Here is a 144,179-nt window from a genome sequence, read left to right on the forward strand (position 1 = left end):
TCTCGGATGGTCCTAAGCTCTCGGAAAGGAGTAGAGCTTTTCAGTACTAAGAATATAGTGTACTTTAATGGCAATATCAACACTGGCGTGATCGCCATTCCGAAGTTCCTAACGTTCTCACTTGTACTGGATGTGTAGTCCTTCAGGTTAGTCCTTAGGAAGCTCGGGTGGTCTTCGGTCTCGTGTTTTCTTTCAACTGGCTGATAGAGACTTTCTAGATCATCGAGTGGGTTGCGTGACTATGGTTATTCATTTGCTATAGAGTGTCTATCTCGCGCTTGTGCAAAATGAACTTGCACTAACGAAGCTTGAGATACGGAAACCCTGAGGGTCGGGGAGATAGGGTTCCACCAGACGAGAGCTGGACTATCTCAGGAGGTAGTTCTTACTATCTCTGCGTGAGATAGTATTCGTGGAACACCTAATAGTCCAATGAATCTCTAAAACCGTGGTTTATCCTAGCATGGAAGGTGTATGTTCCTGCATAACCCTTCGACTAACACCAAGGCTGGTGTCAAGCCTATGATCTCTTCGGGATCCGGGTCATGAGATTTAACGCAGCTACTTTCACACTTGACCAAATATTCTTGGCTGCGAAGGTTATCCTGTGGTTCTCGGTATCCTAGTGTTCACTTCGGAGAATGTATTTCATCGTCTACAGGGCGACGACGATTTCCTCCATGCAATAGGGTGGAGGATGATAAGCACTCCTCGTCTATAGCGGGGTGGACGAAGTGCCTAAGCAGTGTGATCATATATTGCAACTACTCTTCCGAAGGTTCTAGATTTTCTCGGTCTAGGTCACATCTAGTGAGTATAGAGTCTTCTCACTCGGAACTTCCTCGTTCGACCCGCAGTGATTCTCTTGACTTTGGCTCGTATTTTATGGAATATGGTGAAAGTGTTTTGCTAAGAGGTTCGTGGTAGGGCTCATGCCTAGCCTAACCACAAATACCGGGTGTATGCAAGCAATGTTCAATCGAGGTCGGCGGGACGTTCAGCTGTGCGATTCCACCCCAAACCCACAACCTAACGAGGAACAGGGAATAGGGAGGAAACACACACCTTTAATCTTTTTGATCTCAATTATATGCCGCCCTTATGCATATACCTGATTATAGCGGTCAGTCTCATGAGTTCTATCTTCTGGGTTCACGAACCTGATGTGCGAAGTGATGGGTTTTGAGCATTCTAACACTTCCTAAGTGTACATGCAACCCTAATAACCTTGGATCTATGTTTGTCTAATTTGTCATGCAAAGTTGATTTCCAAGGTTATATTCCTATCTAGCATACATGGGGAACAATTTAAACATAAAGTATAGATAGAATAACTTACCTTGTTGTTGCTTGTGTTCCTTGAAACCTTGTGAGCCTAGCACCTCAAGTGGTGATGCCTCAAATGCTTCACACAACACCAAATGCTCTTGGAAGAACTTATGAGAGTATACTCACTTCTTCAAATCGGCCAAGCCCTCTATTTCTTTGTGTAACCGATTTGGGAGGAGATCATATTACTTATATAGTGTTGACACATCTAGGGTTAAACCCTAATGTGTCATGACTCTTCATTTCCATGACCCATGGGTTTGTAACTCCCATGGAGCATCCATGGAGCATCCTATGGGTGGAACCCAACTTGATGATCCATGGAGCCTTTTAGCCCACTATACAAGATATGGATGATTTACTTAATCAACCCATATATTTAATTAGTTATCTTTTGATCACTTAATTAATTCTAAATTAATTCTTGATCAAACTAATCAAATAATATTATTAATATATTAGAACTTATAATATATTAATAATCTCCAAGCGTTATTTCTCTCATTTAGTCTATCCAATTGCATGGTGCCATGCAACCCAAATGGACCATGCCGGGTCGGGTCAAGTACATACCAGAAATAGTTATGGACTTAGACACCTTATCCAACACGAGGTGCGAAGGGTTTTCCGAGGGAATCTACGAAGTATGCTTCGATTGGTTGTTGTATTCTAGAGTATCTTGTAGTGTGTTTCGCTTTGGTGTTCATCTGACTACGAGGGGGTTGGTCAACAGTGTATGGTACCCTCCCTTGGGTACTTCGAAAGGTTTGAGATAAGAGGGACGATTGACAGATCGTATTAAGTTGGTTTATTTGTGTTAGGTTCAGGTTCGGAAGAACCTTTATTTGCTGATATGGCTATGGAGAAAGCTCTTTTTACACAACACTAAGAATGTACACATGGTTGCACGAAGTCAAACCATGATCAATAGAGTCGTCGAAGTTGGCACACTCCGACATGATGTAAAGTGAAGATCGATAGAGTCATGTGCCGAATAGGCACACTAGTTCTAGGCGTCTCGGGTTCCGTCCTACGTATCACTACCACGGATATTTGGACCGGTAGAGTCGACGCGGAACTATAGAGAGTTCTAAGTGTTTCCGAATAGAGTATCTTTTCATGAACGGATTCTCACGAGGCATTTCTATAATTGCCTCACATATACTAGTCATGTATATTTAAGGTGGGGAGGACTGTTGACTGAGCGACCCCGCCCTAAATCCACAACCAAACGAGGAACAGGAGATGAGGCGGCATTCGCTCACTCTAGGTCTGTCCATCTTAAATATACATGGCCGTAACGTATATGTTTAGCCACTATAGTTTTACCTAATGAATTTTAAATTTTATAACAGTGCTGCGACTTTCGCCTTACTGGAAAGAATTTGCATTTGAATTAGTCTTTTAGTGTTCTTAGCTTAGTTATCTGAGATCAAGAGTCGTACCAAAAATCTACCGAGTTCCTTGACGTTTCTCCCTAAGCAGTAGTGTCAGGATCCTTCTGTGTCTTTGTCTTTCCCTTCGGTTGGGCAGTCCTTCTTGAAGTGTCCAAACTCGCCACATAGACGGCAAACCTGTGTGGCCGCCGCATTGGCGATTGATGCAATATGTTCCACCGGAGTTCTGCATACACGAGCAGTATGCCCCTTCATGTGGCACCTAGCACAATAGAGTTCTCGGCATGCACCATGATGATGGTAGCTGCACTTGCTGCAGTGGGGAAGGTCTCCTAGATACGGTCTTCTTGGAGTCGGGAGGGAAGGATTGACAGGGGTATAGACTGCCTCAGCTCGTTGTCCTTCTGAAGGTCCTTGAGCCGAGGTACTTCCCTCCTCTATCTTGAGTTTTCTCTTTAGTGGGTTCGGTTGAGGTTCTTGGGTGACTGAGTATGGAAGTGTGGGTTGATGCTGTCCATTGTCAGGATTGGAATTTCCGACGGGCACCTTGCTAACATTGGCGTTGTTAGCATTTAGGTGAGCCATGACAGCTGCTACGGCTGCGGAGACTGCAGCTTGGAACGTAGCTTCATCGAATAAGAGAGTAGGTTTCTTGTTTGTGGATTGGTTACGCTTCCTCGGTGGCATGGTTTTACTACACGAAAAGGAATACAAGGCAATGAGAGACGATGGTTAACCCTAGACATTTCTGTCCTGAACGTATTAGGCATAATATTTTTCCCGTGCCTCGGGTATTGGTTGTTTGAACGTCGACCTACATCCCTATGATGTAGTCTTGGTAATCGAAGTGGGTGTATGAGTATCAGAAATAGGCCATAAGATGCGAGTCGTTCCTACTAAGTTACCTTTATACTGAGAAAGGTTTCACTCTCCATCTTGGAGAGATTTGAGAACAGTTCGGAACGAAGCTGCGGAACGAGAGGCTCATGAGGGCTTATGGCTAAACAACCTCACAGAGGTGTGGGGGTCCGCTCTAAGCGCATTACTGGCAACGGGAACAAGGCGATTTACCTAACACGTAGCGTGAGCAGTGTAACCACTAACTCACTAAATTGTATTATTTTACGGGTGTATTAGCGTGACGAACACGAGGAAAACACACTTCTCGGGTTCCACGTACTGGCTCCCTCGGTCTGCCTCATATCTTTGACTGGAATCGGCGTTGGTTTCCTTCGGGCAGTTTCCTAGGGTTCTCTCGTATGGACATATTGAATTTCCTACTCCGCCTTCCCTCTGATTCCAACTATGGGTGTCATCACTTCATGATAGATGACTGGGAATCTCCGAAGTTTAGACGAATTTCTCACCGTTGTCCCTAAAAGAACACGGGCACTTGGTGTATTCAATAGTCTCGACCCAGTTCATTTATTTCCGAATAGGAAACATTCTCAATGAACCTCTTCGGGGTCGAATTCAACTCTTCTGTTATGCACTGAAGTGGGTAGGATTTTCTAAAGGGTTCATGCGAGAATGGAAATGCCTAAAGAATCCTAACAGATTATTAACATTTCGCTTAATGATCCATATCGAGTCCTGCTACAATTACACAGGGTATACAAATCATATCTAGCTTAGATCCGATAGGCCTTCGAATACGTGATACTACTCTAGGACCACATCCCAATGAGGAAAAGGAAATAGCGCGAAACCACACATTCTTAGCCTATGGGATCCTTATTATATATAACCTTGGAAGTATACCCTGTGTAGTTGTAGGTATGTCAATAAGGATCTTTTAGTTCTCACACCAGGTTATCTATGTATCCTAAATACCCCTATGGTATTTTAAATTCTTGTTTGGTTCTCGTCTTTGAATTATGATTCTGGGTTTAGTGTGAATCTTTTAGCGTTCTAAAATACTCCTATAGTATTTTAACTTTATGTTTGGCTCTAACAATCCTAGTTGGTAAGTTTCAGCCCTGTTGCACACCACAATCACTCCCGAGCACACGTTCATCGCATCTCGAATAAAGGTAGTTGATCAGGTTACATCTATTCCATCATACGATTACATAACTTCCCAAATTTGATTGTAGTGCTCAACATCCGAAGACTTTTATTCTTGTTATTCTTGTGATACTTGTGTTCGAGTGCTTAGATTCTGGATGTTGTTATACTTTGGTAAAATATGGTTATATTTTAAGGTATAATTCTTGGTCAGAGTGTTTTATCCCTTTTGTATTTATATGCTGTATATCTTTTATGAATTGATATACTTAGCTCACTATAAACAATGCTCTGATACCAATCTGTCACACCCCAAAACCGGAACGGCGGAAACGTTCTGGGGTGGATGACGTCATGTCAAGTATCACAACACATGCATTATAGTAATCAAAGTACAACAAAACATTGAATTAATAGTAATAGTTTTACAAGGTTACATTACAACAATTTAAAGTAATACAAGTAATAGAATAAATACAACATGGTACAAAGCTATCTTCATCAACAGCTCCGGGGATGTACCTGTCTAATGCTAATATGAGAATACAAGTTATTTGAAAAGCGAGTATCAGCATTTTTACAAATGCTGGTGAGTTCATAAGTATTTAGTGTCATTTAGTCAAATAACTTTATAAAGTAGTAGTTTAAGTGTTTTCAGTGTATTATTGTTCTTTCCAGAAAATCCTATATTTTCTTTAACGAAAGCAGCCTTCTACCAAGACTGGTCAGTGTAATGTGGTAAAATGAAGTTTCCATTAATTGCTATTATTATCAAAATAGTGAATTTGATTATTAAAGAAAGCAAGTGGCATCAGGGAATAACATATGACTCACCAGTGAGGACTGCTGGCTAAGGCAAAAGAATCATAGACTCCAGGGGAGTATCGAACTAACGTCACGCCTGGTTCAGTCTCAGAAATGGAGACACAGACCCCAGAAGGTACCAAATGAAAGGTACAGCTGGTAAGGTCTAAAACAGTGAACGCAGACCGAAGACGATACCGTATGAAAGGTACATCTTGCAAGGTCATAACAGTGAATACAAACCGCAGACGATACCAAATGAAAGGTACATCTCGTAAGGTCAAAACAGTGAAGACAGACCGCATATGATACCAAATGAAAGGTGTCACACCCCCAAACCTGAACGGCGGAAACGTTCGGGGGCGGATGACTTCATGTGGTAGCGTAACAAATGAATACATAGTAAAGAAAGCAATACAACCATCATATATATAATTGAAAGTTTACATTTGTCAAAAGTTACATGTTCAAAACCAATTACAATATGATGTCAAAAATATGAGATTAAACTGGCGCCGCAGCATCTCTTCTTCAAAAGCATACTAGTACCTGAAATTTACTGAATCCCTGGGACATACAAGTAATTTTGAAAGAGTTGATCAGCATTTAAGCTGGTGAATTTCATAAGTATTTAAATGACAATGTTTAAATGAAATGAAATGTTTTATCTTTGTTTGTATGTATTTTAGAAAATCCTATATTTTCTACTAGCATAAAAGTAGTCTTCATTCAAGACCAATGTTTGTTTCCAAGATATATGTAAAGGTAAAATAATAAATGAGTTTGAAAACCTTGTAAATCAATGCGTTTTTAATACCCCTTGTGAGTTTTATAACCATACTATTGACTCGAAATGCCTATACACAACATTCTTCAGGCGTTGGAATGTTATGACGTTTGTCACCCCAAACGGTGGACTGTAGCTAACAGTCAGGGCGCGGGTTGTCAAGCCCGTATAGATCTATACACAAACACCATGCTCCCCCTCCAAGGGATTCTGGTATATAATACAGGACTTGAGATGTGTACTCGAACGTACATGAAGTTAGTGTCTCACAAACCCGTGGTATAAAAACAGATCAACTTGTTAAAATGTTACGTTTGTTCTTGTATACGAAGGTAAACCTCTTGAAATATATGTTTCTAGTACATAAGAGTTAGAAATCTGTTTCGTAAAACTATACCTATTATAGTTTTAAAAGAATGTGCTTTGTTTGTTTAGAAATACTTAGGAAAAGGATAATTTAAGAACGGTTTAGTTTTATACATGTATTACAACAACTTCATATTTTAAAAGATTCGAATACTATTGTAACAAATGTTTCATATTTATATATAAAAGTTCCTTTAAAAGTTTATAAACCGATTGTGATTTGAATATTTAACAGTATATAAAAGAGTTTCTGTATGTAACACACGATAATACTCGTGTGTTATACTTGTAATCCCCCCCTTTGAAAGCATATAAAAGTATTTAGAATAATTAAAACGGTTAATTAAGGGGTATGAAACTCACTTGAAAGTTTTGGAGATAGCGAGATGGAAAACCGAGCAGAGTTTCGTCTCGGGAAACGGATTTTCCTCGGGATTCTCGGGAATCTCGGGAGTAAAATCGACCTTCGGGACTTGAGCCAAAAAGACCAGAGCTTCGGGTTTGAACGGGAACGGAAAACGAGGCAAAGTAGAGTGAGAGAGAAGAGAAATGAGCCCCTTCTTTGGAAACCCTCGCATGCTATTTATAGGGAGGCTGGTCTGCCTCGGTACGTGGGGCGTACGCTAGTACACAGCGCGTACGCGTGCGTCACGCATGACCGAGCCACGACCGCCTCGGCCTCGGATGGGACGGGTTCCTGGGTTCGCGGGTCGGATGGGACGGATCGCTGGCACGCGGGTCGGATGGGACGTCGGGTCGGGTTCTCCGGATCGTGCAACGTGGACGATTTGAGACCGAGCTTTCTCGGGTACGCGGGGCGTACAGGAGTACGCGGCGCGTAACGCGTATGCTGACTCCCCTTCGGATAATATCCGAATTTTGAATAAAATAAATAATTAATTTATTTAATAAACTTCAAAAATTCATATCTTCTTCATACGAACTCCGTTTTCGATGGTCTTTATATCCTCGCGTAGGTGAGACTACGCTCTTCAACTTTCGCTTAGACTCCGTCGGCAAATTCCAAAATTATTTTTTTTATTAAATATAAAATCTATCGTGTTTAAGGAATTTCTTTGAAAATTCGTAACTTCTTTATCTGATGTCGGTTTTTGCCAGACTTTTTATCGCTAGAATACCATTGTCGAGACCTTCGATTCTCGTTTAGGTCATTCCGGTCAAAAGTCACTCGATTTCCGATTCGAGTTTTTAGCTGTCTGTTGCTGAGTCGAATTTGGAAAAATCATAATTTCGCTAAATGAAGTCGGATTTGGGCGTTCTTTTCACGTACGATCATGGCTCAAAGACATTTAATCATAGAAGGAAATTAAATAGGACTTATTTGTACATTTTATTATGAAAGTAAATTTTATTACTCAGAAGCGGTTACAATACTTGACCCACTTTGGTCGTTACAAAGAGTTGAAATATCGGGTTGTCACATCATCCCCCCGTTAGAGAGAATTTCGTCCCGAAATTTAAAGTAGTAAAGATACTAGTGAACATGAAAGAGATGAGGATACTTTTGTTTCATCTGATCTTTGCGTTCCCATGTGAATTCGGGTCCCCGCTTGGCGTTCCAGCGAACCTTCACGATGGGTATGCGACTTTGTTTTGTTTGTTTGACCTCTCGGTCCATGATTTCTACTGGTTCTTCCACAAAGTTGAGGCTCTCGTTGATCTCGATTTCGTCGAGTGGGATAACAAGAGTCTCGTCGGATAGACACTTTTTCAAGTTTGAGACGTGGAAGGTTGGATGGATGTTACTAAGTTCGCGCGGTAGGTTAAGCTTGTAAGCCACAGGGCCGATTCTGGCAAGAATCTCGAAAGGCCCTATGTACCTTGGATTTAGTTTCCCCCGCTTTCCAAATCGTATTAAACCCTTCCACGGTGAGACCTTTAATAAGACGTGGTCTCCTACCTGGAATTCCAAAGGTTTCCTCCTTTGGTCAGCGTAGCTTTTCTGTCGGTCTCTTGAGGCTTTCAATCGTTCACGAATCTGAACGATCTTCTCTGTTGTTTCACGTATGATCTCCGGACCGGTGAGAGTGCTTTCAGGAACTCTTCTTCCAGCTAACTGGGTATCGCCAACTTCAGTCCAGCACAGAGGGGATCTGCACTTTCGACCATAGAGGGCTTCAAATGGAGCAGCCTTTATGCTTGTATGATAACTATTGTTGTATGAAAATTCGACAAGGGGTAAATGAATATCCCATGCCTTTCCAAAATCAATCACGCAGGCTCTCAGCATGTCTTCTAAAGTTTGTATCGTTCTCTCACTTTGTTCGTCTGTCTGTGGGTGGTAGGCCGTACTCATGTCCAGCCTAGTTCCCAGGGAACTTTGTAGTGACTGCCAGAACCTTGAAGTGAATCTACTATCTCGATCGGAGATAATGGATATCGGAACACCATGCAATCGCACTACTTCCCTTAAGTAAGTCCTTGTAAGCTTCTCCATTTTGTCAGTCTCCTTGATGGGTAGGAAATGTGCGGATTTGGTCAGTCTGTCGACAATGACCCATATGGTATCGAGTCCACATGTCGTCTTGGGTAACTTGGTTATGAAGTCCATAGTAATCCGCTCCTATTTCCATTCCGGTATCTCTGGCTGTTGTAGTAGTCCTGACGGTTTCTGATACTCGACCTTAACCTTAGCGCAAGTAAGACATTTACTCACGAAGGTAGCAATCTCTGCTTTCATGTTAGGCCACCAGTACAGTTTCTTAAGATCCAGATACATTTTATCTGAACCCGGGTGAACGGAATATCTTGAGTTGTGAGCTTCAGTCATGACTATGTTTCTGAAACCACCATGTTTTGGGGTCCAGATTCGGCCCATGAGATAGTAGGCTCCGCCACCCTTGACTTCTAAATTCTTCTCCATTCCCCGCAGGGATTCACCCGCCACATTTTCGGGTTGCAAAGCTTGCATTTGTGCTTCCTTAATTTGTGTGGATAAGTGGGAATGGATAGTCATGGTCAGAGATTTGACCCTCCGACCAGTGTATTCCTTTCGGCTGAGGGCGTCGGCTACTACGTTGGCCTTTCCAGGATGATATCGAATCTCACATTTGTAGTCATTCAGTAACTCGACCCATCGCCGTTGTCGCATGTTGAGTTCCTTCTGATCGAAAATGTGTTGAAGGCTCTTGTGATCGGTGAAGATGGTACTCTTTGTTCCGTATAAGTAGTGCCTCCAGATCTTCAGAGCAAATACTACAGCTCCTAATTCGAGATCGTGTGTCGTATAGTTCACTTCGTGTGTCTTAAGCTGTCGGGAGGCATAAGCGATAACCTTCCCCCTCTGCATAAGAACACAACCTAGTCCTTGATTTGAAGCATCGCAATACACCACAAAGTCTTCTATCCCTTCGGGGAGGGATAGTATCGGTGCGGTGCACAAGGCCTGCTTTAGTTTCTGGAATTCCTTCTCTTGTTTCGCTTCCCAGTCAAAGACCACACCTTTCTGAGTTAATGAAGTAAGAGGTTTCGCAATGCTCGAAAAGTTCTTTATGAATCTGCGATAGTAGCCAGCTAGACCTAGAAATTGATGAATTTCAGTAGGTGTCTTTGGTGCCGACCAGTTCTCAATAGCCTTAATTTTGGAGGGGTCAACGTGTATTCCCTTTTCGCTAACAACGTGACCTAAAAATTCGACTCTTCGAATCCAAAATTCGCATTTAGAGAACTTCGCATATAGTTTTTCCGTTCGCAGTGTTTCTAGGACTTTTCGTAGGTGTTGACCATGCTCTTCCTCACTTCGAGAGTAGATAAGTATATCATCGATAAAGACGATGACGAACTGGTCCAAGTAAGGGCGGCATACCCTATTCATTAGGTCCATAAATACTGCTGGTGCATTGGTTAATCCGAACGGCATCACCACGAATTCATAGTGTCCATAACGAGTTCGAAAAACTGTCTTTGGAATGTCCCCTTCTAGAACTCGTAATTGGTGATATCCGGATCGCAGGTCTATTTTGGAGAAGTAGTTCGCCCCTTGAAGTTCATCGAATAGGTCGTCGATACGGGGTAGAGGATAGCGGTTTTTGACAGTAAGTTTGTTCAGCTCTCTGTAGTCGATGCACATACGGAACGATCCATCTTTCTTCTTTACAAACAAGACCGGTGCTCCCCAAGGTGAGAAACTTGGTCTTATGAATCCTTTGCGAAGGAGTTCATTAAGTTGACTGGAAAGTTCCTGCATCTCTGCTGGTGCAAGACAATAAGGCGACTTCGCTACTGGGGTAGCTCCTGGAATTAAGTCGATTCTGAACTCGACTTGGCGTTGCGGTGGTAATCCTGGTAGTTCTTCTGGAAAGATATCGGGAAAGTCGCGTAGTACCGAGATGCTCTTGATGTCCTTCAGTTCTTGACTTGTATCGACGATGTGTGCTAGGAATGCCCGACAATCCTTCCGTAAGCACTTTCGAGCTTGGATGCACGAAATGATGCGAAGGTTTGTACTAGATTTGTCGCCGTAGATAACTAATGTTTCGTTGTTCGGGAGGTTAAGACGGACTGCTTTCTCAAAGCACATGATGTCAGCACGAAGGAGACTCAACCAATCCATGCCGACTATGACGTCGAAACTTTTAATTTGTACCGGCATGAGATTGATTGGGAAAGAATGGCCGTCCAATGTTAACGTACAACCCATGTATATGCAATTTGTGCTTTCGGTTTTTCCATTGGCCATCTCTACAGTGAATGGTTCTTTTAACTTGCTAGGTGTAGGTTTAAGCAAATGGATAAAGTTTTGACTCACGAAGCTTCTCTCCGCTCCACTATCGAATAATATGCATGCGTATGAATTATCGAGAAGAAACGTACCAGCAACTATAGTTGGGTCAGCTACAGCTTCGTTGTGACCTATTGCCAAAACTCGTCCTACCCCTCCGGTGCCTGCTGCCTTAGGACAGTTTCTCTTGAAGTGGCCCACCTCGCCACAACCATAGCAAGCCTGCCCTATACCCGCACCGAAAACTTGAGTGATCGGCTTTGCGGGTTCTTTGCAGAAGCGAGCCGTGTGTCCTTTCCTGTTGCAGTTGGCGCACTGCATATCTCGACAAGGTCCATGGTGGTGGAAATTGCACTTGGTGCATTTTGGGAGGTTGCCTACATAAGGCTTTGTTGGGTAGGTATTTGTAGGGACTGTAGCAGGTACAATAACAGCAATTACTGACACAAGTTGTTTCTTTGCGGATTCTTGGGAAGATCCACCCTTTCCTTTGATCCACGCTCTCTTCCTGTCATTGTTTTTGTTGTTGTAGTTGTTGTTTCCTTTATGTGGTGCTGGTGCAGAAGTGGTTGAGTTCTGATGACCTCCGTAGTCGATCAGAGATTGTGCCAGTTCCTTAGCACTTTCAAAGGTGTCAGGTTTGGAAGCTAACACACTTGACCGCATCTGGGGCGTCAGTCCCCAGATGTACCTTTCTATTTTCTTGCTCTCGGGAGCAATCATGTCTGGACAAAGGATTGCCAGTTCGCAGAACCTGTTGGTATAAGTAGCGATGTCGGTACCCACCATTCCGAGAGTCCATAGTTCGTGTTCAAGCTTTTGAATTTCTCCCCGTGGGCAGTATTCTCTCATCATCATGGCCTTCAAGCTCTCCCAGCTTATGGAGTTTGCCACGATTAGGGTAAGTACTTTAACGTGGCCATTCCACCAAGTTAAAGCTTTATCGAGAAGGGTGAAGGTTGCAAACTTGACCTTGCTGTGTTCGGGACAGGAGCATATTTCAAAGACTGCCTCCGTCCTTTCAATCCACTGTCTCAGGGCCATCACACCACCAGTACCATAAAACATCCGGGGCTTGGCATTGGTGAAGTCCTTATAGGTGCATTCTCGAGGTGGTCCATGACTCTCGCCATGGTTGGACGTGTGTGCGCCAGATCCCGAGACATTAGCACTTGAGTTATTGATCTGTGACATGGCGGCTGCCACTGCTGCGGTGACTGCTGCTTGAAACATTACAACATCAAATTGGGGTGGTGGAGGTGGTGGTATAGGTATTTCCTCACTGTTGTTTCGCCTTGGATTCCTACGCGGAGGCATCCTTCAACTATAGATGGAAAGAAAACAGTGATAAGAATTTCATGAAATGGAAAATGTATGTGTCTCATGAATTACATCGCTATAATTCAACAACAAAAGATAGTATGAGTCTTGAAATAGAAGAATGAAAGTTATTTGTAAGACTGAAGGTATGAAACAAGTATTTGGGTTCCTGAGGACCATTCAAGGTTCGAACGAAATACTCAACATAGTAATAATAGTGCCACTTATATTAATATAAAAGTTGTTACAACGATCAAGAAAATTTGTCCTCTATAAGGATCTCCATTTACTAAGTTTAAGAAATTTAAAGACTTTTAGCCGAGGTCCTAAGCTATAACAAAATTTTGAGTTTTTGACAAGCACTACTTGCGTCGAAAGTTGCGTTTGGAGCTTGACTCCGTATCTGATTGCTTTGACTCCATTAGACGCCTATCCAAAGCGGCTTGTTGTTCCCTTAGTTCGGCGAGGGCTGCAATAATTTGCGCTTGAAATGCTTCGGTTTGGAACTGAGCGTTGTCTTGCCTCTTGTTCAACTTACGGATGTCAGAAGTGTGAACCTGCACTTCTACGTTGATATCCCGGAGTCGACTAGCTTGTACTCCAGACTGATAGGACTGATTGGCTAACTTACCCACCATTACCGGGAGTGCTCGATCAGCCGAACCTCCGCCGCGGACATCATAGAAGACGGGAGTTGGTCCTTGAAAGTTCCTTACGAAGACGGGAGGTTGAATGGGTGGTGGATCGATAACTTCCGGCTCTGAGTCGGTACCGGAGTCATCACCCACGTCTATGGGTTCCTCGTCCTCTTCGGGATCATCTTCGATCCATCCTCCATTACCTTGGTTGGGAAAGTAGGGGTCGCCAGGGTGGTGAAATCCAGCCATTTGACTATACGAGAATTTAGGTTATAAGAATTGAATAAAGTCGGAACATGTAAAACATGTAAGTTAAACTAGTTTAGATAGCAAATACTCCTATAGTATTTAAATTCTTGTGTTTGATTTTTGTAATGGTTTGGTACGGTTTGACTTGTTGCTTACTACGATAATTTCTCGATTCGTGCGTGTCAATTTGCCTATATACTTGTAAAATTGTACAATATGAAAATAGTTTGTGGTATGCATGTAATTGTACTTAAATGAACTATTAATTTAAGTTGAACGAAATGATGTTTAAGTGTAAAAAGAAATTTGTTTTGTTAGAGAGTATTAGTCCCTTAAGCATTTATAGTTTGTATATCTTATGTGGTTCGATATACTTAGTTCACTATAAACATTGCTCTGATACCAATCTGTCACACCCCCAAACCTGAACGGCGGAAACGTTCGGGGGGGAATGACTTCATGTGGTAGCGTAACAAATGAATACATAGTAAAGAAAGCAATACAACCATCATATATATAATTGAAAGTTTACATTTGTCAAAAGTTACATGTTCAAAACCAATTACAATATGATGTCAAAAATATGAGATTAAACTGGCGCCGCAGCATCTCTTCTTCAAAAGCATACTAGTACCTGAAATTTACTGAATCCCTGGGACATACAAGTAATTTTGAAAGAGTTGATCAGCATTTAAGCTGGTGAATTTCATAAGTATTTAAATGACAATGTTTAAATGAAATGAAATGTTTTATCTTTGTTTGTATGTATTTTAGAAAATCCTATATTTTCTACTAGCATAAAAGTAGTCTTCATTCAAGACCAATGTTTGTTTCCAAGATATATGTAAAGGTAAAATAATAAATGAGTTTGAAAACCTTGTAAATCAATGCGTTTTTAATACCCCTTGTGAGTTTTATAACCATACTATTGACTCGAAATGCCTATACACAACGTTCTTCAGGCGTTGGAATGTTATGACGTTTGTCACCCCAAACGGTGGACTGTAGCTAACAGTCAGGGCGCGGGTTTTCAAGCCCGTATAGATCTATACACAAACACCATGCTCCCCCTCCAAGGGATTCTGGTATATAATACAGGACTTGAGATGTGTACTCGAACGTACATGAAGTTAGTGTCTCACAAACCCGTGGTATAAAAACAGATCAACTTGTTAAAATGTTACGTTTGTTCTTGTATACGAAGGTAAACCTCTTGAAATATATGTTTCTAGTACATAAGAGTTAGAAATCTGTTTCGTAAAACTATACCTATTATAGTTTTAAAAGAATGTGCTTTGTTTGTTTAGAAATACTTAGGAAAAGGATAATTTAAGAACGGTTTAGTTTTATACATGTATTACAACAACTTCATATTTTAAAAGATTTGAATACTATTGTAACAAATGTTTCATATTTATATATAAAAGTTCCTTTAAAAGTTTATAAACCGATTGTGATTTGAATATTTAACAGTATATAAAAGAGTTTCTGTATGTAACACACGATAATACTCGTGTGTTATACTTGTAATCCCCCCCTTTGAAAGCATATAAAAGTATTTAGAATAATTAAAACGGTTGATTAAGGGGTATGAAACTCACTTGAAAGTTTTGGAGATAGCGAGATGGAAAACCGGGCAGAGTTTCGTCTCGGGAAACGGATTTTCCTCGGGATTCTCGGGAATCTCGGGAGTAAAATCGACCTTCGGGACTTGAGCCAAAAAGACCAGAGCTTCGGGTTTGAACGGGAACGGAAAACGAGGCAATGTAGAGTGAGAGAGAAGAGAAATGAGCCCCTTCTTTGGAAACCCTCGCATGCTATTTATAGGGAGGCTGGTCTGCCTCGGTACGCGGGGCGTACGCTAGTACGCAGCGCGTACGCGTGCGTCACGCATGACCGAGCCACGACCGCCTCGGCCTCGGATGGGACGGGTTCCTGGGTTCGCGGGTCGGATGGGACGGATCGCTGGCACGCGGGTCGGATGGGACGTCGGGTCGGGTTCTCCGGATCGTGCGACGTGGACGATTTGAGACCGAGCTTTCTCGGGTACGCGGGGCGTACAGGAGTACGCGGCGCGTAACGCGTATGCTGACTCCCCTTCGGATAATATCTGAATTTTGAATAAAATAAATAATTAATTTATTTAATAAACTTCAAAAATTCATATCTTCTTCATACGAACTCCGTTTTCGATGGTCTTTATATCCTCGCGTAGGTGAGACTACGCTCTTCAACTTTCGTTTAGACTCCGTCGGCAAATTCCAATTTTTTTTTTTTATTAAATATAAAATCTATCGTGTTTAATGAATTTCTTTGAAAATTCGTAACTTCTTTATCTGATGTCGGTTTTTGCCAGACTTTTTATCACTAGAATACCATTGTCGAGACCTTCGATTCTCGTTTAGGTCATTCCGGTCAAAAGTCACTCGATTTCCGATTCGAGTTTTTAGCTGTCTGTTGCTGAGTCAAATTTGGAAAAATCATAATTTCGCTAAATGAAGTCGGATTTGGGCGTTCTTTTCACGTACGATCATGGTTCAAAGACATTTAATCATAGAAGGAAATTAAATAGGACTTATTTGTACATTTTATTATGAAAGTAAATTTTATTACTCAGAAGCGGTTACAATACTTGACCCACTTTGGTCGTTACAAAGAGTTGAAATATCGGGTTGTCACAAATGGTACATCTCGTAAGGTCAAAACAGTGAAGACAGACTGCAGACGATACCAAATGAAAGGTACATCTCGCAAGGTCAAAACAGTGAAGACAGACCCCAGATGATACCAAATGAAAGGTACATCTCGCAAGGTCAAAACAGTGAAGACAGACCGCAGACGATACCAAATGAAGGGTACATCTCGTAAGGTCAAAACAGAGACTACATACCACAGAAGTATCACATGAAAGACACATCTAGCAAGGTCAAACAGTGTGACTCTGAAAAAGGTGACATCAGCATACAGTGTAAATCGCTGAAGAAATATCGTTACCTTAAAGCCATGAATTATAAGGCAACCCAGGATACTCGTAACCATATTGACTAGAGTTCTAGACGCCCTACAAGCATCTATATAATGTGACATTTGTCACCCCTTGGCTTGGTAGGCCGTGGACTGTAGCTAGCAGTTAGGGTGCGGGGTTGTCAATCCCGTATAGGCCTATACACACAATGTCCGCTCTCCCTATAGGAGACCCTGGTTACCAACTAGACGACGGAGAAGGCCGCGTCCCGAAGATGCATCCCAAATAGAGGATAGTATGTTACTAGGAGGGAGTGGGTTTCTAATGTAAGTGTAGATTAGAGGTAGAGACTCTTAACGGAACTGACTGGAGTATTTCCTGTATCTCCATACTCATATACATAGTATATAACTAATGATCCAAACGACTTTCGGACGGCCACCCGATCCCACCAGACCACATCTCAACGAAGAAAAGGAAATAGGGCGGATGAGCCTTTCTAAGTCTTTCAATCGTTACTTATATGTATCTATATAAGCACAGACGTACATCTAACTACGACTGAGTGTGTAATAATTGAAGACATATCATCGTGGTGTGGATTCATACAGTGTGGAATAACAGAATCGTAAAGTATAAGTGTATCAAGTATAAGTGATTATTGTAAAGTAGGAGTGTCTAACGAGTGAAGTAGGAGCGATCGCAAGTGAAGTAGAAGTGTAGAACAAGTATAAGTGTATCACGAATTAGAGGCGACAATAAGTGAAGCAAAAGTGTATCAAGTATAAGTGAAGTAGAGTCGTCATCAAGTATAAGTGAAGAAGAATCGTATCACTAAGTAAGACCGTGAATAAGTATAAGCGTCATCAGGTATAAGCGACTACAAATATAAGTGAATGCATTACCGAGTAGGAGTATAAAATAAGTATAAGCGAAGCAGCAGTATTAATCAAGTAAAAGTATACGTCTAAAAAGGAAATCTTCAATGAAAAGCCTTTAAATGCAGAGAAAATCCCAAATTGTATTCTTCTGTAAAATTTGTCTAAAAATCTTAGAGGATCTTTCTTAAACCAATTTAACATGAATTTGGATAAATCAATATAAGTAAAAGTTATGAAATAAGTACAAGTCATTATAGTGTCCCACTCGGTAAAACAGTGTAAAGTGGTAAAATCTTGTGCATGCGGGTTATCAATCACATGCGATTGACATGATAACTAGCATGTTTAACTTGTATTCCCCCTATAAAACATTTAAAAACATTAAAAGGTTCATTCAGGGGTATGAACTCACCTGGTGTAAGTAGGTCCAACGAGAGTGCTGTTTGGGCGTTCGGTGCCACGTAATGACTCGAACACACTCAATGACCTATTTAACATATGATATCATATTTTCACATACAATTAGTATATTTAATACTAATTAAACAAATATACACGCTCAAAGGAGCGGAAAACACTTTGGCTAAGTGTTTGGGTGTCCCGGGTAGCGTTTAAGGGTGCTAAGGGTCTCCTATCAGTTGTGGAACTTTGCTAAACTCAAATATCAAGTGTGTGAATGGGTTTAAAGCATTAACATGGACCATTTTGGAGTTTACGGCCTTACTCAAGGGAGTTTATGGCCGTAAACTCCCAAGGTCATATTCTTGGGTGTTTAATGCTTCTAGTTTGTTCATTGATTTATTCTAAGCACTTTTCCCAAAAGGCATGAGTGGGTTTAAGGCCTCTAAGGGTTTGATCTATGAGTTTACGGACAAGGAACCACTCTTAAAGGAGTTTACGGCCGTAAACTCTAATCCTTAGAGTTTTGGGAAGTTTAAAGGCCCTAATGCCTTTCTAGTGATTTCTTATGAAGTATGATGCTATTTTGGAGGATTAAAACCATCATTTGAGTGGTTTTGGGGAGTTTACGGCCTAGATAAATGCTTGGGCCGTAAACTCCAAGTCATGCCTCATTTCCTTGTGTTTAAGCCTTTAAATCCTTCCTAGTATTTTATGGTAAATGTCTAAGGTCATTTGGGGGACAAAAACCAACATTTTGGCTTAGTTTGGGGAGTTTACCGCCTAAGCATGTTCTTGGGCCGTAAACTCATTTTTTTCCTTTATTTTGATGTGTTTAAATGATCTAGACTCAAAGGAATAAGCCCTTAATTTATGTGTTAAGCCCTAGTGTGGTTTGGGAGTGTTTTTGGGGCCTTTTAACAAGATTTTGAGGTGTTTACGGCCTAAGCTTGTGCTTGGGCCGTAAACTCTCTTTTAACCCCCAAAACCATGAGTTTTAATGTTTAAACACTCCTAGGCTAATACCTCATTTTATTTCCAAGCCATTAGGGACAAGTTTGGGTCATTTTGGCCTTGATTTGGGTGTTTACGGCCTAAGGAGGTGCTTAGGCTGTAAACTCCTTTTCCATAGCTTCTAAGTCCGATTTTTGGGCTATAAACATGATTCGATATGTTTAGAATAAGCTAGGGTAAGCGGACTTACAATTTGGAAGCGTTTGGTTGCGGATTCAGGGCTAAAACGAGTCTAGAGAGAGAGTATAGAGAGAGAGTGTAAAAAGTCTCCAATGGACTCCACTCACCCTTACATAGGGTTTTGAGTCGGGGCTCAGTGGAATTCTACCCAATACTACCGTTAAACGAGGCTTTTGGTCGCACCCGATTTAGTGGTCGTAGTAATAACACTTGACATATTCCAAATAAATGGAAATGTGTGTCTTGCATTTTTCTTCCCTTTTATTACGACTTAACGGCATATAAACATACACAATTGAAATGTTTATTAAACTTGAAGACTTCTCATTAACGGAACTTTTGAACAGTGGAATATTCTGTTAACGGTAACGGAGAAATGTAACGGGGCAACTTGGGTTGTCACAATGTATGCATGTTAGGGACAAGAAAACAAGCCACAATCCACCCAAGATTGGGAGTTTACGGCCCAGAACTCTCTTAGGCCGTAAACTCCATATTCTAACACTAAATGGTGTTTTGAGGACACTAGGACTTAAGGGCTTGTATCTAGGCTATTTTCCCAAGTAGCACAAGGTCTTAAACACATCAAATGACACAAACAAAAGTGAGTTTACGGCCGAAGAGAATCTTAGGCCGCAAACTTCATTTAAATGGACAAAAGGGTGTTTTAATGACACCTAAAACCCTAGGCCTTTACAAGAAATTGTGACACACTTAATGGAAGGACCAAACCACATCAAAATCACTTAAAGAAGTGAATTTACGGCCAAGACATGGTTCTTGGGCCGTAAACTCCAAAAAAGGGCACCTAAGGTGTGCCTAATGCCTTCATATGCTAGGAATAAAAGTCTAGAACATATCCCACAAGTGCAAGAGGATTGAAAGCAACAAAAACCCACATTACTTAGAGTTTACGGCCGTAAACTCTAAGGGGAATGGCCTTGAGGCCGTAAACTCCTAATTGGACTTAGCCACTAAGTTAGAACAATTCTAGAAAGCATTTTGGACTTCAAAACACACCAAACACACATGTTTGGGAGTTTACGGTCGTAAAATCAAGAGTTTACAACCGTAAACTCCATGTGTGATGGTTTATAGAGAGTAAACTCTCATATAGGGTCCTTTGGAAACCCTAAACACAAATACTCTGTCCCACAATAGCTTAGATGCAATCCTTATGGCTTAAAACACTTATATAAAGTGTTTATTATGCCTAGGATGTCTTAAACATTATCAATTAGTCATTTGAGTGTAATTGAGTGCATATATGTGTGATTATATGTTCATTAGGATCGTAGTGGGTACACAAGTCCTCGCTTGACACCTAGCAATCCGATACCGTTCATTTCATTCAAATCACCAACTACAGGTGAGTTCATACCCCTAATCAATGTTTTAAATGATTTTTAAATGCTTTAAAGGGGGGGGGGGGAATACAAGTAGAAACAAACATGTTATTTAATCATTTTTATGTATTTTATAACTATGTCTGTCGTTTAAACAGATTTCACATACTACAAAATGTGATACATGAAATGGTTTTAAATCTTAAAAATGCATTGTTATCTATTGTTTTACCTTTGAAATGTATATTAAAATGACATCAAGTCATTGATAATTATTGTTCAAAAACCCATAAGATGTCTTATAAAACCATTTTACATTATTGAACTAAACTATGCATGTACACTTATATTCTTATATATGTATGAATGTTATAGTTTACAGTTTTCATTTAGTTTCTCACACCCTTGAGTAGTAAGAGTGTATAAACCTACTTGAACAACCAATTACCTTCCAGCAAACTATCATAGGGATAATTTGGAGATATCAAACATAATTCCTATTACAAGGAATCACACAAGAGTCAGTTCATTCATGAGTCTTTACCAGTACGTTACCTGATACATGAGTACCTTTACATTTGATTACATGATACATGAGTACGTTTACATATACTTACATGACACATGAATATGCGTACATGAACGCATTACATGAGTACCTTTACGTAGATACACTTAATTATGTACATTAAGATGAATACTTGTATCTTGAATTGTGAGGATGATTTATTAGTACTATATGTTTAAATCTTCCTGCATATCCCTAGTACCTCGGGATATCTAGACAGGACCCTATCCCCAGTACCTCGGGATACCTAGATGGGCCTCTATCCCACAGTACAATGGGATATACATATGAGACTAACCATTCCGGAACCCATCTGTTAGCAACAATGGGTGATGAAGATCTACGGATGCCTACGGTTATTACTTATATTAGGAGTCAGATACGGAACTAACCATTCCTCCATCTCCTGTTGCAATAGGGGATGAGATGAAAATCTTCGGATGATCATTAGGTTAACGTTGTTATGGGATTAACCCCCTTCCACCCTGCTGCAGCTACAGAGGGTGAGTGGACAATCTTTGGATGTTCATTAGGTTATATAGGTCGTGTTAACCCTAGTACCTTGGGATAACAGTGACATAAGATGTGTTAGTCCTAGTACCTAGTGACAACACTTACAGTAGTACATTTTCCTGTTTACTTTATTTTGTGATTCTTTCACATAAACGCTGAGTTAGACTAAGTACTTTAGTACTAAACAATTAAAGGGAAAACTATCATTTTACTTACAGAACATTCGAGTCTTGGTAGAAGACTACATTTCATACTTATAGAAAATAAGGGTTTTTCTAGGGTTTTCATACGTACATCAACATTTTCATTCAACAATTTACATGGTCTTTATAACATATTTTCACAAACAAGGCAATGACACTTATATACTTATGAATTCACCAGCTTTAAAGCTGATATTCGCTTTCAAAATAACTTGTATTCTCAGGTCATCAGTAGACAGGAACGGAGGCCAGGTTTTTGAGAAGACGGAGCAGACAAGTCTCATCTTTTATTTTGATTGTATATTTTTGGTGTCTTACTACAATGAAAGAAACACACATGTATTAAAACTTTACTTATAATGCAATGGATGATGTTGTTGCTTGTTTATTATATTACACCATTGTGATACTGTACATGACGTCCTCCACCCCTGAACGTTTCCGCCGTTCGTGGTTTTGGGTGTGACAGATTGGTATCAGAGCATTGTTTATAGTGAATTAAGTATATCAACCCATAAAAGATATACTAACTATAAATACATGGGATTAAAACACTCTGTCTAAGAGTTATACTTTTAAATAATAAAATATTTAACAAAGTATACGTGCCTGCATTCATACTAAAACCAATGTCACAATGACAAGAACAAAAGTATTACGATTGTTGAACATCACAAGTGAGCCTGGGGATATATAGTCAGTCTTGGGAATAGCATAGCCTGATCAACTATGCTGGTCCGAGGAGTGATTAGCATATGCCCAAGAATGGTTGTGATGTGGCATCAAGTCTAAAAACTTATCAACACAACCATAAAGAAATACCCTATGGGTATTTGATCTTACTATAATTATCTTAGTTAGTTCGTCCATTTAAACTATTTCTTATATCCCTTTTCTCGCGTAGATTAAGATGGCTGGATTTCACCATGGCGATCCGTACTTCCCAAACCATGGCAATGCTGGTTGGCTAGAGGCAGAACCAGAAGATGATCACCCAATCCCTTTGGATGATCACCATGCTGAGGGCTTTTCCGATAGTTCGGACTCGGAGCCAGAAGTCAACAACCTACCCCCAGCTGCTCAAAACCCAAACCTGAACCCTTGTCCTGTGTTTCAAGGACCCACACCCTTGTGGGCCATTAACTTGAATGAATGGAGTCGGGAACAAGGTCAACCCATTCCCTACAAAGGAGACCGAAGTTTCTACAACCTCACTGAAGGAGGTTCTGCTGATAGAGTCCTACCAATCATGGTGCGTAGGATTTCTCGAAACACGATCATGGCTCAAGCGACTATCAATCAAGTTTCGGAAGTTGACATCAACTCTGGTGTTAACACTGTCCACATTCGCCAACTAGAGTCTGCTCATGAAAGGACTCTGGTCCGCAATGCAAATCTGCAAAGGGAACTTGCGGAAACCTGAGCAGAAGTTAGAGAACTTCGAGCTCAACAAGCAAGGTCGAACAGGCGTATAAGGGACATTGAACGTCTATTGTCAGGATTGAGGACTCATGCAAGTAGCTCTCGTCGCCGATAGAAGCTCGTCGACTCATCTTTTGGATATAACCTAGTTTATGTAAAACTTTGGTCTAATTTCCTATCTGTATAAATCTTAGACCTGTTGGGTCTTGATCTAGTCTTATTCTGTCGAAATTTTCCATCTTGGTTGATGTAAGGCCTACTTTTAGGCCATTTTTCCCGAACTTATTACATCTGTAATTCCAGTATTCTTGACAGATATCTAATCATATGGAAATTATTATCCAAATGTTGTCACTTTCAGTTAGTTATTCTATTCATTCCGTTGTTGGACTATGGGGAGTTAGTCCATGGAACACATTCATAAATCATTTATTCTTATCCATGTCGTCATCTTTTAAATGTATAGTTAACGATGACGCCACGCAGAAGTACAAGGCGTAATCCAATCAACGAAACACCGATACCACCGCCTCCTCCACCACCACAACCGCAACCTCAACCTCCTCTACCACCTAACCCCTTTGATGCCAACGTGTTCCAGGCAGCTTTCACAGCAGCAGTTGCAGCTTCTGTGTCAGCAATCAACACTCCTGTCCTTAGTGGATCGGGAACAGGTCCACCTCCCTCGAACCATGGCGAAAGCCATGGACACCCTCGGGAATGCACCTACAAGGACTTCACAAACGCCAAACCCCGCAGCTTCAATGGTACTGGTGGGGTTATGGTGTTAAGGTAGTGGATCGAAAAGATGGAATCTGTCTTTGAAATCTGTGCTTGCCAAGAAAGCAACAAGGTCAAGTTTGTAGCTTGTACCTTCTCTGATAGAGCACTAACATGGTGGAACGGCCATGTTAAATCCCTAACTCTAGTGGTGGCGTATTCCATCAACTGGGAACACTTGAAGGACATGCTGATGAGAGAGTATTGTCCTCGGGGAGAAATACAAAAACTCGAGCAGGAACTTTGGAACCTGCAAATGGTTGGATCTGACATAGGAACCTACGCAAATAGGTTCTGTGATCTGGCAAACTTATGCCCTGACATGGTTGCTCCCCAGAGAAAAAAGATAGAAAGATATATCTGGGGGCTGTCGCCCTAGATCCAATCGACTGTTATAGCTTCCAGGCCTATTACTTTCGATAGCGCCAAAGAGCTAGCACAATCTCTCATCGACCACCGGAAACCTCAGAACATAACAATCCATACTCCTGTACCACAAAAGTCCAACCCCGACTACCACAACAAGGGGTGGAATAAAAGGAAAAGAGGCGCTCTGCAAGGATCCTCCAATAAGCAACGACTTGTGTCGATCAATGCTGCCACAGTGACTCCTATTGTCCCTGCGAACCCCTTACCAGCAAAAACTTATGCTGGAACCCTTCCGAAGTGCACCAAGTGCAACTTCCACCACCACAGACTTTGCAAGGAGATGTTCTGCTCTAACCGCAACAGGAAGGGGCACACCGCCCGTTACTGCAAGGCTCCAACAGCTCAAGCCGCCCAGGTTCCTAACGCCGGTATGGGCCAAGCTTGCTATGGATGTGGCGAAGTAGGCCACTACAAGAGGAACTGCCCTAAAGCAGGGACGACTAGAGGAGTGGGAAGAGTTATGGCCCTAGGTCACGAGGAAGCACTAGTTGATCCTACGATAGTTACTGGTACGTTCCTCCTTGATAACTCATATGCTTGCATACTTTTTGATAGTGGAGCCGAGAAAAGTTTTGTAAGTCACAAATTTGCACACCTGCTTAAAAAAAACCATGTGCATTAGATAATTCATTCACGGTAGAAATGGCTAACGGGAAAATAGAGAGTACAAACTGCATATACGTAGGTTGTACCTTAGCCTTAGATGGCCATACTTTCGAGATAGATCTCATGCCAGTCACAATTAAATGTTTCGATGTTATCATCAGTATGGATTGATTGAGTCTTCTTCGCACCGACATCTTATGCTTTGAAAAAGCAGTTCGTCTTAACCTTCCTAACAACGAAACTTTAATCATCTACGATGACAAACCTAGTACGAGCCTTCGTATCATTTCGTGCATTCAAGCTCAGAAGTGCTTGCGAAAGGAATATCATGCATTCCTTGCACACGTCGTCGATACAAGTCAAGAACTAAAGGACATCCAGAAAATCCCAGAAGGACCGACTTTCCTGACATATTCCCAGAAGAACTTCCCGGTTTACCACCGCAACGCCAAGTCGAGTTCAGAACCGACTTAGTGCCAGGAGCTACCCCAGTAGCCAAATCTCCTTATCGTTTGGCACCAACCGAGATGCAGGAACTTTCCAGTCAACTTAACGAACTTCTCAAGAAAGGATTCATTCGACCAAGCTTCTCACCATGGGGAGCACCGGTCTTGTTCATCAAGAAGAAAGATGGATCGTTTCGCATGTGAATCGACTATAGAGAACTCAACAAACTTACCATTAAAAATCGTTATCCCTTGCCCCGCATTGACGATTTGTTTGATGAACTTCAAGGAGCCAACTACTTCTCAAAGATTGATCTGCGATCCGGATATCACCAACTACGAGTGTTAGAGGAGGATGTTCCCAAAACAGCCTTCCAAACTCGTTATGGGCACTACGAGTTTGTAGTGATGCCATTCGGATTAACTAACGTGCCATCAGTATTCATTAGGGTGTGTCGTCCTTACTTGGATCAGTTCGTCATAGTCTTCATTGATGACATACTCATCTACTCTTGAAGTAAGGAGGAACATAGTCAACATCTCCGTAAAATCTTAGAAACATTGCGAGCGAGGAAGCTCTACGCGAAGTTCTCGAAGTGCGAATTTTGGATTCGACGAGTTGAATTTTTGGGCCATGTGGTTAGCGAAGAAGGTATACACGTGGACCCCTCCAAGATCAAAGCCATTGAGAACTGGTCAGCACCAAAGACACCTACCGAAATTCATCAATTTCTAGGTCTAGCTGGCTATTATCGTAGGTTCATTCAGAACTTCTCCAGCATAGTGAAACCACTTACAACCCTGACCCAGAAAGGCATGGCCTTTTACTGGGAAGAGAAACAGGAAAGAGCATTCCAAACACTCAAACGAGCCTTGTGCACCGCCCCGATACTATCCCTCCCTGAAGGGATAGAAGACTTCATTGTCTATTGCGATGCATCCAACCAAGGTCTCGGACGTGTTCTGATGCAGCGAGGTAAAGTCATCGCCTATGCCTCGAGACAGCTGAAGACACATGAGGTGAACTACACAACCCACGATCTTGAACTAGGAGCAGTTGTGTTCGCTCTGAAGATCTGGCGACATTACCTATATGGTACAAAAAGCACGATCTTTACGGACCATAAGAGTCTACAACACATTTTCGACCAGAAAGAGCTCAACATGAGACAACGACGGTGGGTCGAGCTACTCAGCGATTACGAATGTAAAATTCGTTATCATCCGGGTAAAGCCAATGTAGTAGCCGATGCCCTAAGTCGGAAGGAATATACTGGTCGTAGAGTCAAATATTTGACTCTAACTATCCATTCACACTTGTCCACGCAAATTAAGGAGGCTCAGCTCGATGCTTTGAAACCTAAGAACGTGGCTGGTGAATCCCTTAGAGGGATGGATAAGAACTTGGAAGTCAAGGGTGGCGGAGCCTTATACCTCATGGATCGGATCTGGACACCAAAACACGGTGGCTTCAGAGACTTGGTCATGACCGATGCTCACAACACTCGTTATTCCGTCCACCCAGGTTCAGCTAAGATGTATCTGGATCTTAAAAAGCTATACTGGTGGCCTAACATGAAAGCAGATATTGCTACCTTCGTGAGTAAATACCTTACTTGCGCAAAAGTCAAGGTCGAATACCAGAAACCCTCCGGTCTTCTACAACAACCGGAAATACCAGAATGGAAGTGGGAGCGGATCACTATGGACTTCATAACCAAGTTGCCCAAGACGACGGGTGGACTTGATTCCATATGGGTCATCGTCGATAGACTGACCAAGTCTGCACACTTCCTGTCGATCAAAGAAACGGACAAGATGGAGAAACTTACCAGGACATACATTAGGGAGAGTGTAAGGCTGCACGGTGTTCCTTTATCTATCATCTCGGACCGAGATAGTAGATTCACATCAAGGTTTTGGCAGTCATTACAAAATTCCCTAGGAACTAGGCTGGACATGAGTACAGCCTACCACCCACAGACCGACGGGCAAAGTGAGAGGACTATCCAAACCTTAGAAGATATGTTGTGTGCCTGTGTGATTGACTTTGGAAAAGCTTGGGATACTCATTTGCCCCTAGTCAAATTTGTTGGATAAGGTGTCTAAGTCCATAACTATTTCTGGTATGTACTTGACCCGACCCGGCATGGTCCATTTGGGTTGCATGGCACCATGCAATTGGATAGACTAAATGAGAGAAATAACACTTGGAGATTATTAATATATTATAAGTTCTAATATATTAATAATATTATTTGATTAGTTTGATCAAGAATTAATTTAGAATTAATTATGTGATCAAAAGATAACTAATTAAATATATGGGTTGATTATGTAAATCATCCATATCTTGTATAGTGGGCTAAGAGGCTCCATGGATTATCAAGTTGGGTTCCACCCATAGGATGCTCCATGGATGCTCCATGGGAGTTACAAACCCATGGGTCATGGAAATGAAGAGTCATGACACATTAGGGTTTAACCCTAGATGTGTCAACACTATATAAGAAACATATTCTCCACCAAAATCGGCTACACTAAGAAACAAGAGGGCTTGGCCGATTTTTGAGAAGTGTGTGTTCTCTCATAAGTTCTTCCAGGAGCATTTGGTGTTGTGTGAAGCATTTGAGGCATCACACTTGGGGTGCTAGGCTCACAAGGTTTCAAGGAACACAAACAACAACAAGGTAAGTTATTCTATCTATATTTTAAGTTAAAATTGTTCCCCATGTATGCTAGATAGGAATATAACCTTGGAATTCAACTTTGCATGATAATTAGAAAAACATAGATCCAAGGTTATTAGGGTTGCATGTACACTTAGGAAGTGTTAGAATGCTCAAAACCCATCAGTGGTATCAGAGCCTAGGCTTGTTTGTTTTTTATTTGTGCTTAAAAGTTGAAAAAAAAAGTCAAAAACCTTGCTGTCTGCGAGTGGACTCGTCGAGTCTATAGGGGGGACTCGTCGAGTTCATGTGTATCTTCAACCAACTCGGCTAGTGAGTTCATGCACTCGGCGAGTAGGGTCGACTGATTGCAGAATTTCGATTTAGTTGCTGGAAATGAATTAGAAACATTACCCTAAACTGTTTTGGTAATTGAAAACTTGTTTTTGGTGGTGTAATGTCTTTGCTAATTCATTTACAACAACTAGTTATCAAAATTACAAAGTTTTAAGTGTAATTTATGAATGTGTTCATATTCATGTTCTTGTTCTTATGATGTTTTAGATGATCATAAGAATTATTTGTAACCTATGTGGTAGATTAATTCTTGATCATAATGTGTTTTAATGGAGTCCATAACTTGTCCTCAAGTTATGGAAAACCAAGAGTCACACTTGAATTAAAACCATTAAAAGAACACAAGAGTTAGAAAAATGAAGAGTCTTCATTTTATTACTCTATTAAACTCATAAGTTACAAGAAATGAAAAGTTTTGAAAGTTACAAAACTTGCCCTCAAGTTTTGGAACAAGTAAAGTTAAGTTAAAACTTTAAGTTCCAACCCCTAGACTTTTAAAAGTTAAAATTCAACCCTTTTACTTATATTATGATGATTTAATAATTATATATATGTATAAGAATAAAGTCGTCTTACTGCTAGTACGCCTCATTCACGAAGCCGGTCTATAAGGTGGGTATAAGGTTGTTGCCTATAAAATGGTGACTTAATGGGTGTCTACTCTCACCCACCACTTGCTTGACTGGTGGATGGTCGTTAGCCGAACGGGTAAGACAAGGACTTATAAACTCTCATTTAAAGTATGATGAATATTATAAAGTAGCTAAATGTTTTATTAAATTCCCAATCTTAGTTACTTTAGGAAAATGTGAATAAGGTGCTAATCCATGAAATTACACTTTACACTTTGTCTAAGTCGTTGGTGGAGCGTGTGTGGTTAACCGGCACACTAACTTGGACTTAACAAGGTAGGTAAAGGGTGACTTAAGGTTTATTATAGTATCGGTGGAGCGTGTGTGGTTTACCGGCACATCGATTGAGTGATAAACTTCAAGGGTACCAAGTGATTTGCATGGTTACTTCACACCTCGTTTTGTGATCCTCGGTATCCCAGTCACATAACTTGGAGGGCACTCTCGAGATTCAAACATGCCTTTGAAAAGTTCATTGAATCTCAAAGAATCTAGGAATTTCTAAAAACCAATAAAACCTAATATCTAATATGTCGGTTTTCGTGGTGGAAATTAGTGAATCGTCATTTACCTACCTTTCAAATATGGTATAGCTTAGATTACGGCATACCTCTTCTAAGTTATATTATATTGTGATTGGATCCTAGCATTAATATTACATTTGGGTGTTTTATTAAGGACTCTCTTATATCTACACTAAACTTGTTCTTCTCTTTCAGATGTCTTCAAATAATGCTTCTGGCTCGAATCCTAATGGCTCCTTTACTCTTATGAGTTTGTGTGGGAAAGTCACCTTCGATGGATCCAACTTCAATGAATGGATCAGAAACATCAGGATGATTACTCGCTACGAGGACAAAGAATATGTCCTTGACAAGGAGCTTAAGAAAATTGTTAAGTACACTGCAACTCCCCAGGAGATCGCTGACTTCCACACTCATGAAAGAGATGCTACCAAAGTGGCTTGCATCATGATGGCCACAATGACAGCAGAACTCCAAAAGTCTTATGAGGATTTCTACCCTTATGAAATGCACCAAGATTTGATGGAAAGATACCATCAAAGTGCACGACAAGAGAGGTACGAAATCATCTGCTCCATGATAACAACCATGATGAAGGACGGGGATTCCGTCACGAGCCACATGCAGAAAATGCAAAGATATGTGGATCGATTGCTGAAGCTTAATGTGAACTTCCCTGAGGAGCTTGCAATAGATATAATTTTGTGTTCCTTACCATCGTGCTATGATCAATTCCGCTTGACATATCACATGAATAAGGAAGAGGTCACACTCAACAAACTTCAGGGACTTCTCAAGACTGCAGAATCAGGTCTTAAGGGGAAGTCGGTTGCTATCACTCCTACTCCAAACTCAACTCCAGTTTTGGTAATCGGGAAAAGTCGAGGGAGGAAGAGAAAGAGATCTTCGAAGGGTACCAAGGCTCGGACCCTTGATGGCTCTTCTTCAAGTGGAACCAAGAAAGGTTCCATTACTCCTTCTTCTGACCCAAAAGAGGCTGAATGCTTCTATTGCCATGAAAGAGCTCATTGGAAGCGGAACTGCCCAAAGTACCAGCAGGAGGTGAAGGATGGGAAAGTCAAACCCAACCATGCAGGTATTTACACTATCATTTCTAATAACTCACCCCGTTCGAAATCTTGGGTCCTTGATACCGGTTGTGGTATTCATATTTGTTGTGACTTGCAGGGACTAAGAAGAAGTGAAGATGTGGAGCAAGGAAGAATAAACTTGATCATGGTGAATAGGAAAGCTTCACCTGTCACCAAGATTGGAGTTTATACTTTATCGCTAAGTAGTGGGTTTACTTTAGATTTGAATAAGTGTTGTTACTCGCCAGGAATGGCAAGAAATATTATTTCCTTTCATGCTTTGTACAAACAAGGGTTTACCTTTTCGTTTAGTAATGAAGTTGGTTCTATTGATGGTTTCTTTAATAATGTTCTTTATTTTAAAGCATTACCTTGTGATGGTGTGTATAAAGCTGTATCTGTTGTAGATAACTCAGGAAATAATGTTTTGTGTATTGATTCTACTAATAATAATAACTTGGATAAAGCATCATTATGGCATTGTCGTCTTGGACATATAAGCAAGAAACGCATAGGCCAACCCCAAAAGGATGGAGTCTTGGAGTCGTTTAACCTAAAGTCAGATGATAGTTGCGAATCATGCTTACTTGGAAAAATAACAAAGTCACCCTTCACAGGCTCGTGTGAAAGAGGTGAAGGTTTGTTGGACCTTATACACACGGATGTGTGTGGACCATTTAAACATGCCACAAGGGATGCTAATCGTTACTATTTGAATTTTACTGATGATTACAGTAGATATGGATATGTCTACTTAATCAAGCATAAGTCAGAGACTTTCGAGAAGTTTAAGGAATTTAAACAGGAAGTCGAGAATCAATTGGGCAGGAACATTAAGATGCTTCGATCCGATCGGGGTGGTGAGTATCTTAGTTCAGAGTTCCTCAACTATCTAAGGGAATGTGGGATTGTCTCACAATTGACACATCCCAGGACACCACATTTGAATGGTGTGGCTGAGAGGCATAATCGAACCTTGTTGGACATGGTTCGTTCCATGATGAGTCGAGCTTCGCTACCAATCTCATTCTGGGGGTATGCCTTAGAGACTGCTGCCCATATCCTTAATCTAGTCCCTACAAAGAAAGTTGCCAAAACTCCTCACGAGATGTGGACTGGTAAAGTACCTAAACTAGACCACATCAAGATTTGGGGTTGCGAGGCTTTCGTGAGACGCGAGACTCATGATAAGCTCGAACCCCGAAGCGAGAGGTGTATGTTCATCGGCTACCCACAACAATCCTTTGGTTACCTCTTCTACAGACCTAGTGACAATGTGGCCTTTGTAGCAAGAAGAGGAGTCTTTCGAGAAAGAGATTTTATAAGCCAAGGAGACGGTGGGAGGCAAATTGATCTTGAAGAAATTCAAGATTCAAGTGGTGAAGGAACTCCAAACTCTAGCCCTCAACTTGAGGAGGAAACTCCTGTTGAGCCAATTGACGAATATGTACCTCTGAGGCGTTCCACGAGAGTTAGGAGTGCACCTGAGCATTACTATGGATTCCATATTACTGCAGAAGGTGAGACACTTATTAGTGATGGAACACTAGTAAGTCAAGATGACCCTAACAGCTACGAGGAAGTCATGGCAGGCCCCGAGTCTGCTAAATGGAAAGAGGCTATGGATAGCGAGATACAATCCATGTATGACAATCAAGTTTGGAACTTGGTTGAGAATGTACCAGGTCGAAAGACTGTAGGGTGCAAATGGGTCTTCAAGACACACTTATAAGGCTAGACTGGTTGCAAAGGGCTTCTCTCAAATTCTTTGGAGTGGATTATGATGAGACCTTTTCTCCGGTAGCAAAGATTAAGTCTATTCGGGTTCTGTTAGCTATAGCTGTATTTCATGACTATGAAATATATCAGATGGATGTCAAAACCGCTTTCCTTAATGGAAAGTTGGCTGAAGATGTTTACATGAGTCAGCCAGAGGGTTTTTTCAGCAACGAGTACCCTAATAGAGTGTGTAAGCTTGAGAAATCCATCTATGGATTAAAGCAAGCACCTCGCAGATGGAATCTTTGCTTTGATGAAAAGGTCAAGGAATTTGGCTTTTCTAGGAGTGAAGATGAATCTTGTGTGTATGTCAAGGCTAGTGGGAGTATAGTTAGCTTTTTGGTATTGTATGTGGATGACATACTACTCATAGGAAACGACATTCCAACCCTGCAGGTGGTAAAGTCCTGGCTTGGGAAGTGATTTGCTATGAAGGACCTTGGTGAAGCTGCCTATATTTTAGGGATAAGGATCTTGAGAGATCGGAGTAAAAGACTAATTGGACTTAGTCAAAGTACCTACTTGGATAAGGTGCTGAAGAGATTCAGCATGCAGGACTCCAAGAAAGGAGAATTGCCCATCCAGAGTAATGCCAAACTGAGTAAGACACAAAGCCCTAGTACTGAGGCTGAGATAGCACAAATGAGTCGAATACCTTATGCTTCGGCTGTAGGATCGATCATGTATGCTATGACGTGTACTCGACCTGATGTAGCTTTTGCCCTGAGCATGGTTAGCAGGTTTCAGGGGAACCCTGGCAAGGCACACTGGACTGCGGTAGAGAATATTCTCAAGTACCTACGAAGGACTAAGGACTGGGTCCTTACCCTCGGTGGGAGTGATGACTTGAGAGTTGTAGGGTATAGTGATGCTAGCTTCCAGATTGATAGGGATAATTTCCTCTCTCAGTCGGGCTGGGTCTTTACCCTAAATGGAGGAGCAATTTCTTGGAAGAGTTCCAAGAAAGAGACAGTGGCAGATTCTACTTGTGAATCAGAGTATATTGCAGCTAGCGAGGCGGCAAAGGAGGCGTTATGGCTGTGGAACTTCATTGGAGACCTTGGAGTTGTACCAGCTATTAAAGAGCCAATGGAAATTTTCTGTGATAGTGAAAGTGTTGTTACCTTAGCAAAGGAACCAAGGGATCACGGGAGATCCAGACACATCGACATAAAATACCATTTCATCAGACATCGGATCGAAGAAGGACTTCTCGTGGCAAAGAGGGTATCATCAGATGAGAATCCGGCAGATCCCCTCACGAAAGGACTGACTCGGGTTAAGCATCTCCAACATGCTCGAAGCATCGGGTTAAAGGATGATATTAGATTTAGTAGTTAGATAACCTCGAAATTTGTAAAGTGTAATTGACATCTGATGACGAATAAAAATGTTTTTATTTATAAGTAAAATGTTGCTATCTCATGTCGATCGTTTACTATATTTCTTTTGCATGTTTTGACTTTCAGGATAATTTTGTTTGGTATAACATATTATTCAAACCTCCACAGTTGGTCATATGTCGGAAGTAGGTATGAATCAAGACTATCATGGTTGGTTGTAGAGGTCTTGGACAAGGCTACAGCAATCATGAGTGCTCATAAGTTCTGAGCATTGGACTCAACCCACGCTCACTGGAATCACTTCATGGAATTCTATCTCGAGTGATTGTGAGACGGTAATATCATATAAGTCTTCAAACCTAGAGATATGATTTGTTACTTACAAATTGGTTATGCATTGATTGTACGAAAACGCATTGGTAACTCGATGTTATAAATCGTGCTCTTGTGTGTAATTCAATGAGTGGTAGAACAAACATATGAGTCGAAGTTTATCTGTTCCTTCTGATGGGTTTTGAGCATTCTAACACTTCCTAAGTGTACATGCAACCCTAATAACCTTGGATCTATGTTTGTCTAATTTGTCATGCAAAGTTGATTTCCAAGGTTATATTCCTATCTAGCATACATGGGGAACAATTTTAACATAAAATATAGATAGAATAACTTACCTTGTTGTTGCTTGTGTTCCTTGAAACCTTGTGAGCCTAGCACCTCAAGTGGTGATGCCTCAAATGCTTCACACAACACCAAATGCTCTTGGAAGAACTTATGAGAGAATACACACTCTTCAAAATCGGCCAAGCCCCCTTATTACTTAGTGTGTATGTGTAACCGATTTGGGAGGAGATCATATTCCTTATATAGTGTTGACACATCTAGGGTTAAACCCTAATGTGTCATGACTCTTCATTTCCATGACCCATGGGTTTGTAACTCCCATGGAGCATCCTATGGGTGGAACCCAACTTGATGATCCATGGAGCCTTTTAGCCCACTATACAAGATATGGATGATTTACTTAATCAACCCATATATTTAATTAGTTATCTTTTGATCACTTAATTAATTCTAAATTAATTCTTGATCAAACTAATCAAATAATATTATTAATATATTAGAACTTATAATATATTAATAATCTCCAAGCGTTATTTCTCTCATTTAGTTTATCCAATTGCATGGTGCCATGCAACCCAAATGGACCATGTCGGGTCGGGTCAAGTACATACCAGAAATAGTTATGGACTTAGACACCTTATCCAACAGTCTCCCACTTGGATAAGTCTAGTAACTATTACTGCAAGTATGACTTCAGGAACCGATCGGCAATCGTAGCTCTTTACAAGGTTTCTTGAAACTTGAGAAGATGATGGTACGCCATTTAAGATAAGTGATCATATAATCCTCTGTTCTAGATATCAGTCGGACAAATACATGGAACAATGTCTTACTTATTGTCCAACATTTGTTTCTCGATTTCCGATTTGTTTGACAAAGAAGTTTATTGAACACATCAATCTAGTTCTGACCGGGCCCGGTACATAGGTCAAAACAAAATCATCGAGGGGCCCAGATATCAGCTTCTAATCCAAGAAGGAACAGATAAACTTCGACTCATATGTTTGTTCTACTACTTATTGAATTACACATAAGAGCACGATTTTATAACATCGAGTTACCAATGCGTTTTTCGTACAATCAATGCATAACCAACTCGTAAGTAACAAATCATATCTCTAGGTTTAAAGACTTATATGATATTACCGTCTCACGATCACTCGAGATAGAATTCCATGAAGTGATTCCAGTGAGCGTGGGTTGAGTCCAATGCTCAGAACTTATGAGCACTCATGATTGTTGTAGCCTTGTCCCATACCTCTACAACCAAACATGACAGTCTTGATTCATACCTACTTCCGACATATGACCGACTGTGGAGGTTTGAATAATATGTTATACCAAACAAAATTATTCTGGAAGTCAAAACATGCAAAAGAAATATAGTAAACGATTGACAAGAGATAGCAACACTTTACTCATAAATAAAACACTTTTATTCATCATCAAATGTCAATTACACTTTACAAATTTCAAGATTATCTAACTACTAAATCTAATATCATCCTTCAGCCCTATGCTCCGAGCATGCTGGAGATGCTTAACCCGAGCCAGTCCCTTCGTGAGGGGATCTGCTGGGTTCTCATCCGATGATACCCTCTTTGCCACGAGGAGTCCTTCTTCGATCCGATGTCTGATGAAATGGTATTTTCTGTCGATGTGTCTGGATCTTCCGTGATCCCTTGGTTCCTTGGCTAAGGCAACAGCACTTTCACTATCACAGAAAATTTCCATCGGCTCTTTAATAGCTGGTACAACTCCAAGGTCTCCAATGAAGTTCCTCAGCCATAACGCCTCCTTTGCTGCTTCGCTAGCTGCAATATACTCTGATTCACAAGTAGAATCTGCCACTGTCTCTTGCTTGGAACTCTTCCAAGAAATTGCTCCTCCATTTAGGGTAAAGACCCAGCCTGACTGAGAGCGGAAGTTATCCCTATCAGTCTAGAAGCTAGCATCACTATACCCTACAACTCTCAAGTCATCACTCCCACCGAGGGTAAGGAACCAGTCCTTAGTCCTTCGTAGGTACTTGAGAATATTCTTTACCGCAATCCAGTGTGCCTTGCCAGGGTTCCCCTGAAACCTGCTAACCATGCTCAAGGCAAAGGCTACATCAGGTCGAGTACACGTCATAGCATACATGATCGAACCTACAGCCGAAGCATAAGGTAATCGACTCATTTCTGCTATCTCAACCTCAGTGCTAGGGCTTTGTGTCTTACTCAGCTTGGCGCTACTCTGGATGGGCAACTCTCCTTTCTTGGAGTCTTGCATTCTAAATCTCTTCAGAATCTTCTCCAAGTAGGTACTTTGACTAAGTCCAATTAGTCTTTTACTCCGATCTCTCAAGATTCTTATCCCCAAAATATAAGCAGCTTCACCAAGGTCCTTCATAGCGAAACACTTTCCAAGCCAGGACTTTACTTCCTGCAGGGTTGGAATGTCGTTTCCTATGAGTAGTATGTCATCCACATACAATACCAAAAAGCTAACTATACTCCCACTAGCCTTGACATATACACAAGATTCATCTTCACTCCTAGAAAAGCCAAATTCCTTGACCTTTTCATCAAAGCAAAGATTCCATCTGCGAGGTGCTTGCTTTAATCCATAAATGGATTTCTCAAGCTTACACACTCTATTAGGGTACTCGTTACTGACAAAACCCTCTGGCTGACTCATGTAAACATCTTCAGCCAACTTTCCATTAAGGAAAGCGGTTTTGACATCCATTTGCCAAATTTCATAGTCATGAAATGCGGCTATGGCTAACAGAACCCGAATATACTTAATCTTGGCTACCGGAGAAAAGGTCTCATCATAGTCCACTCCAGGAATTTGAGAGAAGCCCTTTGCAACCAGTCTAGCCTTATAAGTGTGTACTTTACCATCCATGTCGGTCTTCTTCTTGAAGACCCATTTGTACCCTACAGTCTTTCGACCTGGTACATTCTCAACCAAGTTCCAAACTTGATTGTCATACATGGATTGTATCTCGCTATCCATAGCCTCTTTCCATTTGGCAGACTCGGGGCCCGCCATGGCTTCCTCGTAGCTGTTAGGGTCATCTTGACTTACCAGTGTCTCATCACTAATAAGTGTCTCACCTTCTGCAGTAATATGGAATCCATAGTAATGCTCAGGTGCACTCCTAACTCTCGTGGAACGCCTCAGAGGTACAGATTCGTCAATTGGCTCAACAGGAGTTTCCTCCTCAAGTTGAGGGCTAGAGTTTGAAGTTCCTTCACCACTTGACTCTTGAATTTCTTCAAGATCAACTTGCCTCCCACTGTCTCCTTGGCTTATAAACTCTCTCTCTCGAAAGACTCCTCTTCTTGCTACAAAGACCACGTTGTCACTAGGTCTGTAGAAGAGGTAACCAAAGGAATGCTGTGGGTAGCCGATGAAAATACACCTCTCGCTTCGGGGTTCGAGCTTGTCATGAGTCTCGCGTCTCACGAAAGCCTCGCAGCCCCAAATCTTGATGTGGTCTAGTTTAGGTACTTTACCAGTCCACATCTCGTGAGGAGTTTTGGCAACTTTCTTTGTAGGAACTAGATTAAGGATATGGGCGGCAGTCTCTAAGGCATACCCCCAGAATGAGATTGGTAGCGAAGCTCGACTCATCATGGAACGAACCATGTCCAACAAGGTTCGATTACGCCTCTCAGCCACACCATTCAACTGTGGTGTCCTAGGAGGTGTCAATTGTGAGACAATCCCACATTCCTTTAGATAGTCGAGGAACTCTGAACTAAGATACTCACCACCCCGATCGGATCGAAGCATCTTAATGTTCCTGCCCAATTGATTCTCGACTTCCTGTTTAAATTCCTTAAACTTCTCGAAAGTCTCTGACTTATGCTTGATTAAGTAGACATATCCATATCTACTGTAATCATCGGTAAAAGTCAAATAATAACGATTAGCATCTCTTGTGGCATGTTTGAATGGTCCACACACATCCGTGTGTATAAGGTCCAACAAACCTTCACCCCTTTCACACGAGCCTGTGAAGGGTGACTTTGTCATTTTTCCAAGTAAGCATGATTCGCAACTATCATTTGACTTTAGGTCAAACGACTCCAAGACTCCATCCTTTTGGAGTTGGCCTATGCGTTTCTTGCTTATATGTCCAAGACGACAATGCCATAATGATGCTTTATCCAAGTTATTATTATTAGTAGAATCAATACACAAAACATTATTTCCTAAGTTATTTACAATAGATACAGCTTCATACACACCATCACAAGGTAATGCTTTAAAATAAAGAACATTATTAAAGAAAGCATTAATCGAACCAACTTCATTATCAAACGAAAAGGTGAAACCTTGTTTGTACAATGCATGAAAGGAAATAATATTTCTTGCCATTTCTGGCGAATAACAACACTTATTCAAATCTAAATTTAACCCACTACTTAGCGATAAAGTATAAACTCCAATCTTGGTGACAGGTGTAACTTTCCTATTCCCCATGATTAAGTTTATTCTTCCTTGCTCCACATTCTCACTTCTTCCTAGTCCCTGCAAGTCACAACAAATATGAATACCGCAACCTGTATCAAGGACCCAAGATTTCGAATGGGGTGAGTTATTAGAAATGATAGTGTAAATACCTGCATGGTTGGGTTTGACTTTCCCATACTTTACATCTTGCTGGTACTTTGGGCAGTTCCGCTTCCAATGAGCTTTTTCGTGGCAATAGAAGCATTCCGCCTCTTTTGGGTCAGAAGAAGGAGTAATGAAACCTTTCTTGGTTCCACTTGAAGAAGAGCCATCAAGGGTCCGAGCCTTGGTACCCTTTGATGATCTCTTTCTCTTCCTCCCTCGACTCTGCCCGATTGCCAAGACCGGATTTGTTTCTGGAGTAGGAGTGATAGCAACCGACTTCCCCTTAAGACCTGTTTCTGCGGTCTTGAGAAGTCCCTGAAGTTTGCTGAGGGTGACCTCTTCCTTGTTCATGTGATATGTCATGCGGAATTGATCATAGCACGATGGTAAGGAGTGCAAAATGATATCTATTGCAAGCTCCTCAGGGAAGTTCACATTGAGCTTCAGCAACCGATCCACATACCTTTGCATTTTCTGCATGTGGCTCGTGACGGACTCTCCGTCCTTCATCATGGTTGTCATCATGGTTGTTATCATGGAGCAGATGACTTCATACCTCTCTTGTCGTGCACTTTGATGGTATCTTTCCATCAAGTCTTGGTGCATTTCATAAGGGTAGAAGTCTTCATAAGACTTTTGGAGTTCAGCTGTCATGGTGGCTAACATAATGCAAGCCACCTTGGTTGCATCTCTTTCATGAGTATGAAAGTCAGCGATCTCCTGGGGAGTTGCAGTGGACTCGTCAATTTCCTTAAGCTCCTTGTCAAGGACATATTCTTTGTCCTCGTAGCGAGTAATCATCCTGATGTTTCTGATCCACTTATTGAAGTTGGATCCATCAAAGGTGACTTTCCCACACAAACTCATGAGAGTAAAGGAGCCATTAGGATTCGAGCCAGAAGCATTAGTTGAAGACATCTGAAAAGAAGAACGAGTTTAGTTTAGATTTAAGAGAGTCCTTAATAAAACACCCAAATGTAATATTAAGGCTAGGACCCAATCACAATATAATATAACTTAGAAGAGGTATGCCGTAATCTAAGCTATACCATATTTGAAAGGTAGGTGAATGACGATTCACCAATTTCCACCACGAAAACCGAAATATTAAATATTTAGTTTTTATTGGTTTTAGAAATTCCTAGATTCTTTGAGATCCAATGAACTTTTCAAAGGCATGTTTCGATCTCGGGAGTGCCCTCCAGGTTTTGTGACTGGGATGCCGAGGATCACAAAACGAGGTGTGAAGTAACCATGCAAATCACTTGGTACCTTTAAAGTTTATCACTCAATCGATGTGCCGGTAAACCACACACGCTCCACCGATACTATAATAAACTTTTAAGTCACCCTTTACCTACCTTGTTAAGTCCAAGTTAGTGTGCCGGTTAACCACACACGCTCCACTAACGACTCAAACAAAGTGTAAAGTGTAATTTCATGGATTAGCACCTTATTCACATTTTTCCTAAAGTAACTAAGATTGGGAATTTAATAAAATGTTTAGTTACTTTATATATTCATCATACTTGAATGAGAATTTATAAGTCCTTGTCTTACCCGTTCGGCTAACGACCCTCCACCAGTCAAGCAAGCGGTGGGTGAGAATATACACCCATTAAGTCACCATTTTATAGGCAACAACCTTATACCCACCTTATAGACCGGCTTCGTGAATGAGGCGTACTAGCGGTAAGACGACTTGTTCTTATACATATATATATATATAATTATTAAATCATCATAATATAAGTATAAGGGTTGAATTTTAACTTTTAAAATTCTAGGGGTTGGAACTAAAGTTTTAACTTAACTTTACTTGTTCCAAAACTTGAGGGCAAGTTTTGTAACTTTCAAAACTTTTCATTTCTTGTAACTTATGAGTTTAATAGAGTCATAAAATGAAGACTCTTCATTTTTATAACTCTTGTGTTTTCTTAATGGTTTTTAACTCAAGTGACTCTTGGTTTTCCATAACTTAAGGATAAGTTATGGACTCCATTAAAACACATTATGATCAAGAATTAAACTACCAAATAGGTTACAAATAATTCCTATGATCATCTAAAACTTCATAAGAACAAGAACATGAATATGAACATAATCAAAAATTACATAAAACTTTGTAATTTTGATAACTAGTTGTTGTAAATGAATTAGCAAAACATTACACCACCAAAAACAAGTTTATATTTACTAAAACAGTTTAGGGTAATGTTTTTAATTCATTTTCCAGCAACTGAATCGAAATTCTGCACTCATTCGACCCTACTCGCCGAGTGCATGTACATGACTCGCCGAGTTGGTTGAAGATACACATGGACTCGACGAGTCCCCCCTATAGACTCGACGAGTCCGATCGCAGACAGCAAATTTCCAATTCTGTTTTTCAACTTTTAAGCACAAATAAGAACAAACAAGCCTAGGCTCTGATACCACTGATGGGTTTTGAGCATTCTAACACTTCCTAAGTGTACATGCAACCCTAATAACCTTGGATCTATGTTTGTCTAATTTGTCATGCAAAGTTGATTTCCAAGGTTATATTCCTATCTAGCATACATGGGGAACAATTTTAACATAAAGTATAGATAGAATAACTTACCTTGTTGTTGCTTGTGTTCCTTGAAACCTTGTGAGCCTAGCACCTCAAGTGGTGATGCCTCAAATGCTTCACACAACACCAAATGCTCTTGGAAGAACTTATGAGAGAATACACACTCTTCAAAATCGGCCAAGCCCCCTTATTACTTAGTGTGTATGTGTAACCGATTTGGGAGGAGATCATATTCCTTATATAGTGTTGACACATCTAGGGTTAAACCCTAATGTGTCATGACTCTTCATTTCCATGACCCATGGGTTTGTAACTCCCATGGAGCATCCTATGGGTGGAACCCAACTTGATGATCCATGGAGCCTTTTAGCCCACTATACAAGATATGGATGATTTACTTAATCAACCCATATATTTAATTAGTTATCTTTTGATCACTTAATTAATTCTAAATTAATTCATGATCAAACTAATCAAATAATATTATTAATATATTAGAACTTATAATATATTAATAATCTCCAAGCGTTATTTCTCTCATTTAGTTTATCCAATTGCATGGTGCCATGCAACCCAAATGGACCATGTCGGGTCGGGTCAAGTACATACCAGAAATAGTTATGGACTTAGACACCTTATCCAACACCTTCTTGGATTAGAAGCTGATATCTGGGCCCCTCGATGATTTTGTTTTGACCTATGTACCGGGCCCAGTCAGAACTAAATTGATGTGTTCAATGAAGTTCTTTGTCAAACAAATCGGAAATCGGGAAACAAACTGTTGGATAATAAGTATGACGTTGTTCCGTGTATTTGTCCGACTGATATCTAGAACAGAGGATTATATGATTACTTATCTTAAATGGCGTACCATCATCTTCTCAGTTCCGAGAAACCTTGTAAAGAGCTACGATTGCCGATCGGTTCCTAAAGTCATACTTGCAGTAATAGTTATTAGACTTATCCAAGTGGGAGACTGTTGGATAAGGTGTCTAAGTCCATAACTATTTCTGGTATGTACTTGACCCAACCCGGCATGGTCCATTTGGGTTGCATGGCACCATGCAATTGGATAGACTAAATGAGAGAAATAACACTTGGAGATTATTAATATATTATAAGTTCTAATATATTAATAATATTATTTGATTAGTTTGATCAAGAATTAATTTAGAATTAATTATGTGATCAAAAGATAACTAATTAAATATATGGGTTGATTATGCAAATCATCAATATCTTGTATAGTGGGCTAAGAGACTCCATGGATTATCAAGTTGGGTTCCACCCATAGGATGCTCCATGGATGCTCCATGGGAGTTACAAACCCATGGGTCATGGAAATGAAGAGTCATGACACATTAGGGTTTAACCCTAGATGTGTCAACACTATATAAGAAACATATTCTCCACCAAAATCGGCTACACTAAAAAACAAGAGGGCTTGGCCGATTTTTTGAGAAGTGTGTGTTATCTCATAAGTTCTTCCAAGAGCATTTGGTGTTGTGTTAAGCATTTGAGGCATCACACTTGGGGTGCTAGGCTCACAAGGTTTCAAGGAACACAAACAACAACAAGGTAAGTTATTCTATCTATACTTTAAGTTAAAATTGTTCCCCATGTATGCTAGATAGGAATATAACCTTGGAATTCAACTTTGCATGATAATTAGACAAACATAGATCCAAGGTTATTAGGGTTGCATGTACACTTAGGAAGTGTTAGAATGCTCAAAACCCATCAGAATTTTCCTACAACAAAAGTTATCACACGAGCATAAAGGCAGCTCCATTCGAGGCCCTCTATGGCCGAAAGTGCAGGTCCCCTCTGTGCTGGGCTGAAGTGGGTGATACCCAGTTAGCTAAGGGACGAGTTCCTGAAAGCACTCTCACGGAACCGTAAATCATTCGGGAAATGATAGAGAAGATCGTTCAAATTCATGAACGATTGAAAGCCTCTAGAGGCCGACAGAAAAGCTATGCTGACAAGCGTAGGAAACCTTTGGAGTTCCAGGTGGGCGACCGAGTCCAATTGAAGGTCTCACCCTAGAAGGGCTTGATACGCTTTGGAAAGCGTGGGAAGCTCAATCCAAGATACATAGGGCCTTTTGAGATTCTTGCAACAATCGGCCCTGTAGCTTACAAACTCAATCTACCGCAAGAACTCAGTAATGTACATCCTACCTTCCACGTATCGAACTTGAAAAAGTGTCTATCCGACGAGACTTTTGTTATTCCACTCGACAAGATCGAGATCAACGAGAGCCTCAACTTCGTGGAAGAACCAGTAGAGATCATGGACCGAGAGGTCAAGCAAACAAAACAGAGCCGTATCCAAATAGTGAAGGTGCGCTGGAACGCAAAGTGTGGACCGGAATTCACTTGGGAACGTGAGGATCAGATGAAACTGAAATACCCTCACCTTTTCGCTTAGTTATTTGTAATTTCTTATTTGCTTAAATTCTAATTTTGGGACGAAATTCCTCCTAACGGGGGGATGATGTGACAACCCAAAATTTCCATTCTGTACAAACTATACCACTTCAATAGAAGTAGTAGCAGTCACAATTAATTTTCAGACTCTACGCATAAGTTTGAGAAATTCAGGGTTTACACTTCAGGAAATATTAGGAGAGTGGGTGCACTAGGGTTTGGTGCAACACTATTATTCCAACACTCTATTTTATTAGGGATCATTTCAGGAATAAAAATATTTTCTGCCAAAATATCTCAGGACTATAAATAGATTTCTAAACCAAAATCATTCATTATTCACATTTCCGACTAGAGAAAAGCCATTTTCTCTCTGATGGATCTTCGGGTTTTTATACCAAAATGTGAGTAACTCTTTATAGTAATGTTAGAAAGCTTTATATGTGTCTATAACATGATTTAGAAGGCTAAAACATGAAATCTAGGAGTTTACACCCCAAGGTGTTCTTGAGTGGTTAACTCCTGAAACGAAGTCAAAACCGACACTTGTGTTATGATAAGGCCTTAGATGTTTATGTATGCATGTTAGGGACAAGAAAACAAGCCACAATCCACCCAAGATTGGAAGTTTACGGCCCAGAACTCTCTTAGGTCGTAAACTCCATATTCTAACACTAAATGGTGTTTTGAGGACACTAGGACTTAAAGGCTTGTATCTAGGCTATTTTCCCAAGTAGCACAAGGTCTTAAACACATCAAATGACACAAACAAAAGTGAGTTTACGGCCGAAGAGAAGCTTAGGCCTTAAACTCCATTTAAATGGACAAAAGGGTGTTTTAATGACACCTAAAACCCTAGGCCTTTACAAGAAATTGTTACACACTTAATGGAAGGACCAAACCACATCAGAATCACTTAAACAAGTGAGTTTATGGCCAAGACATGGTTCTTGGGCCGTAAACTCCTAAAAAGGGCACTAAGGTGTGCCTAATGCCTTCATATGCTAGGAATAAAAGTCTAGAACATATCCCACAAGTGCAAGAGGCTTGAAAGCAGCAAAAACCCACATTACTTAGAGTTTACAGCCGTAAACTCTAAGGGGAATGGCCTTGAGGCCGTAAACTCCTAATTGGAGTACTTCTAGACCTTAAACCCTTCCAAGGACTTAGCCACTAAGTTAGAACAATTCTAGAAAGCATTTGGGACTTCAAAACACACCAAACACACATGTTTGGGAGTTTATGGCCATAAACTCAAGAGTTTACAACTGTAAACTCCATGTGTGATGGTTTATAGAGAGTAAACTCTCATATAGGGTCCTTTGGAAACCCTAAACACAAATACCCTATCCAACAATAGCTTAGATGCAACCCTTATGGCTTAAAACACTTATATAAAGTGTTTATTATGCCTAGGATGTCTTAAACATTATCAATTAGTCATTTGAGTCTAATTGAGTGCATATATGTGTGATTATATGTTCATTAGGATCGTAGTGGGTACACAAGTCCTCGCTTGACACCTAGCAATCCGATACCGTTCATTTCATTCCAATCACCAACTACAGGTGAGTTCATACCCCTAATCAATGTTTTAAATGATTTTTAAATGCTTTAAAGGGGGGGGGGGAATACAAGTAGAAACAAACATGTTATTAAATCATTATTATGTATTTTATAACTGTGTTTGTCGTTTAAACAGATTTCACATACTACAAAATGTGATACATGAAATGGTTTTAAATCTTAAAAATGCATTGTTATCTATTGTTTTACCTTTGAAATATATATTAAAATGACATCAAATCATTGTTAATTGTTGTTCAAAAACCCATAAGATGTCTTATAAAACCATTTTACATTATTGAACTAAACTATGCATGTACACTTATATTCTTATATATGTATGAATGTTATAGTTTACAGTTTTCATTTAGTTTCTCACACCCTTGAGTAGTAAGAGTGTATAAACCTACTTGAACAACCAATTACCTTCCAGCAAACTATCATAGGGATAATTTGGAGATATCAAACATAATTCCTATTACAAGGAATCACACAAGAGTCAGTTCATTCATGAGTCTATACCAGTACATTACCTGATACATGAGTACCTTTACATTTGATTACATGATACATGAGTACATTTACATATACTTACATGACACATGAATATGCGTACATGAACGCATTACATGAGTACCTTTACGTAGATACACTTAATTTTGTACATTAACATGAATACTTGTATCTCGAATTGCGAGGATGATTTATTAGTACTATCTGTTTAAATCTTCCTGCATATCCCTAGTACCTCGGGATATCTAGACATGACCCTATCCCCAATACCTCGGGATACCTAGATGGGCCTCTATCCCACAGTACCTCGGGATATACGTACGGGACTAACCATTCCGGAACCCATCTGTTAGCAACAATGGGTGATGAACATCTACGGATGCCTACGGTTATTACTTATATTAGGAGTCAGATACGGAACTAACCATTCCTCCATCTCCTGTTGCAACAGGGGATGAGATGAAAATCTTCGGATGGTCATTAGGTTAACGCTGTTATAGGATTAACCCCCCTTCCACCCTGCTACAGCTATAGAGGGTGAGTGGACAATCTTTGGATGTTCATTAGGTTATATAGGTCGTGTTAACCCTAGTACCTTGGGATAACAGTGACATAAGATGTGCTAGTCCTAGTACCTAGTGACAACACTTACAGTAGTACATTTTCCTGTTTACTTTATTTTGTGATTCTTTCACATAAACGATGAGTTAGACTAAGTACTTTAGTACTAAACAATTAAAGGGAAAACTATCATTTTACTTACAGAACATTCGGGTCTTGGTAGAAGACTACATTTCATACTTATAGAAAATAAGGGTTTTTCTAGGGTTTTCGCGTACATCAACATTTTCATTCAACGATTTACACGGTCTTTATAACAGATTTTCACAAACAAGGCAATGACACTTATATACTTATGAATTCACCAGCTTTAAAGTTGATACTCGCTTTCAAAATAACTTGTATTCTCAGGTCATCAGTAGACAGGAATGCAGGCCAAGTTTTTGAGAAGACGGAGCAGACAAGTCTCGTCTTTTATTTTGATTGTATATTCTTGGTGTCTTACTACAATGAAAGAAACACACATGTATTAAAACTTTACTTATAATGCAATGGATGATGTTGTTGCTTGTTTATTATATTACACTGTTGTGATACTGTACATGACGTCCTCCACCCCTGAACGTTTCCGCCGTTCGTGGTTTTGGGGTGTGACATAAAATGATTAATTTCTTGTAAAATACATATTTCATATGACATTAGGGTCCTAAAAGGTGCACAAGTCATTATTTGGAACAAAACGCTCAATCGACACTTTTACCCGATTTACCCGATTCACCCGATTTACGCGAATTCAGGTGAGTTCATACCCCTTTAATGAACCATTCAAATGTTTTATATGTTTTAGGGGGGATACAAGTTGATTATACATGTTTATGGAAAGTTATACAAGACAATTATTCATGTTACGGAAATTAATCACATGTGATTCACTACCCGTAGTTCAAATCAGATGTGATTTATCACTATGCCTTATGAATAGATTATTCGTTTTCAAAACTATTTTAGATAAACAAACAAGTTTTTTAAATGTTTCTTTTGGACAATACTTTTATTTACCAAATCTTCTTATAAAATGTAACCACACTGATATATTTATATAAGTAAGACTTGAAGGACTTAGGACCGATAGCTCACCTTATTTCCTGTTCTTGTTTAATTGTGGGCTTAGGGTAGTGGTTATCCGTCCGACTGTCGTTGATTTCTTAGTTATATATCTTGTATATTAGTATGGATTACGAGTATTTCTTATTTCATTAGATGCCTAAATCACTAACCTGACCAGAATCATACACACTAAGTTAACTATAATAAGTATAGTGTAACGACCCGTTCCCGGTATGTTAATTTATTAGTAATTGTTTTAAAGATTTGAAAGAGGGACTCGGCGAGTTCATAGCCTGACTCGCCGAGTAGGGTCGCGGCTTCGAGCACGTGTTAGCTGGTGACTCGGCGAGTCCATATCCCGGACTCGGCGAGTCCGTCCGTCTGGGTGAAACCCTAAATCCCCGGGTTGCCCGCTATTTAAGTCACCTTATAGCCCCCATTCTCGCCTCCTTCACCCTCTAAAGCAGTGAGAAAACCCTAGTTCATCCTTGAGAGTTTGTAAGTGATTTTGTGTGATTTTGTGAAGGCTTGAAGAAGGAGAAGAAGAAAGGAGCAAGGAGAAGAGGTGGAGTGCCAAGATCCAAGGGCAAATCTGAGTTATTTGAGGTATTTTCGGATTTCCCCTCTTGTTTTATGCTTTAAACCTCCATTAGAACTCTTCTAAGATCTAGCTGATGCTTGTTCCAAGCCTTGTGCTTTCATGAACGCCCTAATAAGCCGGGATAACCTTGGATCTATTCATTGAGAAGTCCTATAGTCCAGATCTATTGCCTTTATGAGGATACTTTGCATATTAACCCTAGATCTATCCCTTTTATGCATCTTTTAGCCTTATTTTCCCTTATTCATGTGTTGTACACGTAAAGTTGGAAACTTTACGTGGTAAACCAGCTTATTGGACTCAGATCTATCATTTGTATGTGTTGGATTCAAGCAAAATCGGGTGAAAAACAGTTGCATGGCGGCAACTCGGCGAGTCGGGAAGAACGACTCGGCGAGTTGAGTCATTAGTCCCCGATTCCTTCATTTTAGCAGTGTTGAGTGGAACCAGTGAGTTAGAGAGTGGACTCTGCGAGTTGAAGGTAGACTCAGTAATGGAGGGACTCGGCGAGTTGTTCATACAACTCGGCGAGTCCAAGGCAATCTTCTTAAGATCAAGAACAACTCGTCGAGTACGTTCATACGGCTCGGCGAGTCGGATGAAGATTGTCTGAGTTCTTGGATCAAGAGGGTACTCGTCGAGTCGATGCCATACTCGACGAGTAGCAGCGAGTAGGATTGAAAAGTGAGAGTAGGACTCGACGAGTTGGGTGGCCCAACTTGGCGAGTCAGTCCAAATGAGAGTAACTTTGACCAAGGGTAAAAGAGTCATTTTACCCAAGTGCAGTGTTTAGTATTTGATTGAGTGTGTTTATGGACTTGTAGCCGGGGAGATACAGGAGCAGCAGCAGTTAGATTCCAGAGCCACACACTCAGCAGCCAGTTTACGAGGTGAGTTTCCTTCCAGTAGGGACGGGTCTAAGGCCACAATGCCGGCCCGTTCAGTTAGCAGTAGTTTCCGGACTTTGATCCGATGCAGTAGCTAGTATGTTTGATGCCTTCGTGGCTCAGACAGGATTTGTGTGCTATGTTTTATGTGTTATGTATTATGTGTTCCGGGCTACGACCCGATATAGTATGCAGTATATGTGTTCATGCTAGTTGTTATGTTATGCTACGCTATGCTTAGTCAGTTAGTTCCGGACTTCAGTCCGATGCAGGGGACAAGGTCCCAGTCAGTTCCGGACTTTGGTCCGATGCAGTTAGTTCCAGACTTCGGTCCGATGCAGTTAGTTCCGGACTTCGGTCCGATGCAGATAGTTCCGGACTTTCATCCGATGCAGGGGACAAGGTCCCAGTCAGTTCCGGACTTCGGTCCGATGCAGTTGCCAGGCTTCGTCCCGATGCAGTGGGCAAGGCCCAATATGTGTTTATATGTTATTGTATGGTATGTGGTAGTTTGGGGGAGCTCACTAAGGTTCGTGCTTACAGTTTCAGTTTTGGTTTCAGGTACTTCCGCAAGCAAAGGGAAGAGCTCGGGGTGACGGCATCGTACACACCACAACTTTAGCTTTTAGCCTGGGATTGATTTAGTTTGTTTTGATTTGACGTAGTATGATACACTTTTCCGCACAGCGTTTTCTATTATGTTGGAATACATCACGTATGGTTTTATTATATGACACTCTGATTATGGTTTTGATTATATCGAAAAACGAAATTTTTGGGTCGTATTTTTGGGTCGTTTCAAGTTGGTATCAGAGCCCTAGTTTGAGGGATTCGGATACACTTCCGGGTGTATCTGAACTGAAACTAAGGGAAATAAAAGATTTTATTTTAAAAATAATTAAAACGTATTACAAAGAGAATTTTGAAAGCACTTAGAAAGAAAGAATAGTTTTTAACAAGATAGAGGTGTGTGCATGCGGTCAGCGGAGCTCAAGTAAGTACTCCCAAATTACCCATACAAGTTATTTGTTCAGTTTCAGTTTCAGTAGAACAGCATGCTAGTATAGGACTAAGGATCTAGGAGAATGCCTTATGTGCCTACTTATGTGTTACAGCTTTATGAGTATTGCATGCTAGTACTGAGTAGACAGCAGTAGGATAGCCTGTTTAGGTTATGCCTGATAGTATGAGCTTAGCATCCTTGCTAGTGAAGTTTCTTGTTATGAGAATATTTTTGCCTGAGTCTGTTTCCCTTATCCGAATGCTGCTTGCTTCGTGCTTGGTGGGGTTCTGAGTAATGGGAGTTAGCCATTAGGTGAACACGTCACACCACATGTGATCAGGTTTGAATAATCCCAGAGTACTGGAACAGGCCCTATTGCGCAACTCTTGTTTGAGTCCAACCGTTATAGGGACGGGTCTTTTACTTGAAGGATTATCTGATCCTCATCACATGTGATGGTGTTTAGGTGGTGGCTAATTGGCATTATGAGGAGACCTTCGGCAGCTGAGGAGCAGTCGTGTTGAGCCTGAGGTTTCCCTAGGGCAAGCCTAGGATGAGAATAGCAGAGAATAGCAGTAGTAGAAGTGACTTGGTGGAGTCAAGGCAGTTCTTGAGGAAAGTACGGATAGATGTGGAAGGTAGTATGGGCCCGTACTACTGAAAGCAGAGGATCCGTACTCGAATCAAGGAAGGCCAAGACAAGACCAGGAAGCTAGTAGCAGTGTCATGATCCCTTGAGATATTTCAGTGTTCCGATGTTGTTATGATATGTTTCAGAATGGTAGTTTTGCGTCCGAGACCAGCAGTCGGCAGCTCAGATGCCGGAGGGGGATCAGGATCGGGATCAGGCCCGAAGGTCGGGCAGATGGATGAGCAGACTAGAGAGTTCCTTTCTTCTGAGGTTACCCGCATCATACTGGAGCAGACTCCTGTGATCTTCGGTTCGATCAATGAGGGTATTTTAGAGCTGATGGATGAGAGATTGGGTGGTTTTCGTGCTGAGATGGCGACCATGATGGGGTCGCGCACACTTACGTTCAGGGAGTTCAGGGCATGCGGAGCTCCAGACTATCATGGGGCGCGGGACCCCATAGCGAGTACCAGATGGTTGGTGGATGTGGCCAATGCTTTCCGCACTAGTAGGTGTCCCGAGGGGGACAAGGTTAGATTGGCGTCCTGTCTTCTGAAGGACAGGGCACGGGATTGGTGGGAGGAGGTTGGACATGCCATCGGGGATGATGCAACATTGGATGCCATGACCTGGACTGATTTCTCTACTAGGTTCAGGGCGGAGTTTGCACCGGTCATTGAGGTGCAGCAGCTAGCTAGGGAGTTTCAGGACCTTACCCAGACTACAGAGACGGTGGCGGAGATCACCGCCAATTTCAGGGAGAGGGCTCTTCTTGTTCCTCAGTATGCAGACGATGAGGAGATGAAGAAGGCCCATTATCATGAGATGTTGCGGAGTGATATCCGCATGTTTGTGAGCCGGTCCAGTTGTAAAACGCTGGATGACATGATTGCTAGAGTTCGGGAGAGGGAGATTGATCTCGAGATTGAGAAGAAGAGGAAACCGGAGGCGGTTTCGGGTTCAGGCAGTGTGGGCAAAAAGCCCAAGGTTTCAGATCACAGGTCCAGGAATCAGCAGAGCCACGGTCGGTGTGGCAAGTGTGGGAGATTGCACAAGGGGGCGTGCAAGGCAGGGAGTTCTGGCTGCTACAAGTGCGGTCGGACTGGGCATTTGAGTAGGGATTGTACGGTCCCTGCTACTACGGTTATAGCATCAGATCTGATTTGCTTTCAGTGCAATCAGAGGGGACATAAAAAGTCCTAGTGTCCCAGTTTAGCTGCAGCAGGGAAGGTGGTTGCACCTGCCCCTGCCACCTTGAGGATTACAGATGGCCGGCAGGGCCGATCTGATGCGCCAGTGGCGAAGAGCAGGGCGTTTTAGATGACAGCAGAGGAGGCGCGAGCGACTCCTGATGTGGTGACGGGGTCGTTCTCGGTGAACGGCATTTCTGCTTTGGTATTGTTCGATTCGGGGGCTACCCAATCATTCGTATCGCTTGCACTTAGCAAGAGATTTAGCAGAGCTCCAGGGGAGCTGGATTATCCATTAGAGGTTGAGATAGCAGATGATAGGACCGTGAGGGTCGGCAGAGTACATAGGGAGTGTACTCTTCAGATATTTGATGAGCAGTTTTCAGTGGACCTGGTACCTATTCCCCTGCGAGGGAATAAAGTTATTGTGGGCATGGATTGGCTGAGCCCCAATGGGGCGTTGATTGATTGTGAGCTTTAGCTAGTGAGGGTTCGCACTCCCAGTGGGGGAGAGTTTGTGATTCAGGGCGAGAGGCCACAACATGGACCGATCTTTTGTTCCGCCGCTAGGGTGAGGCGCTATGTTCAGCAGGGTTGCGCCGGTTTTGTAGCTTACGTCTAGGATGCCCGGGGGAAGGGCAAGACGATGATTGATGATGTTCCTATTGTTCGAGACTACCCGGATGTGTTTCCCGAGGATTTGTCGGGGATACCTCCAGAGAGGCAGGTTGAGTTCAGGATCGACCTAGTTCCTGGTGTGGCTCCGATAGCCAAAGCACCGTATCGACTATCTCCCCCTGAGATGCAGGAGTTGTTTACACAGCTGCAAGAGCTGTTAGACAAGGGTTTCATTCGGCCAAGCAGTTCGCCTTGGGGAGCGCCGATCCTGTTTGTGAGGAAGAAGGATGGGTCGCATCATATGTGCATTGATTATCGGGAGTTGAACAAGGTAACGGTGAAGAACCGTTACCCACTTCCAAGGATAGATGACTTGTTTGATCAGCTTCAGGGAGCGTCTTGGTTCTCCAAGATCGATCTACGCTCCGGTTATCATCAGATGAGGGTTAGAGATGAGGATGTACAGAAGACTGCTTTCAGGACCCGGTATGGTCATTATGAGTTCGTGGTGATGCCATTTGGGCTCACTAATGCCCCAGCCGCGTTCATGGACCTCATGAACCGCGTGTGCAGGCCGATGCTGGATCGGTCAGTGATAGTATTCATAGACGATATCTTGGTATATTCCAAGACACAGGGGCAGCATGAGGAGCACCTGCGGGAGGTGTTGGAGACTTTGAGGCGGGAGAGACTTTTCGCGAAGTTCTCCAAGTGTGAGTTCTGGTTGCGCGAGGTGCAGTTTCTTGGTCATCTCGTCAACTAGAAGGGTATTTTGGTAGATCCGGCCAAGATAGAGGCCGTGATGCAGTGGGAGGTCCCGAGGTCTTCATCTGAGATTCGGAGCTTCCTAGGGTTGGTAGGGTATTATCGGAGATTTATTCAGGACTTCTCCAAGATAGCAGTGCCGCTCACCCGACTAACCAAGAAGTCAGTGGTATTTCGTTGGGGGCCTGAGCAGCAGGCGGCGTTCGAGACTCTCAGACAGAGATTGTGCGAGGCTCCGATCCTTACCTTGCCAGAGGGAGTAGAGGACTTCGTAGTCTATTGTGATGCTTCGATCACAGGTATGGGAGCAGTATTGATGCAGCGAGGCCATGTGGTAGCTTATGTCTCGAGACAGTTGAAGCCTCACGAGGCTAATTATCCTACCCACGATTTGGAGCTGGGGGCATGTGACAACTGTCAATTCAGGTCATTCTTGGACTCATGCATATTTATAATAACCATTCATGCACAACATGCCATGACCTAGTAGTATAAATTAGGTCAAAAATCTTGCATAAACTAGGATCCAACTAAGGTCTAGGACTAATATACTTGATACTTACAATTCTAGTAAGTTGCTTAGCTACAATAGGAAATGCCAATACTATAATTAGAATAAAGCTTCAAGCTTTGTTATAATTGAAATAGGGTATAAAACTCTAAAAATAAATTAAAACATTCTAATTATACTTCAACATGTTGTTGAATATCAATCAATGTTCCAAAAACTCTAAACAGCCAAAAATCCAAATTTATAAATCTTAAAGCTTAAAAACTTTATAAAATTTGGCTATAAACTTTCTAATATCAAATTTTATTAATCAAATTATGGATTATACCAATGAAATAGAAATATAAATTACAAGTATTAATCATAATTTATTAGTTAAAAACAAGATTTTTAAATAAATCAAAAATTGCTTAAAGAATCACTTTTATAAAAATTAGATTTTTATAAAAATTAGATTTTTATAAAAATTAAGGAGGGATTTTTTATAAAAATTTGAATTTAGGAGAGAGGAGGCTTTAATGCCTCAAAAATCTGGCCATCTCCCCTCTCCCCATGCACTCTCTTCCCAAAACTCATGATTAAACTCAAACCCACACTCCACCTCTTCTCTCTTCACTCTTCTCACTTCACTCTCTTCACACACTTCACCCTCTTCCTCTCTCTCTCTAAACTCACGAAATTTCTCTCATTTCTCTGCCAAATTTCAAGACTTTGAAGACCTTGAAGTGTTCTTACTTCTCTCAAGATCATAACCAAGGTAAACAACATCATCTTCTTCCATAGTTTGATGATTCTACTTCTTTTCCTTCTTAGTTTTCTCTTCTTTTAGGATTCTATGCCTTTCCATGGCTAGAAATCTTTATTCTCCCCTTGTGGTTTGTAGATTCTCACCATAACACAATGCATGTGTTTGAAATGGTGAAAATCCGGGATCAAACCCATGCAAGGAGTGAAAAAGATGCACATATGATCATGTGACATCAAAATCTAATATTTCATGTTCTTCTCCATCTCTTTTATGTTCATGCATGACCAAAAGCATTTAAACCATTTCTAGTACATATTGAATCCTCATTCATTCCATGCATGTGTTAGAAATCGGATCTTACCAAAGACATGCATGATGTTCTTGTTGAAATACCCTAATAATGCACACAAGCAAACATGCAATCTGCCAGATTACTTTGTTCGACTTTGAACAGTCATAACTCAGTCATTTCTTAACCAAATCATGATATTCTTTTTGTATTGGTTAGTTCCACGAGTTAACTTTCTAACCCAATTGGTCTCACTGTAAAATATTAAATATCCGATTTTTAGCAGATTTTACAAAAAGGTTGCGCATACAGCTCTTTTTCTGTGATCACTATTTTTATCTTGCTTAAACAATGGTCTTAAACCCAACCATAAATCTTAGGAAAAATACCTTAGAAACTTAACATATCTAGTGAGTTATGGTTGAAATTTCGTGGCTTAAAACCTCACTGAATGGGCTACAAAAATTCATGAACCTCAGCCACATCTACACTTCATGCATTATTGCATGCAACTTTTCTTAAATTGTTTGGAATCATTACCCTCATTTCTCTTCTGAATACATTCTTAACATTTTTACTTTTGAAAGCCCTTGCATGCATGAGATAATCTGGAAAATTTCAAGAGCTTTTGTTATTTATTTGATTTATTAGAATTATTGCTAAAACCAAGGGCATAAATCATATAAAATACTTCCAGAGGTCAATAAATCCTAAATAAATTCATGGATGATACTTATGGGGAATAATGACCCCTCACCAAATTTCAGCAATTTTTGTTACTGTTTCATATGATTTCTAATTTTCTTTTATTTAGGACATGATAAATTACAAAACCACTTTTTAGGATGTGAAAATTGTATCTAACAATTTTCGCATACCTTACCTGTGATGGGTGACTCAAGAAAATAATTTCAAGATTTTTCATCATGTCTAGCTATTTTTCCCAATTTTTGGTAATTATAATGGCTTAAAAATGGGAAAAATAGTTCTGATTATCCAAAATTCATTAAAATTTGCCAGGATATCATATTATATAGTAGGAGGTTACATAAAAATTTTGAATATTTTTCTCCACTGTAAACTATTTTTCCCTTATTTTCTAAAGTTAATTGCACTAAAATTCACTTAAATATACATAAATACCCAAAACCAGTTTATACATTATGAAAACCACTTTTGATATTTTTCCCAAGATATTTATACTGTAAATGATGTTACAAAAATTTATGGTAATTTATTTTAACTGTTTAATAATATTTCTTTAATTAATGACTATTTAAAGGAATAAAACAAGGAAAAATACAAATAACCACTGAAAAATATATTTTATATTTTTCCCAGCCTATTTATGTATAATAACAATTAAATAAAAAGTTTGGGTAATTTTGGAAACTGTTTACTATTTATTTCAATTTTTATTGAAATAAATGCTCAAAAATTATAAAATATAATTAAACAGCTTGGAAATCCATTTTTATAATTTTCCCAGCTTAGTATTGTGTATTAACAGTTAAATAAAAAGTTTGAGAATTTTTATCCCTCGAATACTATTTTTCGTGAATTTATGTTGTTATTGAGACTTAAAATTTGGAAAATTAACCTTCCAAGGTTGTAATTAATCGCACGACTTGTAAAATTTCAATACATCAGAAAAAGTGTAACAAAATGATATAAATCCAATACTAAAACATAAATTGGCATTTCCCTATATGTAGAGTTTAGTATATTAGCATTAGATATCGACATGGAAACTCACTAGTGCGTGTGTTTGGTGTCGTAGGATCCCGGTAGTAAGACGTTGGTGCATCCCGAAGTACCGCTTGTGTCTACACAAAACATCGTGAGTATTCACGCACTCCCCTATTTTCGGTTTTTATGTTTTGGGGTGGAAAAGCATGTCCTAAACTATTTTTATATCCGTTGTATTTATCTAACTCGTATAAACTTGGTTGCTATATTTAGCATACTGTGAGTATTCACCAATCCCCTATTTTATGGTTTTAAATGTTTTGGGGTGGAAAAGCATGTCCTAAACTATTTATATCCGTTGTATTTATTTAACTCGTATAAACTTGGTTGCTATATTTAGCATATTGTGAGTATTCACCAATCCCCTATTTTATGGTTTTAAATGTTTTGGGGTGGAAAAGCATGTCCTAAACTATTTATAGCCGTTGTATTTATTTAACTCGTATAAACTTGGTTGCTATATTTAGCATATTGTGAGTATTCACGCACTCCCCTATTTTCGTTTTTTATGTTTTGGGGTGGAAAAGCATGTCCAGAAAAACTATTGTTTGCATGTTGTACTTAAATTGAATTGTATCAAACATGATTGCTATTGTATTGCTATGTTTCTTTATGTATGTCTATGCAACACGGAACATGAGAACTTATCGTACAAAGGCCCTTCCCTTATCTCTAACCATTAACTCTTTGAGCCAATGGTCGTTATGGATAGCGCTATTAGGAATTGACAACTCCTCACTCGCCCGAATCGCTGGAGTGCATGATACCATATTCATCTATGGAACGATAAGCATAGATCTCGATAGGGCTTCAGTCATAGGTTTGGTTGAGACTCATTGTTTGCTCATACACATACAAACTCGTTTCTCGTTATAGCAATAAACTTGTATTCATTAATAGCAATCAACTTGTTTATCATTGAAGCAATGTACTTGTATTTACGAAAATCCTTATTGTACGCTCGATTTTATAAACTTGTGATACTCACCAACTATTTTCATAGTTGACGCTCGTTTTACATGCTTTTTCAGGAAATAATTAGTAAGTGGATGTAAAGATTCATCATCATAGAGCATGCTGCATCGTGTTGAAGCTATTATGAAGCTATATTTTGAACAATGTTATTTTGAAAAACTTGTATTTTGTTCTTTTGAAGCTATGGGTTGTAAACTTTTAAATACTGCTATGGTGATGTATCTTTATCTTTTGCAATGAAACCGTTATCGCTGTCATACCTTGCGTTTCCGCTTTAGCGGGGTGTGACAGAAGTGGTATCAGAGCTAAAGTTATAGAGAACATTGGTTTTTCTTTAAGAAAACACAACCTATAACTAAAACTTACAAAGAAATTCTTTTTACATCAAACATATTACTAGTATAATTAGGTCGGGAGTTGTATTATTGGACCTTGATTAAACATAGCCTGATCACCTATGTTTAATTAAGAAAAGATTTATACAAAGCTTGAGCTAATTATAATGGGAATATGTTCAACAAAAATATTTGAGAAAACTTTATTTCAAAATTTCAAAAGGTTAATTTTGGTGTGCGTAAGCATTGCATATTATAGGCATGCATTGTCATTTATTTCATATCTCATTGAAACTATGTCACAGTCCACTATGTCAACATCGTCATCTTCCCGCGCTACCTCCTCAGCCGATGAATCCGGCTACGTCACTGTTATCCCTAGACGTAATCCCCCCCGCCTCAGTAGAAGAAGACCCATCAGAGGACACGGAAGATACTGGGAACTCAGTGGAGATCAGAAATGACATCGCCCCGAGTCAACGACGCTAGGCATCACCGACATCGGTGTTGCCACAGCCACCGCTCTATGGACTTCGCATTCGGAGGACAGCGAGGAAGAGTGTTCCCATTCCAGGAAGGATACCCGCCAGCACAGCAGGTAATGGCACGGCAGGACCTAGCGGAGCAGAACCCAGCGATGCAGGACCGAGAGCACCCTCACCTCAGCAAGTTATAGGGATACCTGTCAGACAGCCAGGTATGACCCCGGAGGAGTCCTGGAGATTGCAGTCGATAGCAGCGGGCCAACGTCACAGTCTCGCTGTGATAGCTGGGCATCGAGAAGTTTTGGATGAAGTCTTGGCAGGAATGGAAATCCTGTATCAGCATTCGATGGAGACTGCTGACACTGCTAGTGCTGCTAGACGAGAGGCAGGTCATGCGATGACAGCATATTATGTGTTTGGTGGGCTGTTCCTGATTGTGATGTGATAAGGATGGGAGCATTGACAAAGGAAAGCTCTAGTAGCAAGAGGAAGCCAGCAGATCAGGGAGAGAAGAAGTATGGAGGCAAGTCAGGGAGGAAGTAGAAAGTCTCAAGAAAATTTATGTTAAGAGCCCAAGAGCAAGAACCAGTGAAAATTCAAGGACAAGAAGTGCAGGAGCAAAAGCAGTACTCAGGGCCGCTTCCGAAGTGCAATAAGTGTAACTTCCATCACAAGGGAGCTTGCCCGGTGTGCCAAAACTGTAAGCAAACAGGCCATTACTCGAAGTATTGTAAGGTGAATAAGGAGGGAAAAAGGACATGTTACGAGTGCGGGAGTAATGATCATCTCCGTAGAGCATGTCCTAAACTGAACAATGGACCTGGTAACAATGGACAAGGCCAAGCCAGGAAAAACTTTCAAGGAAATCAAGTTGGACAGCCAAGAGGTGTAGCCTTTGTGATTGGTGCAGAAGAAGCTCGTCAGAACCCTGAAGTGATAACAGGTACGTTCCTCCTGAACAACCATTTTGCATCAGTAATATTCGATGCGGGAGCAGATAGGAGTTTTGTTTCTTTAGCATTTAGACCGTTAATTGGCTTGAAATCGGTAAAGATGAGGATTGCATATGCTATTGAACTTGCTGATGGGTATGAAATTAGGGCTAGTGATATAATTCCTGGTTGTACTCTGAATTTAGCTGATAAACTCTTTAGCATTGACCTAATTCCTATAGAGCTAGGTAGTTTTGATGTGATAGTAGGGATGGATTGGTTATCCAAAAATAGAGCAGACATTGGTTGTTATGAGAAAGTCATCAGAGTGCCTCTCCCTAATGGAGAAACCCTTATCATACACGGTGAGAAGCCAGGAAGAAGTTTAAACATAGTATCAAGCGTGAAGGTTCACAAGTACCTGAAGAAGAATTGTATTGCATGCATGGCCCATGTGCTAGAAAGAGAACCTGAAGCTAAGCAACTCAAGGAGATTCCAGTGGTTCAAAACTATCCCGAAGTATTTCCGGAGGAATTGCCCGGTCTACCCCCTTATAGACAGGTCGAATTTCGGATAGACTTAGTTCCCGGAGCGGCACCGGTAGCAAAAGCACCATATCGCCTTGCACCATCCGAGATGCAAGAACTATCCGGACAACTTCAAGAACTTCTAGACAAAGGGTTTATTCGACCAAGTTCTTCACCTTGGGGAGCCCCAGTGTTATTCGTCAAAAAGAAAGATGGTTCGTTCCGAATGTGCATTGATTACAGAGAATTGAACAAGTTGACAATCAAGAATCGATATCCCCTCCCTAGAATAGATGACTTGTTCGATCAGTTGCAGGGCGCTTCCTACTTCTCAAAAATCGACCTTCGGTCAGGGTATCATCAGCTAAGAATTCACGAAGAGGACATTCACAAGACAGCGTTTAGAACCCGTTATGGACATTATGAATTCTTAGTCATGCCTTTTGGACTAACGAACGCACCCGCTGTATTCATGGATTTGATGAATAGGGTCTGTAGACCATACCTAGACAGGTTTATAATTGTCTTTATCGATGACATACTTGTTTACTCGCGGACCAAAGAAGATCACAATAGACATCTAAAGCTAGTGTTGGAGCTGTTGAAGGAACAAAAATTGTATGCCAAGTTCACTAAGTGTGAATTTTGGATTCGGGAAGTACATTTTCTTGGTCATGTGATCGGTGAAAGAGGAATCCATGTAGATCCAGCTAAGATAGAGGCAATCAAGAAATGGGAGGCCCCCAAAACCCCGACAGAAATACGACAATTCCTAGGATTAGCTGGGTACTACAGACGCTTCATTGAGAATTTCTCTAGGATTGCTCAACCATTAACATCTTTGACCCAAAAGGATAGAAAATTTCTCTGGGAAGAGAAACACGAAGAGGCGTTTCAAATCCTGAAAAACAAGCTGTGCAATGCACCAATTCTGGCTTTACCAGAAGGATCAGAGAACTTTGTGGTGTATTGTGATGCGTCTCATCAAGGATTAGGATGTGTGCTAATGCAAAAAGATAGGGTCATTGCATATGCTTCCAGACAACTCAAACCGCACGAGAAGAATTATACCACCCATGATCTAGAACTAGGAGCAATAGTTTTCGCCCTTAAGATATGGAGGCATTATTTGTACGGAACCAAATGCACCATTTATACCGATCACAAAAGCCTTCAGCATATCCTGGATCAGAAAATGTTAAACATGCGGCAGAGAAGATGGGTAGAGTTGTTTAGTGATTATGATTGTGAGATACGATACCACCCAGGAAAGGCTAACGTAGTAGCCGACGCTCTTAGTAGGAAAGTAAGAGTGAAACCTTCCCGTGTGAGAGCTTTGGGAATGGTAATTCAGACAAGCTTGAAATCTCAAATCATTAATGCCCAGGAGAAAGCGTTATGCAAGGAAAATCTTCCAGGCGAAACTTTACATGGTTTGGAAGAAAGATTTGAAACCAAACCTGATGGAGTTCGTTATTTTAAAGACAGGGTCTGGATTCCAAGGGTTAACAACCTGAGAGACATGGTATTAGAAGAGTCTCATCGATCTAAATACTCCATCCACCCTGGAGCAGATAAGATGTACAAGGATCTTAAAGAGTACTATTGGTGGCCTGGAATGAAAAAGGATATTGCCTTGTACGTCGGGAAGTGTTTGACATGCTCAATAGTCAAAGCTGAACATCAGAAACCTTCCGGGTTGTTGCAACAACCTGAAATTCCCCAATGGAAATGGGAGCAAATATCTATGGATTTCGTTACCAAACTCCCTAGAACTGCTAGAGGTCACGACTCAATTTGGGTCATAGTGGATCGACTGACGAAATCCGCTCACTTTCTCCCTATTCGAGAAGATTTCAAGATGGAAAAATTGGCCCAAATCTACATCGACAAAATTGTTTCTCTGCATGGTGTACCCCTATCTATCATTTCTGATAGAGATAGTCGTTTTACATCTCGATTTTGGTGGATGTTACAGAGGGCACTAGGAACCAAGATAGATTTGAGCACAGCTTACCACCCTCAGACAGATGGGCAAACAGAGAGAACAATACAAACATTGGAAGACATGCTACGAGCGTGTGTCATTGAGTTCAAAGGAAATTGGGATACTCATTTGCCCCTAATTGAGTTTTCCTACAATAACAGTTACCACACGAGTATCCAATGTGCTCCATATGAAGCATTGTATGGACGCAAGTGTCGTTCGCCCTTATGCTGGACAGAAATCGGTGACAGACAGTTGGCTAGAGTCGAACTTATCCAGGAAACATCTGACAAAATTACTATCATCAAAGATAAGCTTAAAGCTGCTAGAGATCGTCAGAAAAGTTATGCGGATAATCGTCGAAAACCATTAGAATTCCAAGTAGGAGACAAGGTACTTTTAAAAGTGTCGCCTTGGAAAGGGCTTGTGCGTTTTGGTAAGAAAGGAAAACTAAGCCCGAGATATGTTGGACCCTTTGAAATCCTTGAAAGGATTGGTCCGGTAGCGTATAAACTCCAATTGCCCCAAGAGTTAAGCGCCATTCACGACACATTCCACGTCTCCAACCTTAAGAAATGTCTAGCCGACGAAACATTAATAGTACCCCTGGAGGAAATTAAGATCAATGATAAGCTGAGCTTCGTTGAGGAACCGATAGAAATCCTTGACAGGGAGGTAAAACAACTTAAGCGGAGTAAGATCCCGATTGTGAAAGTTCGATGGAACTCAAAACGCGGGCCGGAGTACACCTGGGAGCGCGAGGATTACATAAAGGAAAAGTATCCGCAACTATTCCCATGCGATGACAAGCGATGATATAGAATGAATTTCGGGACGAAATTCTTTTTAAGTGGGGGATACTGTGACAACTGTCAATTCAGGTCATTCTTGGACTCATGCATATTTATAATAACCATTCATGCACAACATGCCATGACCTAGTAGTATAAATTAGGTCAAAAATCTTGCATAAACTAGGATCCAACTAAGGTCTAGGACTAATATACTTGATACTTACAATTCTAGTAAGTTGCTTAGCTACAATAGGAAATGCCAATACTATAATTAGAATAAAGCTTCAAGCTTTGTTATAATTGAAATAGGGTATAAAACTCTAAAAATAAATTAAAACATTCTAATTATACTTCAACATGTTGTTGAATATCAATCAATGTTCCAAAAACTCTAAACAACCAAAAATCCAAATTTATAAATCTTAAAGCTTAAAAACTTTATAAAATTTGGCTATAAACTTTCTAATATCAAATTTTATTAATCAAATTATGGATTATACCAATGAAATAGAAATATAAATTACAAGTATTAATCATAATTTATTAGTTAAAAACAAGATTTTTAAATAAATCAAAAATTGCTTAAAGAATCACTTTTATAAAAATTAGATTTTTATAAAAATTAGATTTTTATAAAAATTAAGGAGGGATTTTTTATAAAAATTTGAATTTAGGAGAGAGGAGGCTTTAATGCCTCAAAAATCTGGCCATCTCCCCTCTCCCCATGCACTCTCTTCCCAAAACTCATGATTAAACTCAAACCCACACTCCACCTCTTCTCTCTTCACTCTTCTCACTTCACTCTCTTCACACACTTCACCCTCTTCCTCTCTCTCTCTAAACTCACGAAATTTCTCTCATTTCTCTGCCAAATTTCAAGACTTTGAAGACCTTGAAGTGTTCTTACTTCTCTCAAGATCATAACCAAGGTAAACAACATCATCTTCTTCCATAGTTTGATGATTCTACTTCTTTTCCTTCTTAGTTTTCTCTTCTTTTAGGATTCTATGCCTTTCCATGGCTAGAAATCTTTATTCTCCCCTTGTGGTTTGTAGATTCTCACCATAACACAATGCATGTGTTTGAAATGGTGAAAATCCGGGATCAAACCCATGCAAGGAGTGAAAAAGATGCACATATGATCATGTGACATCAAAATCTAATATTTCATGTTCTTCTCCATCTCTTTTATGTTCATGCATGACCAAAAGCATTTAAACCATTTCTAGTACATATTGAATCCTCATTCATTCCATGCATGTGTTAGAAATCGGATCTTACCAAAGACATGCATGATGTTCTTGTTGAAATACCCTAATAATGCACACAAGCAAACATGCAATCTGCCAGATTACTTTGTTCGACTTTGAACAGTCATAACTCAGTCATTTCTTAACCAAATCATGATATTCTTTTTGTATTGGTTAGTTCCACGAGTTAACTTTCTAACCCAATTGGTCTCACTGTAAAATATTAAATATCCGATTTTTAGCAGATTTTACAAAAAGGTTGCGCATACAGCTCTTTTTCTGTGATCACTATTTTTATCTTGCTTAAACAATGGTCTTAAACCCAACCATAAATCTTAGGAAAAATACCTTAGAAACTTAACATATCTAGTGAGTTATGGTTGAAATTTCGTGGCTTAAAACCTCACTGAATGGGCTACAAAAATTCATGAACCTCAGCCACATCTACACTTCATGCATTATTGCATGCAACTTTTCTTAAATTGTTTGGAATCATTACCCTCATTTCTCTTCTGAATACATTCTTAACATTTTTACTTTTGAAAGCCCTTGCATGCATGAGATAATCTGGAAAATTTCAAGAGCTTTTGTTATTTATTTGATTTATTAGAATTATTGCTAAAACCAAGGGCATAAATCATATAAAATACTTCCAGAGGTCAATAAATCCTAAATAAATTCATGGATGATACTTATGGGGAATAATGACCCCTCACCAAATTTCAGCAATTTTTGTTACTGTTTCATATGATTTCTAATTTTCTTTTATTTAGGACATGATAAATTACAAAACCACTTTTTAGGATGTGAAAATTGTATCTAACAATTTTCGCATACCTTACCTGTGATGGGTGACTCAAGAAAATAATTTCAAGATTTTTCATCATGTCTAGCTATTTTTCCCAATTTTTGGTAATTATAATGGCTTAAAAATGGGAAAAATAGTTATGATTATCCAAAATTCATGAAAATTTGCCAGGATATCATATTATATAGTAGGAGGTTACATAAAAATTTTGAATATTTTTCTCCACTGTAAACTATTTTTCCCTTATTTTCTAAAGTTAATTGCACTAAAATTCACTTAAATATACATAAATACCCAAAACCAGTTTATACATTATGAAAACCACTTTTGATATTTTTCCCAAGATATTTATACTGTAAATGATGTTACAAAAATTTATGGTAATTTATTTTAACTGTTTAATAATATTTCTTTAATTAATGACTATTTAAAGGAATAAAACAAGGAAAAATACAAATAACCACTGAAAAATATATTTTATATTTTTCCCAGCCTATTTATGTATAATAACAATTAAATAAAAAGTTTGGGTAATTTTGGAAACTGTTTACTATTTATTTCAATTTTTATTGAAATAAATGCTCAAAAATTATAAAATATAATTAAACAGCTTGGAAATCCATTTTTATAATTTTCCCAGCTTAGTATTGTGTATTAACAGTTAAATAAAAAGTTTGAGAATTTTTATCCCTCGAATACTATTTTTCGTGAATTTATGTTGTTATTGAGACTTAAAATTTGGAAAATTAACCTTCCAAGGTTGTAATTAATCGCACGACTTGTAAAATTTCAATACATCAGAAAAAGTGTAACAAAATGATATAAATCCAATACTAAAACATAAATTGGCATTTCCCTATATGTAGAGTTTAGTATATTAGCATTAGATATCGACATGGAAACTCACTAGTGCGTGTGTTTGGTGTCGTAGGATCCCGGTAGTAAGACGTTGGTGCATCCCGAAGTACCGCTTGTGTCTACACAAAACATCGTGAGTATTCACGCACTCCCCTATTTTCGGTTTTTATGTTTTGGGGTGGAAAAGCATGTCCTAAACTATTTTTATATCCGTTGTATTTATCTAACTCGTATAAACTTGGTTGCTATATTTAGCATACTGTGAGTATTCACCAATCCCCTATTTTATGGTTTTAAATGTTTTGGGGTGGAAAAGCATGTCCTAAACTATTTATATCCGTTGTATTTATTTAACTCGTATAAACTTGGTTGCTATATTTAGCATATTGTGAGTATTCACCAATCCCCTATTTTATGGTTTTAAATGTTTTGGGGTGGAAAAGCATGTCCTAAACTATTTATAGCCGTTGTATTTATTTAACTCGTATAAACTTGGTTGCTATATTTAGCATATTGTGAGTATTCACGCACTCCCCTATTTTCGTTTTTTATGTTTTGGGGTGGAAAAGCATGTCCAGAAAAACTATTGTTTGCATGTTGTACTTAAATTGAATTGTATCAAACATGATTGCTATTGTATTGCTATGTTTCTTTATGTATGTCTATGCAACACGGAACATGAGAACTTATCGTACAAAGGCCCTTCCCTTATCTCTAACCATTAACTCTTTGAGCCAATGGTCGTTATGGATAGCGCTATTAGGAATTGACAAATCCTCACTCGCCCGAATCGCTGGAGTGCATGATACCATATTCATCTATGGAACGATAAGCATAGATCTCGATAGGGCTTCAGTCATAGGTTTGGTTGAGACTCATTGTTTGCTCATACACATACAAACTCGTTTCTCGTTATAGCAATAAACTTGTATTCATTAATAGCAATCAACTTGTTTATCATTGAAGCAATGTACTTGTATTTACGAAAAGCCTTATTGTACGCTCGATTTTATAAACTTGTGATACTCACCAACTATTTTCATAGTTGACGCTCGTTTTACATGCTTTTTCAGGAAATAATTAGTAAGTGGATGTAAAGATTCATCATCATAGAGCATGCTGCATCGTGTTGAAGCTATTATGAAGCTATATTTTGAACAATGTTATTTTGAAAAACTTGTATTTTGTTCTTTTGAAGCTATGGGTTGTAAACTTTTAAATACTGCTATGGTGATGTATCTTTATCTTTTGCAATGAAACCGTTATCGCTGTCATACCTTGCGTTTCCGCTTTAGCGGGGTGTGACAGGGCAGTTGTGTTTGCCCTCAAGATTTGGAAACATTACCTTTATGGGGTCCGTTGTACTATATACACGGATCACAAGAGCTTGCGATATCTTATGGATCAGCCGATTTTGAACATGAGGCAGAGGAGGTGGTTGGACGTACTGAAGGATTATGACTGTGAGATCTGTTATCACCCAGGGAAGGCCAACGTGGTGGCCGACGCCCTAAGCCGCAAAGTGTCGGCGGCCCCTATCAGAGATCTGTGTATGAGGATGACAGTGATCACTCCGTTGTTGGAATGGATCAAGGAGGCTCAGATGGAGGGTCTCAAGGAGGAGAGGCAGAAGTGTGAGAGAATAGTGGGCCGAGTAGCTTCGTTTGATTATGATAGTCGGGGTTTGCTGACGCTTCATGGTAGGGTGTGGGTACCGTACTGGGGTGGAGTACGGCAGGTGTTGATGGACGAGGCTCATAAATCTCGGTTTTCTATCCACCCCGGGGCGACAAAAATGTATCGAGATCTTCGACCTGATTATTGGTGGCCCTGCATGAAGCGGGACGTCGCTTGGTATGTTGAGAGATGCTTGACCTGCCGGAAGGTCAAGGCGGAGCACCAGAGACCTCACGGCAAGATGCAGCCGTTAGACATTCCCGTGTGGAAATGGGAGGATATCACCATGGATTTTGTCACCAAACTCCCCAGGACCGCACGTGGAGTGAATTCGATATGGGTTGTAGTGGATCGGTTGACAAAGAGTGCCCATTTTATTCCAATTCAGGAGAGTATATCGGCGGAAAAGTTAGCCGATATCTATGTGCGAGAGATTGTGGCACGTCATGGAGTGCCGGTATCGGTGGTGTCAGACCGAGATGTTCGTTTCACGTCCAGATTCTGGAAGCGGTTCCACGATGAGATGGGTACTCGTCTCCATTTCAGCACCGCTTTCCACCCTCAGACTGACGGGCAGAGCGAAAGGACGATTCAGACTCTTGAGGACATGCTTAGGGCATGTGTTCTAGATTTTGGGGGCAGTTGGGATACGTATCTTCCGTTAGCGGAATTCTCGTATAACAACAGTTATCATGCGAGTATTGATCGACCTCCTTTTGAGATGCTGTATGGGAGGAAGTGTAGGACCCCGATTTGTTGGGGCGAGGTCGGTCAGCGAGTTATCGGGAGCACCGAAGTGGTGCTCAAGACGACTGAGTTGATCCAGCAGGTCCGTAGTAGGCTGCAGACTGCGCAGAGTCGGCAGAAGAGCTACGCTGACAGGAGGCGTTCGGACTTGGAGTTCCAGGTGGGAGATATGGTCCTTCTGAAGGTCTCACCTTGGAAGGGTGTCATCAGGTTCCGGAAGAGGGGCAAATTGGGCCCCAGATTTATTGGTCCTTTCAGGGTTTTGGCCCAGGTGGGTCTGGTTGCTTATCGGTTAGATCTTCCTGAGGAGCTTAGTCAGATCCCTAACACCTTCCACGTGTCGCAGTTGAGGAAGTGTTTGGTGGATGAGTCAGCAGTCGTTCCCCTAGAGGATATTCAGGTTGATAGCAGCCTGAATTATATCGAGAGACTGGTTGCGATTCTGGATCGGAAGGCCAAGACTTTGAGGAACAAGGTAATTCAGCTTGTGAAGGTACAGTGGTAGCACCGGAAGGGGTCTGAATGGACGTGGGAGGCTGAGGAGGAGATGAGAGCGCACTACCCGGAGATATTTGCAGATCCAACCGTAGCAGACTTCGAGGACGAAGTCTGAGATAAGTGGGGGAGAATTGTAATGACCCGTTCCCAGTATGTTAATTTATTAGTAATTGTTTTAAAGATTTGCAAGAGGGACTCGACGAGTTCATAGCTTGACTCACCGAGTAGGGTCGCGGCTTCGAGCACGTGTTAGCTGGTGACTCGGCGAGTCCATATCCCGGACTCGGCGAGTCCGTCCGTCTGGGTGAAACCCTAAATCCCCGGGTTGCCCGCTATTTAAGTCACCTTATAGCCCCCATTCTCGCCTCCTTCACCCTCTAAAGCAGTGAGAAAACCCTAGTTCATCCTTGAGAGTTTGTAAGTGATTTTGTGTGATTTTGTGAAGGCTTGAAGAAGGAAAAGAAGAAAAGAGCAAGGAGAAGAGGTGGAGTGCCAAGATCCAAGGGCAAATCTGAGTTATTTGAGGTATTTTCGGATTTCCCCTCTTGTTTTATGCTTTAAACCTCCATTAGAACTCTTCTAAGATCTAGTTGATGCTTGTTCCAAGCCTTGTGCTTTCATGAACGCCCTAATAAGTCGGGATAACCTTGGATCTATTCATTGAGAAGTCCCATAGTCCAGATCTATTGCCTTTATGAGGATACTTTGCATATTAACCTTAGATCTATCCCTTTTATGCATCTTTTAGCCTTATTTTCCCTTATTCATGTGTTGTACACGTAAAGTTGGAAACTTTACGTGGTAAACCAGCTTATTGGACTCAGATCTATCATTTGTATGTGTTGGATTCAAGCAAAATTGGGTTTAAAAACAGTTGCATGGCGGCAACTCGGCGAGTCGGGAAGAACGACCCGGCGAGTTGAGTTGTGAGTCCCCGATTCCTTCATTTTAGCAGTGTTGAGTGGAACCAGTGAGTTAGAGAGTGGACTCTGCGAGTTGAAGGTAGACTCAGTAATGGAGGGACTCGGCGAGTTGTTCATACAACTCGGCGAGTCCAAGGCAATCTTCTTAAGATCAAGAACAACTCGTCGAGTATGTTCATACGGCTCGGCGAGTCGGATGAAGATTGTCTGAGTTCTTGGATCAAGAGGGTACTCGTCGAGTCGATGCCATACTCGACGAGTAGCAACGAGTAGGATTGAAAAGTGAGAGTAGGACTCGGCGAGTTGGGTGGCCCAACTCGGCGAGTCAGTCCAAATGAGAGTAACTTTGACCAAGGGTAAAAGAGTCATTTTACCCAAGTGCAGTGTTTAGTATTTGATTGAGTGTGTTTATGGACTTGTAGCCGGGGAGATACAGGAGCAGCAGCAGTTAGATTCCAGAGCCACACACTCAGCAACCAGTTTACGAGGTGAGTTTCCTTCCAGTAGGGACGGGTCTAAAGCCACAATGTTGGCCCGTTCAGTTAGCAGTAGTTTCTGGACTTTGATTCGATGCAGTAGCTAGTATGTTTGATGCCTTCGTGGCTCAGACAGGATTTGTGTGCTATGTTTTATGTGTTATGTATTATGTGTTCCGGGCTATGACCCGATGTAGTATGCAGTATATGTGTTCATGCTAGTTGTTATTGCTATGCTAAGTCAGTTAGTTCCGGACTTCAGTCCGATGCAGGGGACAAGGTCCCAGTCGGTTCCGGACTTTGGTCCGATGCAGTTAGTTCCGGACTTTGGTCCGATGCAGTTAGTTCCGGACTTCGGTCCGATGCAGTTAGTTTCGGACTTCGGTCCGATGTAGTTAGTTCCGGACTTCAGTCCGATGCAGATAGTTCCGGACTTTGGTCCGATGCAGGGGACAAGGTCCCAGTCAGTTCCGGACTTCGGTCCAATGCAGTTGCCGGGCTTCGTCCCGATGTAGTGGGAAGACCCAATATGTGTTTATATGTTATTGTATGGTATGTGGTAGTTTGGGGGAGCTCACTAAGCTTCGTGCTTACAGTTTCAGTTTTGGTTTCAGGTACTTCCGCAAGCAAAGGGAAGAGCTCGGGGTGACGGCATCGCACACACCACAGCTTTAGCTTTTAGCCTGGGATTGATTTAGTTTGTTTTCATTTGACGTAGTATGATACAGTTTTCCACACAGTGTTTTCTATTATGTTGGAATACATCACGTATGGTTTTATTATGTGACACTCTAATTATGGTTTTGATTATATCGAAAAACGAAATTTTTGGGTCGTATTTTTGGGTCGTTTCATATAGTTAAGGCCTCTATTACTCATTTTAACTACTACTCTACACCACTATAATACTCTCTATTATGAAACTATACACTAATTAGAGAATACAATACGTGTTATACAAAAGACTACTACACTATAATACAAGAGAAAGTACTAATCATGAGATAACACATTAACCCACTATGAGATACTCTATTCGCTACGCACTACGCCCGAAGTTTTCCGATAGGAAGACGACGCTATATGTATAGATCTATACGGGGCAGACGCTATTACATCCCGGCTGTTAACTTCAGTCCGAGCTGCACAGGTCTAGGGATGCCTCTACTCCACTACACTGTGCATGACCGGGCAGGTCATGGGGTCCGCTATTACTCACACTATTGGTAACATACAAGAAATACACTATAACCACACTAAAATACTAAACAAAAAGGTAAAGTTAATATCCCGAAGTAAACAAGTATCTAATACTAAAGGAAGTTGCACCACTATTATTTACTTCGAGTATAACTCACCATATTGCATTACTTATTGGTGAGTCATTATTATACTTCCACGATAAATGGTTTTCAAAGATGAAGATGACATATTTCTTAAAGGTTTTCACTTACTATACATTTCTGGAAAATATAGGATTTTCTAGGTTTTACTACTACTTATGACTGTAAATTTCAGCTTTTCATACTACCGGTTCAAATGCTTTTTATACAAGAACTCACACTAAACTCTTATGAACTCACCAGCTTTATGCTGATATTCTTTGCAAAATAACTTGTATCCTCAGGTCAAAGATAGATAGGTACGAATGCAGCATTTTTGGAGCCGATGGAGCATGCAAGACCCATTTCTTATTTTTGGTTTACTTTTGGTGTTTGTTGAACATTACAAAACACACTTGTAAATACACTCACTATGTAAATGAAATGGTTGTATATTTCTTGTTTTTACTATTATGTAATTGTGATGATACTGTACACTACGTCCTCCACCCCAAAACGTTTTCCGCCGTTATCGGTTTTGGGGTGTGACAGATTGGTATCAGAGCATTGTTTATAGTGAATCAAGTATATCAACCTATAAAAGATATACAAACTATAAACACTTCGGGACTAAAACACTCTGACCAAGAATATATACTGTTAAGTATGTAAAGGATTTGACTAAGTATATATATATATATACACACATCACTATAAAACACAGAAGTCAATATCGCCCTAGAACAAAACAAAAGTATTAAGATTGTTGGATAGCACTATTAGGCTTAGACACATATAGTCACATTTAGGGGAATTTAGCCTGATCAACTACGTTTTTCTGGGAGTGACTAGCATGTGCCTAAGCTTGGTTGTGGTGTTACAACAAGTCTAAAACTTACCAACACTACCACAATAACGTTAGAATAAGAATACTATAGGAGTATTCTGTACCTATAAAAACATACATGTGTGAGAACTAAAAAGGGTCGTTACTGATGGAGCAATAGTTGCTAAATGGATACTTTCCGGTTACATGTGACTAGGGCGTTATAGACTTAGAATCTGTGATCTTTGCTTTACTTCCTGTTCCTTGTTTGGTTGTGGATTTAGAGTTAGGGTCACTTATTCGACAGACTATCCTGCCCCGGTCACATGTAATTAGTATGCATTATGCAAGTATTGGTCTAACTCGTGACGATCATCTTATAAGTAATTTAGGTTAGTGCGCCTTTTAATCTTCTTATCCCTTTTCTTGCATAGATATCATGGCTGGCTTCTACCCTCCAGGCGACCCGTACTACCCAAAACAGGGCAATGGAGGATGGCTCAACGAAGAGTCGGACGACGATCACCCAATCCCTCTGGATGACCACCGAGCAGAAGGATTTTCGGATAACTCCGACTTCGAGCCAGAGGTTAATAACCTACCTTCCGGAGCTCTGAACCCCAACCCTCGTCCAACATTTCAGGGTCCCACTCCTATGTGGGCCATATCCTTGCACAGATGGAGCGAGGAGCAGGGTCAGCCCATGCCATACAATGGAGACCGAAGCTTCTACAACATAAGCGAAGGAGGATCAGCAGATCGGGTTCTGCCCATCATGATCCGAAGGATTGCCAGGAATGTCGAGCAAGGTCAAGCTGCTATAGGTCGAGTTGTAGAAGTGGATGCCAACTCGAATCTCAACACGGTTCGCATCCGTCAACTCGAAGAAGCCATGGACAGGACAAGGAGGACCAACGAGGCTCTGTAGCATCAGCTGGCAGCATCCCGAGCCAAAGTTAGGGAACTCCGAGCACGCCAAAGGATTCATGATCGACACCTTCAAGAAGTTATGCGTCAACTAGCGGATCTGAGGATTCGTCCAACAAGTAACCATCGCCAGTAGAAGACATATAGTTATCTCACCCTTTTGTTTAAAGGACTTGCCTTTTTCTCTCTATGTTCCGTAGATCTCCTGTCTGTAAACATTCCTAACTTAAAAGTACTCTAGTTAAACCTCTAACCTGCCAACATTTTCTCTATGGTTTGATGTAAGACCTACTATTAGGTCAATTTTCATGAACCTGTATTACATCATTAATACCAGTATATTGGCAGTTAACTACTCTATTGCTATGACTCTCATTCTGATCTTGAATTATGAGATTCAATCCATGAGACACTTTATTCATATTCGCAATAGGCTCTTACTATTGCTATCATTTCTATGATCTTCTAGTAAAGGATGCCTCCACGAAAGCGTCCAAGCAGAGGAAGACCAGCAACCCAAACCCCTCCTCCACCACCTCCTCCTCCGCAGATCGACCCGGTGTTGTTCCAAACAACAGTGACCGTGACTGTGACAGCAGCCATGGCCCAAATGAACTCTGGGGATGCGAGTGGTGGTAACTCCAGGTTCGGTGAAGTCCATCAAAGGGTGCATGGATGCACTTATAAGGATTTCATGAACTGTAAACCCACCTTCTTCGACGGTACTGGAGGAATTCTGGCATTATCCCAATGGTTCGAAAGAACCGAAGCTGTATTTGAAATGTGCTCTTGCCCCGAGGAGAATTCGTTACTGCTACCCTCACTAATAGGGCCTTGACATGGTGGAACAGCCATGTCAGTTCACTCTCCTTGGTCACAGCCAATGCCATGGGCTGGGACACTCTAAAAGACCTCATAAGAGGGGAGTACTGCCCTAGGGGGAAAGTTCAGAAACTTGAGGAAGAACTCTGGAACCTTAAGATGAAAGGGAATGACATAACAGCTTACACGGCCAGGTTTTGCGACTTGGCGGCTATGTGTCCCAACATGATCCCGTCCGAAAACAAGAAGATTGAACGGTACATCTGGGGTTTAGTGCCCCCGTATCGGGGAAATGTTCTAGCCTCACGCCCTACCACTTTTGACAGCGCCAAGGAATTGGCCCAGAGTCTGATCAACCACGAAATCTCCTCCACTCCAGCAACAACAACCACAATAACCACTGCACCACCCGCTTCATCTGATAGGAAGAGGAAGCGATGGATTAAGAAGAAGGATAAGAAAACTCAAACCTCCTCAAAGGACCAACAAATCGTGGCGGTCCGTGCTGCCACCATCCCAGCCACTCCAGCCGCACCAACCCCGCTAAAAGCTTATAGCGGGAATCTACCCAAGTGTCCCAAGTGCCCTTTCCACCACAACGGCCCCTGCCGTGAATTGCAGTTTTCCAACTGCGGCCGAAAGGGCCATACTGTCTGATTCTGCAAGGCCCCTCCCAAACCTATTTCCCAAGTTCCGGGTTCGGGAGTGACCCCGACGTGTTATGGCTGCGGCGAAGCTGGTCATTTCAAGAAGAACTGTCCGAAGGCTACAAATGCTGGGGGAACTGGAAGGTTACTTGCTATCGGTCACAATGAAGCGGTAGCTGATCCCACGGTAGTCACGGGTACGTTTCTTCTCAACAACTCCTATGCTTGTGTCTTATTTGATAGTGGTGCAGAAAGAAGCTTCGTAAATCATAACTTTAAACACTTACTCAAAAAAAACCCCTCAACCACTAAAAGAAACATTCATTGTAGAAATGGCTAATGGGAAAATAGAAAGCTCTAGCGAAATCTACATAGGTTGCATTCTCATGTTAGACGATCACTCATTTCCAATCGATCTTATACCAGTCTCAATAAAAAATTTCAATGTCATTGTTGGTATGGATTGGTTGAGTCTTCATCGCGTCGATATCCTATGCTCCGACAAAGCCATTCGCCTGAACCTTCCGAATCGCGAAACCCTATTGATATATGGAGATAAGCCGAGTACGAGTATTCATATTATCTCCAGTATTCAGGCTCAGAAATACTTGCGCACGGAATATCGCGCCTTTCTTGCCCACGTCGTCGACACTAACCAGAAATCGAGAGATCCAAAAGACATTCCCGTAGTATGCGATTTTCCTGATGTCTTCCCAGAGGATCTTCCCGGCCTACCTCCCAAACGTCAGGTTGAGTTCAGAATTGACCTAGTCCCAGGAGCTACCCCCGTAGCTAAGTCGCCCTACCATCTAGCGCCCGCCGAAATGCAAGAACTATCCGGTCAACTCAACGAACTGCTCAGCAAGGGTTTTATAAGACCGAGCTTCTCACCTTGGGGAGCTCCGGTCTTGTTCGTAAAGAAGAAGGATGGATCGTTTCGGATGTGCATCGATTATAGAGAACTCAATAAACTCACGGTCAAAAATCGCTACCCTCTCCCTCGTATCGACGATCTATTCGACCAACTACAGGGAGCAAGTTACTTCTCCAAGATTGATTTGAGATCTGGGTATCATCAGTTACGGGTGCTTGAGGAAGATGTTCCGAATACAGCCTTCCGGACCCGCTACGGGCATTTTGAGTTCGTAGTGATGCCCTTTGGACTGACTAACGACCCCGCAGTATTCGTGGACTTGATGAATTGGGTGTGCTGTCCATACCTGGATCAGTTCGTCATCGTCTTTATTGACGATATCCTCGTCTATTCTCCGAGCGAGGAAGAACACAGGGATCATTTACGACGAGTCCTGGAAACGTTGCGATCCGAAAGGTTATATGCGAAGTTCTCTAAGTGCGAGTTTTGGATCCGAAGAGTCGAATTCCTAGGTCACGTAGTTACTGAAGAGAGAATCCACGTGGATCCCTCCAAAATTAAAGCTATTAGGAATTGGTCAGCACCAAAGATGCCTACGGAAATTCATCAATTTCTAGGCCTCTCACTATACTAACGCAGAAGGGTGTATCTTTCGAATGGGAAGAGAAATCGGAGAAGGCATTTCAGACCCTGAAGCGAGCCCTATGCACCGCACCAGTATTATCCCTTCCCGAAGGGACAAAAGATTTTGTTGTAAACTGTGATGCATCCAATCAGGGGCTCGGTTGTGTCTTAATGCAACGAAGTAAGGTTATCGCCTTTGCCTCGAGGCAGCTAAAGACCCATGAAGTAAACTACACTACTCACGACCTCGAGTTAGGAGCTGTAGTCTTCGCACTAAAAATCTGGAGACACTACTTGTATGGGACGAAGAGCGTGGTGTACACTAATCATAAAAGCCTCCAACACATATTGAACCAAAAAGAAATCAACATGAGGCAGCGTCGATGGGTCGAGCAACTTAACGATTACGACTGTGAAATTAGATATCACCCGGGAAAAGCCAACGTAGTAGCAGACGCACTCAGTAGGAAGGAGTATTCTGGTCGAAGGACCAAGTCGTTGACGATGACTATTCATTCGCATCTATCCACGCAGATCAAATAGGCTCAGCTGGAAGCCTTAAAACCTGAGAACGTGACGGGAGAATCCCTACGCGGAATGGATAAAAATTAGGAGGTTAAGGGTGACCGAACCTACTACTTCATGGACCGAATCTGTACTCCACGTCATGGAGGTTTCAGAGACTTAGTTATGAGGGAAGCACACAACACTCGCTACTCCGTCCACCCGGGTTCAGAAAAGATGTAGTTGGATCTCAAAAAGCTATACTAGTGGCCGAACATGAAAGCGGAGATCGCTACCTTTGTAAGTAAGTGCCTTACTTGCGCGAAGGTCAAGGTCAAATATCAAAAGCCATCAGGACTCCTCCAACAACCTGAGATACCTGAATGGAAGTGGGAGCGGATTGCAATGGACTTTATAACCAAACTGCCCAAGACAGCGGGTGGATTAGATACCATTTGGGTCATCGTTGACAGGTTGACCAAGTCCGCACACTTCCTGTTGGATTAATGTCTAAGTCCATAACTATAATTGGTAAGACTTGACCCGACCCGGCATGGTCCATTTGGGTTGCATGGCATCATGCACTTGGATAGACTATAATGAGAGAAATAAGACACTTACGGTTATTAATATATTATAAGTTCTAGTATATTAATAATAAGAATAATGAGATTATTTAATTAGTATTGATCAAGAATTAATCTAGAATTAATTAAGTGATCAAAAGAAGACTAATTAAATATATGGGTTGATTGTGTAAATCATTCATTCTTATATATGTGGGCTTGTGATCCAAGATTTCTTATGTTGGACTAAGTCCATGGGGTGACCCATGGATACTCCATGGAGGTTAAAGTCCATGGAGCATAAGGAATGGGTAAAATCATGAGTTACATGGTGTAACCCTAATAGCCACCATATAAAAGAAACCCATGGCTCAAGAAATCGGAACACTAACACTATGTGTATGTATGAGGGCTAGATGATTTCATGAAGTGTTCTAACTTCTCTCTAAGTTATTCCAAGTGCTTATGGTGTTGTGTGAACCATTTGAGGTGTCACACTTGGGGCACTAGGCACTCAAGCTTCATGAAGACAAGCACCATCAAGAGGTATGTATTCTATCTTGTTATATTGATAATATTGTATGCTAGATTAGGATAATACCTTGGATGTTCATATTTGCATGTATAATAGAGAAAACATAGATCCAAGGTATTTAGGGTTGCATGTACACTTAGGAGTGTTAGAATGCTCATAACCCAACAGTAGTATCAGAGCCTAGGCTTGTTTTCTTGTTATACCTGCAATAGAAGCTGAAAAATCGAGTTTTGATGCTGTCAGCCCAGCTGACTCGCCGAGTCCATGAAGGGACTCGACGAGTCCAAGGCAAAATTCATCCAACTCGCCGAGTTGTGTTCATGCACTCGACGAGTTGGACCCCAGACAGCATATCTTCGAGGTTTTTGGCTAGAAATGGACTAGGAACATTACCCTAAGTTGTTTTGAACTTATAAACTTGTTTTTAAATGTGGTAATGTTCATGCTAATCCATTTTTAAGATAATTGTCAATAGATTCATGTTTTGTATTAGTTTAAAGGTTAGACTAATTACATGAAAAAGTTTGATTTGAATTATCTTGTTCTTATGAGTTGCTTAGATTAATAGAAAAGTTGAGTGAAAAAGTTGTTTTCAATCCAGATTAATCTAAGAGTTGAGTATAAAATGTGTTTGTGTAACTTATCCTTAAGTTACATGAAGAGTCACATTAAAGACTCATAAAACTCATAAAGTTGGCAAAGGTTACAAAAAAGATGAAGAGTCTTGTCCTTAAGTTATGGAGGTTCAAGAGTCACTTCATTAATAAATAAATAAATAAAATATGTAACCTTAATTAATTCCATAAGTTATAAAATAAAGAAAAGATTAATTCTTTATTAGTTTAAAGTCTTCCATAATTTGTCCACAAGTTATGGAACTTGAAGAGTTTTTGGATTAAAACTACTTTAAATACATAAGTTATGGAATTAATTAGTTTTGAATAGTTTCAAAACTTGCCCTCAAGTTTTGGAATTTGTAAAGTTTTCTCTTATGAATACTTTAATTCCAAGTTAGCCCTTAGAATTTGAAAAGTTAAAATTCAACCCTTATACTTTATAATATTATAAGTTAATAATATTTATATGTATAAGAGTAAAGTCGGTCTTACCGCTAGTACGCCTCATTCACGAAGCCGGTCTATAAGGTGGGTATAAGGTTGTTGCTTATAAAATGGCAACTTAATGGGTGTCCACTCTCACCCACCGCTCGCTTGACTGGTGGAGGGTCGTTAGCCGAACGGGTTTGACATGACTATAATTCTCCCTTCATTAAAAGTATTAATGATAAATACTAAGTAACTAAACTTTTAATAATACCCAATCTTAGTTACTTAGAAAAATGTGAATAAGGTGCTAATCCACGAAATTACACTTTGCACTTTGTTTAAGTCGGTTAGTGGAGCGTGTGTGGTTAACCGGCACACTAACTCGTATTTAACAAGGTAGGTGAAGGGTAACTTAATGTTTATCATAGTATCGATGGAGCGTGTGTGGTTAACCGGCACATCGATTGAGGGGTAAACACTTAAGGGTACCAAGTAATTTGCATGGTTACTTCACACCTTGTTTTGTGATCCTCGGCATCCCAGTCACAAAACCTGAAGGGCACACTCGAGATTGAAACATGCCATTGAACAGTTCAATGAATCTCAAAAGATCTAGGAGTTTCAAAACCAATTAAAACCTAATAATACATTTCGTTTATCTTGGTGGAAATTGGTGAATCGTCATTCACCTACCTTCAAATTGTTTTATAGCTTGGATTACGGCATACCTCTTCTAAGTTATAAAATAGTTTGTTGGGTCCTAGCCTTAATATTTTCATATTGGGTGTCATATTAAGGACTCAAAGATCAACTATCTTGAATATCTCCCATAACATGTCTGGTTTAGACATTTATGATCTTCCCAAATCTCTTGAAACAAGCTTTCCTAAATGAAGATGATGTCCCATGGATATCATACTTCTTTCTCCTCCTCCAATTATTCTCCCTAACCCACAAGTTCTTGAAAAGTTTAAGATCACTCAAGCCCTAATGGCAAGGCAAGGTCTAAGTGTGATCACATCTTGGAGATGTAGTCACATATTGACAAGCCGGGAGAGAAGGGTGTCAAAGTCTTGAGAAAGTTGGTGGTTCAATCACTTTCTAAGTCACATAGTGAGTTCCTTTGGGACACCTATGAAATAGACTATGACAAGACCCTAAATGATCTTATATATTGTTAAGATCAACTTCCTGAAACTTTATGGACATTGACAATGGTGACACTGGAAATACAGAAAAAAACATTCTCTTCCCAATGGAAAGGGATCGGCCATAGTCAACTCGGTTGAACAAATGGTAAAGAGAAAAACTAAGTCTGTGATAGTCCCGTGTACCATTATCAAAGGATCCATATGTTTATATTGCCAAAGGAAGGGTCATTAGTTGCGAAGCTGCCTAATTTACCTAAGGATGTTAAAGTCAATAAGATTGACTCTACTTCAGGTAAAGTCCACTATCTAACTCTGTTAAGTTTCTATTCTGAGATTCCTGATACATGATGTGACTGGGTCACATGGTAATGTTTTAAGAATCAAAGAAAAGTAAAGGAACTTAAAGAAAGAATATGCTGAATCTGATCGCATAGATGGATTTCTATCGCGTAGTTTGAAGATCGGATTCTTGAGCTACTTCTTAGGAGTTATGAGATATTGCTAAGGAATAGATAACAACAAGTTTTCATATGAATTGTAAGGATAAGTTTTTCCGCATAGTTTTAAAATAAAAGAAATTTTTGATTTTATTTTAAATATCCTTACAATGGCATTTGAGGAAAAATTGTTGCTTATATGATTCCATTAATAGCAAGAGTGGAAATATGAAATTGATTCTTTCATTTGTGGTAATGTCTAAATTTACCAAACAAGGAAAGATTCTCATCATCCAAAGTCTCAATTGGTCCGGGACTTGGAATCATGCAAGTTGTATAGCATGATGAATGAGAACTTTCAAGTATTGGAAAAATTAAGACTAATTACTTATTCACATGGATGTGTGAGTCAAGTAATGGACTAAGGGATCGAGTACATTGTCATGTGCACTGATTAAGTCCACCACAAAAGATATAAGGCTATTCGTCATAGTTTACTAAAGCTCAGTAAATATGATTATACTTACAAGCGTAAGTGTAACTCTGAGACATTGGAAAAAGGTTCCAATGTAAGGCAGAGCGAATAAGAAGAATCAAATTAGGCAGAAGGATAAAAGTTTCTCAAATCTGAAAAGATGGGAGAGTACTTTAGTATCAGTTTTGTGATCATCTTAATGATTAAGAAACCATATCAAAATTAGTTCTCTAAGGAAGTCTTAGTGCATTCTTATGACTAAGAAGAAGGGATCTTGAATTGTTGAAATGGTTAAATCAAGAAGATGAGTCATACTTCGTTCCAATACAAGTCTTAGAGTCATACTCCAAGATTGTAATTGGTAAGTTGTGACGTTTTGGATAAAACAAAGACCAACTTAGGCCAATTGTGTGAAGTGTTTGTCTTGATTAGAATCCACACTATCTCTTGGATGTTTGACAAGGGAGTCTTATAGGTCAAGAGGACAGTGGGAGTCTTAAAGGTCTTGAAAGTCTCAAGAACTAATCAAGAATGAAACCTAAAGTTCTTCACTAGCACACGACTTGAGGTTTATAACCTATCGTGTTGACATATTCTGTGCCCATTCTAGTTAAAGTTGGCTTTGCATATGAGTTCTTAGAGTTCTCAATGTGTTGCACAACAACTTGGAAGCAATGGTAGGCCCTTGAGCTACCAGGTGGCAAGAAATTAAGATTGAGTTCAGTCCATATGAGTTTGGATTTGTCATTGTCCTTGTCTTGTGACTATGGTTTTGACAATTCACGTGGATAAGAACACATACACCATTAAATCTAAGTGTCATAGAGTTTCTCTCCGATTCATGAAAATGATGGTGAGGAAACACTTCCACTAAGTAGATTTTAGCTAGATAGCAATTGTGATATTTGCATTCTCAAAGTCGTTAGTGGAGCGTGTGTGGTTTACCGGCACACTAACTTGGACTTGTGAGAAATGGCAAAGGTCAAAACGATCAAGACTATGATTACGGCATCCCTTTTCATAGTTCTTAAAATTGTTTTGACACACCCATGAGCTATCTAATGGAAGGTGTATGTTTTTTGATAAAGTCTTATCAAAACAATCTAGTATCAGAAATCTGAACTTTGGTAACAAAGTCAATAAAGTATTGATTTCTAGAAGTCGAGCTTTCTGAGTATATGTCAAAGCTAGTGGGAGCATAAGTGTTATGCTAATAATCATCATGTTAGTGGGAGCATGATAATTACGATAAGTATTGCAAGCTAGCAATGTTAATTATAGAAAACAAAAGTTTCAACTGGGAAAAAGTTGTTTTGCTATAATTAAGGGAGAGGAAATTATACTTCATCTCAAATCTATAAGCTTAGATCATGAGGTTTTAATCATTTAGTCAAGGATATATATGAATTTCATGTTGGAATGGCTCAACATAAGGAAATTATGTATATGGGTCCATTATTTGCGTTCTTAAATTCGATTATGATTACGGCATCCCTTTTCATAATCTGAATTATGAGAACTTGGCAAATTGAAATGGAAATGTTATAGCAAAAGACTGGTTTAGTCTTTATGTGAGACATCATGAATCATGTCCCATATGCTTCGGATATAGGACCGATTACATGTGCTATATTCATCCTTTCTAAAATTTTCCGAATGCCTGGGGCGTTAAGAATGGAAAAGGTTTAGAACTGGATATGACTAAAAAGGATTAAACAATTGTCGAGGACAATCTAAGGTTTACCAAAGATTGGTTGCTCAAGGACAATTGGAAGTATAGTGATAATTCTGGAAGGACCATATTGACATAATCTGTAAGGAGGCAACTCTTGTTCAGAAGTGATAGTCGAAATGGAATCTGGAAATGTTTCAAAGTTAGATTTTTCAATCTGTGTAAGATTAAGGAAACTTAATGCAAGAAGGATGGTTCCAAGGACTTGATCTCCTTTGGAATGCTCTGTAATGATTGTTGTTAAGTCTTTCTGACTTTGTGCATAATCATTACAAGAGGATCGATGCATATAAGTTTAGAATCTAACAGATTTCAGTAAATGACATGAATTTGGAATTCTTGCATTTGCAGTAAGGATTTGGGAGTGTGAAAAGAGAATCATTGAAGTTATGTTCAATTGATCTAGTTCACAAAATAAAGATCATAGACAAACATATTATGCATACTTGGTGTATGGCATGACTAGTGTTTAGAAAACATAGTGTACATGCTTGGAGCATGGGATAACTATTGTTTTAAATTCAAGAATAAAAGTTGATAGCTGAAACAGTATACAATGAATAATGTGTAATCATATGGTGATAAATAAAAGGAGTTTTATTTATATTCATAAGTTCTGAGACCATATTGGATTCAATTATTATTGTGTTTCACTTTGCATGTTTTAACTTCCCGAATAAACTAAGTTATTCTTCCTGAATGACTACGTTATTCAAACCATCCACAGTCGGTCATATGTTGGAAGTAGATATGAGTTAAGACTGTCATGGGTTGGCTTGTAGAGGTCTAAGTTGTTGGACAAAGGGCTGCAACACTCATGAGTGCTCATAAGTTCTGAGTATTGGATTCAACCCGCGCTCATTGGAATCACTTCATGGATTTTATCACGAGTGATCATGAGACGATAATATCTTATATTCTTCAAACCTAGAGATATGAGTTGTTACTATGAGTTGGTTGTACATTGATTGCACGAAACTGCATTTGGTAACTCGGTGCTATAAAACGTGTCTTTGTGTATGATTCAACAAGTAGTAGAACAAGCCATATGAGTCGAAGTTTATCCATTCCTTTTACCTTCGGGATAAAAACGATATCTGTGGGCCCCTCGATGATTTGATGATGACAAATTGAAGTGCTCGGCCGGGCCAGGACTGATTTGATTTGTTCAATTAGTCAGTCGTCATAAATCGGAAATCGGGAAACAACTAATGGACAGAGAGAATGATTATAATCCATGTCTCAGTCCATATGATATCTAGAATGGAGGAATATATGATCCCTTATCTAATGGACAAGTCGTTGACAAAGATCAGAGTTCATCTACAAGGTCAGAGTTCGACAGAAGCTTTTAAGAGCTACGATTGCTAGTTGGTTCCTGAAGTCATACGCAATAATAGTTTTAGACTTATCCAAGTGGGAGACTGTTGGATTAATGTCTAAATCCATAACTATAATTGGTAAGACTTGACCCGACCCGGCATGGTCCATTTGGGTTGCATGGCATCATGCACTTGGATAGACTATAATGAGAGAAATAAGACACTTACGGTTATTAATATATTATAAGTTCTAGTATATTAATAATAAGAATAATGAGATTATTTAATTAGTATTGATCAAGAATTAATCTAGAATTAATTAAGTGATCAAAAGAAGACTAATTAAATATATGGGTTGATTGTGTAAATCATTCATTCTTATATATGTGGGCTTGTGATCCAAGATTTCTTATGTTGGACTAAGTCCATGGGGTGACCCATGGATACTCCATGGAGGTTAAAATCCATGGAGCATAAGGAATGGGTAAAATCATGAGTTACATGGTGTAACCCTAATAGCCACCATATAAAAGAAACCCATGGCTCAAGAAATCGGAACACTAGCACTATGTGTATGTATGAGGGCTAGACGATTTCATGAAGTGTTCTAATTTCTCTCTAAGTTATTCCAAGTGCTTATGGTGTTGTGTGAACCATTTGAGGTGTCACACTTGGGGCACTAGGCACTCAAGCTTCATGAAGACAAGCACCATCAAGAGGTATGTATTCTATCTTGTTATATTGATAATATTGTATGCTAGATTAGGATAATACCTTGGATGTTCATATTTGCATGTATAATAGAGAAAACATAGATCCAAGGTATTTAGGGTTGCATGTACACTTAGGAGTGTTAGAATGCTCATAACCCAACACTTCCTACCCATCAAAGAAACAGACAAGATGGAGAAACTCACTAGAACATACCTCAAAGAAATAGTACGACAGCATGGCATCCCTATATCTATTATCTCAGACAGAGATAGTAGATTCACCTCTAGGTTTTGGCAATCATTGCAAAAGGCACTAGGGACGAGGCTGGACATGAGTACAGCCTACCATCCATAGACCGATGGACAAAGTGAGAGGACAATTCAAACCTTAGAAGATATGTTGCGAGCTTGTGTAATTGACTTCGGCAAATCATGGGACACACACTTACCTCTTGTGGAGTTTTCTTACAATAATAGTTATCATACGAGCATCAAGGCAGCTCCATTCGAAGCCCTCTACGGTTGGAAGTGCAGATCCCCTTTGTGTTGGGCTGAGGTAGGTGACACTCAGCTAGCTAAAGGAAGAGTTCCTGACAGCTCTCTTACTGGTCCGGAGATCATTCGAGAGATGACCGAGAAGATTGTAATGATACGTGAACGACTAAAAGCCGCTAGGGATCGACAGAAAAGTTACGCCAACAAACGAAGAAAACCCTTGGAATTCCAGGTGGGAGATCGAGTCTTGTTGAAGGTCTCGCCTTAGAAGGGCACGTTACGCTTCGGAAAGCGTGGAAAGCTGAACCCAAGGTACATAGGGCCTTTTGAGATTCTCGCCAGAATCGGCCCCGTAGCTTATAAACTCAACCTACCTCGCGAGCTCAGCAACATACACCCTACCTTCCACGTCTCAAATATGAAGAAATATCTATCTGACGAGACTCTAGTGATCCCCCTTGACGAGATCGAGGTAAATGAGAGCCTCAACTTCGTGGAAGAGCTTGCGGAGATTATGGATCGGGAAGTAAAATGAACGAAACAAAGCTGTATCCCAATTGTGAAAGTTCGGTGGAACGCCAAGAGAGGACCGGAATTCACTTGGGAGCGCGAAGACCAAATGAAAATCAAATATCCCCATCTCTTCGCTTAGTAGTACTGTAATTCTTATCTGTATAAATTCTAAATTTCGGGACGAAATTCCCCTAACGGGGGGATGATGTGACAACCCTAAATATATTGTCGTTACAAATCCCATCTTCACTAACGGAATGCGTCAGTATATGTTATTTTTCTGTAATGTTTGGGGTCGTCAATAAACAAATATCTAGTTATTTATATGTCCCGATATTATCATAAGTAATTATAACTTGTAAATGTTAACCCCGTTTAACTAAATAGAGTTATATTACTTTTCAACCACTTCACCCGGGTAAAAATGTCACAACTAGCATTTTTGCTAGGAGATTCTACTCTCATGCAATCATTCACCTAGTGTGATAACTTGTACTCTAAGTGAATACTATACTCCATTCCTATTCAAATACATCTCATATGCTCAAATAAGGTTGGAAACCCTAGATATCCCATTTCAAGTTTACTATGGCCTAGGATTCTCTTATTGGGCCTAATGGACCAATAAACCTTCAAGTTGACTATCTTGGGCCTAGAAACCCTAATTGGGCTCTAAATAGACCACATTCATAAAACCTTAGCATTTTGGGCCATGTGGGCCTAAAATAATTCATCTTATCTCTAATGAGCCTTATTGGGCCATAAAAGATTTCATTTGCCCCAATGGGCCGAATTTTTTTTTGTGCTTCATAATTTCGAGTAAGGACCAAGATAAGGCCCAAACTCCTCCATGATTACTCCATTTTGGCCCAATGAAGAAAGAAGGGAATTAATGAGCAATGGACACATCACATTTGCATGGTGGACTTCAATGCAAATTAACCATTAAGTAATATCCAAACCTCATACATCTAGGTAACCATCACATCCTCTCTCCCCCTCTCTTCTTATTTTCGGCCAACACATCTTCTCACCACCTCATTCTCTCAAAAATCTTTCAAGAAAACTCTCTCAACCATCAAGAACACCCTCCTTTCCTTCCATCCAAAATTTCGAAGATCTAGGGTGTTTTCAAGAGGATTCTTCACCAAAATCATCATCCTTGGTAAGTTTATGCTTAGATCCATGGTCTAGCCTCTTGATTTCTTCAAAAATATTCTCTTAACTCATGCATTTTCGTGGATCATGACTCTTAGATCCTTCTTGAATTCGAAAACTCCTCTCAAAAAGCAAGCTATGCCGAATTCTCCTTCCATCTTCTCACCAAAACCAAACCAAACCCCAAGGTGAGTTTCATACCCCCTTATTTTCGGTTTTTATAAGTTTTTGTAGGGGAGAATACAAGCAAAGGTGTAGATCCATCATTATGTGTATGTTGTGGTTGATTTCTATGCTTATATGTATGTTTTGTATGATTTTGATGCTAGATCTAGTGATGAAATGCTAAAAACCGAGATATATATTTTATTCTAGCATAAAATATACTACTACATGCAAAGTATACTAAGAAAAATAGCCAAATGGCTTGACAACACTTATTTTGGGCTAAAAACTCATTTTTTGACATAAAATGTTAAAAATACAAAGTTGAAGGGTCTAAAATGAAATATTTCGAAATCTGATGGGTGAGATGAATCAAAACAGTTTACATAATGTGTTTTCTGAAAATATACGATTTAGAGGGTTAAAAACATAAATTCCAAGCTTAATGGGCTAAAAATGACATTTTCGGCCCAATGAGGCCCATTATGCGAAATTTTCTGTTTTGGAGGGCCAAAACTGTATTTTTCTGTAAAACAGTGGACCATAAGTGTTCCAAGTCCTTTTCAAAGTTTTAAAATGCTTTTTAAATTTAAAGGGGACTAAAGTTGCAAAAATTTTACAATTTGGGCCAAAATTGTCAAACTTGCGAAAAGGATGGGTTATAACCGAGAAAACTGAAATTTTAGGGGCTTAAGCTGTTTTCTATGAAAAATATGATGGAAAATATTTATTTCAAAAATTTTTGGTATTAAAATGTCAAGAAAATTGATTTAAGTACCAAACCGTAAAGTATTTAAATAAAGGGGTTGAAAAAGTAAATTCTACAATCAAAGAGGGACTGAAAACAGAAAATTCTCAAGGCTAGTTCAATACATGCAATTTGACCAAATGATGGTACTACGACTATCGACGAAATACAATACATTACAATACCAAAAGTCGTTGTCAAACGAATTGGTTCGGTTTCGAACCAATAAAAATCCGAAACTACTAACACGGCGACACTATGACATTACGACATTACGATTCATAACTAATAACGATTGGGAAGTCACTATACATGCGAGTGTGCACAGATGTCTACGCACCATCTTTGGGCCCCAAAGTGTAAAATCTTGTTTGTTGAGCCTAGCTAGCCCAATGACCTGATCTTAAGGCCCGAAGACTTCTCTCTTACGAAGTGTTGGGTTTTACCGATCCGACATAACGTAAAAGGACTTTCAATGGCAAACATGCTGCTGGTCCCCAAGGGTCCTTCAGTGCTGCTAGTAAAGTTGGTAACTCACGATTGTGGGTTGGGCTTCGGGCCCTTCGCAATTGCAATGGTCTTGAACGACGCGGGGAAATACCGAGGGTTTCGCACCTTCTCTCCTTCCCTCCGGTCGTGGGACTACACAAGTCCGGGAGGATTGAGTTGTGTGAATAACTGCGAGTGACGCCTAAGGGATCACTTGTAAGGTTGTCGACTGGACGTTTTCATCAACGGACGTCACAACAATTCACCACCCACTGTATACTCAATGCCTTCGGAGCTCAACGAATACCTCTAACGCAACGAAATAACAGTACACAAACTAAGTAAAGCAAAGTGATAGGAAAACGTCGGGTTTTCCTAGGGTTTTCAACTAATACACTTACGAATTTCATGCCGAATTTTACAACCCGTACGCTTACATCTATAGAAAACAAACAAGCATACTTACGGATCTTCACATTTTTTTTACCATACTATTTTTAGAAAATATCGGATTTTCTGGTGGTTTTCGAAACGATACAAACATTGGATTTCAAACATTACTTATGAACTCACCAACATTTCATATGTTGACGTTTTTCAAAATACTTGTATTCTCAGGTAACAGATAAGTCGAAGGGATAAGTGTACTCAATGACGTTTTGCTGCTTGTTAAATTAGTACCGAACAATCTACTTTTTGGGCATGTAATGTTAGGGAACAATGTACTAAATGTAAACGCTACCAGTTGTATTATTCCAATGCTTGGTGATGTATGATGTTATGTTTCATGTATATTCATTGTGATGGTATTCAATTGAGTCACAACAGCCCCCGGACATTTCCGCCGTCTGGTTTGGGGGTGTGACAGGTTAGTATCAGAGCTCTGTTTATAGTGAACTAGCATATCTAACCATACATTGATATGCAACTATAAACCAAAAGAGGGACTAACAAAACTCTGAACAAAACAAGTAAAACATAACAATAAAACACCCTTTATTGTATTAGGAACGAGAACCTAACACCGAACCAAACAAGATAATGCTAGTATCTCGGTTGATCCAGGATTGTTCTTAGTTGTATCAAGGAGCGGATGTAGCCTGATCAACTACATTCCCTCCAAGGTACAACCATCACATGTCTTGAAGAAATCGTGATAGCTAGGGAGTCTAAAATCATACCCCTTAATCTCCAAGAAGGGAACCCCAACTAAATCTATGCAATAGTTGTAGGATTATAGGAGTAATTGGCATGCTATTTGATTCTAGTATTCATAGTCCTTCGTGCAATACGCTATAGACAAGTATCATTAGTCGGGAAACCCTATCTCCCTAGTCAAGATATAGTAGGGTGGCTCGATCCAGAGGAAGAACCGCAGGAGGAACACGAAGTAGAACTCGCCGGTGAACCCGCCAAGTTAATAAGTGGACCTCGAGGAGGAGGAGCCCAAGGGCAGAGATGATGATGACTCGAATGCAGAATCTGATGTCATTAACCATCCATGAAAAGCCAGAGTACCGACTTATCGTGGGGGCCCCAGTGGCTCCATGCCCCCCTTGGGCATACGAAATTTGGAAATAGAGTCACCAGCAGAGGATGCAACCACACTAGGGCAGGAACCAAGGTCTCTCCGAGCATCGGCCATAAAGGACCCGTTGACCAGGCCCTCCCAGTCTTGGTCCGACGCACCCGAGGCATTGATAACCAGGCTCAGACACCCCAAATCGAACGGAACAACTGCGATTTGCTATTGAGAGATGAGAGGCAAACATTGGAAGTGAGCGGAGATTCCCGAGTGAGACGGTTAGTGTGAGAAGTACGCCTACGAGGTATCGGGCAACAAGCAGCTCGTCTCCGAGGTGCACCCACTTCATCAGCATCACTACCAAGACACTTCCCGCCACAATTAGGATCAGCCTTTTCTAGTTCCCCCCTACTATCTGACATGACTCTCTTTCGTGTACTGAGATGGTACTTACCCCTGAAACAATTATGTGCTATATTGATTTCATATTACTACAAAGACTCAATTATATGCACAAGCAAACCCTCGAGACCACTAGAGACATAAGGATCTCGAAACCAAAACACCCTATATACTCTAAGGATAGATGTGACGATCGTGCCAATCTGTGATTACCTACTACCGTAAATACATCATGGGGATGTTGATGGAAGCAGTAAGAACTATACAACAAGATGCAAAGTATTATAGAGTACAACCAAGAATGATGATCATTACTTACAATCTAGATTATCAACAAGCAGCAGGAAAATGCCATCTCGCAAGAATAACAATCACACTCGTGAGACACCACTCCTGCAGATGGACCTTGCTACATTTCAAGCTATTGTAACGGCGGCAGTAACCGCTGCTATGGCACAAATCAATGCAAACAACCCCAATGGAGGTAGGAATAGCATTGACAACTCCAGCCAAAGGAACGAACATGGAAACCGACAAGTGACAACCTATCAAGGAACTCCAAACCCCAAGCTTAAGAGCAGGAAGCTGAGGTCTGGAAGTAAGAGGAAGGGACATCCCACTCAAGGGTTCTCAAGGAAGCAACATGTTGTTGCTGTTCATGAGACCATGACCCCTATTACACCAACAACCGGGAGACCATATGTTGGAATCCTTCCAAAATGCAACCAGTGCAAATTCCATCATAATGAAGCCTACCGGGAGATGCATTGTCACAATGCAACCGAAAGAATCACACCGCTAAATTCTGTAGAACGTATCCATGCCAGAATCGTCAGCCAAATGGAAATAACAACACTCGCAGCAACCCTAACAACAACACCAATGATGAGACCATCCACACCTGCTATGGGTATGGAGGAACCGGTCACCTCAGGCGTGGTCTCCCCAAGGATAACAATCAAGGTGCAGAAGGATCAGAAATGGTCCTGACCTGGGTTCAAGGTGAAGCAGTCCAAGACCCAACGGTTGTTATTGGTATGTTCCCACTTGACAACTCTTTCCTTACCTCTTATTTAATGGTAAACCCGAGCGAAGCTTCGATTAGTAACATATTCAAACACTTACTAACACAACATCCCGAAAGCTAAGCTAAGCCCTTTCAATGGACATGGCCAACGGGGAAAAACCAACTTAACCTAGGGTACTTATGTGGAGTACACCTTAACACTAAACAACCATTCATGACAAATAGATTTCATGCCAGTAAAGATTAGGAGTTTTAATGTGATAATCGTCGTGGTTGGGTTAAGCCCCCACCGTGCCAATACTATGTGTCGCGAGAAGGCCGTTTGCCTTCACCTTCCTAATCACAAAAACTCTAATAATCCATGGATATAAACCTGGCACCAATTCTCTTCCTATCTCGTGCATCAAGGCGCAGAAGTGCCTGCACCAGAAGAACTACGTTCTCCTCACTCATGTTGTGGACTAGACCGAAGAAGAGGTAGACATACAAGGTATTCCAGTAGCATGTGATTTTTTTCAAATGTGTTTCCCGAGGAACTTTCAGGAAGATCCCAGAGAGACAGGTCGAATTTCGAATCAACCTCATATCGGGAACCACATCAATTGCCAATTCACCCTATAGGTTGACTCCCGCCAAAAATTCACAAGTTATCTTGTCAACTGAGTAGAATTGTTGCGCAAACGATTCATTAGGCCAAGCTTCTCATCCTAGAGAGCTCCGGTCTTGTTTCTCAAGAAGACAGATCCTTCCGAAGGTACATCGATTTTAGGAAATCGAATAATCTCCTTATTAAAAATCGATACCTACTTCCACGGACTGACGATCTATTTGACCAGCTCCAAGGAGCTCGTTACTTCTTTAAAAATAGATCTAAGCATCGGTTATCATCAACTTCGAGTCCGAGAAGGCGACATTTCAATAACTGCCTTCCGAACTCGTCGTGGCCATTTCAAATTCATTGTGATACCCTTCGGTATAACGAATGCTCCCACACTATTCATGGACCCTACAAACCAAGTTTTCCCAACCATTCCTAGTTAGCCTTTTCATTATTCTCATCAATAACATACTCGTCGGCCCACGAAGCAAGAACGAAACACTGTCAACATCTACGACCAGCCTTGAAAACATCAAAGTCGGAGAATATCGCGAAGAAGGCACTGCATGGATGGATAAAACTCTCGAAGTTGAAAGACGAAGCTTATAGGTACGCAAGTTAAATTGGGAGTTAACTGGGCGATTGTCGATAGGTTAACCCAAGCTGCCTATTTCCTGCTAATACTAAAATCAAACAAGACAGAAAGGTTTACATGCATCTATATCAAGGAGATCGTGAGACTCCATGAGATATCGGTATCTACTATCTCGAATCGAGATAACGGGATTACTTCAAGACTTTCACAGTCACTTCGAGGGCTATGGGAACATAGCTAGACATGATCGTTTCTTACCACCTTCAAACCAATAGCCAAGGCAAACGAACCATTCAACCACTTAAAGTCATGCTATCAGTCTGGGTGTTTGAATTCAACAAGTCAGGGAATACCCAGTTTCCCTTGGCTGAATCCTCATACATTAACAATTATCGCACGAGCATCAAGATTGTTCGTTTCGAAACTCTCTATAGTCATAAATGCGGATCACTCATCAGTATTCTTATGAGGCCAGAAACCATTTGCGAAACTACCGAGAAGATAATCCAAATCGAAGCTTGACTTCAAGCATCGCGAGACCGACCGAAGAGCTATTCTGACAAGCAGCGTAAGCCATTAGGATGTCAAGTCGGGGATCGCGTGTTATTAAAGGAATCTACTTGGAAAGAAATGATTCGCTTTAGGAAACGATAAAACTAGACCCGCGATGCATCGGACAGTTCGAGAACCTTGCTCGGATTGGTCCAAAGACTTATAGGCTGCAGCTACCAGTAGAGCTCAGTAACGTACACCCTGTGTTCAGCGTCTCGAATCTGAAAAAGTGCCTATCAGGAAAAATTCTTATCATTCCTTTATAAAGGATCAAAATAAACAAGAATCTCATGTTCATCAAAGAACCAGTCGAGTTGTTTTAGATAGGGAAGTAGAGCATACAAAACAAAGCCACATTTTGATTGTGAAGGTTCGATGGAACACAAAGCGTGGACCGAAATTCACATGGGAAGCGCAAAGACCAGATGAAGTACCTATTCTCTCATTCATGAACCTATCTTTCAAAAGAATTTCGGGACGAAATTCCCTCTAACGGGGGGATGATGTCACAACTAGCATTTTTGCTAGGAGATTCTACTCTCATGCAATCATTCACCTAGTGTGATAACTTGTACTCTAAGTGAATACTATACTCCATTCCTATTCAAATACATCTCATATGCTCAAATAAGGGTTGGAAACCCTAGATATCCCATTTCAAGTTTACTATGGCCTAGGATTCTCTTATTGGGCCTAATGGACCAATAAACCTTCAAGTTGACTATCTTGGTCCTAGAAACCCTAATTGGGCTCTAAATAGACCACATTCATAAAACCTTAGCATTTTGGGCCATGTGGGCCTAAAATAATTCATCTTATCTCTAATGAGCCTTATTGGGCCATAAAAGATTTCATTTGCCCCAATGGGCCGAATTTTTTTTTGTGCTTCATAATTTCGAGTAAGGACCAAGATAAGGCCCAAACTCCTCCATGATTACTCCATTTTGGCCCAATGAAGAAAGAAGGGAATTAATGAGCAATGGACACATCACATTTGCATGGTGGACTTCAATGCAAATTAACCATTAAGTAATATCCAAACCTCATACATCTAGGTAAACATCACATCCTCTCTCCCCCTCTCTTCTTATTTTCGGCCAACACATCTTCTCACCACCTCATTCTCTCAAAAATCTTTCAAGAAAACTCTCTCAACCATCAAGAACACCCTCCTTTCCTTCCATCCAAAATTTCGAAGATCTAGGGTGTTTTCAAGAGGATTCTTCACCAAAATCATCATCCTTGGTAAGTTTATGCTTAGATCCATGGTCTAGCCTCTTGATTTCTTCAAAAATATTCTCTTAACTCATGCATTTTCGTGGATCATGACTCTTAGATCCTTCTTGAATTCGAAAACTCCTCTCAAAAAGCAAGCTATGCCGAATTCTCCTTCCATCTTCTCACCAAAACCAAACCAAACCCCAAGGTGAGTTTCATACCCCCTTATTTTCGGTTTTTGTAAGTTTTTGTGGGGGAGAATACAAGCAAAGGTGTAGATCCATCATTATGTGTATGTTGTGGTTGATTTCTATGCTTATATGTATGTTTTGTATGATTTTGATGCTAGATCTAGTGATGAAATGCTAAAAACCGAGATATATATTTTATTCTAGCATAAAATATACTACTATATGCAAAGTATACTAAGAAAAATAGCCAAATGGCTTGACAACACTTATTTTGGGCTAAAAACTCATTTTTTGACATAAAATGTTAAAAATACAAAGTTGAAGGGTCTAAAATGAAATATTTCGAAATCTGATGGGTGAGATGAGTCAAAACAGTTTACATAATGTGTTTTCTGAAAATATACCATTTGGAGGGTTAAAAACATAAATTCCAAGCTTAATGGGCTAAAAATGACATTTTCAGCCCAATGAGGCCCGTTATGCGAAATTTTCTGTTTTGGAGGGCCAAAACTGTATTTTTCTGTAAAACAGTGGACTATAAGTGTTCCAAGTCCTTTTCAAAGGTTTAAAATGCTTTTTATATTTAAAGGGGACTAAAGTTGCAAAAATTTTACAATTTGGGCCAAAATTGTCAAACTTGCGAAAAGGATGGGTTATAACCGAGAAAACTAAAATTTCAGGGGCTTAAGCTATTTTCTATGAAAAATATGATGGAAAATATTTATTTCAAAAATTTTTGGTATTAAAATGTCAAGAAAATTGATTTAAGTACCAAACCGTAAAGTATTTAAATAAAGGGGTTGAAAAAGTAAATTTTACAATCAAAGAGGGACTGAAAACAGAAAATTCTCAAGGCTAGTTCAGTTCATGCAATTTGACCAAATGATGGTACTACGACTATCGACGAAATACAATACATTACAATACCAAAAGTCGTTGTCAAACGAATTGGTTCGGTCTCGAACCAATAAAAATCCGAAACTACTAACACGACGACACTATGACATTACGACATTACGATTCATAACTAATAACGATTGGGAAGTCACTATACATGCGAGTGTGCACAGACGTCTACGCAGCATCTTTGGGCCCCAAAGTGTAAAATCTTGTTTGTTGAGCCTAGCTAGCCCAATGACCTGATCTTAAGGCCCGAAGACTTCTCTCTTACGAAGTGTTGGGTTTTACCGATCCGACATAACGTAAAAGGACTTTCAATGGCAAACATGCTGCTGGTCCCCAAGGGTCCTTCAGTGCTGCTAGTAAAGTCGGTAAATCACGATTGCGGGTTGGGCTTCGGGCCCTTCGCAATTGCAATGGTCTTGAACGACGCGGGGAAATACCGAGGGTTTCGCACCTTCTCTCCTTCCCTCCGGTCGTGGGACTACACAAGTCCGGGAGGATTGAGTTGTGTGAATAACTGCGATTGACGCCTAAGGGATCACTTGTAAGGTTGTCGACTGGACGTTTTCATTAACGGACGTCACAACAATTCACCACCCACTGTATACTCAATGCCTCCAGAGCTCAACGAATACCTCTAATGCAACGAAATAACAGTACACAAACTAAGTAAAGCAAAGTGATAGGAAAACGTCGGGTTTTCCTAGGGTTTTCAACTAATACACTTACGAATTTCATGCCGAATTTTACAACCCGTACGCTTACATCTATAGAAAACAAACAAGCATACTTACGGATCTTCACATTTTTTTTTACCATACTATTTTCAGAAAATATCGGATTTTCTGGTGGTTTTCGAAACGATACAAACATTGGATTTCAAACATTACTTATGAACTCACCAACATTTCATATGTTGACGTTTTTCAAAATACTTGTATTCTCAGGTAACAGATAAGTCGAAGGGATAAGTGTACTCAGTGACGTTTTGCTGCTTGTTAAATTAGTACCGAACAATCTACTTTTTGGGCATGTAATGTTAGGGAACAATGTACTAAATGTACTACTCTACACCACTATAATACTCTCTATTATGAAACTATACACTAATAACATAATACAATACGAGTTATACAAAAGACTACTACACTATAATACAAGATAAAGTACTAATCGTGAGATAACACATTAACCCACTATAAGATACTCTATTCGCTACGCACTACGCCCGAAGTTTTCCGATAGGAAGACGACGCTATATGTATAGATCTATACATGGCAGACGCTATTACATCCCGACTGTTAACTTCAGTCCAAGCCGCACAGGTCCAGGGATGCCTCTACTCCACTACACTGTGCATGACCGGGAAGGTCATGGGGTCCATTATTACTCACACTATTGGTAACATACAAGAAATACACTATAACCACACTAAAATACTAAACAAAAAGGTAAAGTTAATATCCCGAAGTAAACAAGTATCTAATACTAAAGGAAGTTGCACCACTATTATTTACTTCGAGTATAACTCACCATATTGCATTACTTATTGGTGAGTCACTGTTATACTTCCACGATAAATGGTTTTCAAAGATGAAGATGACATATTTCTTAAAGGTTTTCACTTACTATACATTTCTGGAAAATATAGGATTTTCTAGGTTTTACTACTACTTATGACTGTAAATTTCAGCTTTTCATACTACCGGTTCAAATGCTTTTTATACAAGAACTCACACTAAACTCTTATGAACTCACCAGCTTTATGCTGATATTCTTTGCAAAATAACTTGTATCCTCAGGTCAAAGATAGATAGGTACGAATGCAGCATTTTTGGAGACGATGGAGCATGCAAGACCCATTTCTTATTTTTGGTTTACTTTTGGTGTTTGTTGAACATTACAAAACACACATGTAAATACACTCACTATGTAAATGAAATGGTTGTATGTTTCTTTTTTTTACTATTATGCAATTATGATGATACTGTACACTATATCCTCCACCCCGAAACGTTTTCCGCCATTATCGGTTTTGGGGTGTGACAGGTTTTGAGCATTCTAACACTTCCTAAGTGTACATGCAACCCTAATAAACTTTGGATCTATGTTTGTCTAACATACATGCAAATAATTATTTTTCCAAGGTTCATATCCTAACTAGCATGGCATGGGGAACATGAATCAAATAAAGCTAGTAGAAGTACTTACCTTGTAGTAGTAGTTGATTGCTTGGAGTTTTAGAGCCTAGCACCAATAGTGTGAATGCCTCAAATGGAAATCACAAATCACCACAAACTTGGAACTTTGAGAGAATAGTCAGTACTATCTGGAAATCGGCCCTCACCTCAACAGGTGTCAACTAGGGTGATTTCAAGAACCAAATCCTCCTTTATATAGTGTGGTGGATTAGGGTTACATCCATGTAAACTCTAATACCTATGTCTCTTCATTTCCATGAGATCCATGGGTTAAAGCTCCATGGAGTATCCATGGACTTTTCCATGCAAGCCTAGCCCATTCCAAATAAGCATTAGCCCACACTATATAAATATAAAAGCTCATATTTAATTAGTAATATCTTTGATCTCTAAATTAATCCTAGATTAATTATAGATCAATAATAATTAAATAATATGATCTTATATTAATATATTATAACTTATAATATATTAATAAATCATAACTTGTACTATTCTCAAAATAATATCCATAAATTGTTCGGGTGAAGTGCAACCCAAATGGACAATGCCGGGTCGGGTCAAGTACATACCAAATATAGTTATGGACATAGACACTATATCCAACAGTCTCCCGCTTGGATAAGTCTAATAACTATAGTTGCAAGTATTACTTCAGGAACCGATCAACAATCGTAGGTCTTTAAACTCTGTTGAACTAGAACGCGCCATTTTAGATAAGTGATCATATAATCCTCTACTCAAGATATCAGTCGGACAAATACATGGAACATGGTCTTACTTATTGTCCGACATTTGGTCTTACTAATAAGTGTCTCACCTTCTGCAGTAATATGGAATCCATAGTAATGCTCAGGTGCACTCCTAACTCTCGTGGAACGCCTCAGAGGTACAGATTCGTCAATTGGCTCAACAGGAGTTTCCTCCTCAAGTTGAGGGCTAGAGTTTGAAGTTCCTTCACCACTTGACTCTTGAATTTCTTCAAGATCAACTTGCCTCCCACTGTCTCCTTGGCTTATAAACTCTCTCTCTCGAAAGACTCCTCTTCTTGCTACAAAGACCACGTTGTCACTAGGTCTGTAGAAGAGGTAACCAAAGGAATGCTGTGGGTAGCCGATGAAAATACACCTCTCGCTTCGGGGTTCGAGCTTATCATGAGTCTCGCGTCTCACGAAAGCCTCGCAGCCCCAAATCTTGATGTGGTCTAGTTTAGGTACTTTACCAGTCCACATCTCGTGAGGAGTTTTGGCAACTTTCTTTGTAGGGACTAGATTGAGGATATGGGCGGCAGTCTCTAAGGCATACCCCCAAAATGATATTGGTAGCGAAGCTCGACTCATCATGGAACGAACCATGTCCAACAGGGTTCGATTACGCCTCTCAGCCACACCATTCAACTGCGGTGTCCTGGGAGGTGTCAATTGTGAGACAATCCCACATTCCTTTAGATAGTCGAGGAACTCTGAACTAAGATACTCACCACCTCGATCGGATCGAAGCATCTTAATGTTCCTGCCCAATTGATTCTCGACTTCCTGTTTAAATTCCTTAAACTTCTCGAAAGTCTCTGACTTATGCTTGATTAAGTAGACATATCCATATCTACTGTAATCATCGGTAAAAGTCAAATAATAACGATTAGCATCTCTAGTGGCATGTTTGAATGGTCCACACACATCCGTGTGTATAAGGTCCAACAAACCTTCACCTCTTTCACATGAACCTGTGAAGGGTGACTTTGTCATTTTTCCAAGTAAGCATGATTCGCAACTATCATTTGACTTTAGGTCAAACGACTCCAAGACTCCATCCTTTTGGAGTTGGCCTATGCGTTTCTTGCTTATATGTCCAAGACGACAATGCCATAATGATGCTTTATCCAAGTTATTATTATTAGTAGAATCAATACACAAAACATTATTTCCTAAGTTATCTACAATAGATACAGCTTCATACACACCATCACAAGGTAATGCTTTAAAATAAAGTACATTATTAAAGAAAGCATTAATCGAACCAACTTCATTATCAAATGAAAAGGTGAAACCTTGTTTGTACAATGCATGAAAGGAAATAATATTTCTTGCCATTTCTGGCGAATAACAACATTTATTCAAATCTAAATTTAACCCACTACTTAGCGATAAAGTATAAACTCCAATCTTGGTGACAGGTGTAACTTTCCTATTCCCCATGATTAAGTTTATTCTTCCTTGCTCCACATTCTCACTTCTTCCTAGTCCCTGCAAGTCACAGCAAATATGAATTCGGCAACCTGTATCAAGGACCCAAGATTTCGAATGGGGTGAGTTATTAGAAATGATAGTGTAAATACCTGCATGGTTGGGTTTGACTTTCCCATCCTTTACATCTTGCTGGTACTTTGGGCAGTTCCGCTTCCAATGAGCTTTTTCGTGGCAATAGAAGCATTCCGCCTCTTTTGGGTCAGAAGAAGGAGTAATGAAACCTTTCTTGGTTCCACTTGAAGAAGAGCCATCAAGGGTCCGAGCCTTGGTACCCTTTGAAGATCTCTTTCTCTTCCTCCCTTGACTCTGCCCGATTTCCAAGACCGGAGTTGTTTCTGGAGTAGGAGTGATAGCAACTGACTTCCCCTTAAGACCTGTTTCTGCGGTCTTGAGAAGTCCCTGAAGTTTGCTGAGAGTGACCTCTTCCTTGTTCATGTGATATGTCATGCGGAATTGATCATAGCACGATGGTAAGGAGTGCAAAATGATATCTATTGCAAGCTCCTCAGGGAAGTTCACATTGAGCTTCAGCAACCGATCCACATACCTTTGCATTTTCTGCATGTGGCTCGTGACGGACTCTCCGTCCTTCATCATGGTTGTTATCATGGAGCAGATGACTTCGTACCTCTCTTGTCGTGCACTTTGATGGTATCTTTCCATCAAATCTTGGTGCATTTCATAAGGGTAGAAGTCTTCGTAAGACTTTTGGAGTTCAGCTGTCATGGTGGCTAACATGATGCAAGCCACCTTGGTTGCATCTCTTTCATGAGTATGAAAGTCAGCGATCTCCTGGGGAGTTGCAGTGGACTCGTCAATTTCCTTAAGCTCCTTGTCAAGGACATATTCTTTGTCCTCGTAGCGATTAATCATCCTGATGTTTCTGATCCACTTATTGAAGTTGGATCCATAAAAGATGACTTTCCCACACAGACTCATAAGAGTAAAGGAGCCATTAGGATTCGAGCCAGAAGGATTAGTTGAAGACATCTGAAAAGAAGAACAAGTTTAGTTTAGATTTAAGAGAGTCCTTAATAAAACACCCAAATGTAATATTAAGGCTAGGATCCAATCACAATATAATATAACTTAGAAGAGGTATGCCGTAATCTAAGCTATACCATATTTGAAAGGTAGGTGAATGACGATTCACCAATTTCCACCACGAAAACCGAAATATTAAATATTTAGTTTTTATTGGTTTTAGAAATTCCTAGATTCTTTGAGATCCAATGAACTTTTCAAAGGCATGTTTCGATCTCGGGAGTGCCCTCCAGGTTTTTGTGACTGGGATGCCGAGGATCACAAAACGAGGTGTGAAGTAACCATGCAAATCACTTGGTACCTTTAAAGTTTATCACTCAATCGATGTGCCGGTAAACCACACACGCTCCACCGATACTATAATAAACTTTTAAGTCACCCTTTACCTACCTTGTTAAGTCCAAGTTAGTGTGCCGGTTAACCACACACGCTCCACCAACGACTCAGACAAAGTGTAAAGTGTAATTTCATGGATTAGCACCTTATTCACATTTTTCCTAAAGTAACTAAGATTGGGAATTTAATAAACGTTTAGTTACTTTATATATTCATCATACTTTGAATGAGAATTTATAAGTCCTTGTCTTACCCGTTCGGCTAACGACCCTCCACCAGTCAAGCAAGCGGTGGGTGAGAATATACACCCATTAAGTCACCATTTTATAGGCAACAACCTTATACCCACCTTATAGACCGGCTTCGTGAATGAGGCGTACTAGCGGTAAGACGACTTGTTCTTATACATATATATATAATTATTAAATTATCATAATATAAGTATAAGGGTTGAATTTTAACTTTTAAAATTCTAGGGGTTGGAACTAAAGTTTTATCTTAACTTTACTTGTTCCAAAACTTGAGGGCAAGTTTTGTAACTTTCAAAACTTTTCATTTCTTGTAACTTATGAGTTTAATAGAGTCATAAAATGAAGACTCTTCATTTTTATAACTCTTGTGTTTTCTTAATGGTTTTTAACTCAAGTGACTCTTGGTTTTCCATAACTTAAGGATAAGTTATGGACTCCATTAAAACACATTATGATCAAGAATTAAACAACCAAATAGGTTACAAATAATTCCTATGATCATCTAAAACTTCATAAGAACAAGAACATGAATATGAACATAATCAAAAATTACATAAAACTTTGTAATTTTGATAACTAGTTGTTGTAAATGAATTAGCAAAACATTACACCACCAAAAACAAGTTTATATTTACTAAAACAGTTTAGGGTAATGTTTCTAATTCATTTTCCAGCAACTGAATCGAAATTCTGCACTCATTCGACCCTACTCGCCGAGTGCATGAACATGACTCGCCGAGTTGGTTGAAGATACTCATGGACTCGGCGAGTCCCCCCTATGGACTCGGCGAGTCCGATCGCAGACAGCAAATTTTCGATTCTGTTTTCAACTTTTAAGAACAAATAAGAACAAACAAGCCTAGGCTTTGATACCACTGATGGGTTTTGAGCATACTAACACTTCCTAAGTGTACATGCAACCCTAATAACCTTGGATCTATGTTTGTCTAATTTGTCATGCAAATTTGAATTCCAAGGTTATATCCTATCTAGCATACATGGGGAACAATTTTAACATAAAGTATAGATAGAATAACTTACCTTGTTGTTGCTTGTGTTCCTTGAAACCTTGTGAGCCTAGCACCTCAAGTGGTGATGCCTCAAATGCTTCACACAACACCAAATACTCTTGGAAGAACTTATGAGAGAATACTCACTTCTCCAAATCGGCCAAGCCCTCTATTTCTTTGTTGCAACCGATTTTGGTGGAGATTATATTCCTTATATAGTGTTGACACATCTAGGGTTAAACCCTAATGTGTCATGACTCTTCATTTCCATGACCCATGGGTTTGTAACTCCCATGGAGCATCCATGGAGCATCCTATGGGTGGAACCCAACTTGATGATCCATGGAGCCTTTTAGCCCACTATACAAGATATGGATGATTTACTTAATCAACCCATATATTTAATTAGTTATCTTTTGATCACTTAATTAATTCTAAATTAATTCTTGATCAAACTAATCAAATAATATTATTAATATATTAGAACTTATAATATATTAATAATCTCCAAGCATTATTTCTCTCATTTAGTTTATCCAATTGCATGGTGCCATGCAACCCAAATGGACCATGCCGGGTCGGGTCAAGTACATACCAGAAATAGTTATGGACTTAGACACCTTATCCAACAATATCTAGGTTATTATTATTAATAGAATCAATACACAATACATTATTTCCTAAGTAATCAACCACATATACTGTTTCATACACGCCATCACAAGGTAATGCTTTAAAATAAAAAAACATTATTAAAGAAAGCATCAATAGAACCAACGTCATTATTAAATGAAAAGGTAAACCCTTGTTTATACAATGCATGAAAGGAAATAATATTTCTTTCCAATTCTGTCGAATAACAACATTTATTCAAATCTAAATTTAACCCACTACTTAGCAACAAAGTATAAACTCCAATCTTGGTGACAGGTGTAACTTTCCTATTCCCCATGATTAAGTTTATCCTTCCTTGCTCCACGTTGTCACTTCTTCTTAGTCCTTGCAAGTCACAACAAATATGAATACCACAACCGGTATCAAGGACCTAAGATTTAGAATGGGGTATGTTATTATAAATGATAGTGTAAATACCTGAATGGTTGGGTTTAACTTTCCCATCCTTCACATCTTGCTGGTACTTTGGGCAGTTCTGCTTCCAATGTTCCTTTTCATGGCAATAAAAGCATTCAGCCTCTTTTGGGTCAAAAGAAGGAGTGATGAAACCTTTCTTGGTTCCGCTTCAAGAAGAGCCATCAAGGGTCCTAACCTTGGTACCCTTCGAAGAACTCTTTCTCTTCTTCCCTCATCCTTTCTCGATTGCCAAGACAAGGGTGGAGTTGGTAGGAGTAGGAGTAACAATCGGCTTACCCTTAAGACCACTTTCCGCGGTCTTTAAGAGTCCTTGAAGTTTGCTGAGTGTGACCTCTTCCTTGTTCATTTGGTATGTCATGCGGAATTGATCATAACATGAAGGTAAGGAGTGAAAAATGATATCTATTGCTAGCTCCTCAGGTAAGTTCACACTTAGCTTCAGCAAACGGTCCACAAATCTTTCCATTTTCTGCATGTGGCCCGTGATGGGTTGACCATCTTTCATGCGGGTTGTTATCAAGGAGGAGATGATTTCATACCTCTCTTGACGAGCACTTTGATGGTATCTTTCCATCAAATCTTGGTGCATATCATAGGGGTAGAAATCTTCATAGGATTTTTGGAGATCAGCGGTCATAGTGGCCATCATGATGCATGCCACTTTCGTAGCATCCCTTTCATGTACCCAAAACTCAGTGATCTCTTGAGGAGTTGCAACTGTCTCATCAATCTCCTTAAGCTCCTTATCAAGGACATATTCCTTGTCCTCGTAGCGAGTAATCATTCTGATGTTTCTAATCCATTCGTTAAAGTTGGATCCATCAAAAGTGACTTTCCCACACAAGTTTATAAGAGAAAAGGAGCCATTAGGATTAGAGCGAGAAGCAGTAGTGTTTGCATACATCTGAGAAGAAGAAACGTTTAGTTTAGAAATAGGAATAGTCCTTAATAAAACACCCAAATGTAGTATTAAGGCTAGGACCCAGTCACAATATATTATACTTAGAAGAGGTATGCCGTAATCTAAGTAATAACATAATTGAAAGGTAGGTGAATGACGACTCACCAATTTTCGCCAAAGTCGAAATATTAAAATATTTAATTTGGTTATTAGAAACTCCTAGATTATTTTGAGATTCAATGAACTTTTCAAAGGCATGTTTCAATATCAAGTGTGCCCTCCAAGTTTTGTGACTGGGATGCCGAGGATCACAAAACGAGGTGTGAAGTAACCATGCAAATTACTTGGTACCCTTAATAAATTACCCCTCAATCGATGTGTCGGTTAACCACACACGCTCCATCGATACTATGATAAATATTAAGTCACCCTTTACCTACCTTATTAAGTCCAAGTTAGTGTGCTGGTTAACCACACACGCTCCACTAACGACTTAGACAAAGTGTAAAGTGTAATTTCATGTATTAACACCTTATTCACATTTTTCCTAAAGTATCTAAGATTGGGAATTTAATAAAACATTTAGTTACTTTATAATATTCATCATACTTTTAATAAGAATTTATAAGTCCTTGTCTTACCCGTTCGGCTAACGACCCTCCACTAGTCAAGCAAGCGGTGGGTGAGAGTGGACACCCATTAAGTTGCCATTTTATATGCAACAACCTTATACCCACCTTATAGACTATCTTCGTATATGAGGCGTACTAGTGGTAAGACGACTTTGATCTTATACATACATACACACACACACACACACACATATATATATATATATATATGTGTATATATTATTATTATTATTATCATTATTATTATTATTATTATTATTATTATTATTATTATTAACTTATAATATTATAAGTATAAGGGTTGAATTTTAACTTTTAAAATTCTAAGGGTTGGAACTAAAGTTTTAATATGACTTTACTTGTTCCAAAACTTGAGGGCAAGTTTTGTATACTTTCAAAACTTTTCATTTCTTGTAACTTATGAGTTAAATAGAGTAATAAAATGAAGACTCTTCATTTTTCTAACTCTTGTGTTCTTTTAATGGTTTTAATTCAAGTGTGACTCTTGGTTTTCCATAACTTGAGGACAAGTTATGGACTCCGTTAAAACACATTATGATAAAGAATTAAACTACCACATAGGTTACGAAGAATTCCTATGATCATCTAAACATCATAAGATCAAGAACATGAATATGAACACATTCACGAATCAAAAATTACACATAAAACTTTGTAATTTTGATAACAAGTTGTTGTAAATGAATTAGAAAAGACATTACACCTTCTAAAACAAGTTTTCAAGTACCAAAACAATTTGGGGTAATGTTTCTAATCCATTTCCAGCAACTAAAGTCGAAAATCTGCACTCTATCGCTTCTACTCGTCGAGTGCATAAAGCTACTCGTCGAGTAGGTTGAAGATACACATGAACTCGGCGAGTCCCCCCATGGACTCGGCGAGTTCAACTGGCAGACAACAAGTTTTTCGACTTTTCCAACTATATTGCATCAAGTATCAAACAAACAAGCCAAGGCTCTGATACCACTGATGGGTTTTGAGCATTCTAACACTTCCTAAGTGTACAGGCAACCCTAATAAACCTTGGATCTATGTTTGTCTAAGATACATGCAAATAATTATTTTTCCAAGGTTCATATCCTAACTAGCATGGCATGGGGAACATGAATCAAATAAAGCTAGTAGAAATACTTACCTTGTAGTAGTAGTTGATTGCTTGGAGTTTTAGAGCCTAGCACCAATAGTGTGAATGCCTCAAATGGAAATCACAAATCACCACAAACTTGGAACTTTGAGAGAATAGTCACTACTATCTTGAAATCGGCCCTCATCTGAACAAGTGTCAACTAGTGTGATTTCAAGAACCAAATCCTCCTTTATATAGTGTGGTGGATTAGGGTTACATCCATGTAAACTATAATACCCATGTCTCTTCATTTCCATGAGATCCATGGGTTAAAGATCCATGGAGTATCCATGGACTTTTCCATGGAAGCCTAGCCCATTCCAAATAAGCATTAGCCCACACTATATAAATATAGAAGCTCATATTTAATTAGTAATATATTTGATCTCTAAATTAATCCTAGATTAATTATAGATCAATACTAATTAAATAATATGATCTTATATTAATATATTAGAACTTATAATATATTAATAAATCATAACTTGTACTATTCTCAAAATATGATCCATAAATTGTTCGGGTGAAGTGCAACCCAAATGGACCATGCTTGGTCGGGTCAAGTACATACCAAATATAGTTATGGACTTAGACACTATATCTAACAACATTTGGGAATTGACGCCCCCAACTCAAGGAAATGTATTGGCTGCTAAGCCTACCACTTTTGACAGCGTGAAGTGTCTGGCGTAGACCCTAATAGATCACGCGGTTGATCTTGATTCAGCCATGACTGTTGCCTAACCACCAATGGTGAGTGGTGGGAAGAAGAAATTCTAGAACAAGCGTAAGGGCCAGTCTTCATAGGACCCCTCCAAGAGACAACAAACAGTACCAGTCCACGCTGCTACTACTCCTACTGCAGTTCCCACTACTCCAAAAATCCCAGCCGCTATGTTGGAAATCTACCGTTGTGCAACAAATGCAACTTCCATCATTTGGGAGTTTGTAGAGAAATGCAATGCAACAGACGTGGTAGAAAGGGGCATACAACGCGATTTTGCAAGACACCAGCTCAACCGAGCAACACGGCTACTGAAGCGGGCATGGGTCAAGCCTGTTATGGCTGTGGGGAGGTTGGACACTTCGAAAGAAATTTCCCCAAGACAGCAACAGGTGGTAACACTGGGAGGGTGTTGGCGATGGGCCAGGAGGAGGCAGCTGCTGATACCACAGTTGTTACGGGTACGTTCCTCGTTGGCAACTCTTATGCATGCATTCTTTTCGATTCTTGTGTGGAGATGATTTTTGTTAGTCATGCATTCAAACACCTACTCAAAGGTAAATCCCAAACTTTAATCAAAACATTTACTATCGATATGGCTAATGGAAAGAAAAAGAGCACTAATGACATATTCATAGGCTTTACCCTTACCTTAAACGATCATTCCTTCCCAATTGACCTTATGCCAATTTCCATAAAAAGCTTTGATGTCATCATTGGTATGGATTGGTTGAGCCCCATTCGTGCCGATATCCTTTGTTACGAAAAAGCCATCTGTCTCAATTTACCCTCTGGCAAAGCTCTCGTAGTTTATGGCGATAAACTCAACTCAAATCTTCGTATCATTTCATGCATCTAAGCCCAGAAGCACCTGCAGAAGGAGTGTCATGCATTCCTAGCTCTTGTCGTTAATGAAAAGCAGGAAGTGAAGGACCTCGAGAGCATCCCCGAAGTCTGCAACTTTCTTGATGTCTTCCCTGAAGATCTTCTAGGAATCCCTCCCGAGGGCCAAGTCGAGTTCCGTATCGACTTAATTCTCGAAGCTACTTCTGTATCTAAATCCCCATACCGTCTAGCGCTAGCAAAAATACAAGAGCTATTGAGCCATCTCAATCAGATGCTCAACAAATGATTCATAAGACTGAGTTCCTCACCCTGGTAGCCACGGTCTTGTTTGTGAAAAAGAAAGATGGATCCTTCCAGATGTGCATAGATTATCGTGAACTGAACAAGCTTACCATTAAGAACCGTTATCCCTTACCCAGAATTGACGACCTCTTCGATCAACTTCAGGGAGCCAGTTATTTCTCAATGATAGACCTAAGATCAGGTTACCATCAGCTGCGAGTTCATGAGAGTGATGTTCCCAAGGCAACATTCTGAACTCGCTATGCTCACTACGAGTTTGTAGTTATGCCCTTTGGTCTAACCAACACACCGGTGGTATTCATGGATCTGATGAATCGGGTGTGGCACCCTTTCCTAGACAATTTTGTAATCGTGTTCATCGATGATATACTGGTCTACAGTCATAGTGAGGAGGATCATAGACAGCACTTAAGACAGATGTTAGAAACACTAAGGGCGGAGAAACTCCATGCAAAGTTTTCAAAGTGCGAATTTTGGATCAGAAAAGTAACTTTCCTTGGTCACGTGGTTAGCAAGGAAGGCATACACATGGACCCTTCCAAGAACAAATCAATTGAGAATTGGTCATCACCGAAGACGCCCACAAAAATCCATCAACTTTTGGGTCTCGCCAGCTATTATCGCAGATTTATCCAGAATTTCTCCAAAATTGCTAAGCCTTTAACCACCCTAACACAGAAAGGCATAACATTTTGATGGGGAGAAAAGCAAGACATTGCATTTCAAACATTAAAGCAGGCCAATGCAGCGCACCTATCTTGTCTCTGCCCGAAGGGATGAAGGACTTTGTTGTCTACTGTGATGCATCCAATCAGGGCCTAGGCTGTCTGCTCATGCAGCGAGGATAGGTTATTCCCTATGCTTCGAGACAACTAAAAACACACGAAGTCAATTATACAACTCACGATATAGAGTTGGGAGCAGTGGTCTTTGCATTAAAGATATAGAGACATTAGCTTTATGGAACCAAGTGCACTATCTTCACCAACCATAAGAGCCTACAACATATCTTTGATCAGAAAGAGTTAAACATGAGGCAATGACGATGGGTAGAGCTACTCAGTGATTATGAGTGCGAAATACGCTGTCATCCCAGCAAGTTCAATGTAGTAGCCAATGCACTCAGTCGAAAACACTATTCAGGTCGTAGAGTGAAGGCGCTGACAATGACCATCAATTCCCATTTATCCGCTCAAATAAAAGAGGCTCAACTGGAAGCCTTAAAACTAGAGAACATGACGGACGAAGCCTTGAGAGGAATGGAAAAGAATTTAGAGGTCAAAGGAGACGGAGTTTACTATTTCATGAACCGGATCTGGACCCCGAAGTTCGGCGGTTACAGGGATGTTGTCATGAACGAAGCTCACAAGACTAGATACTTCATTTACCCAGGTTCAGATAAGATGTATCTGGATATCAAACAACTCTATTGGTGGCCGAACATGAAAGCAGAGATAATTACCTTTGTGGGCAAGTGCCTGACTTGCACCAAGGTGAAGGTGGAATATCAAAAGCCCTCAGGTCTACTCCAGCAACCAGAAATACCTGAGTGGAAGTGGGAAAGGATTACAATGGATTTTATTACTATGTTGCCCAAGTCTCCGAGTGGGTACGATGCTATCTGGGTAATTGTTGATTGATTAACTAAATGTCACACCCCAAAACCGGAACAGCGGAAATGTTCGAGGGTGGGGGACGTCATGTTTAGTATCACGAGATATGTATACGGTAAGAAAGTAATGAACAACCATTTCTTTTAGAAAGTAAGTGTTTAAAATGTGTGTGTTCACAAAACATAGAATTCATAAACAAATAACAAAACAAGACTTGAAGCTATAATGCTCCATCTTCTGATTTCCCAGCACGAGCACATGTCTAATAGTCTCCTAAGAATACAAGTTATTTGAAAGAGTTGATCAGCAACTAAGCTGGTGACTTCGTAAGATTTTAGTGATGTGAGTAAGCTATAAAATGTTGTTCAAAATGTATATGTAAAAGTGGTGTAAGCTGTAAGTTCTGTTTTGAAAAGTTCGCCTGTTTCTCTAGAAAATCCTATATTTCCTACTTGAATGAAAGTTAAGTAAAATGACACTACAAGCCTTTCTATGGGTACTAAGTGGGTACAAGTTATATAATACTCAGAGTACACAAACAATCGATTGTGCACATCTGCCCTAAGCTCACAACCCAACGAGGAACAGAAAGTAAGGCAGATAGCACACATCTTATTGGTTGTTAGATCGTTGTCATATATAACCCTGGTGTATTCACTTGTTACTCATGGAGTTAATTGTAATGGTTCCTTTATATTTAATGAAAAGTTCTTTAAGAAAACCTATATTTCTTATAGTAAAAATGGTGACCACAGTGACTACTTTTATAATATATTAGTTTATACTGCTATATATAATCTATTATCGAATAGAAAGTTAATTGGGTGAATCTGTCTAAGCCCACAACCCAACGAGGAACAGGAAGTAAGGTGGAAAACACACATTTAACTACCTATTGGGTATTAGTTTTATATATAAACATGGTGTATAAACTAAGGTATTATAGAGTTACTCACCTAAAGTCTTTATAATTGTACCGGTTTAATAAAATGGATTAAACCCTTTTCTAGGAAGTTTCTAGTTATGTATACCAAAAGTACTGACTTTGGAAAGTATGTTTTGTACTAGAAAACCATGCTCTGACTCTGTGTCCTATAAGCTGACCCATACCTAGTACCCTTATGATGACTTAATGAATACTAAGCATATATATATATATATATATATATATATATATATATATATATATATATATATATATAGAATCGGGTAGATAATAAATTGGGTGAATCTGCCCTAAGCGCACAACCCAACGAGGAATAGGAAATGAAGCGAAGAGCACACATCCTATTAGATTTCGGAACCTATTGGTATATATGTATCATGTGATGTATACATTAAGGAATCATAAGACTAGCATTATGGTCCTAACTTTTAATCGTAGCCTTCTACACAGACATCTTCTGTTACGTGCTAGACTCGACTGATCCATCTGTTGATTTGTGAAAAGTATATTTTCCCTACTTTATAACTCAAACGGGGTTTGAGTCCAACTTTCAAGTGGTATTGTCACTTTATGAAACTAATGGGAATTTTAAGTACATACTTGTCGTTTATAATGATATACGGATGGACTAGTAACCTAAAAACATAAGTGTTTTATTACGGTTATAATGTGAAAGCTAGAACCCTTACTTTACGCTCTCCCTGTCAAGAGATTAGGGGAACCAAACACGACCTCTACAAATTCTTGCAAGCCATGTAATTCACATTAAAGTATATGATCATGTATACCTAATATAACTATCAACTTTTGTTTAATACAATGTGTTAGTGATTCATTGGTATAATTAGATCCTGTATGTGTGTTCTCATGCTATAGCAACCTAACTTGTTTGTTCTGTATGGTATTGTTCTGTATTGTATTGTTCTGATTCTCTTCATTGTTTGTTTGATTCTTGTATGAACTGACTCTTTGTGTGCTTCATTGTACTAGAAGTAATGAATAGCATTCTTCTAAACTATACCTATTATAGTTTACTAATGTTCTACTTGGACTGTTATTGAAAAGACTCTTTTATCTACTTAGTTATGCTTGTACTTTAAAAACGGAGTTGTGTATAACTATAAAGTAACATAACTTTAAAGAGTTTTGAAATGTTTTGACAACTTATTAATAACATAAGTAACATTTTGAAAGATGTTTAATAAAAAACATTTACACAATTATCATTGTGTTCAACTTGTATTCCCCCCCCCCCCCCTTAAAACAGTTATAATAGTTAAAAGATTCATTTCGTGGTATGAACTCACCTGATGTGGGTGATTTAATCGGGTATGCGTGTAAGGATCAGAAGTTCCATGAATGAAGTCACGAGACACAATAAGTCCTAAATGAGATATAAGGACACATATTGACATGAATATAGTGTTTATATACAACTATATGAAAGGAAACACCTTCCGGGACTAGGAAACACCTTGATTAAGTGTTGGAATCACATGTGATTCATCAAAGGGAAGTCAAATGGCACTAAAAGGTGTTTACGGTTTTGTGACCATCACCTTTGGAGTTTACGGTCATAAACCCATGATTTTACGGCCGTAAACTCATGGTACTTTGACCATTTTGTGATTTGAAGTCTTACAAGTCATTCTAAGCATTCCTACTTCATTTTAAGCCTTAGGAAGTGATTAGGGCAACATATCACCCCTTTATGGGGTTTACGGTTTTTGGACCATTTGCCTTTGGGTTTACGGCCGTAAACCCAATTGGTTTATGGTCATTTGATGTTTTCAAGTACTTAGCACATAAAGGTAAGGGTCTAGGCTAGTTTCCAAGGCTTGGTAAGAGAATAGGGACATGTTGGCACCCTTTTTAGGGTTTACGGTCCAAGAACATCTTGGACCGTAAACACTTTTGATCTTGGCTTTCTTGGGTGTTTTCTTGATGTTTAGAAGTGTAACAAGGCTTTCACGGATGAAATCATGTTAGATCACTAGATTAGGGTAGATATCAACTTATTAAGGCTTAGAATCACTTACAAGTTGAAGATCTTGAAGAAAAGTTGGATGATACTTGAGAGAGAAAGGGCTCTAGTCTTGGAATTGTGAAAAGAGTGAAAAATAAGCTAAGTCTCACTTATATAGTCATTAGGGTTTACGGTCCAAATACCATTTGGGCTATAAACTCCAAAATCTTGAAGTTTTTGGAACATTATTGATGCACAATAAACCCTAGGGAATCCTCTCTCCTGTTAACTTTTGAAGCACTAACTGTAAACCACACAAACTTAATCCAAAAAAAAAAAAACTTGAAAGTTAGTAGAAACAGTTTTGACTTCTGTTGAAGTGAATGGTTGTACAGAATAGAAATTTCGGGTTGTCACACTACTCCACCCACTTGCTGCCAATCAAAGAAACTTCAAAATGGAGAGACTTACACGAATCTACATCCAAGAGATAGTTTGTATGCATGGTGATCCTGTGTCCTTTTTCTCCGATCGAGATAGCAAATTCACCTCGAGATTTTAGCAGTCACTGCAGAAGGCTCTTGGAACTAAACTGGATATGAGCACAACTTATCATCCACAAACAGACGGGCAGAGTGAGAGGACCACTCAGACATTGGAAGACATGTTGAGAGCATGTGTCATAGATTTTGGTAACTCGTGGGACATCTATCTACCCTTAGTCGAATTTTACTACAACAATAGCTACCATACCAGCATCAAGGCTTCGCCGTTTGAAGCCCTCTATGGCTGTAAGTGCAGCTCCCCTCTATGTTGGGCTAAGGTGGGTGACACATAGCTAGCTAAGTGTCAAGTCCCCGATAGCTCTCTCACTGGCCCAAAAATCATCCGTGAGACAACGGAAAAGATCATACAAATCCGGGAATGATTAAAAGTTTCAAGAGATAGAAAAAAGAGCTATGCCGATGAGACACTTGTGATTCCCCTCGATGAGATCGAACTAGACGAGAACTTACACTTCATAGAGGACCCGTAGAAATCATGGATAGGGAAGTAAAGCAAACAAAACAAAGCCGTATCCCGATAGTGAAGGTTTACTGGAATGCCAAGCGGGGACCTGAATTCACTTGTCAGAGCGAAGACTCAATGAAACAAAAGTACCCTCATCTATTTCCATTTCCATGATTTGTATTCTATGTCTAAATTTCAGGACGGAATTCCCTCTAACGGGGGGATGATGTGACAACCTGAAACCTTTTATAGTTTCCGTTAATTAATTTATGTTAATAAAATTTTATTTTATTGGGTTCCGTCAACTTCCTTCGGTTTGGAAAATCATTTAATTATATATTTTGAGTTCTATATTCGTTTCGGAACCAAAACCACATGAAATTTCGGGAATTCCTTCGAACAAGACCAAGTTCACGACCTGACGTGAGTTCATAGCCGTACACCCATGTACGGCCGTACACTCGTTTACGGCCAGCGTCGGGTGGACCCCACCACCGACCAATGAAAACCACTATAAATACGGGACCCTGCCCCTTATTTACACTTCTCTGGCCGAACACCCACTCCTTCTCTCCCTAGACTCGTGACCGTACACCCCTAAAAACACCCTTATCCTTTTGGAAAACATTGAGAATCACCATTCGGGGTCATTTCGGAGCATCTAGAACACGTTTTTCATCGATTTCAACACTCTTGTTCTTGAGTGTACGGTCGTACTCCTTCAAATATGCATATCTTCATTGACCGCACACTAGTTTACGATCGTACACCTTCAAAGACGTACAACGTTCATGGCCATACACCTTGTTCACGGCCATAAACCCCATTCACAAGCGTACACACTTCCTAAGCAGTGAATGAGACTGAAAACCCACTTTCCTCGATTCAATCAAGTCCCGGTAACATTCCTTAACCGAAAAATGGTTTTTCTAACAATTTATCTAACAAAATCGCTAATTTAGATACATATATGTATTTAATTTTTAATAGGATTCCGTTAAGTGCCGCACGCTACAACTCGAGGGCCTTTATTCCAATTCGTTGATTCAACGTTTGCACATAACTAACTGTGAGTTCATACCCCTATGTCTTTACTGTTTTTAACGTTTTCAAGGGGGGACTACAAGCCAAGCATAAATGATTTTATCAAATTTATACAAAAATGATTTCAATAAACTTAAAACGGATGCAATTGATACAATCATACAGTTTCTATACTTCTATAAAATATGTAAATATTTTGTCCCTTTTGTATTATGTAAAGCATAAGGGAAGTTTTCATCATAATCATAGAGGTTTCAATGTAAAACATGAATTCAATACATGAATGAACATATAAACTATAATATGTATAGTTTATGGAACAATTAACATATAAATGTACAAATCATAGATTCAATGCAACCAGACATATAAACTATTAAATGTGTAGTTTATGAGATATATAGACAACAAGTTAAATTCAATGGATTCATTTTTTTCTACATGTAATCGTTAGTATAGCATTTTACGAGTGGGCATTCTTCGCATACTTACCTAAGTACTAACAAAAGTCCTGAGATTATAACCTGAGTCTCCTAGAGGGAGAACGTGAGTTTGTGTATAGATCTATACGGGATTGACAATCCCGCACCATAACTGCTAGCTACAGTTAGGCCGGCAGGCCTGGGTGACAAAGTCATTTCGATTTCGACACCTAAAGAATGTCATTCAGGCAATTCAATGGTCAAGTATGGTTATAACGACTCATAAATTTGTTAATAAGAAAATACGATTAACATATAAATAGTAATAACTTAATTAGTTTTGTTATGAAGTAATAGAACTACTATACATATTACAGTTTGTAGAGCTTTCCGAACATATTATACATGATGGTGATAATTAGGGTTTTTCTTGTAAAAGAGGTTTCTTATTCACTCAAACAATGCACAGCACATTCAATGAAATTCAGTAACCAATATTCATAGTTAGTTCTATAACTTCTAAATTTATACATCAGGGTTAGCTATGAAGAATATTTGATAGACTATGGAATATGTGATTTCCGCCTCATTTCCTGTTCCTTGTTTGGTTGTGAACTTTGGGCAGATCCACATAATCCACTGTCTGTTCGATAATGGTTTATACGTGACTAGTATGAATTAAGTAGTCATAGAAGGAACTGGTTTATCATACTTCAACTAAAGAAAATAATGGATTTTCTTGGAAACAAATGAACATTTTCATAGATTCATACTTATGAACTCACCAGCTTTATGTTGATACTCTTTCAAAACTGCTTCTATTCTCATAAAATCAGTAGACAGGTACCTCCTGGAGTTTTGAGAAGATGAAACGTATAGAGTCTCGTCTTTTGCTTTTATCATACTTTTAATGTCTACAAATATGTATCAAACTGATGTAAATATTTTACTTAATGAATGTAATGGTTGTGTTTACTTTTATTACTGTAATGAAATGGTTGTGATACTATACATGAAGTCATCCACCCCCGAACGTTTCCGCCGTTCCGGTTTGGGGGTGTGACATAAGGTATTTAATTTTTCATCCTTGTTATAAAAATAGTTTGCAAAATTGGTCCCTAAGTGTGTTAAATGAAAAATGTGGAAGGCATGTGTACTTTGGGCGTACATTCTAGTACGCTGTGCGTACATGGTCAGGGGACAAACCCTAATTTTTAGGGTTTGGACCCTATTTAAACAACCTTATTCCTCCTCATCAGCCTCCTTTGCCCCTTTGAGCATGATTTCGAAAACCCTAACTTATTTTGAGTGATTTAACCCTTGTCTATGTGTTTTGGTGGGTGTTTGGTGAACCTTTGTAGAGGAAGAAGCTTGGTGAAGGAGTATTGATTAAGTTGGAGCTTATAGATCGACAGTTTACACATATTTCTTAGGTTCATAGAGGTATAAGTCGTGACCTTAGTTACTCTAGCTTAGATCTTGATCTGTTTGGACATATTTTGGTCCCATGTGTGAGTTTTAGTGGGGATTTATGACTCTAGAAGCTATGAGTCGCTCCTATTGAGGTTTTTGATGTCCCTAGTCCATGAAATTGGCATCTTGATGGTTGCAGACCAACCATGCATGAGTAAATGCTCATTTGGTGATAGAAGGATGCTAAATCTAGGGTTTGAGTCTCTTTGAGCCATGCAAACGCATTAAGTTGATGAATTTATATATTTAGACGTTTCCCATGTGCTAGATCTGTGTTTTGGATGTTGGACTTGAAGCATTAAGTGGTTAATGGGCGTTTTTGGCTAGCTGAGCGTATGCGTATGGGTTCCCATTTCTCGTGTAGTTACCTAGTATGTCGGGTGTACTGGCAGTATTCTTAGTGTACTCAATTAGGGGCCATTTGGGATTTTTGATTTCGGGCCACTTTTGGACTCTTGTTGGGCCACAAGTCTTTTTGAGTTTGGCCACTTTTAGGCCTTGGGACTTTATGTATTTAGGCCCATATTAGGCCTTGAGTGTCTTTTTCATTTGGGCCATTATTGGATTTTGAGTGCCATTGAGTTTAGGCCATCATTAATTGGGACAATAAAGGGGAAGGGTAAAATGGTCTTTTACCCTAGGAGTCAGGGTTAGTAAATTAAAGTGTCAATTATTAATTAAGGTTGTATTTGACTGGTTAGCACAGGGATTCTTCTGTCCAGTAGCCCGAGCATCTATTTGACTATCAGCGGATTGAGGTGAGTTTGCTCATTACACTATAGGACACTAGGGTTTGTTTGTACTTGTAGTCTTAGTGACTCCCGATGTATGATTTTTTGTATGTGTGTCTGTTGCCATATGTATGTGGGAATAGACCCGATATAGCCTTGTGGTGACATATGAATTGAAATAGACTCGTGGGTGAAATAGACCCGGACGTGAAATAGACCCGGTACAAACTAGTGCTGACAGATGATTTGAATAGACTCGGGAGTGAAATAGAACTAGAGGTGAAATAGACCCAGTACAGCCTTACGCTGACATATATGCATGATATGCGTTATTTTAGGGAACTCACTAAGCTTTGTTCTTATGCTTTTCAGTTTATGTTTCAGGTACTTCCGGTTCAAAGGGGAGGAGCTCGGGATGATCACATTGCACACACCATGATTTTCTGCTTTATCAACTATGATGGAGTTTGGATTATTATTGATATACTTTGATTTCCTTATGGTTTTGATAAACATTTTTGGTTGATTATTTACTTAATATAAAAACAAAATTTTTGGTCCTTAGTTTTTGGGACGTTTCAAGTTGGTATCAGAGCCTCAGTTTGTTGGATTCAAACATAGTATCGAGTGTGTCTAAACTCAAACTAAGGGTTTGGTAGATTTTATACAAAAAGATAAATGTTTAATTAAAGCCTCACCATCATCCATTGTTGGTCTTTGAGCTCATTTGTGGTGTTTTTTAGCCAATAAGAAGAAAAGGAAGAGCATCTAATTCATCATTTCTACATTCAAGCCTCACCATCATCCATTTTGGCACCTTCTGGACCTGATGTGAGTTCCAAGTACATTGCTTTATGAGTCCTTAAGCTTAGATCGAGGTTTATGTGCTTATTTCTATATATTCAAGTTGCTGTAGTGACTGGAATCCATAAAGCTTCCAACTTTATGGATCTCTAGGGTCCCTTGAGTGTTATAGTCACTAGATCTGTAGTTTGGTGGAGTTTTATGACTCTTGCATGAGATTGGATGCCAGATTTTCCCATTTGTGACCTAGTTGTTGTTGAGACATGTATTGGACATACATGTCCAAAAAGCCACCATTTTTATGATGTTCTGGAGTGTATAAGACTATATGGAAGGTTTGATTTCTTGTATTAAAGGATCTATAGTTTCATTAAGAACTTATGATCTGGGCATCTTCACAACGTGAGGGTTTAGGGTGTCATGACGCGAGGATGGTCATTATTTGATGAGGATTTGACTTTGACCTTGACGAGGATTTGACCAAGTTTGACCTAGGGGTATTTTCAGTATTTTTGAACTGTATTTGAGGCTGGTCATTATTTGATGAATAAACTTCCTTTAAGTTGCTATTGGGAGCTGTGTTCTATTTATCGATATTGCTCGAACTGAGAGGTGAGTTTTCCTCATTGTACTTACGGGTCGAAGGCACCAATGCCAACCCATTGTATTAGATATCCTACTCTGTGATAACATGTCATTATGTTGTAGTGATCTATTAGATCTTAGTCCTGGTATATTGGACATGAGTATGCAGTATTGATATGTAGATCTATCTGATAATTTGTTGGCCGGTTATATGTTGATTTGTTATATGTTTACATATTTTAATTTGTGGTTGAGGCTTTACTTCTATGTGCGTGAGCCAACAAATCGGAGGCATTCCAACCCGATGGTTGATTGGGACCAAGGGTATTCCATCTTGAGGATGACTGGACCCATTGTAAATTGACATTCCGACCTGGGGTATTCCATCCCGAGGATGACTGGACCCAGAGGTTGACTGGGCCTAGGGTATTCCAACCCGATGGTTGATTGGACCCGACATGTTTGATTGTATATGTTATCCGTTTGTGTGGTGGTACTTTAGGGAACACATTAAGATTTGGCTTACGGTTTTAGTTTATGGTTTCAGGTACTTCTGATGATCACAGGAAGGCAAAGGTGTGACCGTACACATCCTCCTATCTAATGACAATATGATTTTGGTATATTCTAATATTCGATAAACATTTTGGAAACATTGGTTTTGTAAACATTTTTATAACTATGGGTTGTTTTTGAAAGTTTTAAATTGTTGTAATTTTTGGGATGGTACAAAAATCACACTATGTAACTATCTTATAAAAAAAGAAGATTCTTACTTTGAGATGTTAGCTTAACTCTGAGAAGATTTTTATTCATGTATGTTTTCTCCTTTGAAAACTCACTTACTCTTTATATTCGCAATATATCTAGGAAGATTAATCAAACCCATACTTGATAACCATACACGAATGCATCTCTATATGCTTTATTAGTTTCCGATAAACTATTGAGCATATTCAACAATACTTGAAAAACTTTCTAGTTCCAAACTATGATGTATTTGACATATGGTTTTTAGATCTTAAAGTTCCACATTTCTCCCACTTAGAAAAAGAACTTTATAAGAATTTGTCTTATGGAATGATAATTAGTGGGATTAGTATAAAATTCATCCTAAAAAGTCATTTGGTATAATCTACATAAATACAATTAGTAGATGCTAGAGTTATTGAGCTTATTGTCTAACATTAGATCCATGACTCCATATGTAACACCCAGTTCTGGATTGCTTCGTTGTTGGGGGTTGCGGGCTAGTCATCAGCAGTCAGGAGGCTTAAGGTTGCGGGAAAGGAATGATTTATCCTATTTCAGATATAATTGCCATGGTAAAAGCGGTCCAAGTATTTGATCGTGTCTTCAGAAGCCAAGGGTGTAATCGTACTTTGACATCCCGACCTTTTATGGATTTTGGATTTTAGTTCGGTTAGCTTTCAGGCTAAATAAAGTTGATAGAAGCATAGGGATTCTTTTTAGCTTTTCGTTTATATAAAGAACGTTAAAATCAGACTTATAACGAAGAAGTTATAGCCTTCGGAAGTTTCATTTGGAGTACGTTGGGCGTACTGAACAGGATGGTCGTGAATATTCTTTGGAGTACGTTGGGCGTTCCATATGTACGTTGGGCCCTATTTTAGGGTCTTGGACCCTATTTAAGCTCCTTATCTCATAACCTAACCCTAATATCTTCAGCCTCCATCCCCCTAAACCCTAGAAATCGACCCATAGCCACTATTTGAGTGATTTTAGAGCTTCAAAGTGATTTTTGTGTGTTTTAGTGATTGAGGAGGAAGAAGGAACTTCTTGAAGAGTCATTGTTTCACTTGAATCTTTTGGATCCAAGCTTTGTGCACCTAGATCTATCTTCTGGAGGTATAGAGTCTTAACCTTGACAAAATTTTCATGTAGATCTTGCTAAGTGGTACATTGTTATGGTTTTGGTCCCTTGAAGTGGTTCTTGTGAGTAAAAGTTACTCCAGAACCTTTTGTGACAACCCGAAAATTTTTGCCTTGCAAGTCCAGCCATTCAATTCAACTGAGAGTCAAACTTGTTTCCACTATCATTTAGCATGGTTAAGGATCATTTTAAGGGTTCTAAGCTTAGTACATTCAAGCATTGGGTATAGGATTGAGTTGCTTAGGTTCTTCACGTTGAAATCAAGCCGAACAATCCATCATAGGGAGTGAACGGTCGTACACATGGGTGTACGGCCGTACACCCATGTTGACCATACACCCACCCCCATATGTGTATTATGCCTTCATTTCTAGTCATTTCTCACACTTCCAAGTCTAAAAAATCAATTCTCTCTCAAGTATCATCGATTTCTTCATCCTTGATCTTCAAAAACGTAAGTGATTCTTCCATCTTTGAGTTGTTATCCATCTTAATATCATCCTTTGATTTCATCCATGAAAATCATCTTTTCAGGTAGATCTTCAAGATCTTCATCTTTCACCAAGAACACTAAGAACATACACTTTTTCTTGGTGGCCGTGAACCCTCATTGAGCCTCCAAAACATAAGTATCCTTTCGTTATGCTTAGTATATGTTAGAAACTCGTGTTAAACAGCTTAGAATCGACCATTTAGCTGGAACAAAAGGAGTGTATGGCCATATACCCTTGCATGGCCGTACGCACCTCAAAAGACCCCAAAAGAGCCTCCAAAATGACAACCTAGTTCATAATCTTGATGAGCAATAGACGCACAAGCTTCCCCATGCTTCAAACACCCTCTTGTGCATGTTTCACCATGAGTGTATGGTCGTACACTCCATGGTTAGGCCGTATACACCCCTTTAGCAAATCACATGTGACTCTAGTACTTAGTCCAAGTGTTTCCTAGTCCCCAAGGGTATTTCCTTTGTTGGGATGAAGTTTATTTTGAAGATTGCGTCTTTTTGGGCTCGATAGCATAAGTTATTTTGTATTCCGGTTTGGGCCTGTCCAACCGTGAACCTTTTATGTTTTGTATATAAGTTTACGCTTGCATGCATATTAGGTTAAGGTTTTTAGAGATCTGCGAAATAGCGATTCATCCAAAAGATAACAGGTTTCTTTAATCGTTCTTGTAACCTTCCAATCCTCTACAGTTGATGTTCTTAATAGAGCTCTTCTGAGGATTTTGTTTAATCATTCGACACGTTTGATTCAATCTTGACTTGTTCTTATTATTGCGTTCATTCAGTTTTATATTTACATACTTGTTCAAGATCTAATCGATCTTTATAGATTAAAGGTTGGTTTAATCTCATCAATTGGTATCAGAGCAGGAGGCTGTGTAATCTATACACATCTTTTCTGTGAAAAAGATTTCCATTAGGGTTTTTCCGCAATTATCAATATTTATTGAGCCGTCATCTCTTTATTGACGTATCTTGATATTTATTGTTTTGCCCTAATCTGCTTTATTACAAGTCTGATCTGTGAATAGGTTTTTACGATTATAATGGACACGACGCAATCAAACCTTATTAATATTTCCAACAGCATCGGTTCAACGACACAGATTCCAATCTTATACACCCATGACTATGAAGTATGGGCGCATCACTTTGAAGACTACGTGATTGGATTGGAGGATAATGGGTACCTCATATGGGAAGCCATCACCAATGGACCGTTTTCTCATTCTGCATCGTCCAGAATCATCAAGACACAAAAGGAGTACAATGATCTGCTAAAGGACGTGAAGGATATTGCACAAGATGAAAAGGATAAATTCCAGTGCAATATTAAGGCGTTAAGGTTGATCAGATTCGCCCTTCAGTCCGACACATTCAGGTTGGTCAGCTCATGCACGACAGCAAAGGAAGTTTGGGATAGACTTCGTGAACTGTACTCTACATACGAGGATCTTGAACATTCTATTCAAACTTTGCTTTTATCTGAGTTTGGAGAATTCAGGCAAGGAGCCGAAGAAACGGTGACCCAGACGTTTGATCGTTTTAATCATCTTCTCAGCAAGATGATCAAACACGATATTGAAAGGAAGCTTATCGAACAGAAGGTTACTTTCTTGAACGAATTGAGGTCTAAATGGAGAGCAGTAGTTTCCACAGTCAAAGCCCATGAGCAGCTTAAATCATACTCTTTGGCGATACTGGTGGGTATTCTTAAGTCCCAAGAAAAGATTGTGGTGCAAGAAAAAACGTCGTTTCTAGTCTTGGTTCGCTGGCCCTCCTATCTAAAAGTAAATTTGTGATGGAAGATGAAGATCTCAACTTGGAGGAATATGATCTCACGTCTGAGGATTATGCCATGATGGTGTCCAATCCCAAGAGGTTCATAAAGAAGAGATTCCCCAGCAACAAAAACCGAAACTGGCAGGGGAGTTACAACTCTGAAAAGGTGAACAATGAACCGAAGGTTGAGGAGCACAAGAAGGAACCGAAGGTGGATGGCGATTCCAGAGTAAGCTGTTTCTACTGTGGTGGGAAAAACCACTATGCCAAGGACTGTGTCCTTAAGAAGATGGCTGAAAAAGATGATGGTAATGATGAGGAAGCTGTGTTGCAGAAAAGATTGGACGAGTTGAGAAAGAAGAATTCTACCGCTAACCCTTCTATTAATGCTCTCATTGTGCAGGGTTCGGTTAAAGATGACGAGTTTGGTAGCACGGAAGTTTGGTCTACCGACTCAGAAGACGATGAAGTGAGGAAGCCTACCCATGGAAAGGCTTATGTGGCAAAGGAGGAAAGCAGTGGAGGAAGATGCTTCATGGTAACTGATGTATCTCAAATGCGGGGATACAACACCGATGGAGGAAGCGATGGACCGAAGGTACAGGAGGACATGTGCTTTACGGCCAAACCTCTCAGCCAGCAATTCAATGAGCTCGATGAACTGATAAAGAAGGTACAATCTGTTTTTGTTTTATCCAAAGTACCATCAACCTCATATGAGAAAGAACTAAAAAATGTTAATACAAGAATTTATCATCTAGATAGTAGCTTAACTCAAACTCGAGTCACCAATTCTAACCTAACTGATCAATTAAGCAGGGTGGCATCGAAAAGTGAGGAGCGGAGAATGTGGATCGAGTTAAAGGAGTCGGAATTAGTTAAAGTTAAAGACGAAAACATTTATTTGCAAAGAGACAATTTAAAATTGTTAAAATAGCGGAATGTTTTTTGTTTAATTGCTAAACGTTTGTACTCTAATATTACTCAGCTTCACTTGGATTGTGAAATAGGCCAAAAGATCCATCGCATGATTTTTCCCTTCCTAGAGTTTAAGGAGGATGAAATCGATGCCGAAGCCTACAATTGTGAGAGTGTGATATCGTCTGATGATGTCAATCCGACCTACATGTATGGACTGGACAAAATTGATTCCTTCATTAAATCCAAGGACTACAAGGACATGCTTAAAAACCTTTTGGATGAAAACGACAGACTTAAACTGAGAACCGAAACCATGCAAAAATTTAACTCTTTAACGCCAACGTAAGCTCAGAAAACAAAATTGATGTTGAAAATGCATCTGAGCTTAACGAGGACGAAAACATGAGTGAAATTTCTGTAGAGGACACGGTTGACTGCTCAGAATTTACTAAAAACGAACCTGAAAACCACAAGAATCTTATTTCTGAAAATTCAGTAGAGTTCGCTCGTTTGTCCCATCAAAAGTCCCCAGTATTAGTTGAGAAAGCAGTTGTGTATCAAAAGGTCAGGACCACTCCGAATCAAGTATACAAGGTGACAGGAGTAACCGAACATCAAACAGCTGAACTCACAGCTATTGTAAACGAAGACAATGCTGATGGCTGCGATGAGTACTTCTGGGAAGCTCCAATAGATAATGCAAACGAAACCATTGGTTTATCTGAAAGAACCTCCTGGAAGAGCAAAGGAAGATACATACCTGAACCCTTGAATAAGCCGGACAACTTCGATGAGCCAAGCACCAGTGGTACAAAAGATATTCCTCAGAAGATTGATCGTTCGGCAAAAGAAGACATTCCCTCTGCTCCTTCGGCTCAAAGTAATACTCCTGTAGTTCAAAAGGAACCAGCCAAGGGGACACCAAAAACGAAAGCGAATGTTCATCATCAACCTAATCAGATGAGGAATAGGAAGAGAGAAAGGAACAATAGATACAGGAAGAACCTTTCTGAAAGGAAACAATTCTGGCATTCCCAGAATGCATATTTCTCACACCAAGACAAGAATCTGAAGTATGAAAACAATCCTGTAGGAAAGCCTGAAAGTCACAACAACCGAAAGCCAAGGTTCGGGTCACGAGAAAATATCAACCGAAGGCTAAGGTTCGGTTCTGAAAAAGACTTCAACCGAAACCAAAGGTTCGGTTCCAAGGACAGCTCCAACCGAACGCAAAGGTTCGGTTCTAAAGTCAAAAGAGACCAAGACTCTAAGGACGGTCCCTCCAACGATCAAAAGCAAAAGGGTCACCTAGAGTCTCAAGCCAGGAAGTCCTCTCAATCCAAACCCTTTCATTTTAATTCTTCTCGTTCTTCTAATTCTTCTACTTCCACCGATTTCTCTTGTTCTCAAAAATCTCATTCGTCAGCTGAACAAAAGGGAAAGCAGAAGGTCAATGAATCCAAACCAGAGTCCAAACCGAACACACCCAATCCTAACAAAATAAAAGTTTTTACCATTAAAAAGAAAGATGAAACAACTCTTATAAAACGAACTTATCTTTTTGACGTCTCTCTTACTGTTCCCGTTCCCATGCAAAGCTCACGTGGACCCAAGAAACTTTGGGTTCCTAAATCTGCCTAATTTTTGCAGGTCATAAGTGACGAGCAGTTCGACGAAGAATGGTACATCGATAGTGGCTGCTCACGTCACATGACAGGGAGGAAAGAGGAGCTTAGGGAATACAGATCTCTTGGAAATGGTGGCAACGTCAAGTTTGGAAATAATTCTTTCGGCACCATAAAGGGATACGGGATGATAACAAATGGGGACTTTACTATAAGGAAGGTGGCTTATGTGGAAGGACTCCAACACAACCTCATTAGTGTATCTCAGCTTCTTGGAGGTACAGGTCTCAAAGTCTCGTTCGATGATGAAGGTTCTGAAATCATATAGAAAAAGACAAAGAAAGTGATTCTCAAGTCAGAGCGAAAGGGTGAAATGTTTCCCTTAAACCTTCAACCCATCAAAGGAAACCCGACTATATGCTTGTTGTCAAAAGCTCAATCTGACGAAAGCTAGTTGTGGCACCGAAGATTATCTCATCTCAATTTTAAAGATATCAACCGACTTGTCACTGGAGGTCATGTTAGGGTTCTTCCATTGCTCAAGTTTGACAGAGATCATTTATGTTGTGACAACTGTCAATTCAGGTCATTCTTGGACTCATGCATATTTATAATAACCATTCATGCACAACATGCCATGACCTAGTAGTATAAATTAGGTCAAAAATCTTGCATAAACTAGGATCCAACTAAGGTCTAGGACTAATATACTTGATACTTACAATTCTAGTAAGTTGCTTAGCTACAATAGGAAATGCCAATACTATAATTAGAATAAGCTTCAAACTTTGTTATAATTGAAATAGGGTATAAAACTCTAAAAATAAATTAAAACACTCTAATTATACTTCAACATGTTGTTGAATATCAATCAATGTTCCAAAAACTCTAAACAGCCAAAAATCCAAATTTATAAATCTTAAAGCTTAAAAACTTTATAAAATTTGGCTATAAACTTTCTAATATCAAATTTTATTAATCAAATTATGGATTATACCAATGAAATAGAAATATAAATTACAAGTATTAATCATAATTTATTAGTTAAAAACAAGATTTTTAAATAAATCAAAAATTGCTTAAAGAATCACTTTTATAAAAATTAGATTTTTATAAAAATTAGATTTTTATAAAAATTAAGGAGGGATTTTTTATAAAAATTTGAATTTAGGAGAGAGGAGGCTTTAATGCCTCAAAAATCTGGCCATCTCCCCTCTCCCCATGCACTCTCTTCCCAAAACTCATGATTAAACTCAAACCCACACTCCACCTCTTCTCTCTTCACTCTTCTCACTTCACTCTCTTCACACACTTCACCCTCTTCCTCTCTCTCTCTAAACTCACGAAATTTCTCTCATTTCTCTGCCAAATTTCAAGACTTTGAAGACCTTGAAGTGTTCTTACTTCTCTCAAGATCATAACCAAGGTAAACAACATCATCTTCTTCCATAGTTTGATGATTCTACTTCTTTTCCTTCTTAGTTTTCTCTTCTTTTAGGATTCTATGCCTTTCCATGGCTAGAAATCTTTATTCTCCCCTTGTGGTTTGTAGATTCTCACCATAACACAATGCATGTGTTTGAAATGGTGAAAATCCGGGATCAAACCCATGCAAGGAGTGAAAAAGATGCACATATGATCATGTGACATCAAAATCTAATATTTCATGTTCTTCTCCATCTCTTTTATGTTCATGCATGACCAAAAGCATTTAAACCATTTCTAGTACATATTGAATCCTCATTCATTCCATGCATGTGTTAGAAATCGGATCTTACCAAAGACATGCATGATGTTCTTGTTGAAATACCCTAATAATGCACACAAGCAAACATGCAATCTGCCAGATTATTTTGTTCGACTTTGAACAGTCATAACTCAGTCATTTTTTAACCAAACCATGATATTCTTTTTGTATTGGTTAGTTCCACGAGTTAACTTTCAAACCCAACTGGTCTTACTGTAAAATATTAAATATCCGATTTTTGGCAGATTTTACAAAAAGGTTGCGCATACAGCTCTTTTTCTGTGATCACTATTTTTATCTTGCTTAAACAATGGTCTTAAACCCAACCATAAATCTTAGGAAAAATACCTTAGAAACTTAACATATCTAGTGAGTTATGGTTGAAATTTCGTGGCTTAAAACCTCACTGAATGGGCTACAAAAATTCATGAACCTCAGCCACATCTACACTTCATGCATTATTGCATGCAACTTTTCTTAAATTGTTTGGAATCATTACCCTCATTTCTCTTCTGAATACATTCTTAACATTTTTACTTTTGAAAGCCCTTGCATGCATGAGATAATCTGGAAAATTTCAAGAGCTTTTGTTATTTATTTGATTTATTAGAATTATTGCTAAAACCAAGGGCATAAATCATATAAAATACTTCCAGAGGTCAATAAATCCTAAATAAATTCATGGATGATACTTATGGGGAATAATGACCCCTCACCAAATTTCAGCAATTTTTGTTACTGTTTCATATGATTTCTAATTTTCTTTTATTTAGGACATGATAAATTACAAAACCACTTTTTAGGATGTGAAAATTTTATCTAACAATTTTCGCATACCTTACTTGTGATGGGTGACTCAAGAAAATAATTTCAAGATTTTTCATCATGTCTAGCTATTTTTCCCAATTTTTGGTAATTATAATGGCTTAAAAATGGGAAAAATAGTTCTGATTATCCAAAATTCATGAAAATTTGCCAGGATATCATATTATATAGTAGGAGGTTACATAAAAATTTTGAATATTTTTCTCCACTGTAAACTATTTTTCCCTTATTTTCTAAAGTTAATTGCACTAAAATTCACTTAAATATACATAAATACCCAAAACCAGTTTATACATTATGAAAACCACTTTTGATATTTTTCCCAAGATATTTATACTGTAAATGATGTTACAAAAATTTATGGTAATTTATTTTAACTGTTTAATAATATTTCTTTAATTAATGACTATTTAAAGGAATAAAACAAGGAAAAATACAAATAACCACTGAAAAATATATTTTATATTTTTCCCAGCCTATTTATGTATAATAACAATTAAATAAAAAGTTTGGGTAATTTTGGAAACTGTTTACTATTTATTTCAATTTTTATTGAAATAAATGCTCAAAAATTATAAAATATAATTAAACAGCTTGGAAATCCATTTTTATAATTTTCCCAGCTTAGTATTGTGTATTAACAGTTAAATAAAAAGTTTGAGAATTTTTATCCCTCGAATACTATTTTTCGTGAATTTATGTTGTTATTGAGACTTAAAATTTGGAAAATTAACCTTCCAAGGTTGTAATTAATCGCACGACTTGTAAAATTTCAATACATCAGAAAAAGTGTAACAAAATGATATAAATCCAATACTAAAACATAAATTGGCATTTCCCTATATGTAGAGTTTAGTATATTAGCATTAGATATCGACATGGAAACTCACTAGTGCGTGTGTTTGGTGTCGTAGGATCCCGGTAGTAAGACGTTGGTGCATCCCGAAGTACCGCTTGTGTCTACACAAAACATCGTGAGTATTCACGCACTCCCCTATTTTCGTTTTTTATGTTTTGGGGTGGAAAAGCATGTCCAGAAAAACTATTGTTTGCATGTTGTACTTAAATTGAATTGTATCAAACATGATTGCTATTGTATTGCTATGTTTCTTTATGTATGTCTATGCAACACGGAACATGAGAACTTATCGTACAAAGGCCCTTCCCTTATCTCTAACCATTAACTCTTTGAGCCAATGGTCGTTATGGATAGCGCTATTAGGAATTGACAACTCCTCACTCGCCCGAATCGCTGGAGTGCATGATACCATATTCATCTATGGAACGATAAGCATAGATCTCGATAGGGCTTCAGTCATAGGTTTGGTTGAGACTCATTGTTTGCTCATACACATACAAACTCGTTTCTCGTTATAGCAATAAACTTGTATTCATTAATAGCAATCAACTTGTTTATCATTGAAGCAATGTACTTGTATTTACGAAAAGCCTTATTGTACGCTCGATTTTATAAACTTGTGATACCCACCAACTATTTTCATAGTTGACGCTCGTTTTACATGCTTTTTCAGGAAATAATTAGTAAGTGGATGTAAAGATTCATCATCATAGAGCATGCTGCATCGTGTTGAAGCTATATTTTGAACAATGTTATTTTGAAAAACTTGTATTTTGTTCTTTTGAAGCTATGGGTTGTAAACTTTTAAATACTGCTATGGTGATGTATCTTTATCTTTTGCAATGAAACCGTTATCGCTGTCATACCTTGCGTTTCCGCTTTAGCGGGGTGTGACAGAAGTGGTATCAGAGCTAAAGTTATAGAGAACATCGGTTTTTCTTTAAGAAAACACAACCTATAACTAAAACTTACAAAGAAATTCCTTTTACATCAAACATATTACAAGTATAATTAGGTTGGGAGTTGTATTATTGGACCTTGATTAAACATAGCCTGATCACCTATGTTTAATTAAGAAAAGATTTATACAAAGCTTGAGCTAATTATAATGGGAATATGTTCAACAAAAATATTTGAGAAAACCTTATTTAAAAATTTCAAAAGGTTAATTTTGGTGTGTGTAAGCATTGCATATTATAGGCATGCATTGTCATTTATTTCATATCTCATTGAAACTATGTCACAGTCCACTATGTCAAGATCGTCATCTTCCCACGCTACCGCCTCAGCCGATGAATCCGGCTACGTCACTGTTATCCCTCGACGTAATCCCCCCGCCTCGATAGAAGAAGACCCATCAGAGGATACGGAAGATACTGGGAACTTGGTGGAGATCAGCAATGACAACGCCCCGAGTCAATGACGCGAGGCATCACCGACATCGGTGTTGCCACAGCCACCGCTCTATGGACTTCGCATTCGGAGGACAGCGAGGAAGAGTGTCCCCATTCCAGGAAGGATACCCGCCAGCACAGCAGGACATGGCACGGCAGGACCTAGCGGGGTAGGACCCAGCGATGCATGACCAAGAGCATCCTCACCTCAGCAAGTCATAGGGATACCTGTCCGACAGCCAGGTATGACCCCGGAGGAGTCCCGGAGATTGCAGTCGATAGCAGCAGGCCTACGTCACAGTCTCGCTGCGATAGCTGGGCATCGAGAAGTTTTGGATGAAGTCTTGGCAGGAATGGAAATCCTGTATCAGCATTCGATGGAGACTGCTGACACTGCTAGTGCTGCTAGACGAGAGGCAGGTCATGCGATGACAGCATATTATGTGTTTGGTGGGCTGTTCCTGATTGTGATGTGATAAGGATGGGAGCATTGACAAAGGAAAGCTCTAGTAGCAAGAGGAAGCCAGCAGATCAGGGAGAGAAGAAGTATGGAGGCAAGTCAGGGAGGAAGTAGAAAGTCTCAAGAAACTTTATGGTAAGAGCCCAGGAGCAAGAACCAGTGAAAACTCAAGGACAAGAAGTGCAGGAGCGAAAGCAGTACTCAGGGCCGCTTCCGAAGTGCAATAAGTGTAACTTCCATCACAAGGGAGCTTGCCCGGTGTGCCAAAACTGTAAGCAAACAGGCCATTACTCGAAGTATTGTAAGGTGAATAAGGAGGGAAAAAGGACATGTTACGAGTGCGGGAGTAATGATCATCTCCGTAGAGCATGTCCTAAACTGAACAATGGACCTGGTAACAATGGACAAGGCCAAGCCAGGAAAAACTTTCAAGGAAATCAAGTTGGACAGCCAAGAGGTGTAGCCTTTGTGATTGGTGCAGAAGAATCTCGTCAGAACCCTGAAGTGATAACAGGTACGTTCCTCCTGAACAACCATTTTGCATCAGTAATATTCGATGCGGGAGCAGATAGGAGTTTTGTTTCTTTAGCATTTAGACCGTTAATTGGCTTGAAATCGGTAAAGATGAGGATTGCATATGCTATTGAACTTGCTGATGGGTACGAAATTAGGGCTAGTGATATAATTCCTGGTTGTACTCTGAATTTAGCTGATAAACTCTTTAGCATTGACCTAATTCCTATAGAGCTAGGTAGTTTTGATGTGATAGTAGGGATGGATTGGTTATCCAAAAATAGAGCAGACATTGGTTGTTATGAGAAAGTCATCAGAGTGCCTCTCCCTAATGGAGAAACCCTTATCATACACGGTGAGAAGCCAGGAAGAAGTTTAAACATAGTATCAAGCGTGAAGGTTCACAAGTACCTGAAGAAGAATTGTATTGCATGCATGGCCCATATGCTAGAAAGAGAACCTGAAGCTAAGCAACTCAAGGAGATTCCAGTGGTTCAAAACTATCCCGAAGTATTTCCGGAGGAATTTCCCGGTCTACCCCCTTATAGACAGGTCGAATTTCGGATAGACTTAGTTCCCGGAGCGGCACCGGTAGCAAAAGCACCATATCGCCTTGCACCATCCGAGATGCAAGAACTATCCAGACAACTTCAAGAACTTCTAGACAAAGGGTTTATTCGACCAAGTTCTTCACCTTGGGGAGCCCCAGTGTTATTCGTCAAAAAGAAAGATGGTTCGTTCCGAATGTGCATTGATTACAGAGAATTGAACAAGATGACAATCAAGAATCGATATCCCCTCCCTAGAATAGATGACTTGTTCGATCAGTTGCAGGGCGCTTCCTACTTCTCAAAAATCGACCTTCGGTCAGGGTATCATCAGCTAAGAATTCACGAAGAGGACATTCACAAGACAGCGTTTAGAACCCGTTATGGACATTATGAATTCTTAGTCATGCCTTTTGGACTAACGAACGCACCCGCTGTATTCATGGATTTGATGAATAGGGTCTGTAGACCATACCTAGACAGGTTTATAATTGTCTTTATCGATGACATACTTGTTTACTCGCGGACCAAAGAAGATCACAATAGACATCTAAAGCTAGTGTTGGAGCTGTTGAAGGAACAAAAATTGTATGCCAAGTTCACTAAGTGTGAATTTTGGATTCGGGAAGTACATTTTCTTGGTCATGTGATCGGTGAAAGAGGAATCCATGTAGATCCAGCTAAGATAGAGGCAATCAAGAAATGGGAGGCCCCCAAAACCCCGACAGAAATACGACAATTCCTAGGATTAGCTGGGTACTACAGACGCTTCATTGAGAATTTCTCTAGGATTGCTCAACCATTAACATCTTTGACCCAAAAGGATAAAAAATTTCTCTGGGAAGAGAAACACGAAGAGGCGTTTCAAATCCTGAAAAACAAGTTGTGCTAATGCAAAAAGATAGGGTCATTGCATATGCTTCCAGACAACTCAAACCGCACGAGAAGAATTATACCACCCATGATCTAGAACTAGGAGCAATAGTTTTCGCCCTTAAGATATGGAGGCATTATTTGTACGGAACCAAATGCACCATTTATACCGATCACAAAAGCCTTCAGCATATCCTGGATCAGAAAATGTTAAACATGCGGCAGAGAAGATGGGTAGAGTTGTTTAGTGATTATGATTGTGAGATACGATACCACCCAGGAAAGGCTAACGTAGTAGCCGACGCTCTTAGTAGGAAAGTAAGAGTGAAACCTTCCCGTGTGAGAGCTTTGGGAATGGTAATTCAGACAAGCTTGAAATCTCAAATCATTAATGCCCAGGAGAAAGCGTTATGCAAGGAAAATCTTCCAGGCGAAACTTTACATGGTTTGGAAGAAAGATTTGAAACCAAACCTGATGGAGTTCGTTATTTTAAAGACAGGGTCTGGATTCCAAGGGTTAACAACCTGAGAGACATGGTATTAGAAGAGTCTCATCGATCTAAATACTCCATCCACCCTGGAGCAGATAAGATGTACAAGGATCTTAAAGAGTACTATTGGTGGCCTGGAATGAAAAAGGATATTGCCTTGTACGTCGGGAAGTGTTTGACATGCTCAATAGTCAAAGCTGAACATCAGAAACCTTCCGGGTTGTTGCAACAACCTGAAATTCCCCAATGGAAATGGGAGCAAATATCTATGGATTTCGTTACCAAACTCCCTAGAACTGCTAGAGGTCACGACTCAATTTGGGTCATAGTGGATCGACTGACGAAATCCGCTCACTTTCTCCCTATTCGAGAAGATTTCAAGATGGAAAAATTGGCCCAAATCTACATCGACAAAATTGTTTCTCTGCATGGTGTACCCCTATCTATCATTTCTGATAGAGATAGTCGTTTTACATCTCGATTTTGGTGGATGTTACAGAGGGCACTAGGAACCAAGATAGATTTGAGCACAGCTTACCACCCTCAGACAGATGGGCAAACAGAGAGAACAATACAAACATTGGAAGACATGCTACGAGCGTGTGTCATTGAGTTCAAAGGAAATTGGGATACTCATTTACCCCTAATTGAGTTTTCCTACAATAACAGTTACCACACGAGTATCCAATGTGCTCCATATGAAGCATTGTATGGACGCAAGTGTCGTTCGCCCTTATGCTGGACATAAATCGGTGACAGACAGTTGACTAGAGTCGAACTTATCCAGGAAACATCTGACAAGATTACTATCATCAAAGATAAGCTTAAAGCTGCTAGAGATCGTCAGAAAAGTTATGCGGATAATCGTCGAAAACCATTAGAATTCCAAGTAGGAGACAAGGTACTTTTAAAAGTGTCGCCTTGGAAAGGGCTTGTGCGTTTTGGTAAGAAAGGAAAACTAAGCCCGAGATATGTTGGACCCTTTGAAATCCTTGAAAGGATTGGTCCGGTAGCGTATAAACTCCAATTGCCCCAAGAGTTAAGCGCCATTCACGACACATTCCACGTCTCCAACCTTAAGAAATGTCTAGCCGACGAAACATTAATAGTACCCCTGGAGGAAATTAAGATCAATGATAAGCTGAGCTTCGTTGAGGAACCGATAGAAATCCTTGACAGGGAGGTAAAACAACTTAAGCGGAGTAAGATCCCGATTGTGAAAGTTCGATGGAACTCAAAACGCGGGCCGGAGTACACCTGGGAGCGCGAGGATTACATAAAGGAAAAGTATCCGCAACTATTCCCATACGATGACAAGCGATGATATAGAATGAATTTCGGGACGAAATTCTTTTTAAGTGGGGGATACTGTGACAACTGTCAATTCAGGTCATTCTTGGACTCATGCATATTTATAATAACCATTCATGCACAACATGCCATGACCTAGTAGTATAAATTAGGTCAAAAATCTTGCATAAACTAGGATCCAACTAAGGTCTAGGACTAATATACTTGATACTTACAATTCTAGTAAGTTGCTTAGCTACAATAGGAAATGCCAATACTATAATTAGAATAAGCTTCAAACTTTGTTATAATTGAAATAGGGTATAAAACTCTAAAAATAAATTAAAACACTCTAATTATACTTCAACATGTTGTTGAATATCAATCAATGTTCCAAAAACTCTAAACAGCCAAAAATCCAAATTTATAAATCTTAAAGCTTAAAAACTTTATAAAATTTGGCTATAAACTTTCTAATATCAAATTTTATTAATCAAATTATGGATTATACCAATGAAATAGAAATATAAATTACAAGTATTAATCATAATTTATTAGTTAAAAACAAGATTTTTAAATAAATCAAAAATTGCTTAAAGAATCACTTTTATAAAAATTAGATTTTTATAAAAATTAGATTTTTATAAAAATTAAGGAGGGATTTTTTATAAAAATTTGAATTTAGGAGAGAGGAGGCTTTAATGCCTCAAAAATCTGGCCATCTCCCCTCTCCCCATGCACTCTCTTCCCAAAACTCATGATTAAACTCAAACCCACACTCCACCTCTTCTCTCTTCACTCTTCTCACTTCACTCTCTTCACACACTTCACCCTCTTCCTCTCTCTCTCTAAACTCACGAAATTTCTCTCATTTCTCTGCCAAATTTCAAGACTTTGAAGACCTTGAAGTGTTCTTACTTCTCTCAAGATCATAACCAAGGTAAACAACATCATCTTCTTCCATAGTTTGATGATTCTACTTCTTTTCCTTCTTAGTTTTCTCTTCTTTTAGGATTCTATGCCTTTCCATGGCTAGAAATCTTTATTCTCCCCTTGTGGTTTGTAGATTCTCACCATAACACAATGCATGTGTTTGAAATGGTGAAAATCCGGGATCAAACCCATGCAAGGAGTGAAAAAGATGCACATATGATCATGTGACATCAAAATCTAATATTTCATGTTCTTCTCCATCTCTTTTATGTTCATGCATGACCAAAAGCATTTAAACCATTTCTAGTACATATTGAATCCTCATTCATTCCATGCATGTGTTAGAAATCGGATCTTACCAAAGACATGCATGATGTTCTTGTTGAAATACCCTAATAATGCACACAAGCAAACATGCAATCTGCCAGATTATTTTGTTCGACTTTGAACAGTCATAACTCAGTCATTTTTTAACCAAACCATGATATTCTTTTTGTATTGGTTAGTTCCACGAGTTAACTTTCAAACCCAACTGGTCTTACTGTAAAATATTAAATATCCGATTTTTGGCAGATTTTACAAAAAGGTTGCGCATACAGCTCTTTTTCTGTGATCACTATTTTTATCTTGCTTAAACAATGGTCTTAAACCCAACCATAAATCTTAGGAAAAATACCTTAGAAACTTAACATATCTAGTGAGTTATGGTTGAAATTTCGTGGCTTAAAACCTCACTGAATGGGCTACAAAAATTCATGAACCTCAGCCACATCTACACTTCATGCATTATTGCATGCAACTTTTCTTAAATTGTTTGGAATCATTACCCTCATTTCTCTTCTGAATACATTCTTAACATTTTTACTTTTGAAAGCCCTTGCATGCATGAGATAATCTGGAAAATTTCAAGAGCTTTTGTTATTTATTTGATTTATTAGAATTATTGCTAAAACCAAGGGCATAAATCATATAAAATACTTCCAGAGGTCAATAAATCCTAAATAAATTCATGGATGATACTTATGGGGAATAATGACCCCTCACCAAATTTCAGCAATTTTTGTTACTGTTTCATATGATTTCTAATTTTCTTTTATTTAGGACATGATAAATTACAAAACCACTTTTTAGGATGTGAAAATTTTATCTAACAATTTTCGCATACCTTACTTGTGATGGGTGACTCAAGAAAATAATTTCAAGATTTTTCATCATGTCTAGCTATTTTTCCCAATTTTTGGTAATTATAATGGCTTAAAAATGGGAAAAATAGTTCTGATTATCCAAAATTCATGAAAATTTGCCAGGATATCATATTATATAGTAGGAGGTTACATAAAAATTTTGAATATTTTTCTCCACTGTAAACTATTTTTCCCTTATTTTCTAAAGTTAATTGCACTAAAATTCACTTAAATATACATAAATACCCAAAACCAGTTTATACATTATGAAAACCACTTTTGATATTTTTCCCAAGATATTTATACTGTAAATGATGTTACAAAAATTTATGGTAATTTATTTTAACTGTTTAATAATATTTCTTTAATTAATGACTATTTAAAGGAATAAAACAAGGAAAAATACAAATAACCACTGAAAAATATATTTTATATTTTTCCCAGCCTATTTATGTATAATAACAATTAAATAAAAAGTTTGGGTAATTTTGGAAACTGTTTACTATTTATTTCAATTTTTATTGAAATAAATGCTCAAAAATTATAAAATATAATTAAACAGCTTGGAAATCCATTTTTATAATTTTCCCAGCTTAGTATTGTGTATTAACAGTTAAATAAAAAGTTTGAGAATTTTTATCCCTCGAATACTATTTTTCGTGAATTTATGTTGTTATTGAGACTTAAAATTTGGAAAATTAACCTTCCAAGGTTGTAATTAATCGCACGACTTGTAAAATTTCAATACATCAGAAAAAGTGTAACAAAATGATATAAATCCAATACTAAAACATAAATTGGCATTTCCCTATATGTAGAGTTTAGTATATTAGCATTAGATATCGACATGGAAACTCACTAGTGCGTGTGTTTGGTGTCGTAGGATCCCGGTAGTAAGACGTTGGTGCATCCCGAAGTACCGCTTGTGTCTACACAAAACATCGTGAGTATTCACGCACTCCCCTATTTTCGTTTTTTATGTTTTGGGGTGGAAAAGCATGTCCAGAAAAACTATTGTTTGCATGTTGTACTTAAATTGAATTGTATCAAACATGATTGCTATTGTATTGCTATGTTTCTTTATGTATGTCTATGCAACACGGAACATGAGAACTTATCGTACAAAGGCCCTTCCCTTATCTCTAACCATTAACTCTTTGAGCCAATGGTTGTTATGGATAGCGCTATTAGGAATTGACAACTCCTCACTCGCCCGAATCGCTGGAGTGCATGATACCATATTCATCTATGGAACGATAAGCATAGATCTCGATAGGGCTTCAGTCATAGGTTTGGTTGAGACTCATTGTTTGCTCATACACATACAAACTCGTTTCTCGTTATAGCAATAAACTTGTATTCATTAATAGCAATCAACTTGTTTATCATTGAAGCAATGTACTTGTATTTACGAAAAGCCTTATTGTACGCTCGATTTTATAAACTTGTGATACTCACCAACTATTTTCATAGTTGACGCTCGTTTTACATGCTTTTTCAGGAAATAATTAGTAAGTGGATGTAAAGATTCATCATCATAGAGCATGCTGCATCGTGTTGAAGCTATTATGAAGCTATATTTTGAACAATGTTATTTTGAAAAACTTGTATTTTGTTCTTTTGAAGCTATGGGTTGTAAACTTTTAAATACTGCTATGGTGATGTATCTTTATCTTTTGCAATGAAACCGTTATCGCTGTCATACCTTGCGTTTCCGCTTTAGCGGGGTGTGACATATGTGCTGCATGCGAAATGGGAAAGCAGAGTCATCAAAGTCACCCATCTATAATCAACACAAAAGTTGTTGAACCACTCGAATTACTTCATATCAATTTGTGTGGTTCTTCATCTATCGAAAGCATCGGTGGTAGCAAGTATATTCTTGTTATTGTTGATGACTTTTCATGATTTACATGGGTGTTGTTTCTAAAGCTCAAATCTGAAGCGACTCAAAAGCTGAAAGTGTTTATCAAGCAAATTGAAGTACAGCTCAAGAAGGTTGTTCGTAACATTAGAAGCGACAATGGTCTCGAATTCAAGAACAGGGAGTTTGAAGAGTTTCTTGCAGAAAAGGGAATTAGTTACAATTTCTCAGCTCCCTACACCCCGCAACAGAACGGAATAGTCGAAAGACGAAACCGATCTTTGTGTGAAGCTGCCCGAACTATGCTAAGTTTCGCTTCCTTACCTCTTTATTTTTGGGCTGACGTTATTTCGGCTGCTTGTTTTACACAGAACAGGTCCTATCTCAACAAGAGGTTCACGCTGACTCCATATGAGATACTAAACAACAGAAAGCCCAATGTGAAATTTTTCCATGTGTTCGGCTCAAGGTGTTTCATCTTTAATTATAAAGAACACCGCAACAAGTTTGATGTCAAAGCCGATGAGGGAATTTTTCTGGGTTACTCACTCACATCCAAGGCGTACAGGGTCCTAAACAAGCGTTCGAGAAGGATTGATGAGACATACTATGTGACCTTTGATGACAGCTATGTCAAGAAGCTACAGGCTAAAGAAGACACCGCTGGGGAAATCTTTCCTCTAACTGGCCAGGTCACAGTCTCGGTCGCCAACTTATACGAGACATTTCTGGAGCTCTTTGATGAACCGGAGAAAGCTTCACTCTCCGAAGCAGGTGCAGCAGACAACAAAGTTGATCATATGCAGCAGATTGTCGAAGATGTTGCAAGAAGAATGCATGAAGGAGAATCAACCACTAACGACTCTCCATCCAACAACAATTCTGTCGAGGGGGAGCCAAGCTCTCATGTCGAGGGAGAACCAAGCTCTCATGTTGAGGGGGAACCAAGCTCTCATGTTGAGGGGGAGCCAAACTCTCATGTCGAGGGGGGGCCGAGCTCACAAGTCCAGGGGGAGCCAAATTCTACAACTTCAACCGAAGGTCCTTCATCAACCGAAGAAGCCTCAACACCTGGAAGCTCAGTACCACAAGAAACACCTAAACCTCATGTTTTTCAAAGCTTATCAATTGAGGGGGAACATAATGATATGACACTCGGTTACGATAGCCAATCTGAGCCAGAAGAAATAATTAATGCTGAACTAGACCCAACCTTTGATCTGAATTACCCTCCTCTTATCAAATGGACCAGAGATCATCCTATTTCTCAAATAGTTGGTGATGTATCTGAAAAGGTTCTGACCCGATCACAACTGAAGGCAAAACAAACATCCTTATTTTCAAAAGTTGAGTTTTGTATGTTTAACTCATTCGTATCAAAAGTTGAACCGAAGACAGTTAACTCTGCCCTAGATCACTCTGATTGGGTTCAAGCAATGCAAGACGAACTGAACGAATTTGAAAGGAACAAAGTCTGGCGCCTCATTCCAAATCCTCCAGATGCTTCGGTTGTTGGTCTCAAATGGGTTTTTAGGAACAAAATGGACAAGGAAGGTAATGTTATAAGGAACAAGGCTCGTCTGGTGGTAAAGGGATACTGTCAGGAGGAAGGGATAGACTATGAAGAGACTTTCGCTCCAGTAGCTAGGCTAGAATGTGTTAGAATATTTCTGGCTTATGCTGCTCACAAGAACTTTGAGGTTTTCCAAATGGACGTCAAGTGTGCATTTCTCAATGGAGAACTTGAAGAAACTGTGTACGTGGAGCAACCTCCTGAGATCGTGAACGAAAAGCATCCAAATCATTGCTATATTCTGGATAAAGTTGTGTACGGCCTCAAGCAAGCTCCGAGAGCCTAGTATGAAACGCTTACAAAATTTTTAAAGATGTCTAAATTTAAACAAGGTTCGGTTGACCCAACCTTCTTTCGCAAAAAGGAAGGTAACCACCTTATGATAGTTCAAATTTATGTCGATGACATCATCTTTGGCTCCACGAATCCCAACTTAACAGCTGAATTCAGAAAGCTGATGGAGACTAAGTTTGAAATGAGCTCAATGGGTCCTATTAACTTTTTCCTTGGTTTAAACATAAGACAGGGACCCGAAGGCATCTTTATTAATCAGGAAGCTTACACGAAGACTCTCCTAGCAAAGTTTGGTATGATGGGAGACACAAAAGTCAAAGTCCCAATGGCATTCGGCACCAAGCTTACCCCATCCCTAGACAAACCGGCTGTCGATATCACGCTCTATCGTCAAATGATTGGCTCACTGATGTATCTAACTGCTAGCAGACCTGATATTATGTTTTCTGTGTGTTATTGTGCTCGATTTCAGGCAAACCCACGCGAACCTCACATGCTTGCAGTGAAGAACATCTTACGCTATCTCAAGCGAACCACCTCCTTAGGTCTATGGTATCCATCCAACTCAGGCTTCTTTGTTCAAGCCTATTCTGATGCTGACCTTGGAGGATGTGGACTCGACCGTAAAAGCACAACTGGTGGCTGTCAATTCCTTGACGGGAAGTTGGTCAGCTGGCAATCCAAGAAACAAACGTGTGTGTCATTGTCCACTGCCGAAGCGGAATACATTGCAGCTGCATCCTGCACATCACAAGTGATTTGGATCCAAAGTCAACTTCGAGACTATGGACTCAATATGAACAAGATCCCACTATATCGTGACTCTGAAAGTGCAATTAGGATCTATCATAACCCAGTGCAACACTCCAAAACCAAACACATAGCACTGAGGTATCACTTCATCAAAGATCACGTGGAAGATGGAAACGTCGAAGTTCACTTCGTAAGAACCACTGATCAACTGGCTGACGTCTTTACAAAAGCTCTTCCTGAAGCATCATTCAATAAAATATTGCAAGGACTAGGTATGATGGAATCAGAGTCAGTTCCTCACACTACCTCTCAAACTCAAACGTAAGAACCGAAACCAACCGAACGTTCGGGTTCGGTTCAACTATCTGACTCACTCATTACTTCAAAGGTAGTTTTTCTCTGTTGTATATTTCTTGTACAATTTTGTTTTTCCTCGTATTAAAATTATTTTTCCTTGTTTGCCTAAATTTCTTGGTTCCTCAAAATTTTATTGAACCGAAACCAACCGAAGGTTCGGGTTCGGTTTTTAAAAATTTTCTAGAACCGAAACCAACCGAAGGTTCGGGTTCGGTTTTTCAAAATTTTCAAGAACCGAAACCAACTGAACGTTCGGGTTCGGTTTTTCATATTCTTTCCAAAGTTTTTTTTATGTCTTATTTTTTTTAAGTCTTATTCTTTTTCTTTTCCTCTTACTTTTTTTTTTTTAATCTCAAAAACTCCAAAAATATTTTTTTTATTTTATTTCTTGTGTGTTCATGTTCGTTTATGGGGATAAATTTGATGAAATACCTAAGTGTCCCTAGAAGCATGCTGTTGTATGTGTCTCAAGCCTCATAAGATTTTGAATAATGGCCTTCATGACCTGGTATACACAAACCTTGTCTTCCCAATAAGGCCAACTCATTTATTCTAATCGTGAGCTACCTCACTCTTTTCTCACATGAGTTAAGAGTTTCCTGCTTGGTCCTTATTTTCGCAGCAGAGGTACTACGTTCTCTTACACCATCTCCACTTTACTTCTCCACTACACTCATTCCATCATAGTAACCCTTGAGACTCTCAGAAATTACCGCTGAGGTTTATGGTTACACAACATCTGTGTTTATGATCTTAGTCTCGTGTCACTACGAGCTAAATGAAACCCAAAATTCAACACCTAATGAATTGACAGTGACCAATTAAGTTGCTCAAGTTTTCACTAAAGGATTGACGAATGTACCCTATTAAAATCTCCAATTTTATGAGATTCCTATGAAATTGTTAAAACCCATAACATTTCTTCCCTTGGGATCTAGTTCTTATTTTTCTTATTGCGATTTTTTTTTCCAAGCCACTCTTATTTAGCCTAATTAAAAGAAGCCTTTCAACATTTCTTAATAAATGGTTGATCGTAATTTAACGGGAATCCACTTTTAAACCTTAAGTTCTCTCTTGTCCTGTGGCATTAAATGCGCGTGTGGAAATAGTAACGGCTTGTCCCTATGAAACGGTGCTTGTTGGGCGGCGTGATCCTAGGAACCTGACACTCTCTCTCCTACGTGATCATCGCACGCCCCAACTGTCATCCATCTGTCACTCAACAACCCGGTTCAAATTTCCATAAGAGATTTGAAACGATTTTTCTCTCTCCTATCACCCACTATAAATAGCCCACTACACCACCTTTTACCTCTTTACCACCTTCAAAATTTCCAGAGCACAAATACTCCCAAACAGTTTCCTGTTCATCATCTTCTTCATACCTGCAAAAATGGCTGATTCTTCTTCTGTTCATGCTACCTCACAGATCCTTCCCATTCGCCCACAATAATGTCTGGTCATTGATCTTAACCCACTGGCGTACGACTCCTATATATCGCCGGTCATAGAGTGTTTGAAGTATTCCCAACTTGTTCCGGCTCTCTCCAGAATCGAATCTGTGCCGATGGTGGCCTTATCGCAGGTCTACGCGACTGCATACTACGACAAGGCCGTCGACCGGGTGTTTTTCGAGATTGCAGAACACAAAACCTCAGTCTCTCGCCAACGTTTCTGCACCTTGCTAGGGTTTGCTGTTGACCCTTCAAGAGTTCATCCGGAGTCGATTCAGATTGGTCATCTGTATAACATGTTTTACAACATGGGATACACAGAAGTTCTTACCTCTGTTGCTAAATTCAAAAAGTCATGCCTGCCGCCACAGTGCAATGGCCTATTTACAGTCCTCTTCAAGGGCTTGTCGGAAAGAGGCTCAGGATCAGACGGTGCAAGTCGTCTTTTCCTAACCATAATGTACGGGGTCTATAATGGGATTAACCTGGACTATGGGTTTGTCCTATGGCAACAACTTATTCAAAGTCTCTCCTCATCATCCCGACACTCTGAGGTGTCGTTGGCCCGCTTCTGGATCCTGATTACAAAATGGGCCATGGATAGATTTGATGTTCCTACTGTTGACGGTGCATCGATGTCTTCTGTTGGTACTTTCCATACCAAGAAGATCATCGTCTCAGATGCATCGAAGTTTTCCTTCATTGGCTCCATCCCGGAGTCAATGTATGGCGACGTGCCCTCTAACAGCAGGTTGATTCGGAAGATCAAGGAGCTAAGGCCATCTGGTCCAAGGGAACTGACACCGGATATGCTCAGGTCGATTCACGATGCAGAAAAACCGGTGAGCAGGGGCAAAAAGGCGGAAAAAGGGAAGCATGCGTCCAAAGCTCCAAAGGGACCTTCTCCCAAAAAGAGGAAACAAACGAAAGCTGCACAATCCCCCCAGCCAAAGAGGAGGAAGACTCAACCGAAGCGAAAGCTTATTATTCCCTCTTCTTCAAGTGACTCTGAGGGTGAGAGTTTGGGTTCTGACGGCTCTCAAGGAGCCGAATCTCCTCAACGCGGCAACACACCACCTCGTTCCCCTACCCCAGAAATGGCACTTCCCAATTCCCCAGTTCCTTCACCTCCACCAATCTTTACAACTACAACCGAATCACCTCACGTAACCGAACCACCTCAAACCAAAACCCATACAATCGAAACTACCCATACTCAACCACCACCCAAAATTATACCAACACCCACTCAACCTAATCCTACCAAACCCACAACACCCCCAACTTCACCACCCCCTTCCTCTCCTGAAAATGCCTCTGAGGGTGAAAACCCTTATCTTGGTGGTGAAAATATGATCTTCGATTTGGTCTACTATAGTCCGTTTCAGGTTCAGAGTGACGAGGAGGATGATGCTCCAGTAACAAAGAAGCATCTCAAAGAGCTCAACGAGAAGATTGACCTACTTCTCGCCTCCTCTTCCAACCAGCAGTCCTCTCTTTCTGAAGCTGCCCTTCAGAAAATTGTTGATGCCTTCTCCAGGGCTCAACATGATTCGGTGGCTTCAGCAACTGCTGCAATTGA

Source organism: Lactuca saligna, chromosome 2, assembly GCF_052625555.1.
Source record: "Lactuca saligna cultivar CGN05327 chromosome 2, ASM5262555v1, whole genome shotgun sequence".
Classification (NCBI taxonomy): Eukaryota; Viridiplantae; Streptophyta; class Magnoliopsida; order Asterales; family Asteraceae; genus Lactuca; species Lactuca saligna.